Source organism: Cryptomeria japonica, chromosome 5 (genome assembly GCF_030272615.1).
Source record: "Cryptomeria japonica chromosome 5, Sugi_1.0, whole genome shotgun sequence".
Classification (NCBI taxonomy): Eukaryota; Viridiplantae; Streptophyta; class Pinopsida; order Cupressales; family Cupressaceae; genus Cryptomeria; species Cryptomeria japonica.
In genome coordinates this window covers 270,971,721-271,115,899 of record NC_081409.1, presented here as the reverse complement: position 1 = coordinate 271,115,899, position 144,179 = coordinate 270,971,721, and positions in this window count along the sequence as shown.

Genomic DNA, 144,179 nt, shown 5'->3' with positions numbered 1-144,179 from the left:
CTAGAGAAGTGTAAGAACTTCAATTAGATTGAGTAGATGAAGGTCATCCATAGAGCTTATTTGCATATTGATGCTAGAGATTATACCGTCCTTCTTATTAGGGTGGCAATACTTCCAAATGCCAAGGAGTTTCAATTGTGGACGTTTTTATTCATAAATACTATCCTTGCAAGATAATAATACATGGATTGGGGGAGGATGATAAGTGGTAATCTTGATGAATAGTTACTGAGATTCAAGACAGATCCTAGATTCTATATGACTTCATATGTAGGCTACTTGCTTACCGCTTAGGCTACTTACCTAGGGCTAAGGAGAGAAGGATCCCTTACGAATCCAAACACACATATATATAATCATTATCTTCAGCTCCACCTTGATAGGAGTAGAAAAAATCACTATGTTGTCAATGATTCCTTTGTGTTTGTTGTGATAAGGTCCTTGGAAGGAGATTTCAACAAGAGGTTATCCCCAAAGGCTTCAAAGAAAATTCATCATTTTGGCATTATTTCATCGAATTTAGAACTTCACTTACATTCAAGCTACAGGGTGTACCATTCCTCCACATAAGGTGCCCCAATATCCATGTGACAAGTCTTGGAATTATGTAGACAAATTGCATATACACACAAATTGGTGAAGAGTAAGCATAAGCCTTGCTTCCAAATGCCTGTGAGAATAGGAGTATTCGTGCTTAGAGATGATAGGTACCAAAGGTGTAGAGGTGGATCTACTTGAATTCTCTTTGAGACAATTGAAGATAGAATTCATAAAGTTTGATTTAATTGGCACATTTAGTAAGGTAATGGGTTCACACTTTAGGTATGTACCAGATTGTAGCGTCCTAAAATTGCACCCCTTGCAATTAAAATTGCATTTGGATCTTCACCTTAGTGTTTGCGTCCCTTGGCCTGATTGAAGACCTGATTATGCTCGTACACATCACAAACATCAAAAACCTTGATTGGCATCCCCTTGGTCACCTTGATCCTGACCCAAAATAGGGCAGGATCAGGGCGTGGTGCCATGGTCCTCCCTAAAATGGCCCCTCTTTAAACCCTTTTTCACATTTCAAATTTGAGCGGGATTTCCCTCTTCGTGTTGGCTCATGTCAAAAAATTAGTTAATTTTCTCAATTGGAAAGTATATAAAGAGGATTTCCCCTCTCATTTGAACATCTATCACATCAATCAATCATCCAAGACATCTATCAAGCAATTAAGCAATCAAGCATTCAAGAGTAATTGAGCATTTTCAGTCTTCCTTCAAGCCTTAGAGCAGCAATAAAGTCAAGATTCAAGCATTGAAGTGGAGATCTACATCCTATTTCATGAAACCCTAATTCTATGTGGAGGCAAGAAAAACTTCACAAGGAGGTATAATCATTCAATTTTTAGTCATAATTTAGCATCTCCCTTGAAAGGAGAATCTTTCCTTTCAGTCATTTCAATTTAGCATCTCCCTTGAAAGGAGAATCTTTCCTTTCAGTCATTTCAATTACATTTATCTCAATTTCATGGTTAATTCCAAAACCAAGGTTTGACCTAAGGCAATCCCCTATTCCCAACCTATTTCCCTTTCTTTCTGTGTGTAGGAAACAGGTGCGCAATTGTACTTCTCAGAATAAGCTTCAGACACAGAGATGGAACAACCATTTTTGGTGTGCAAAAAATTTGGGGGACCGTGTTGCCACATCACAGTCCCTTCTTTTTTGGGGCATTTTCGTAAGGCAAATATGAATCAGCTTATATTAATCAGATCTAGGTGCACGACAAAATCCCAAACCTGTAGCTCATTATTTTCTCAGTTTTGTCTCCAATTTTAGCACTTTACCCTAAATCAGCATTTCAACTTACAAGAGAGGGAAAAACACATCATAATCAATCAATCCACTTAGTATTCAATCCTTATTTAATTTGTGACTGAATCTAGTTGATTCCTCCCCTCTTTTGAATGTAAAGGAATTCCTCCCCCAAAAGCGAAAATTGATTTGGTGATTTCTCCTTCTATGTTGTAAATTGCCAAATCAAATTTTCTCCTTTACATTTTTGGTGAACCCGGCTCCTTACACCTTTAATTCTGATTTTTGTTTTTTAGATTTGAGTGTGTATGCGATTTACAATTCAAATTTTTATTTTCTTTCAAAATTTATAAATTTAGAGGTTAAATTCACTAAAACCCTAATTTTTAAATTCAAAATTGAGCTTGTGATTTGTCTAAATTGGATTAAATATTTCAGATCTAAGTACTCTTCAATTTTACAATTCAATTTTTCATTTACATGTTCAATTTGCATTCAAATTTCAAAAATTTAGTGGTTAATTTCAAAAACCCTATTTTTTAATTTTAAAATTGAACTTGTGGATTGTCTAAATTTTGAATTAATTATTTCATATTTGAGATTCTTGTTTCAATTTCAAAATTCAAATTTTCACTTCCAAGACTCAATTTCAAATGTTTAAAATTAAGTGGTTAATTTCAAAAATCTTAATTTTGCAAATTTTGCAAATTGAGCTTGTGGGTTGTCTAAATTTTAATTTCCCTCTTCAAACTTGGTTGTTGAATTCAATTCAAATTCAAATTTCAATCTTGGATCAAATTTCAATTTCAAATGTAAAAATTAAAATTAAGTGGTTAATTAAACAAATTTAAAATTGATTTCTTTAATTCCCACATTCAAAATTTAAACTTTAAAATTAAGCGGTTATTTTAAGAAAGCCCCAATTTTAAATTTTATTTTATTTTCAACAATTTCAAATTTTAAAATTAAGAGGTTATTTTCACAAGGCCCTAATTTAAAAATTCAATTTCTTTTAGATAATTTAATTTTAAATTAAAAGGTTATTTTTACATAATCTTAATTTGAAATTTCAATTTCCTAGGAGGTTGCATTATTTCAATCAAATTATTCATTTAAATGAGTAATCATTTTTTCCTAGAATTTTGCATTATTCAATTATTTTGTGACTTAGATTCCAAAATTCGAATTTCAAATTTCCAAATTCCCTCCCTTATTGCATGAATTTAACTACTATTAGTCCAACCTATAGTATCCCCATGAGAAGAAGTTGTAGAATTAAGGCTGCCCAAAGTTTAATTACCAAGGAGTTGGAGTCTAATTTGGCTAACTTAATCCATGAGGATGTTGGTGGTTCTTTCAATCCTACGAATGTCCTCATTTATCCTCATTCTTCAGATAATTCTCATGATGTGGAAGAATCACTAACTAGGGTTTTTGTTGACCAATTGGAGAAGATTGACAATCAATTTGAAGATCTTCAACAATGGATGAGTCAACAATACCCAGAAAGTGAATCTCTCCCATTGATTGAAGGATTAAAGAGAATGGTTCAAAGTGATCAACTTGGTGTTGATATTTTGCATGGTATTTCTCATATTGTTGATTCTAATATTATGCCCATGAAGAGTTGTGTTGAAGCCCTAGGTTATACACAACCTCCTAGTCAAGTTAATCATTCCATTCCTTTGACGACTCCTATGGCTAGTGTTCCCACATTTACATCAAACATCATGGCTACCTCTACACAAAATGTCATACCTACAAATGTTAGTCAAGGGGGAAACTCCTCTTCTTTCATTCCTCCTACCATGAGTCTTCCATGTGTTACCCAATCCTCTCCCATACCTACCTTTCATAATATTCCACCTCCTTATTCTCAACCCCTTCCTTCATTCAACAATGTTACCCCTCCTCCTCAATCCAACATGTCCAATTTCAATCCTTCTACCGAAGCTACCATCAATATTTTAGCCCAAAGAGTGTCTTCCTTACAACAACAAATAGCTTCTATGAAACAATCTAAGTATAATGTACCCACATTTGATGTAGCGAGCCTAGTATCCAATGAAATTGTCTGGTATGTCCCTCCTAATTATGTGGAAGTCCCTCAATTGGAGCTTTATAATGGAAAAGGTGATCCCTTGACTCATGTTGAAATATTTCAAACTTTATGTAGTGACTTTGCTCATGACCAAATATTATTGGCTAAATTGTTTACTAGAACATTAAGGGATAAAGCTTTGCAATGGTATTGTTCTTTGCCTCCTTATTTTATTAATTCTTTTCAACAATTGGCTAATGCTTTTATTCAACAATTTCTTAATAATATTGATCCTAAGATTACTTTGACTGATTTGATTCATTGTAAGGAAGGTGTGAAAGGAAAAATGACTGATTTTATTGGTAGATATAAGCATTTGTATTCTCAAATTTCTTTTCCTATGCCTGATCAAGATATTCAAAACATTTTTATTGCTAATTTGAAAAAAGATAGTAGGGATAAACTTCTTTATTCTGAGTTTACTTCCTTTACACAATTGTGCACAGTACTTCACAACTATCATCTTACCATGAGTCAATTGGAGCAATCATCCTCTTCAATGGCTTTGAATGAGAAAAGTGAAAGTGATCAATAACCTTTTTCAAAGTTCAAATCGAACAAGGGATTCATAAAATTCAATAACAACAACAACACTCAAGTAGCAGCCATAACAGGTGTGTCTCCTTTGTCCAAATACTTTAAAAAAGAATTTACTCCTCTTAATGAATCTTTTCATAGTATCATGTCTCAATTGTTACAAAGGAATGTGTCAAAAACTTCCCCCTACCAAACCAATGGATCCATCTAAGAAATCCTCACCTTTAATTCCAAATTCTTTTGCCAATACCATCGTCAACCCAATCATGACACTGAAAAGTGTTATTCTTTGAGAAGTAAGATTCAATATTTCATTGATAAAAATACCATATATGTGGCTGGTGTGAATTATAAAGGAAATAAATTAGTAGCTCCTCCTAATCAAAACCTTCATATTTTCATTGATCATTTACCTTCGTATTCCACTAATGTGATTGAGATCAATCATCTTTCCTTCTCTCCCAATGATGTTGGCCTTGAGTCTAATAATGTGGTGAACCTTATAGATTAAAAAGAACCTCCTAAGAACTTGTGCATTACATTTGATCCTAGTGAGACTATTGAAGCACCTGATGGCCCATTATATATAACTGTAAAAATAAAAGACATGCCTTCTCGAGGAGTGCATATTGACCAACTTGCATGGTTAATGTGATAACTGAAGAATTTTTTTATACTTTGCAATTTTATCAAGTGATATATGATGATATTGATGTGGTGGTTAAAGTTTTTTATGGCTTCTCTTGTCCTGTTATAGGTTCTATCACACTTCCTATTGATGTTAGCACTAAATGCTTAGATGTTAAATTTCCTATCATTCCTACATCCGATCGATTTTGTGTGAAGTTGGGACATCCTTGGCTCTCTTCCATGAAAGCGATCGCTTCTACTGTTCATAAGTGTTTGAAATTTCCTCATGATGATAAAATCATAACTGTTAATCATAGTATATATCAACCTATGGTGAGGCATGGAAATATTTGTCTTGATTATTTTTGGTCTGAATAATTCCAACCTCTTCAACCTAGAAGTGATTCTTAATTAAAATCATATCAAAAATAGAAAAATGAGATGATTTTGTCATTGAGTAAACCTAGAAATCCAGCACTAGGTCTCCCCTCAACTAATCATCATATACCTCTTCTTGAGGACAAGATTATTCTTCCTCCTAAGGAAAGAAATATAATATTCTTCCCAAAGAGGAATCTATTTCTTCTCCTAAGGATAAGACTATCTTTCCTTGTAAGGAAAGCGATATTATTTTTCCTAAGGAAGAATCTATTCCTTCTCCTATGGATGAGTCCTCTCTTCCTCCCAAGGTTAGAAAATCTCCTCCCCCCATGTGTCAAACTATTCCTCCTAAGGGTAGACCTATTGCTCCTCCTCATGATGGACCCAGTCTCCTTCCTACACCTCTCATTCCTCCTTTCTAAGGTTTGGTTCTACCTCCTACATCTTACAAAAGGAAGTGACTGGCCTCTCCTATTGTTCAACCTAAAAGACCTCCTCCTATGCATCCTTCCCTAAAAGAAGAAAACAAGCTTATACCTGATGAACCTAAATCTTCATAACCTTCAGCTAAAACTAAACTAAACTGTTGTGTGAGAGAACGCCGATGAAGATGTTGTGTTAGAGCTTGTGAACTTACTTCCCAAACCATTTCTTCAACTAAAACACCAACTATTGACATAATTCCATTTTCTCCTAATGAGGATGTTCAACATAATTCTCCAAGATGCAAAATGCTTAAGACAAATGATGGTTCAAGTTCTATTCCTATTAGAGCTCCTATTTTTATTAATCTTGATGAAGAAATAGGTGAGAATGTTGTTAATGATGAAAATGTTATTGGCATTGTGTTGTCATTGATGTCAACCGGAAAGTTGATGTTACCAGTATGCAAGTAGGAGTATTGTAGATTGTTGGCATGTTGATGTCAATCGGTAAGTATGTCAATCGATAAGCAAGCGAAGAGAAATTCAAGGACCTGTATAAGAAGATGAAAGGATCTGAAGTGTTTGCCACTTTGGAAAAATGGTTGAGGATTTTCATCGGTAAATGATGAAGGTTTCTGACAGTGGCTTACCCCGAGTATGTTTTGTGGTTTGGAAAGTGCGGTCCGGGATAACATGTCCTAACCAACAGAACAAAGAAGTGCATGATATGAAGGTTAATTGGTTGGTGTATACTGGTAGTATGTTTGGTCGGTGACCGAGTTTGAACTGACACAATCAAGTGAGTTTGATGCTGACAGAGATGTCACATGGACTCCAAGTGGCGAACATGCAGTGGTAGGTGAATAGTGCATCAACGAGGTAGTTGCCGATTAGGTTGATATTAATGAAGACTGTGGAAATCATGGATCGATTGCAGAGGATTGCGGCTCAAAGAAGATCGAAAGGCGGATATTTTTTGGTGTTATGATCAAAGCAGGACATCTGATCATCTTGTTAATCTGGAGAAGGAAACAACTAGATCATTTATTGTGATCGACAAAATCAAGGTCAATGAACAGGGTCCAGTTTGCTAAACAGAGTAAACGTGCATTGGAAGAATAAAAAGGATGGAGCTTTTTTTTGAACTATTGCAGGTTGTCGATTCAAGAAGATGAGATTCGATTTGATACGGATCATGGTTGGTGAAGAAAACACTAGGCGCGTAAACTTTGAGTTTTTATTTTGGCGGGAAAGCATGTGTATAAATATGCAGATCAAAGACTTAAGCTAAGTGATGAGAAAGTGTGATCACGCTAAATGAGAGTTGATTAGTCTGAGTGTTGATAGAAAAATATTGAAGTGATTGAGTGTTAGAAGAAGAGCCAGCAAGAAGGGTTTACCCGGCAATGTTTCAGGTAACCGGTAAACTATTACAGAGCATAATAGTTTATCAAACCGACAGAGATTGAACTAGTAAGGTATCCACTGAGAGTGAAGGAGATCAGAGAGAGTGTGAGAGGAGACCCGGCTAGGTAGAATATGAGTTAAAAATGATTTAGATAGAGAGAACTGAGATCCGGTAGAGAAGAAGCAATGTGACAGAAAATAATTCAACCGGTAGAGTGAATAGTTTGCAAAGGTTACAAAACTCATTTGTAACAAGGTTCTTATCATTGTATTAATTTTATATCTCATTGTATTTCACTGAGTGGGTTGTCAATGTAGGGGTTGGTTCTCCTTGAGTTGGTGCTCAGAATAGATCAGGGGTTGGTGCTCCTTTGGGTAGGTGCCCATAAATTGTTAGGGGTTGGTGCTTTGTTGGCTTGATGAAGATTTTTGTAATGAATGACTTCATGAGTTGTCATTGATGGCACATGTATACACACATATGTTCACATTTTCATAGTCATCTTAGTTATGACAAACTAGTATTATATGTATAGTGAAGTTCAATCAGTTTTGAGGGTGTTTAACCGGTATATGTAGACAACCGGTATATACAGGAATCGCATGATACCAACTTGGAGATTCAGCAGAGATCAACAAGGAAGCAAATGGAGGACAATAAATCTATGAGTTGGAAGAGGTTAACTCTTAACCGATATCGATGTTCCAACCAGATTCACTGATTGTGTGATGAGATATCCCTAACTGACAGATTTGGCAGCAATTTGTGATGTGTTATGTTAGATTATCCTGATACACTGTACCTAGGAAATTGTAATAAAGTTCCTAAGCCGACATGAAATCTAATATCTATATAATGACATTATGATGAACTATTTTTATGTTGCGAGATAGAAGTGTTAAGTTGTTGTGATTTACTGAAGGCATTGCAGAGTATGTCAATGATGCAGTTTTGAGTGAGCGGAAGAGGATCTATTCAAGCAATTTGTGCTACTTCTAGATCACACCACCTATTGTTTTATAATCACTACAATAGTCAAATCCCCTAACTGGGTAAGCTCTAACAAGCTTCATTGTACATATCAACAAAGGAATAAAAACAAAAAATGGGAGGAGTGGGAGGAGCAGGAGCTCAAATTTCAAATTTCCATCAAGGCGGGAACCCTGGTTCCAATGGTGAGAGTGGCCAGATCAATGGTGTTGGTCCTATGGACGACAAGGACAAGCCCCCGGACCTCCTAGTTCTGGTTGCTGACTCATAATTCGGTGGCACTCTGTTTGCTGTGACAGCGGATTCTTCAGGGCATCTGGGGGTAGGGTCCAATGGGGGGCCTATGCCACTTGTAGACTTCGTGGATAACGGGAGGGAGGGAAAAAAATGGTCTTCCCTTTTTGGATCTAGACCAACTGGTAAATCCTCCCTTCCTCTTGTTAAGAACATTTCTGACCCTTCTGGTGGTAAGTTTGCTATCTCCATCCCTGACCAGGTTCTGGACCATAATATCAACAGTATGTCAAACTCCTTGGTAGGGAAGTTTATGGGTCCGCACCCAAATATTGAAGTTGTTAGGGCCTTTGTTAATCGAAAATGGGCACTAAAAGGAAATGTAGAGGTCTCGGCTCTTCCCAAAGGTCTTCTGTCTTTCTCTTTTTCATGTGAAGAAGATAAGGTTAAGATCTTGTGCGGGAGTCCCTGGATGGTGGGAAAGACAGCCCTGGTTCTAAGAAAATGGCATCCGAAATTAAATATGAATGATTCTATTCTGGCGCAAGTTCCAGCATGGATAAAACTCCTAGGATTGCCTCTCGAGTATTGGGCAGAAAGCATCTTCTCTAGAATAGCAAGTTATTTTGGTGAGTTGCTCTCTATTGACCCAGTCACTGCTTCAAAAAGAAGATTAACCCATGCAAGGTTCTATGTTGGAGTAGCCCCTGAGGTAGATATGCCGGAACAGATTGATCTAGTTTCAAAACTGGGAACCTGGAAGCAACATATTGAATATGAAACTATTCCTTTTGCTTGTTTCCATTGTAAGAAGGTAGGTCATTGGGCAAAATCTTGTCCGAAAAAGCAAAAGGCGGAGCCTAATCAGTTAAAACCTCAGATTGAAAGCCAGAATATGCCAGAGAAAAGGGTGTGGCAAGTCAAAAACATAGAAAATAAGGAAAAAAATCCAAATCACTTTTCTCCTTTGGGGGAACGAAAGGAAGCCTCAAACTCTATCCTCAGTCCCACTGTTCAAGAGGCAGATAGGAATGAAACAACCAAAGCTAGTCCCATAAAAATTACACGGAAAATGGATTTGAACAATCAGAATGATCCTCCAAAAGCAAAAGATGAAGTGGTGGATGACATATATGAAAATCAGGCAGTAGAAGCTAGAGACTATCAACCGGAGGAAGGTGAGATCCCAGATCCACAACTTGAAAGGACAGACTCTTCTATAGCCATACCTAGTTTTGAAATACAAGAAGCCCAAAAGTGTGCAATTTTGGGATTGAGTCTTTCGGATTCGGATCAACATTCAAGAACAGCAAACATTATTTCAACTGAGTCCAGATCTCCTAAATGGGGTAATGAAGATGAAATTTCCAAAATCCTAACCAATCCGGAAGTGGCTTCTGTGTCAGAAATGGAATGGAAGCAGCCTAAACACAGGAGTAAGAAAGCAGCAACACCCTCGATATCCTTGATTAGGAAATCCAGCAGAATAGCTCAAGTTGATGTGGGATACGTCTTTTCTTCCCCAAGGCGACCATCTAATCACAAAGTTAGAGACATAGAGGCTAGCAAGAACATAGCAGATGGAACTCAGAAAACTCTCAAGGAGTTGGGAATTGGTAAGTAACTATGAAGATAATCTCTTGGAATTTATGGGCTCTAAACAATCCCCATAAACATGATATTTTTAGGAATATGATAAGAGATAGCAATCCTGACATTTTTCTCATTCAAGAAACCAAAATGAGTAGAGAAAAAGTTGAATCTTTGAAGTTTTTCAAAAATGGTAAAATTAGTGGGGGAAGTTCTAAGGGTGCTTCTGGAGGCATTGCAACCATCTGGAATCTTAACACTGTTAAAGGCCAGGTCATTATTCAGGAAGGTAATTTTTCTTGTATTAAATTTGAGCATCTTAAAGATGGTTTTTCATGGGTTCTCACAAACATTTATGCTCCTAATACCTTAAAGGCTAGAAACTCTTTTTAGAAAAGGATAAAACAGGCTAGGGAAAGTTTCAAAAATCTAAGTTGGATGGTTATGGGGGATTTCAATACGCCTTTAAAAGAGCAGGAAAAATTTGGAGGCAGCCCGCCTCAGTTGGAAAGTAGAATGGCTCTCATGGATTTTATTAATTCTCTAGCTCTTAATGACTTGGAGATACAGGGTTGTAACTTCACATGGACAAATAGAAGAAATGGTAATGACCTTATTCAAGTGTGCCTTGACCAAACTCTTATTTCTGATGATTGGTATAGTCAGTATTTTTGTTCTTTATCTGCACATATTCGGGTTGGTTCCGATCACTTTCCAATTACTTTTAATGCTGATTTGATCAACAAAAGAAAAAACTATCCCTTTAGATTTGAAAAAATGTGGACTCTTCACCCTGATATTAAAAAGTATATTCAAAAATGGTGGAGTATCCAAGTTGAGGGAATGGCAATGTTCAAAGTGGTAAAGAAGCTCAAAAGTGTGAAGGACAACATCCGAATCTGGAATAAGAACAGCTTTGGGAATATATTTGAGGCTAAGAGTAAAATTCAAGAAAACCTAAAAGAGATACAGGACCAGATCCAAAAGGATGGTTTTAGTATTGTTTCTATTGCTGAGGAGAATGAGATTCTTAAGAAATACCATGATATTATTACTAAAGAAGAAATGTTCTGGAAGCAGAGATCGAGATGCAAATGGCTCAAGGAAGGAGATAGGAATACAAGATTCTTCCATATGTCAACTATCAAACATAAAGTTGCCAACAGGATGAACAAGTTAGTTGTGGACAGTGGGGAGTTGGTCAAGGAAGATGAAATAAGGAATGAAGCTAAGAGGTATTTCTCGGACCTCCTTTCGAGGGATCAAAGTTTGGATGTTGAAGCTCAGTCCTATTTTCTTCAAAACATTCCTCGTCTCATTGATGCCCAAAATAATGTTTTTCTCTCTTCCATTCCTTCCACCTTAGAAATTAAAAATGTTGTTTTCTCCTTTGATGGAAACAAAGCTCCTGGTCTTGATGGCTTCCCTGTGCTCTTTTTTCAAGAGTTCTGGGACATTATCAGGACTGATGTTGCTAATGGGGTTAAGGAGTTCTTTGGGGCAAGAAAACTCTTGAAGGAAATAAATGGTACTTTTATTGCTCTTATCCCCAAGATTCAAGGTGCTGATTCTCTGGACAAGTTTAGACCTATTAGCCTCTGCAATTCCTTTTACAAGATCATATCTAAGGTCCTAAACTCTAGACTCTTGTCTATTCTCCCAGCTTTTATTAAACACCAGCAGAATGGGTTTGTTCCTGGAAGACAAATTCTCAATTCCATTATTACTATTCATGAGAATATTCACTCTCTTGTTAAAGCGAAGAAGCAGGGTCTCATCCTTAAGCTAGACCTCTCCAAAGCCTATGATACCGTGGACTGGTCTCTTCTACAGAAAGTCCTCACTGCTTTTGGGTTTGCCCCAAGAATTGTGGATCTTTTATCCCAACTTACCACTACTGCGTCCTTTGTTGTTCTTGTCAATGGTTCTCCTTCAACCTTTTTCCAAGCTTTGAGAGGTCTTAGGTAAGGAGATCCTATCTCCCCCATCCTTTTCATTATTATGGCAGAATGCTTTGGACGGACCATGGAAAATTTGGTGCAGATAGGATCCTTTAAGGGTCTCCAACCTTCTTCAGCTGACCTTATTTGTTCACACCAGCAGTTTGTTGATGATACAATAATTATGGGGGATTCAAGCATCTCAGAAGATAAAGTTCTGAAGAATACCTTGTGTAAATATGTTTTTGCAACGGGGCAGCTTATTAACTGGGCCAAAAGTGATGTCTTTTTCATTAACACTTTAGAGAGAAGACAACAAAGGATCAGCAGAATTCTGGAGTGTAAGATTGCTGACCTTCCTACTACCTACCTTGGTCTCCCCATGGGGATTGCCCCTCTTGACTCCTATTGGAGCTCGCTAGTTGATAAATTTCACAAAAAACTTGCTGGTTGGAAAGGGGCTCTCTTAAGTCAAGCTGGTAAGCTCCTTCTTCTTAAGGCTACTCTGCAAAGTATCCCCATTTATGCTCTTAGCCTATTCAGAATTCCAGTCAAGTATGCTGAAGCTATTGAGAAAATTCAAAGAAGATTCCCATGGGCTAGGGTGGAGGAAAAGCAAAGAATGTCCTTGGTGGCATGGGATCAGGTCTGCAAGCCAAAAAGCAAAGGTGGTCTGGGGCTTAGGAGGATTCGCACTTTAAATGAAGCTCTCTTGTCAAAACAAGTCTCGAGATGGTTTAACTCTGATTCTGAATGGTGCAAAATTTGGAGAAGTAAGTATTCCCTTCTGTCCTCTTCTCTATCTTCTTTTCTTAATTCGGATCTTAGTATAAATGGATCTGGAACCATGTTTCTAAATGTAAAGAGGTGATTGCTAAAGGTGTGACATGGAAACTTGGAAATGGTAGAAAAGTGAGATTCTGGGAGGATCCCTGGCTTTTTGACAAACCCCTAATGGATTTCTATGAGTGGGCTACCCATGCCCCCTCTTGTATTGGCTCTTTTGGTACCTTAGTGGCAGATTACTGGGATGGGAACAACTGGCAGAACATTGATAGTATTCACCCCAGTCTCTCCAAGCTCAAAACCCAACTGTCTACTATCTGGCTGAATAAGGAAGAGGATTCCCTGATCTGGAGATATAACCCCAAAGGTACCTTTACTGTATCTTTGATGTATTGTATCCTCTCCCCCTCCCCTCCTATGAATCCTTTCTCGTCTAAAGCTTGGTTAAATGGGCTAACTCCTAAAATCAATATGTTCTTCTGGACTATTCTCCAAAATAAGATCCTTACTATTGACAACCTTAAATGCAAAGGTTTTGCCCTTCCAAATAGGTGTGTGTTGTACTTTAAAGAGGAAGAGTCAGTGGACCATCTTGCCCTCCACTGTTCTTTCTCAACCTCTATTTGGGAAAGCTTCCTCAAAAGCTTTAGTCTTGCTTGGGTGTTTCCTAGTAACATCAGAGATTTGTTCTCTTCCTGGCAAATTCATTGGACCAACTCTTTTTTGAGGTGTATGTGGCAGCTCTCTCTGCCTCACATTCTGTGGGGTCTCTGGAAGGAAAGAAACAACTAAATTTTCAGGGATGTGTCCTTAAATCAAGACATTGTTTTTCAAAAAATTCAAAGGGCTATCCAAGAAAATATGGGAACTATGGAGGTCTCTTGTTACTCAAACAACTCTTTGGAGTCAAATATCTGAAGAGCCTGGAATATGAAGATCACTGATGTTCATAATATCAGCCACAATAAAAGGCTTGAAGTTAAATGGCAAACCCCTCCCCATGGTTGGCTTAAAATCAATTTTGATGGAGCAGCCAAAGGAAATCCAGGTCCTTCAGGCTATGGAGCTATTCTCAGATATGACAGAGGCATTTGCAAAGGTATGGTTGTTGTCCTATTGGAATTCAAACCAATCATAAGGCGGAAGCTATGGCAGCCCTTCAAGGCATTATTCTAGCCAAAAAATGGAACTGTACCCATCTCTGGATCGAAGGGGATTCCAACAATATTATTAAGTGTCTCAATGGGACCTCTCAGCCCTCTTGGTCGATCCACAATATAATTTTTTCTGCCATTGACATCATCAGAACCTTCAAAAAATGCCACATATCCCATATATATCGGGAGGCCAACTGTTCTGCTGATTGGGCTACAAACGTGGCCGTGAAGAATGATATAATAACCACATGGACAGGTGAGAGCAGTCTTCCCGGAGATGTAAGACAAATCATAATAAATGAAAGATATCGAAGTACCCCAAAGAATCTTGATTGACAAGGCAATCATGATATGTACTGAAGTAAGCACTCCGAGTTACTTCGATAATGAGGGAATTACTCATTATAACATCAAAGTTAGCAGAACGTGCATTATAACTTGTCAAATTATTAATGCTACGCACGCTTTCTGGGCTTTTGTTTTAGCATCGAAAAGCTTTCTATTTCACCTTCTCTATAACCTAAACTTGACTGTGAGAAATGACACCATGGGCGGAAATAGGAGAAGATATGAGCCAAGAAGTTGCAAGGAGTGGAAACAGAAAGAAGAGGTGTGGGAAATTTTGCAGAAGGGTGGTCTTTCGAGCTTCCTTGAGAGACTCCATGGCCGTGATGGAAAGATAACTAGCTTCTTCTGCAAAAATTGGAAGAAGGGCAAGCTTAAAATGGGCGACCAACTGGTAGAAATCGATGAAGAGTTAATAGCTAAAGCTACGGGACTCAAAAGGGAGGGCTACAATTTCTACAGAGACAGGAAGGTCAGCAGGGAAGCCATTGAAAGGTACCTGGTCACAAAGAAAGAGAAGAAAAGACTGGTAAAGTTGAGCAAAACCTATTACCCGCCTAGGGCTTTTGCAAAGCCCTGGCGGGAAATTCTCTTTGTTTTAACGAGGTATATAACTCTAGATGGCAACTTTACGAAGGTATATGGATATCACTTTGTCCTTTTAAATCATTTTAGGCATAACGATAAGGTGAATTTCCCTTATTTCTTGCTCTGTTCTATGAATGCATCCCTAAAAGCATATAAAGAAAATCCTCGGGGTGACACTGCAATGCACCAGGGACTTATGGTCCTCATTTATGATCATCTAAAGGGAAGTAAAATCAATCGAATGCAGCTCTCTGTGGATTCGGAAGAAGAAATGTCTGATTCTGATTTCTTAGAGGAGGAGGATTTAGATAATGATTCCTCATCTGAAAATGAGGAAATCTCTGACGACTCAGAGTATGAGAGGAGCAAGAAGAGGAAATCAAGACCCTCTTCTTCTAAGAGTAAAAGACCCCAAAGCAAACCCTTGATTAGTATTTCTTCAGAAGAAGAGGACTCTGATTTCCCTGAGGAGAAGAAGAACCCTAAGGGAGTGCTAAAGGAAAAAATTAAAATCCAAGCCTAACCCAGGAAGAAGCAAAAGAAAACAGAGGAGACTGGCAAAGATCTGGAGGACACAGGCAAGGAACAGGAAGAGGACAAGCAAACAAGAACCCTGGAAGCTAAACAAAGCCTAGAGATGGAGACTATGGAGGAGACCCTCAGGGCCACTGACACTATTTCTGCCCTCCATATTGCTAAAGATGAATAGATAACCCCTGGTAAAGTTACTCCTTCTCCTAGTCCTCACCCCGAGCCCTTGAAGGGTTTTATGAAAACCATTGAATGGCTTATTGATGGGAATAAGAATATTGTGAATGAATACAAAAAACTCTGCAACAAAGTCATGATCCTGGAGACCATTAACATTGGAGAGGGGAACACTATGGCCAATTATATTGAAGATTTGAAGAACACAATTGCCAAAGCGGAAGACATCAGAGATGCCTTTAATCCCCGGTTTGAGAAAATTGAAAAGGAGATATAGGATAGAAAAACCCTAGAGGAAACTAACGAAAAAATGCTCTCGGATACAATTGCCAAAGTGGACAAGATAGAGGATTTCCTCAAGAACATTGCGGAGCAGAGTCTCGGCATTCTGAAAATCTCAGCCAACAACACCCATACCCTCATCAGCAAGCTCAATGATGAAAAGGAAACCCAAGAAATTGACCTGGATGCAGAAGGAACCGGGGAAGCCCAAGGTCCCAGAACTCACACCCATGGAAAGAGGAAGGAAAAGAAAGTGAATAAGGACTTGGAGGAGCTAAAAGCAGTTGGGGCGACCTACGATGAGCTGGTGACTAAGGCAGAGGATCTGCTGAAGAAAATTACTATGTAGTGTCTCCTTGGGTTCTTTGCTATTTTTTGTTGTTTAGCTATTTTTTTTGTTCGCTGGTTTTTTGGACCAGTCGCTATGTATGAGGACTATATTTTCTCAGCTTTTTATTTAACTATGTTGTAATGGTTTTGGGTCCTTAAAACCTATTTTTCAATTAATCAGAACAAGCTTCATTGTACAAATCCTCTAGCCAAGTGATCCATTAGTTTGGGTTTGAAATCCTCTACCAAGGTTACTCTTAATAGGGTACTACCTTTAACAGGGTATAGCTCCTAACAGGGCTTTGGGATCTTTAATAGGATTCACTCCTAGTAGAGAAATTTTGTAGACCTTAATCGATCAGTTACCTATTACTACAAATAGTGAAATTGTGAGTCCCATCTCACCGTGGTTTTCCCAGTTGGGTTTTCCACGTATAAACACGTGTTATGGTGGATGTTTTACTTCTTGTGGATACTTTAATATCATTTTAGATTGCATGCATAGTATTAAGGAAGCCGATTAACTATCTTTATCGGTCAGTGTCTGAAGTGGTATTGTTTTTACTGTCACTGATTCACCCACCCCCCCCCTCTTAGTGCTTTATAAGTCTACCATGCTACTTGGGTCGGTGCCCTAAACATTGTAAATTGGTTATTTCATTGTGAGGCTAGATTGGAGCAGTAGATCTCCAGCAGCATTTCTCACCGAGGTTTTTCCCACATTGGGTTTTCCTCGTATATCCAGTGTTATGTGATGTGCTCTTGTGTATGATTGCTTGTTAGTGTTTTCATTATTCTACTGATTGCGCACACTATTTGAAATTGTTTATATCATTGATTCACCTCCCTCTCAGTGATATCTTGTGTTCTACAATTGGTATCAAAGCATTAGGTTCCTTGATTGTCAAAGCTTTCTCTAGCTTGGGTAGATTCTAGTTTAAGAATACAATGGAAAGGAATGAATCCTCCTCCTCTAAATCTCACATGTTTGATGGTTCCAACTATGCCTTCTAGAGCAAAAGAATGGAAACCTATCTATTTTCCCTAGGTTTCGATGCTTGGATGTCTATGAAGAATAGGTATACTATCCCTAATGCTCCCCCTACAGATCTAGATGCTAAGAAGGAGTATGAAAATAATGCCAAGGCCAAGCATGCTATTCTCAGTTGATTGTCTGATAATGAGTTTGTTAAGGTTATGCACTGCTCATCCGCCAAGGAAACTTGGGATAAGTTGAAGAGATTATTTGAAGATGTCAAGGTCAAGGAGGCTAAACTGCAAACACTGAGAGGTCATCTTGAAGGCTTAAGTGAAAATAAAAGATGAAGAAAAGATTGTTGATTATATTCAAAACAAAATGGTGAATACTATTAGAGGACTTGGAGAGGATATATCTGATAAAGTAATTGTCAAAAAGGTACTTAGATCACTCACAACTAAGTATGATACAAAGGTCTCTGCAATAGAAGAATCCAAGGATCTGAAAACCTTTTCAATGGATGAGTTATTTGGGTCCCTAACTGCGTATGAGATGAGAATAACCAGTGAAGAAACTTAAAGAAAAGAGGCTTCTTTCAACTCCATCAAAAAGGGTAAGGAATAAAAGACTCGGATATAGTGGTAGAAAATTTTGTAAGGAATCTTAAAAGAGGATCCAATAAGTAGAAAGGAAAATTGCCTTTCAAATGTTTTAACTATGGAAAAATAGGACACTTCGCTTCAAAATGTTGGAGAGGAGCAACAAAGAACCAGCAGACGTTCAGGTAAGGATAAAAAGAAGAAAGCCTACCGATAAGAAAGAAGAAGCTACCGGAAGCAGAACAACCTGTATACTTTTGCAGATGATGTCACAGATGAAGAAAGTGCCTCAGAAGATGACTGTTGTGAGGATGAAAGAGAAATTAATCTCTTTATGGCACAAGATGAACCAGATGATGGATGTAATGAAGATGAAGAAATTGAAGTTGAAATGGACTTGGAAGGTGATCTCATAAGTGCTCTTGAGAAGTTGAGAGAAACAAGAAGGGAACTCAAGAAGTTTAAGTATGTTGTTACAGAAGAACAAGGTCATTTAGAGAAATTTGTGGAGGAGTCCAAGAAAATAATTTCTAATCTGAAACTGCAATTGGAAGAATCTAAAAGGATATGTGAAGTTACATCCTCTAATTTGATAAAGAAGGAGAAGGAGTATCAGAATCTAGAAGAAGAAATTGTAAGGCTCAGAAAGGAGCTGGAAAGAGAAATAATGAATTAAAGATGAGAAGAAAATATGAAAGCAGCATTGAAGCCTTGGAAAAGATGTTGAGTAATCAGAAGCACTCAAAAGATACCGGAGGTATAGGATTTGAAGAGGGACAGGGTTCCAACAACAAAAACACACCCTGCAAGGAAATACAGTTTACTTCTTCAAGTGAAAGAATAAAAACAAACATTTACAGTCAGCAAAGCTACTGAGAAGAAGACCTATGCTAAAGCTACAAGAAATCAGCTTGTGAACCGGAATGCTCAAAATTTGAACCGGAAGGCTCACTCATTGTATCGGAATGCAGATCATAAAGGCAAGGCCAAGGTTGATAATGAAGGGTTCACTAAAGTCAATAACGTGATAAAAAGACACCCGGTGAGACAAAGTTTTGCTGGTCCAAAGAGACAAGAGTGGTATGTACCCAAATTCCATGGTCACTGTTACCGGTGTAATAAGTTTGGACATAGAATTGTTGATTGTAGTTTGATTTGTAATCCCCCTAGTAGTTTTGAATGTAGAAATTTATTTGTTGCCCTCTGAGAAATGAATGTTATTTGTTATCAATGTAATGGGTTTGGTCATAGGAGTTATGAATGTAGGAGAAGTTTGTCAGTATCCTACAATAATTTTTCAAAGTCATCATTTAATGCAAATATAAAATGCTATCATTGTAAAAGGTTTGGTCACATTGCAAAACATTCCAAGCTCAGCATATCTAAGAAAAAGAAGGCAGTACCGAGTTAGAAACCGGAAGCAAAATCAGAGCAAAAAGGTATTGCATGAAAGGAGAAGGAAGCCAAACAGTTTTGGGTAGAAAGGGATAATAATAAGGTTGAGTCAAGTCTGATTGTCCAGACTGCCCTGCATGCAAAAAGAATAAATTTATGGGTAGTTGACAATGGTTGTTCCAATCACATGACCGGAGACAAAAATAAATTCATCAAGTTTGAGGATTGGAATGGAGGTTTGGTGAGGTTTGGAGACAACTAATCCATCAAGATAAAAGGCAAAGGTACTTTGAACATAGATGGAAAATTGAAGGCTCGTGATGTATACTATGTGGAAGGTCTAAAGCATAATTTGCTAAGTGTGAGTCAAATGTCTGATAAGGGATACAAATTCACTTTTGACTCTACCGGTTGTCAAATAAGGAAGGAAAGTACCAGATAGATTGTTGCAGAAGGAAAAAGGACAGATGGAAATGTGTACAATCTGAAGTAATGCTTTCAGTCCCATTGCATGATGGGACAAGTGGATGAGATTTGGTTGTGGCACAAAATATTAGGTCATATAAACTTTGATAATTTGGTTAAGGTGAGTAAGAAAGGCTATGTGAGACATATACTGCCGATCATCAAACCGGCAAGCATCTTTTGTGATGAATCTCTAAGAGGTAAAAAGACTAAGGTGACCTTCAATACCAAAGAACATAATACCTCAAGGCCCTTAGAACTTGTGCATACTAATCTGTGTGGACCAACCAAAACAAGAGCTTTAGCCAGTGAAGGATACTTCATTTTGTCCATTGATGATTTTTCAAGAATGACATGGGTCACCTTTCTACATGACAAGTCACAAGCATATGAGATGTTCAAAATCTTTCAGAAGATGGTTGAGAAGGAAAATGGATGTAAGAAGAAGTGTCTGAGATCTGACCAGGGTGGTGAGTTCACATCAAATAAGTTTGAAGACTACTGTGAGAGACATGGAATAAGAAGACAGTATTCAGCCCCAAGGACACCATAACAAAATGGTGTTGTAGAAAGGAAAAATTGGACTGTCAAGGAGATGGCAATAACAATGTTAAATGAGGCAAACATTTCAAATATATACTAGAAGGAAGTAGTTCATACTATTGTATATACATTGAATTGGGTTTAGCTAAGAGTAAATAGCAGAATCACACCTTATGAATTGTGGTATGACCGGAAGCCATCAGTCAAACACTTCAAAGCGTTTGTAAGTAAATGCTTCATCAAGAGAGATGAAGATGGTTTAGGTGGTTTTGATTCTAAAGAAGTAATTTTCTTGGGTTAATCAACTCACATTGTAAAACTATTATTTCATTATGAGGTTGGATTGGACCAGTAAATCTCTAGCAGCATTTCTCATCGAGGTTTTTCCCACATTGGGTTTTCCTCATATATCTAATGTTATGTGATGTACTCTTGTGTATGATTTCTTGTTAGTGTTTTCATTATTCTTCCAGTTGCACACACTATTTGAAATTGTTTATATCACCGATTCACCCCCCTCTCAGTGATATCTTGTGTTCTACAATTGGTATCAGAGCATTAGGTTCCCTGTTTGTCAAAGCTTTCTCTAGCTTGGGTATATTATGGTTTAAGAACACAATGGCAAGGAATGAATCCTCCTCCTCTAAAGCTCCCATGTTTGATGGTGCCAACTATGCCTTCTAGAGCAGAAAAATGGAAACCAATCTATCTTACCTAGGTTTTGATGTTTGGATGTCTGCGAAGAATGGGTATATTGTCCCTAATGTTCCCCCTACAGATCTGGATGCTAAGAAGGAGTATGAAAACAATATCAAAGGCCAAGCATGTTATTCTCAGTGGATTGTCTGATAATGAGTTTTTTAAGGTTATGCATTGTTCATCCACCAAGGAAACTTGGGATAAGTTGAAGGGATTATTTGAAATAGATGTCAAGGTCAAGGAGGCTAAACTGCAAACACTGAGAGCTCATCTTGAAGGCTCAAGTGAAAATAAAAGATGAAGAAAAGATTGTTGATTATCTTCAAAATGAAAAGGTGAATACTATTAGAGGACTTGGAGAGGATATATCTGATGAAGTAATTGTCAAAAAGGTACTTAGATTACTCACATCTAAGTATGATACAAAGGTCTCTGCAATAGAAGAATCCAAGGATCTCAAAACCTTTTCAATGGATGAGTTATTTGGGTCCCTAACTGCTTGTGAGATGAGAACAATCGGTGAAGAAACTTCAAGGAAAGAGGTTGCTTTTAGAATTGAAGATACCCGACAAGAAGAAAAGGAACAGCCTACACCAATGGAGACAGAAGCAAATAACCCATCGAGTGATAAATATTTGTGGATTATGTATTTCTATGGGGCTAGCTCTAATGAAGGCTCTTGTGCAGGAGTATTATTCATTTCACCTAATGAAAAAATGTTTAAGTATTCTTTCATTCTATCTTTTGCATGCACGAATAATTTGGCAGAGTATTAGGCATTATTATTAGGATTGAGACTAGATGAGAAGAATGGGATAGAGAATCTCAAGGTTATTAGAGATTCTAAGCTAGTCATATCCCAGATCAGATCAAAATATGCATCAAAGAACAAGAGGTTGAAGCAGTAAAGAAATGTTGTATGGGATGAGATTGAAATTTTTGATGCATTTAACATTGACTGGAAAGAAAGGAGCAATAACAGGATGGCGGACTTACTGGCTAATATTGCTCTAAGGCCAGAAGATATAACTTTTGCAAGAATCTCAAAGATTGAGGTTCAAACCAAGCCATCAGTCCTTGACAACATTGAAAACTGGTAGGTTTTCAATGATGATAATGATATTCTGATATTTTTAACTTGTATAGAGCAGTATGAGGGTCAGGAGATTGGTTTTGGTGTCTTTGTACAGACAGGGGATGGAAAAGAAATGGTCTTTGCAAATGGAGTAATCCAATTAAAGACTAATAAGATCCCCAAAGGGCTGGTAGTATTGGAAAGGGTGCTTGACAATCAAGATAAGGCAAGGACTGCCATAGCTACCCTGCACCCTGAAGATTTGGAGGAGGGAGCCCCAAAGAAAGTATACATTGGGAAGAAGATGTCACCAAAGGTGAGAAAAATGTTGATTGACCTATTAAGAAAATATAAGCATGTTTTTGCTTGGTCATACGATGATCTGAAAGCTTATAGGGAAGACTTGTTTCAGCATGAAATCCCTTTAAAGAAAGGGGCTAAGCCTTTTAGACAAAAGAAAAGGCCAATCAATCCAACCTTGGCACCTAAGATGCAAGAATAATTAGTCAAGCTAAGGTACACTGGAATTATAAAGCCTATGAGACATTCATCATGGGTGTCAAACATGGTGCCCATGAGAAAGAAAAATGGAGATATCAGATTGTGTGTTGATTTTAGGAATTTGAATATATCTTCATTAAAGGATAACTATCCATTACCTAATATGGAGGCAATGTTGCAAAGGGTCACAGGTTGTGAACTTCTATCCATAATGGATGGATTTTCATGTTACAATCAGGTAATGGTTAGAGAGTCAGAGAAATTCAAAATAGAATTCATCATGTTAGGATTGATGATAGTCCCAAAGATACTGAGGGGGGGGGTGAATCAGTATCTAACCGGTTTACAGAATATTTAACCTTATTAAGTATTTTGCATTCCAAAACAGTGTACCGGTAAACAAGAATTGATGCAGTAAATAGGAACAGTAAAGATAGCATATAAAACACACCATAACACAAGATGTTTAATGAGGAAACCCGGTGTGGGAAAAACCTCAGTGAGATTTGTGACCCACAATATTCACTCACTAGCCAATGAATAAATATTACTTACAAGAGGGGCCTGCACATGTAGGAAGGCCAACTACCTAGAGCTCACTGCTCAATTACAAAAGGAAGTCTCACTAACTTACAAAATGGATTATGAAAATCTAATAGAATATACTACTACAATTCAGCATCTGCTATGCCAGGTTTAGTACCGGTTTAAGCTCATACTATAACCATAAACCTTATACAACATATGCCTTAATATTCGCTCATCACTTGTACCATATGTTCATCCTATGTCGAAATGATTTACAAGATATCATACATATATGATTCTATTACAATATGTCATGTCGGCTTTACAAAGAATATTTACAATTAAATACAATAAACAAAACTTTATTGCTGTCGGCTAGGGTGTCGGTATACATTGTTGTCGCTACCGATGAAGTGTATGTCGGTGTCGGTGCCTGCCGGTGATTTACCAGATGAATGTCGGGTGGCTTCCTGTAGGTTTCCTGTAGGTTGCCATCAATGACAACACCATCATTTCTCACTAGAGTGTAGAATGCCAACAATCTCCCCCTTTGGTATTGATGGCAACACTCAAGAGAAAAATCCAAAAATCTGTTTCCAAAAAAGAAGTCCCAAAAAGTTACCAAAGATGTGTGCTCCCCCTGAGCAGATGATCTCCTCTGATTAGCCATTTTTCTCTATCCACTACTCCCCCTTTGACATCAATGACAAAGGTTGTCAAAAATTTTCAAATGAGTGTAAAATTTCAACTTGAACTTTGTAACCGATTGGTTACAATCTGGAATAGGTCTGCTAATACCAAGTTTAAGCTTTGTATAAATTTGTTGTTGTCCTTCATAGTTGCCTTAGTTCTCTATATTGTACCGGTGAGATGATGCATATGTTCCTCCAATGTCTTTTGTCCTTGAATTAATGCCTCAGAGATTTCTTTCCTTAGAGATATAAGGTTATCTAACTTAGGACTGAGTTTGCACTTAAGCTCTCTGGCTTTTCCCTTGATCCTTTCTTTCTCTTTCTCTAACTTCTCCAATTTTTTCTCAAATCCAGTAATTTCTTGTTCAATAACTGATATAGGTTCAGATGAACCAATGATGTTATCAGCTATATCATTTATCTCCTTTTGAACTTTGCTTAATTCCTTATCAATGTCAACTGTCAACATATTTGTCTTGCAAGTATCTTTGTATAGTTTGTTATACTCCAAAATTGTTGTATTCAGTGGCGGTAAAAGTGTATTGATGTGTTCCATGCACTTGTTTATTGTTTCCTCAAAGAATTTTCCTTTTTCCTTTTCCATTTTCTCCTTGAATGTTTCCTCGTTAATTTGATCAACTGTAAGTATATTTTTATATTTGGTAATCCACCTACTTTACCTTTCCCTTTGTCTCTATCCTTTTGATAAACCTTGAAAGTTTTCTTAGGTCTGTTCAACTCTCCCTGTTTTTCCTCCTCTACAAAGAAGATATCCCATTTGTCTGTTGTTTCTTCTGCAATTTCATTTACCCTGCCAGCCATTATGCTCACATGCCGGTGTCCGCTTGCAAAAACTGATCTATCAGCTTCACTAATTACTTCATCATTTTCTTCTACATAGTTGACCAAATGTATAGCTAGTAGTTTTTCAATCTTTAGTTTCTTGTCAAGCTCCATGACTACAATTCTCTTTGCATCTAACCTCCTGTACAATTCACTTGGCAAACCATCTACAACTTCTATTAATACTTTCTTGTATATATCAAGATGTAGTATTATGCTATTCTCAATACTTTCCTTTTCTTCATTAGTGAATTTATTATATAGTTTTCTAACATTAGCTAAGTTGCCTTCATCAGTGATTTCACTTAATAAGTTATCCAGAGGTGGTATAACTTGTTGTTGTTTCTTCTTCTTTGGTGTCAACTTCTTTGTTAGTGGTCTCACTGCCTATTGCTTCTGCCTTGGTGTTCTTGTTTTCTTGGCAGGAGGAGAGGGTACCGATGAGGGTTTTCTCTTCCTATCAACTCACTTAAACTCAGCAGGAATTTCACTATCAGAGGATGTACCAACCGGTGAGAGATGTGCCTTGGGTTGTAATCCTTCTAAGTCACTTTCCTTTATTCCAATTATGTTCATGACATTTTCTTTTATTTCCTTAACTTGTTTAGATGCATTCCTTATGTACTTTTCTCTTCTCTTTCTCTATTTCAATGTTTGTACATCACTTTCTATTGTTTGTGCATTTCCAAAAACCTTTTCTTTCATTTCTCTAGGGGCTTCTAATAGGGCTTTGGCATAAGTTTCAATGATGTTTACATCTGCCTCATACCCCATTTTGGTTACCCATACAATTCTAGGAAGAACTGCCTCCATCCATATCTCATCCTTTTTAATTACAAAACATAGTCTACAATACTTTGTGGTAATCTCTCTCTTGTTTTCATTTTTGCTTTAAATGTTTTGACATACTCTGTTATATTGTTATCCTTATCAGTTCCCATACCGGTGAAGATTTCTAACATTTGTTTGTCTACCGGTATATCATAACCAAAGTTTTTCTTACCAATATCGGGAACCTTTTTTGTGAGATACAACATCAGACATACCAGGAGATTGCCAAAACGAAAATTACCTTTCTTGTCTCCTTTTATCTTTTTTAGATTATCTATCAATTCATCCTTTAACCACTCACATACATCTACTTTTGCATCATTGTTGACCATATCATATGCACTTTTAATACAAAGACTAGAAATAGAGTTGAGTCAATTTGCATGTGTGGTTTTGTAACCTAGGATCATGCTTATGAATATGACATTCTCATCTTTGACATCATTTACTCTCAGGGATTTGCTGTCATATGTTGCTCCTGTTAATGTCATGATAGTATTATTAGGAACCTTCTTAGTCTTATCTGACCTACTACCGGTGGAGGGTAAACCAGTCATTGCCCTAACTGCTTCTCTGGTGATTTTACAAACAGAATCTAGCCAAAAGAATTCTCCATGAACTCTAATAAGGACAATTCTTACTACCTCCTTAGGAAAATCAGGGGTGTCCAAGATTTCCATAAAACCTAAAGTTTCAATAACCTTGTGTTCGGGTTTTATATTTTCATTTTCATCACAGATAACAGTTCTAAACATTTTCAATATTTCCTCTGAACCTAACTCCTCAATATGGCAATGAATATAGATTCTAGGGTCTTCATCAAAAGCAACACCTTTTGGAATTTTTGAAAAAGCACCTAGGGAATCATCCTGTTTTGCTATCTCGGGAATGATCTTAAAAATGGGCCTAGGGCGCTTCACAACTTCTACAACACTAAGGTTTGCAAAAATTCTAGAGCAGAGGAGGAAGCCATTAATAAATACCTTAATCTGCCTGATAATGGTTTGAGTGCTTGAAAGAGATTGCTTTACTTCTTTGCTTTGGATTCCCTGGCTCGGATTTTGCGCTCTCTGAAAGTTTGAATGCTTGGTGAATTGAAAAAGAGGGAAAATCAAATATTTATAATGTCTTTTCCTCCAACAACCACAATAAATGCTCGCCAGTTAAGTGAAACTTAACACATCTGCCAGTAGAGAAGAAGTCCATCTTCTCACCATCAATCGAGGGTAAACTTGCTTGATTTTCAACTTGTTGCAATACCCCCAAGCGTTACTTTTTCAGTTGGATGAAGAGTCTCCTACCAATGGAATAATACTCTATTCTACCGGTGAAGGAATAATCTCATCAAAATTCTGATCTATCTTTCTAATCCATTGTCTTGAAAATTCTTACTTTACCTCATCAACCTTCTCTTTTCCTTTCAAACTAGGTCCTTTATTGTTTGTCGGTGAAGTCTTGCTTCTACAAAATTTTGCAATATGCCCAATCTTGTTACAAGCATAACAAGTCACATTATTCTTCTGAATAGCCTTTCCATATCCTATGTCAGTTTGTGTTCTGCATTGATTAGATAAGTGCCCAAATCTTCCACAAACATAACATCTTACATTCATTCTGTAGTTTTCTGAATTGTGACCTATTTTGTTGCATTTGGAACATTGACTGGTGGGTGCATTAATGTTCTGATTGTTTCTAGATCTACACTGATTTGCTCTATCACCATACTTGTTACAGTTAAAGCATTTCCCATTAAATTTGTAAGCATTAGGTTGTCTTACTGGTTTACTATGATCATGATTGTTTGCAATACTGGAACTTTCTCCAACTTCAAATCCAAGTCCATTAGTGTCTCCATTAGGTTTCTGACTTTTCAGCATACCATCAAGTTCTTCTGAACTTTTCTTGAATTTCTCTTTATGTTGATTTGCAGTAGCCAACTCATTTTCCAGAATTCCCTTTTGTCTCATAAGTTCAGTTTTATCATGTTCCATGTGAATCAAATTTGTCTTCAACATATCATTTTCATGACTAAGTCTTAGATTTTCATTTCCAGCATCATTGAGTCTCCTAGTCAAGTCATCTTCATTCTTCTTCCTGTCTTCAATGTCTTTACACAATCTCATAGTCATGTCTTGCATTTCATTCCTCATAGTCATGTTTTCTTGCTTCATCTTGTTTATAAGCTCATTAAGAGTTTCCTTTTCATCATCATCACTCTATATCTTCTCATGAAGTTATTTTCCCTTATTTCTAGAAATAGTGAGATTCTCCTGAATTCCTTGAATGAATTCCTGTGCAGTCCTCAAATCATCTTCAAGTTTGATATTTTTCAACTTCTCTGCATCATAGTCCACAAGAGCTCCTTCTAATTGCTTTCTTAAGTTCTCCATCTGTACTGGTGTCAGAATCTTCCTCAAGTTGTTAGACTTTTGAAAATAGAGGACCAGGCTCTGATACCAATTGTTAGGATTGATGACAGTCCCAAAGATACTAAGAGGCGGGGTGAATCAGTATCTAACCGGTTTACAGAATATTTAACCTTATTAAGTATTTTGCATTCCAAAACAGTGTACCGATAAACAAGAATTAATGTAGTAAATAGGAACAGTAAAGACAGCATAGAAAACACACCATAACACAAGATGTTTAACGAGGAAACCCGGTGTGGGAAAAACCTCAGTGAGATTTGTGACCCACAATATTCACTCACTGTCCAATGAATAAATATTACTTACAAGAGGGGCCTGCACATGCACGAAGGCCAACTTCCTAGAGCTCACTGCTTAATTACAAAAGGAAGTCTCACTGACTTACAAAATGGATTATGAAAATCCAATAGAATGTACTGCTACAATTCAGCATCTACTATGCCAAGTTTAGTATCGGTTTAAGCTCATACTATAACCATAAACCTTATACAAAATCTTCCTTAATATTCGCTCATCACTTCTACCATGTGTTCATCCTAAGTCAAAATGATTTACAAGATCTCATATATATATGAGTCTATTACAATATGCCATGTCGGCTTTACAAACAATATTTACAATTAAATACAATAAACAAAACTTTATTCCTATCGGCTGGGGTGCCGATGTACATTGTTATCATTGTCGGTGCCTGTCGGTGATTTACCAAATGAATGTCTGGTGGCTTCTTGTAGGTTGCCGGTTGTATATGGTGAAAATGGATAACAAATAACAACAATATTGAAAGACTAAAATGGATTCAACCACTAAACCCTAGCCTAACAATGAACAAAGATCCACCATAACATATGAAGATAACCTAAGACAATGCAAAAATAACTCAAAATCATAAAGATTATACCATCACATGTCCAATAGGGTTTGGATCTCCATTCTTCCTATCTCCATTGATCTTGTTTGATATGCTTGCTCTCAGATTTTTGTATGCACAAGAGCTCAATAAAGAACGGAATGTGGTTGCAAGTGGAATTGTAGTGTAGCCAAGTTGCATGAAAGATCATTAGCATGTGTCATTAGGGTTTGACAATGAAGAAAGCATCTCCTTAAATAGAAGACACAATATGAAATGGAGGGTTAAGATTGAGAGGTGTAAAAATGAGGTCGGCTAGGATTATAGGGTAGGTAAAAGAAATACCAAAATAATGAAAGGGGTAGGTAGTGTAGGAAATAAGAGATGAATGACATGTGTCATGTGTAGAAAAAGATAATGAATTAATTAAATAAATAAAGATTTATTTAATTAATAGAAGAAGTAAGATAATTAAATAAATAAAATATTTATTTAATTTAGGAAAGGGATAATTTAAATAAATAAATGTATTTATTTAAATGAGAAATAAGGCTAGAAGAGGATAAATGAATTAATTAAATAAATAAAATATTTATTTAATTAATAGAAGAATTAGGCTTAGATAATTAAATAAATAAAATATTTATTTAATTAGACATGACAATTTTGGGTGTCTACATTTTGCCCCTCTTTGAGACAATGCGGCTTGTCGCGTTGTTTCAAAGAAGATAAGATGAACTGATACAGAGTTGCCCCAGAATGGGAATGATATGCCCCCTCGAGAGATTGGATGAAAATGTCTGAAAAGATTGCAGACAATCTCTCGATAAGAAAGAGAGGCTAGAATGGACTGACTAGATAAAGTGACAAAGTCACGGGATAAAGAAGACTGACTCGGGAAACGAAGGCTAGGGGTAGTCTATAAGATAGACCACGGGGGAAAATACATCCTCATTGTCATCTACACATCCACGAGAGCAGAGTGCAGAGCGAAAATAGAGCAGCAGCAATCAGCAGCGATGGCTTTGGTTCATAGATTTGACCGCGTTCACCGATTCCAGAGGCCAGTAGAGGTAGGAGAGCCAGTGAGTACCACAAAACCTCCTCGTACTTTGATGCATTTATTGTTCTCATTAATGCATACTAGGTAATGTAATAAATGCATGTTTATGTCATGAAAGCGCGTTTGCATTTGAAAAGTATGAATTTGCATCTTCTAGGTCAAATCGGCAGTTCTGTGATGAACATATACTGTCGATTGGATAAGCTGCTGAGGGGATACACTCAAGCAGGTCCTCTAGGAAGACTAGGATAGATCAAGGCACTTTGTGATGAACAGTGAGTACCAAGATAGAGTACTTTGTGATGAACAGGGAGTACTGAAATATGAGCAGCACTTTGTGATGAACAGGGAGTGCAAATGTGAGTAACACTTTGTGATGAACAGGGAGTGTCACACACGTAGTACTTTGTGATGAACAGTGAGTACAACTAGGATAAATAGCAACACTTTGTGATGAACAGTGAGTGTCACTAGGGTAGATAGCCATATGCATTTAGATAGCGAGTAGCATTTTGTGATAAACAGTGAATGCCACTATAACTGACATGATTGAGTTGTTTGACTGCAGGAGTATTTGTCGATGCTAGAGTCACGGGAGAGATTCTCGTCGACGCAGAGGTTGCGACCTGAGTTGTCACTCGAGGACAGAGCTTCCATTGAGGAGATGGGTTTGAGACATGTGTTGTGTGTGCCTGAGTTTCGGGCAAACATGGGATTGCTGACTGCACTGGCTGAGAGATGGCACTCTGAGACGTGCACATTTCATCTGCCGATGGGTGAGATGACAGTCACCCTGGAGGATGTATATAGGATTATGCGGATACCGATTGATGGGGAGTTGATTCCGTATGATCGAGACGGAGATAGGGATGCCCTTAGATGAGTGTTCTAGGATCCAAGACTGGAGATGAGGGTGGGACACGTGGCATGGGATACCATGACATGGATAAGATTAGCACTACCAATAGCGTTGGCAGGAGTGATCAGTGAGTTCCTCTATATCAGTTTTGCACCATTTTGTATAATGATGTAGACACCTGCGGGTGATTGTAGCCATATGATTTTGACATCATTGTATCATGACACTTTATATATATATATGAGATGATGCATCTTTGCGGCAGCTATATGCATGTGTACCTATGTGATGAGATGTTCTTATGTGATGCTTATGATATGGATGCAAATATGTATATGATGCAATGCAATATTTTTTTTTTTTTGTTCGTTTATGTTTTATATGTGTATGCATGATGCAAATGTGAATATAAGTAATGAAGATGAATATGATAATGCAGATGTAAATTGTGCTAACAGGTGTTGTGTGCAGGATGTGATGCAGTTGTGATATCTATATGTATGTATGAAATGCTTATATGTGGTAATGTAGGTGCAGCTACATGAAATGCAAATGTTTTTGGTGTGTCATTATACTCAGTCATGTGATAGCAGGCTACGCGGACTCGAGAAGGATGATGGAAGTCAATCAAGAAAGGGGGGATGAAAGATAGAAGATATGAAAGTGAAAGAGCTTCTTGTGCGTTATCATCATTGAGCTTTATTATGGCAAGTAGGTTATGACAATCGAGGCATATGTTCGACCTAGAAAGTCATTGTACCTGTTTGCATGGAGATAAGACAGTCACAAACAAGGAATGCCCCAGTTCATACTAGACTCACAGTGTCCTCATATCCTTGGACAAGTCATAGCATTACTAAGAGACAATCCACAGACAGCAAATGCAAATAGGTGACGATACCCCATCCTCACCTTTCTAGTCAAAGACATCCTGGAGATAGAATCTCTAGTCAAAGACATCCTGGAAAAGCTAAAAGACATGTCACCAAAAGATAAAATCAAAAGAAAACCAAGACTCAACACCAACATCCACTGTAGTCCTCAAGTTTAGTGTCTCTTGTCACTTGTTTAAGTCTTATTCGATTGTGGTCACAATGTTCACTTTCACAAAAAGGATAGATAGCACTGAACCATATGTTGTCTGAGTCTGTTGAAAGATTTGATTTTGTTGAAGCCCATTGTTGCTGCTATGTCTCATCTGAAACTGACTGAATCCATGAAACTAATACTTTATTGCGGAGAAGATGAAACTTTATTGCGGATCTATGATGCAAATGTTGCTTTATTGTGGATTGTGTGCGGACAGACTGAAGGAAGCTGGAAGAAACTGTACTCCTCAAAACATGTGATGTTCTCAGTTCCACACCCATCACTAGACGTAGGATTGGCCGTAGTCACAGATAGGATCTAATTTATTATGGATGGAAAGGGAGGTTTATTATGAATGGCTAACCAATCTTAGGTAGATCAATAACAAGCCATGATGGGAATGGGTAAGTTTATTGTGAACGAATAGGTTGTGAGTGTGTGCAAAGTGAAAGATGAAAGAGAATCCTGAAAGAGGGAGGAGCAATGTCTCTACGCATGGCGCTGGTGACCTAGTTTTCACCATGGTACTTGCCCAGGGTGCCACCGAAGTGGTTTTCACCATTGGACGAAATTATTTCTCTTTACTTTTTTTTTCGATTTTTCAATTTTTTTGTTGTCACAAGGCGCCTGTTTGCCAGGTTTTCACCAAGTAACGATTTTTTTTGTTTTATAATTTTTTTTTTGTATTTTTGAAAAAATTTTGATTTTTTTTGTATTTTTGAATTAGGATATTCCAAAAGAGCTTATGTGTAGAACCTGCGAAGGTGCATGCTGTTGATAGGATCCTCCAAGGGTTCACCTTCTGTAGTTGAGAGCTGATATGCCCCAGATCCATATACTGCTGTGATGATGTAAGGACCAAGCCAGTTGGGTTCAAATTTGCCCTTCTTATCTCTATCTTGCTGATTCTTGGGGTTCTCTCTGAGGACTAAGTCACCTACCTCAAATGTGCGAGGCTTGACCTTGTGATTATAACTGCGACTCATTCGTTGTTAGTAAGCCTTGAGATGATTAAAAGCAGTGTGTCATCGTTCCTCCAGCAGTTCTAGTTCTTGTAAGCGAGAGACCCTGTAGTCTTCATCGTTGATTATGTTTCTCAAGGAGACCCGTAAAGAAGGTAGCTCGACCTCAATAGGCAAGATGGCTTCAGCGCCGTAGACAAGTGAGTAGGGTGTAGCTCCTGTAGGTGTGCGGACACTTGTGCGGTAGGCCCAAAGTGCAGGATTGAGTTGGACATGCCAGTTACGGCCAGCGTCGTCAACTGTCTTTTTAAGGATTTTGAGAATTGTTTTATTAGACGCCTCAGCTTGGCCATTACCTTGGGGGTAGTATGGTGTGGAGAAGCGGTGAGAGATATGGAAGCGCTCACAGAGTTCACGAACATCCTGATTTTTGAAGGGACGCCCGTTATCAGTAATAATGGAAGTAGGAATCCCGTATCGGCAAATGATGTAGTTCAAGATGAAGGTAGCAATTTGTTTCCCAGTAACTTGTGTGAGGCACGGCTTCAATCCACTTTGTGAAATACTCTGTGGCTGTGATAATGAATTTATGTCCATTGGAAGAAGGAGGGTGAATCTTGCCTATGAGATCGAGTCCCCACTGACAAAAGGGCCAAGGAGACGCAAGTGGTTGTAGTTCCTGTGCTGGTGCATGTATAAGGTCTCCATGAATTTGACATTGCTTACACTTCTTGACAAACTGATATGCATCTTTTTCCATAGTAGGCCAGTAGTATCCAGTCCTGATGAGTTTCTTGGCCAAGGTAGGACCACTAGTATGCGGACCACATATCCCTTCGTGCACTTCTCGTAACGCAATCTGAGCTTCGTCACTCTCTAAACATCTAAGAAGGGTGCCATCTAGACCTCGTCGGTATAGGATATCAGCTAGGATAACGTATCGGGAGGATTGGCGAATGAAAGTGCGGCGTTGGTTGTTCGATAGATCGGGAGGTAAGATATTGTCACGAAGGTATGTGAATATGGAACCATATAACTGGGATTCAGGACCAACAACACATATCATTTCAGTAGGAGTGATCTCGTACGAAGGAATCAGCAGGTTGTCTACCAGGAACTCATAGCAGGTCTCATTTTGCGGTAGATCAATGAGCGAAGCAATTGTAGCCATGGCATCAGCAGCGCGATTCTGTTCTCTTGGTATCTGCTCAAACTCTATCTTTGCAAAGTGCTGTTTCAGATCATCTACCAGTTGTTTGTAAGGCATTAGATTTTCATCTTTTGTTTGATAATCATCAGTTACTTGACGGATGACAAGTTGAGAATCCCCAAAAACACGAAGTTCTTGGATCTTCCACTGAACTGCAATTCTTAGCCCAATTGTTAATGCCTCGTATTCCGCTATATTGTTGGTGCAAGGAAATGATAAGCGGTATGACTTTGGTATAGAATCGCCCTGGGGAGTTATAAAAAGTATACCTGCTCCTGCCCCATGCTGTGTGTATGAGCCGTCAAAATATAATTGCCATGGCTTTGCAGGTGATATCGTTAGAATGGACTCATCTGGAAATTCTGATTGTAGAGGAACATCATCTATCATGGGAGCATCTGCCAGTTGATCTGCGATGGCTTGTCCTTTTATATCTTTTCTGTCCACGTATTCAATGTCGAATTCACTCAAGATCATTACCCACTTGGCCAGCCGCCCAGTAAGTGTAGCTTTGTTGAGAAGATATTTTAGTGGATCAATTCTGGCAATCAACCTAGTCTTGTGAGTGAGCATATAATGTCGTAATTTCTGTGAAGCGAAGACCACAGCGAGACATGCACGCTCGATTGGTGTGTAGTTTAGCTCATATCCCACCAATGTGCGACTGATATAGTAGACCGCTTTTTCCTTGCCGTCAGGTATTTGCTGTGCTAGGAGTGCTCCCAGTGCTGTCGGGGTAGCTGATATGTAAAGTAGCAATGGTTGATCTGGAATTGGTGGCATCAAAACTGGCGGGTTCAAAAGATAGTCTTTAAGTGCCTGAAAAGCCTGTTGACAGTTCTCATCCCATTTGAACTTGATGTTTTTGTGTAGCAGGTGCTGGAAAGGATTGCACTTATCTGCAAGTTGTGCTATGAATCTTCGTATGGACTGGAGTCTCCCTTGTAAAGACCGAAGTTGACTGATATTCTTGGGTGGCAGCATGTCCAAGATAGCCTTGACTTTTGCTGGATCAGCTTCTATTCCTCTTTTAGACACAATGAATCCTAGGAGCTTCCCGGAGGTTACTCCAAAGACACATTTCTTAGGATTTAGTCTTACCTTGTACTTTTCCAACCGATCAAAAGCAACTGAAAGTATGTCCAAGTGTGTATTTTTGTCTATTGATTTAACCAAAAGATCGTCAACATAATCTTCCACGGTTATGTGCATGAGATCATGGAAGATAGTAGTCATAGCTCGTTGATACGTGGCACCTGCATTTTTCAGCCCAAAGGGCATGACATTCCAGCAGAAGGTTCCCCATGGACAAGTAAATGATGTTTTATGTTGATCTTCGGGTGCTATCCTGATTTGATTATATCCAAAAAATCCGTCCATTAAAGATAACATCTCATGGCCTGCTGTGAGATCAACAATTAAATCAATGTTTGGTAATGGGAAATCGTCCTTTGGACAAGCCTTGTTGATATCCCTGAAGTCTGTACATATTCGGATGCTGCGATCTGGTTTGCTAACAGGTACTAAGTTGGAAATCCATTTGGGATAATCAATTGGGCGTATGAATCCGACATCCAGTAATTTCTCCAGCTCTGCCTTGACTAATAATGCCACTTGTGGATGCATTTTCCTCAATTTCTGCTTTACTGGTTTTGCCCCCGGTTTGACTGTTAAATGATACATTACCAAATCCGGGTCTAGCCCAGGCATATCCACGTAAGACCATGCGAAGTTGATTTGTCGTTCCTTAAAGAAGCCTATGAATCTTTCTCTCTCGGCCTCTGTCAATGATTGAGCCAAAAATATGTTATGTGGAACCTCTGCTGTGCCAATGTTTGTCTTTATAGTCTCCTCTACCAACATGGATGATTTTTCCTCGTATGATGCTGGGAGAATGTCAAGCCTTCCATCTTCGGGCGCCTCAGGGAGGTTTTCACCCTCAGATACATCCTTTCTTTTTACTTTTTCAGAGTCAGATAGCGCCACAGTGTGGTTTTCGCCATAAGACCCTTGTTTTGTTTTTATTTTCACATTTTTGCGACTAGAAGGCCTGACACCCTCACCAAAGTATGCTATGTTGTTGAGCTCTATGGCGTATCCTGCTTTGTGGTCTCCAGGGGGAAGATCATCTCGAATGCCAAGGTAGTCGATAATAGCTTCGTCATTTTGAAATGTATCAAATTGTGTTGGTCCTTCATGATCCCAGTCAATGAGTTGGGGGTGAACAAGGGGAAGGTCTTTAGTGTTTTTAGAGTCCGCAAGGCTAATAGTGAAGATGTGGTTATATTCAGGTATGTCCAGATAGTCATCGAGGTCGTCAATGGCACTCTCCTCGTCAGTTTTGATCGTGAGAGAATCCAAATTGTCGTTACTAGTAGCACCCTCAGGGACAGGTGTCCTCATCCTATGTGATCTTGACCTAGGGCCTTGAAACGATGACTGTGTGGGATCCTCATGGGTCGGTTCTTGACCAACTCTGAATTTCTTGTAAAACTCCTCCTCCTCCGTAGGTTCCTCTGGCTCTCTAAATGTCTCATTGAGCTCATAGTTGCTGGAGGATTTGTCTGAACCCCATTCCCACTCATTAGAATCTGTGGAAGGATAATCCTCTTGTTGAACTTTGGCGACTTTGACTCGCCATACCTGTTTTGTTCCTTTATTGTGAATCTTGGGATTTAGAAAACCAAGCCCCTTGGAGCGTTCCCTTCTTGTAGTTAGCTCAGGTTGTAAAGGCTCCATGACACCTTCTTTGCGTAGTCCAAGAGGACTTTTTCCATCATACCCGAATCTTTGCAGAATTTTGAAACCTTTGCCATAGTTCTCACAGGGTATTATAATTTTATCATGTGTATCCTCTTCAGCGTCCTTATATAGCATTTTATATAAATTTTCTTCCTCTAGTTCGCCCCATTTTTGAAAGACGGTAGGATCCCATTTGAGTAGCATGATGGAGATTTGCTTATTAGGATGTGGCCTCCCATATTCCTTGGGGGAGTTCATGACTTGTCGTAAGAACATTGTTTGATTCAGAGTGTATTCTCCCATGCCTTTGTCTTGAAACTTGGCTCTAAGTTCACCTTGTTTGGATGTCGAGGGCTTTAATGACTCAGGATCAATATATGCTGAAGAAGGAGTAGCCTCACGATTGCTGGGAATGATAGTCTTGGTATGTGATCTCAAGTTATTGCAATATATGAATGGATTTGGATCACCATTGACCGTTACCTCGACTCCATTATGAGGAAACTTAATGCATTGGTGGTATGTTGATGGGACTGCCCTCATTTCATGAATCCACGGACGTCCTAGCAATACGTTATACGTGAGATCTAGATCTAGGACTTGACAAACCACATCCTTTGTGACTGGCCCTATTCTTAGTGGTAAGGTGACCGTGCCCTTGGACGAGCGCTCTTCATCATCATAAGCCTTAATGGTGATTTGGTTTGTAGAATTCACAGCTTTGTCAGAATATCCCAATTGTCTGATGGTGCTCAATGTACAAATATTAAGACCTGCTCCTCCATCTATCAAGACTCGCTTTATTCGATGTTTATGTATGAAGGCTTCAACATGTAGAGGTGCATTATGTGGCTGACTTATGGAGGCGTCATCAGCTTCTGTGAATGTGAGGGAGTGTGGAACGGATAGGTATCCCACCATGGCTTGAAACTGGTCCACGTTCAGATCAGTAGGGACGGCAGTATCTCTCAAGATTTTGTCAAGGATAGCTTTATGTGCAGGAGATATACGTAAGAGCTCAAGAATAGAGATGAGCGCAGGTGTCTTCCCTAGTTGTTCTACAAGGTCGTACTCAGGCTTAATTGATAAAGGATTGGTATTCTTAGTGGAGGCACCTAGCAATGTAATCTTACCTCGACGGGTTGTAACATGACATTCAGAGGTAGATGCAGACGAGGATCCCACACCTTTTAGGACAATTTTGGGTCTCTGAGAAGAATTCTCAGGATTTTTGTTCTTGATGGTAATAGTAGAGATATGATTGTCCATGGAGATGTGATTGATAGTAGAATCATAATTGTAAGATGCTCTAGTGTAATTGGCTTGATCATCTATGACTTTGCCTTTTCCTTTGTCATGTTTTGGGAATGGTTCCTTAAACACCTCATGCTCTTGATTAGATGAATGTCCCTCAATCTCAATGTCGCCTCTATCAATGAGATCTTGCACAATGTTTTTCAATCGATGGAAATTACCTGTCTTGTGACCCTTGCTCTTATGAAACTCACAATACTCATCATCATTCCACCAATTTGGTTTTACCTTTGGTTCATAAGGAGGAAAATCTGGAACTGTAATTACTTTGTTTGCTACAAGCTTTTTGAATACTGATTCAAGTGGTTCTCCCAATGGAGTGTACTTCCTTCGTGGTCTAGAAGTTGTTTGAGTGTTCACCTGATTGTTGGTAGAACTTGATCCAGAAAAGACGAACTTTGGTCTCACTATATTGGCATCAACAACGCCGTCATTAACTGTGTTCTTGTTCTTATTCCAAAATTTTGGTTTGTCCTTTCCTTTGAAGTCCTCTTTGTTTTCTTTGAATAGTTTGATAACTCCTTGTTCAATTAAGACCTTTTATGTTGCTAGGCCCTTTTCAATGACATCCTTGAATGTAGACAAACAAGCTTTTCTGAGATCATAGCCAATAGCTTTATTAACGTTTTGTGTGAACATCTCCACCATTTATTTTTGTGGAATTTCACAAGAGCATCTGCTGGCTAGATTTCTCCATCTTTGTAAAAATGATGCAAAAGATTCTCCCTCTTTTTGTTTCGTATTGCACAAGGTAGTAACTGAGACATCTGTTTCAATGTTGTAAGAGAAATGCTAAATGAATGCCTCTGCTAAGTCGCCCCATGACTTAATACCAGGAGGTAATTGAGAAAACCATTCCATAGCTTGGTCACCTAAGCTCTATGGGAACAACCTCATCAAGTATGTTTCTTCTGCCGCTACCTCAATGCAAGCTATGAAGAATTGTCTTATGTGTGCCTTGGGGTCTCCTCTCCCTCTATATTTGTCAAATTTTGGTGTTACAAAGTGCGGAGGAAACGGAGGCATTGGAATGCTCTTATCGAAGGGATAAGGGCATATATCTCTCATAGTATATGTGGGTTTTGATGTACCCATGTCCTCCACTTTCTTTTGTAGATCTCTAATTTGTTACTCCAAATTATTTTTGGGAGGAGATGGATTTCTTGTAGCATATCCCATGTTTGAAACACCTATTTGAGGAGGGACTTGTTGCATATATGGATGATACTGATCGTAGACATGTCCATATGGAGGTCTATATTGTTGCGACATATATGGAGCACTTGGCATAACTTCTTGCTGAGGGACCCCATATCTGTTTTGCGTATATAAACCATATTCAATAGGCCTTTCATTTTCCATTGTGTTGCCCCCAATTTTGACATGAGGTCTCCTTGTGTCAAAATTTTGAGGATGTCCTTGAGTATCCACTTGTTTTGATTGATCTATACCTTGAGCATGTGTTTGAGCATAGGGCCTCCATGAAGGTCTTTGAGTGTAAGTATCATATGCTTGAGCTTGTGTATGTGGGATTGCTGGTTTTTGAAGCAAAACTGATGGTGACTCCGGCATCATATTATTCGGTCCTCTGTTTCCTCCACTATTTGGTCTCCTTTGATCCATGTTGGGTTGAGTTTGTTGTGAGGGTCGACTTTCCATAAGTTGAGATAAGTCAAAATCATGCGGTATTTTAGCTCCACTTTGTGCCATCATGTTTAGAAAGTATTGACGATCTCTCCTCATTATCTCTTCAACCAATCTATTGAATTGAGGATCCATTATGGATTCTTGTATGTCTGCTGATAGTATTGAAGAATTGTCAACTGTGTCATTGTGTGTAGCATTGTTGTTTATAGTGTTTGTGCTTTCCACATTTGGATTGTGTCTATAAACATTCATGTCTGGTAATGTAGTGTGCTCAGGATTGTAGAATAGATCATTGTCATACTCATAAGAACTCATGTTGGTGGACCCTTGAGCTTCTTTAACTTTTCTCCTAGATTTTTGAAGACGGGTTTCAACCATGAACTAGGTGTTTGACCAAGATGTGAGAGACTTAGATGAAAAGTGAAAAGAGTATGGAAGACCAAGAGTTGTATGGAGTGTAAATGAATCTGAAGTTTACTTGCAATGTCCAAAGTGTAAGACCAAGTATGTAAGTAGTAGAGTAGGTGTGACTTCCAAAGAGAGGATAGTTTCTCTTGATGAGGTAAGCTGACCTTGACTCTAAGTAAGACCAAATGAGACCCAAAGGTAAGAAACCTTGATGAGGGACCACTTAGCAAAGTGTAGTAGTATGTAGTGTGTTGACAAAGGATAATGAGGACAAGCAAGTGACCTTTTTGACTCAAGTTTAGACAAGTGTGAATGTAAAATGAGATGCAAAGCAATGATGGACTATATGAAACCCTAGAACAGGCTAAATGCTAGATGAAACCTGAAGAAACAACCTAGGAAGCTCAAGTATTCCGAAACTGATTTCTTTTGTTTGATGGACTCTGAAATTTTCTTGCAATTTTAAACACAGACGTGACTGTATCCTTCACAAACGCGGTTTCCTGACACAGACGCTACTCTGTTAAACACAGACGTGATTCTGAGATTTTCCTGTTGATGTTTGCTGGGACTGTAACAGTTTTTTTTTTTTTGCAATTGTGGACACAGACGCGCCTGTATACTTCACAGACGCGATTCCCAGACACAGACGTGTCTCTGTTCGACACAGACGCTGATAAAAACACAGACGCTATTCTGTACTTCACAGACGCGTTTATCCTACACAGACGCGGTTTGAACAGACACAGACGCGTTTCTGTAACCTTAGTGCAATCTTTCCTATCTGTGAATTTGTTTTGCTGTGACCAAATCTGATTGTTCGACTGTTTTTCGTGACAAGAGGACTCAATGTTTGCAGACTGTTTAGACTCCAAAAAGTGTGTTGTTTGATGTAAAAAGTTTTTGCATACACTTGAAGACACAAAAGACACAATGTTTTGCTATTTTTTTTTGAGTGTTTGAGTGTTTAGCATAAGTCAAGCACAATTCTTATGGCTGGCCAAGACAATAGTTGTTGATCCCACATGGGGTTTTACCCCCGAGGCTACGCTATTCAGAGCGGATACTTAGATTCTTGACCTCACTGGCTCCACCCTCGGCACTCACTTCTCGGGTCAGCAAAGCATCAGTCCCCATGAAAACTCCCCATGGCGAACTTTGTATCTCTACTAAGAACCGTATGTGTGTGGGCCGCTACCAGAGGTCCGACCTCCTGCCCCAACAACTAGAAGGATTTGGGCCTCTAAAACAAAATGGTGCTAGTAAGGGCATCCGCTCGTGTGGCCATACATGCGGCACTTTCAGCTCTGTAAATACAGAAGGCTCCCAGCCGGTAGGGGTTACGCCCTACAAATGATCAAATAAATTTGATCAAACGGGTTTATGGGGAGACATAGTGTCGGTATGAACTAATCAGCACACGTTATTCATAGTTTTCACCATGAATACATTTGATTATAGTGGTTTGGATGAGGTGGGTTTTCCTCGCTACCACTTGGGTCGTTCTCTTCTCACTAGTAGTCCTAATGACCACACGGGAAGACAGGCCCTCTAAAGAGTAAACAAAAAGAGCCTATTGCTCAAGACACAAAAGACAATGATTCAATTTTAGTGCACCAATTGAAGTGTTTGCTAAGCTATGAAACAAGGCACACAATAAAAATTACAAAACCCTAGCTAAGGCCCTGCAACAAAATTGTTAGTAGTTTGGGTTGTTTCAAATGATAACCCCTTCCTGCAAGCACACAAGTTAGGTAAATTTTAGAAAACCCAAAAAGACTTTGTGAAAAGGGGCCTTCAACAAAAACGTATTTGCCTCCTAAGCAAGCTGCACAAACCAGGTTAGCTAGATCTGCAAAGGTTAGCCGAAAATAAACCAGATCTAAAACCCTAAGTACAAAATCCGAAAACCCGAATCAAAGAAACTTGAAAGATTTGCAAAACAGAAAGCACAGATGCCTTTATACCAGACACAGACGCGTCTGAACTACACAGACGCGGTTCTGTAGTTCACAGACGGGATCAGAGGACACAGACGCCTCTCCCGAACGCAGACACGATAAGATCAGTCACAGACGCGGTTAAAATTCTCAGACGCGATTCGGAAAATCTGCAAAAAATAAAAATCTGGCAAAACACAGGCGCGATTCACGATATCACAGACGCTTCTGAAACACAAAAACGCGATCCGAACACTTGCAGACGCGGAAAAAAACCTAAAATGTCGTCGAAATCGTCCGATCTGCAACTTCAAAAATGCAAAATCTGCAACAAAAATGTTAAATGCAAAGGGACAAGAGTCCCACCGGGCGTGCCAAAATGTATATGGTGAAAATGGATAACAAATAACAACAATATTGAAAGACTAAAATGGATTCAACCACTAAACCCTAGCCTAACAATGAACAAAGATCCACCATAACATATGAAGATAACCTAAGACAATGCAAAAATAACTCAAAATCATAAAGATTATACCATCACATGTCCAATAGGGTTTGGATCTCCATTCTTCCTATCTCCATTGATCTTGTTTGATATGCTTGCTCTCAGATTTTTGTATGCACAAGAGCTCAATAAAGAACGGAATGTGGTTGCAAGTGGAATTGTAGTGTAGCCAAGTTGCATGAAAGATCATTAGCATGTGTCATTAGGGTTTGACAATGAAGAAAGCATCTCCTTAAATAGAAGACACAATATGAAATGGAGGGTTAAGATTGAGAGGTGTAAAAATGAGGTCGGCTAGGATTATAGGGTAGGTAAAAGAAATACCAAAATAATGAAAGGGGTAGGTAGTGTAGGAAATAAGAGATGAATGACATGTGTCATGTGTAGAAAAAGATAATGAATTAATTAAATAAATAAAGATTTATTTAATTAATAGAAGAAGTAAGATAATTAAATAAATAAAATATTTATTTAATTTAGGAAAGGGATAATTTAAATAAATAAATGTATTTATTTAAATGAGAAATAAGGCTAGAAGAGGATAAATGAATTAATTAAATAAATAAAATATTTATTTAATTAATAGAAGAATTAGGCTTAGATAATTAAATAAATAAAATATTTATTTAATTAGACATGACAATTTTGGGTGTCTACACCGGTAGGTTGCCATCAATGACAACACCATCATTTCTCACTAGAGTGTAGAATGCCAACACACCACACCATGGGGAACATATGTTTATGTAAGGATTGCCTTTGGGTTGACAAATGTAGGGGTAACATTCCAAAGAGATATGGATGTGGCATTTTCTAACATCATTAATATGATCCTAGTTGTATACCAAGATGATTTAGCAGCATATTCCAAGAAAGAGGGTGATCATTGTGATCATCTAGAGAAAAATTTTAGCAGAGCTGTTGAATATGGAATATCTTTAAACACAAAGAAGTGTGTTTTTGGGGTGATTGAGGGTAAAGTGTTGTGCCACATTATTTCAAAAGATGGTGTGAGAATTAACCCTGAAAGGGTAGCAACAATTGATAAGGTCCCTCAACCCAAAAATGTAAAAGGTATCCAGTCATTCTTTGGGTAGATTAATTTCCTTAGAAGGTTTGTTACTAACTTTGCAAAGATCAGTAGACCTATCTCTAAATTGTTAAAAAATGGTGCAAAGTTAGAATGGGAAGGGGAGCCAGCCAAGGCCTTCCAAGAGATCAAACGGGCTATTAAGAGTGTGCATGTTTTGAAAATACCTAATTATAGCAAACCTATGCAAATATTTTCATTTGCATCTTTTCATATTGTTGTTGCAGTACTGTTACGGAAAAATTTAGAGGGTTTTGAACAACCCGTAGCAATTTTCAGTAAGCCTTTGCAAGCTGCAGAGTTAAAGTATGATATAAATGAAAAACAAGCCTATGCACTAGTGAAGGCAGTAAAAGCTTTTAGGAGCTACTTGATGGAAGAAATAATGGTTGCATATGTCCCTAGTGTTGCAGTTAAAGACATCTTCACACAGCAACAAGTGTCTAGAAGAAGATGTAGATGGATCAACAAGATCCAAGAATTCAACATTTACATCCAAATCACTAGGTTAGTGAGAGGACAAGGATTGGCCAAATTAATGGCTCAAAGTAACTTGGATGCCAATCAAATAAATGTTACAGAGGAGAAAACGGCTTATCTTTGTGACATGGATAATTGTGAATGGTATGTAGATGTAATAAGCTACATGCAAAAGATGAAGTGTCCTGAAGGAATGAGTGATAATAAAAGAGGGGCATTGAAGTTGCATGCCAATACGTCATTGTGAGTGGCAAGCTATGGTGGAAAAATAGTGATGGTGTCATGTTGAAGTGTGTGGACCAAGATCAAGCTCATAAATTGCTAAAAGAAATGCACAGTGGGGTTTGTGGAGGGCATTATATGCCCAAAACAACTGCACATAAAATTTTAAGAGGGGTTTTGGTGGCCAACAGTTTTTAAAGATGGAAATCAGTTGGTCAAAAAATATGATCCTTACCAGAGGTTTTCTGAAAAGTTGAAGTTTTTAGGAAATTTTCCATTAAAGCTTGTGAATGTGCAAACCTCGTTTTAGTAGTGGGGTGTTGATTTTATTGGGGAAATAGCATGCAAATCCAGTTATGGTCATTCTTGGATCCTGGTAGCCACAGATTATTTCACTAAGTGGGTTGAGGCTAAACCAACCAGAAGGGAAACAAGTAAGGTGGTGATTTATTTTATCACTAATAATATATTGACTAGATTTGGTTGTCTAGAAAGAATAGTCTCAGACAATTCTATGAGTTTTAGATTAGAAGAATATGAAGATTTATGCAATAAATATGGTATCCAAATTTCATATTCGTCACCTTACAACCCCCAAGGAAATGGACAAGTTGAATCAAGCAATAAGAGATTAATGAAGATCATCAACAGAATCCTAGACAAGAACAAGAAAGTCTGGGATTCAAAGTTGAAACTGGTAGTTTGGGCAGACAGGGTAACTGTTAAGAAGGTAATAGGATGTGCTCGTTTTGATTTGGTATATGGTATACAAGAAAGGTTGCCCCAAGATAATCTATTGCAGATGTACAAGTTTGTCCAAACATATGATGATGACATCGATGATGATATGAAACTAAGGGTGGAAGCTTTGATAGAGCTAGATGAAACCAGGAGAGAAGCTAGTGCATGAAACGCAAAATTGCAAATGCAAGTAAAAAAGTTGTATGATAAGAGAACGGTTGTGAAAGTTTTCAAACTAAAGACTTGGTCCTGATATGGAATGCAAGGATAGAAGATAAAAGAAAACATGGCAAATTTTATGCCATTTGGCTCATTCCTTATCTGGTCCAAAGCAAGTAAGGAGAAGATCCATATTTTGTCCAAGATATAAATGGTGAAATTCTTGAATTGCCCATTCATGGATAGTTATTGAAGTAGTTATTTTCCATGAACGTTAGATTAGATTGGGTCAAGTTTTGTATATAGGTTAGTTTGTTTCCTTTTTGGTTTGACCTACCATGTTTAGGTAGTTTCCTTTTTTGGTCTGTTTTGTGGTTGGTCAGCTTAACCAAAGATTCTGGATCCTCGTATCATCCCAGAGAGATGATCTTCCCCAACTAGAGCCACTGATGGTCAATGAAAATGACCTAGAAATTTTTTTCATGCCTTAGATTAAAATGAGTCATCTGGATCTTGTCTTGCTCTCTCTCTCGCGCTTCAGGCTTAGGGTTTAGAGTTTTATGGATTTTGTTTAAATCTTGATGAGATCCAGCTTGAAATTGCTATAAATTTGCATTACCTTTTCACTTAAGCTCGAGGGTTCTAGTAACATTCGCGGGGCCTTTTTCTATGTCCTAGGTGTTTATTTGTTGCGTGGGTCCTAATTTTTCTAAGTATGTTCTTTGATTTTCCTAGGTGGGTCCCTTTTCAAGTTTTAGCCGGCATATTTGTAATAATAGTTGAGCTACTAATTTTTTACATTGTCTACACATATCTTGGTGGATGGAGATCTTTCTCATGATCAGAAAATATGCTCGGTCGTTAAACGACTAGAGAAAGTGCATGTCGTGGCTAGCAGTATAAACTGCAGACAGATCTGACGATTCTCGCTACCTCGCGATAGAAAGTGCTCGAAAGATAATGATCATGGCATCGCAAGATGATGCCACGTATATAAGGCAGGATGAGAGAAGCCAGATGGTGGGGGCCATTGACAGCAATGAGGAGGATGATGAGTTGGAGATGTCGTGTCATGCTTTTCATGTCTCCGCTTTCCATGAAAGATGGTCAATATCAGATTGACTAGTGTAGATCGTGTGATGTGCCATCATGCAAAGAATCGATGGCCCGGTTTCAAACTTGGTTCAAATATGAATTCGAGTCATTTTCCACTCGTGCAAGAAATAATGGTGAACAATATAGTGACGCATGATCCCATAATAGCATTAAAAGACTTTTCAAAATTATTTTTTATTCACAAAGCAATTCAAAAGTGACCAGAAGGCAATTCCAAAGTCAGAGAAGATTCGAGCGAACTATCACAGTGGAGAATTAAGGTTTTCTCAGTGCTTTCAAAACCGTAAGTTGCTTACCTTTCCTTCTGTGTTTTCTAAGCTTGATTGTGTAAATTGTGTGAAGTTCTAGTAAAAGGATTGAAGATTGATGTAGGGTTTTACAGTCTTGGCAAAAGGAGTTTAAGAATTTTTCACTCTTCTGTGTTGGAATTTTCAATACTTATGTTGAACCCTAGTTTCTATTCCTCGTTTGTCGATAATTATTAAGAAGGCCCTATTTTAGTAAAATGGATCCCTCATGAAACCACTCAGGATAGACAGAATATTTAAGGAGGAATTTGTATGATGACTTTCTAAACCAATTAAAACCATCAACAAATGATAAATATCAGGGGATAAATCTTATTCAAGGGAAAGCCTAGGAGAAGGGTTAGTTGATAAAGCATACGCAATTTTAGATGCTAGGGTACCCATGACTGGGATAGACATGTTTAAGTTATGGTATGGACAGAGGAATTTGTAGTCTCCATTCTCAAGTGCATGATAGTATGACTTAGGCAAGTTGGTGGGGCCTAATGTGTTCATAGATGTCGACCTTCTAATAGCAATTGCAGACAGGTATGACCCCATTTCAAGAGTGATAAGGGGGAATGATGGAGAGGTCTTGTTGACAATCCGAAGGGAGGAGTTCCAAGAAGTTTTTGATTTATATGAACCCTTTTTTGCCTTGATTCAAGTAAATTTAAATTAAATAAAGGATTAGTATCATAGAACAAAGGGTTTTGTCAGATCAAACCTTCTCCTGACTCACTTGGCGAAAGTGGGAGACACATCATACCATATTGGCCTAGGTTCAGTGGATCCTTTTGCAATTGGCGTTTTCACCAAGTATTTGTATGCCACTTTCTTTTCTTTGTGTGAGGTTTTAAATTTTAACCCTTTCACGGTTATGCCATCGGATTACATGCATATGGTCATTTAGATTCAACATCCTGATTTTACAGTGGTTTTTTATTTTGCACCATATCTTGAAGAAAAGATTCATGAGGGATTATTAGACATTAAGAATAATGTATTAAGCACTAACTTCTTTGGTATTCATTGTTGATGCATATGTTCTTGTATAAGAACTCTAATTATTTTAAAGATACTATGAATCTTAGAAGGACAATTAATAATGTTGAGATATCAGTGCAGCTATGGAGTGTGGATATGTGATGGGACAGGCAGGGAGCTAGTTTTATAAGATTTGATAATGGTTTTTCTTCCAAATTAAGGCAACAATTGACAATAAATTTGCCAAGGATTCCTACACAACTACATGACTTCCTAAGACCAAAGGAGAGGCTACCAATCATGAGAATTGAGCATAATTGGGGGGATATTATCCCTTACCCAGTCAGCATGGTCATCAGAGTTTATGGTTTCCTAGGGCAACCTCATGTGTTACCTTTTAATATCCCATTAAGATTAGGGTTTGCTGAGGTAATTTGGCAATTAGGTTGTATCCAGGATAAGGATTTGAGGGGTAAGGGAAAGGGAACTATCTTCCCTGATTACACTGTTATTCCATGCTTTTCTATTATGAAAGGAGGGTATGTGCATTTTGATAAACTCGTTGCACCATATCACTTGGGGATTGGTGTAGTTAGGCACAGTGATCCAGAGGGGTTCTATAATATTTTTAGGCAAAGAATAAAAGGAGTTGCATTGCCTCATGAACACCATTTTCCTAAAGATGTAAGAAATGATTTTGATTTCTTTGCTCAAGATTGGAGGAAGGAGAAGTGAATAGCTTTTAGAAAGCTATGGGAAATTGTACAAAAAATGGATCCAAGTTATGATCCATTGAGAAGATTCAATCCTTTCTATGCCAAAGTTGATTTTTTTATGAATAATTTTGATGAGTTAAATCTTGCTTTAAAAGAGAAGAAGACCAAGCTTGAGGAAATTCATGGTCGAAAGATTGAGAAAGGGAATATATAGAGGTTTGCACCCATTTCACCTGTAGATGTAGCCATAATTCATCGAATGAGGATGAAACATCCTGGCTCACCTCCTCCTTTACCTCATAAAACGGATAGAGTGGAAGATGTTGACTTGGTGGTCAATACCTCCTTGGGGTTCGCAACATTGCTTCCTCCCGCTTCCCATGGATCCTTGTCTTTGGTCGCTCTCCTGTTCACTGACATCTCAAGATTTTGGTGTAACAATAGTGGTAATTCCAACAAATCGTATTAGAGCATTGGGTTACGGGTTCAAATCCTAGGAGGTCCCCTTCATTCCGTTGATGTGGAACCCTCAGTCGGTGTTGAGGGGGGGATTGTTGACTTGGTGGTCAGCACCTCCTTGGGGTTCACAACATGGCTTCCTCTTGCCTCCCGTGGATCCTTTTCTCTGGCCTCTCTCTCGTTCACTGATAGTTCAAGCTTTTGGTGTAATGGCAATGGTGATTCCAATAGAAGAAACTAGACCTAGCTATGAGCCCTCTCCAAAAGGTGGTATTGTAATAAAAAGAGTAAGGGATGAGGAGAGTAGTGATGAGGAGGAAAGGAAACAAAATAATGAGGGCAGAACCAGCCCTAGAGATACAAGCTAGACCTTTGAGAGGAGTCCAGATCATTGATATAGAAGAATCAGATAGAAGCCCCTCACCACCACATGTGCCTTCTTCACCTCCGAGACAATTTGAAGAACAAGAGAATGAAGAAACCATTGAAATTACAAATGTAGAAATGTAAATTGGTGTTCCTCTTGAGTCACCCACTCAGAGTTTGACATTTCTCCTTTGGATATTCAAGGAAGAGCATTTAGGGATGCTAGAAAGGAGGCATGTGACAGATTTTTTGAGGATGAAGCTTTTGTGAGAAGCTTGGAATTCCTTCAAATGATGTGGAAAGTGAAAATGGATGAATACAAGAAGAGAAGTACCAAGAGAATGGCCCAAAGGATGGATAGGTCTGACCAAGAAAATCAAGAGGAGGTCAAGACTAAAATTATGGAAGAGTTCAAGGCAATCACTGTAGATGAAGGCAGAAAGATTGTAAATCAGGTTGGTATCTTGATTCTTCCTGAATGGGACATAGCTGATGTAGTGGCATTTGATACAATTAGAAAATCAAAAGGCCATCAATATAGCTCAGAAGAGGAAGCAAGGTTGGCACTCAAAGGATCAAATTTTATAGAGGATCAGGTAACCTTGGCAATATGGTCACTAGAGCAATGGCCTAGGAGGCCTGATATAAATGATATAAATCTAAACCTGAAAGGAGATCTCATTGTAAAGAGAGCCTCTGATACATCAAATATTGAAGCAACAAAGCTAGTTGTTGATACGGCCAAATTGGCTAATGAAACTGCGAAAAGAGAGGCTAAGGAGAAGCGAGAATTAATGAAGAAGTTTGATAAACTTTTTAATGATTATAATGAAGTCCAAAAGAATTATGTGGAGTTGCAAACTAAAGTTTAGCTCCTTGAACAGAGACAGCCAAGAGCACCCTCTTTAGCCCTTGCCATTACATCAATCCCATCAACATATAGGTCTCCACCAGTCTCACACATAGATGTGTCAGTTCAGTTTGACAGTGAGATAGATATTCCAACAATACCACTAGTAGCTTATGTTGATGATGATCCTGAGACCACTAGATCTACTAACCAAAACAGAGCTCAAAATTTGAAAAAGATTCATGAGTTGGAGCAAAAGTTAAAGGAGTCAGAAGATCAATCTTCCAGTAAGCAGAGAGAGATAGACAGCTCTATGTTGACTAATTTAAATGAGAAAGTAGACAGTAGACTGAATAGTGTTCATTATTTATATTCTTTATTGTTTAATGCTATTCAGAGTTTTGATAAAGATAAAGAGGTAGAAATCCCTTTGTTTACAAAATGGTTACAGAGGGGAAACAAGCTCATAATAATGTTCATGGCTTCAAAGTACCATGTTGAGAGGCCACCGACACTTCAGCTAACTTATTTATTGGTAAGATCTGATAACTCAATGATGAACCAATAGTACCAAACTGGTACTGAGAGGGGGGTGAATCAGTACAAACAAAAATATAGTCCAAAACCAGTTTGACAGCAAATACTCCAAATGACTGGCAAGCAGTGATACTAGTTGAAACAGAGTGCAATCGGTAAAACCCAGAATAACTAAAAAAATCATAAACCGATCACTTACTAAGCTTTCCTCTTAGCTCAATACTATAGTACCATTACACCCTCATGCATGAATAGGTAAACTATCATCTGATCTTCACAACAATTAGTTCAATATGTTTTATAGACAGGCATAAAACACAGAACCATCATATGTTCAATAGGTAATAATGAAGCATCACAAGATAAAAGCATCACACATGACACACATATTTTTCACATGGAAACCCAACTAGGACAAACCACAGTGGGGATGAATACCCACAATCTGCTTTTGAACTCTTTAGGAGTCTGCTCTGTTAGGAGCCTTATCCAGTTAAAGATATTACAATAGGTTCTGCTAGGAACCAATCCTGTTAGGGATCACCCGGTTAAGGGATGGCTACAATACCTGACTAAGGGTTAAACCCGGTTGGGGTTACCTTGTTAGAGGATTTCAAGAACTCAATAGCTAAAGGATCTCCAGAGCTCTATAGATTCCTAGAACTCATTAACTTCGAGTTACCCTGTTAAGGGATTTGAATCAAGCCGGTTAAAGCTACCCTGTTAAGGGATTTGTATCAAGCCAGTTAAGGCTACCCTGTTAAGGGATTTCACAACTATTGAAGTGGTTAAAGATCAACAGGAATTACAATGATCTGGTAACAGCACTCAATGCTAATGCAGATCCATTTTGGCTCCTCTTTACCTTCTGCACATTCACTTTATAGGTATCTCTTCTCTCCTTTGGTCTGGCAAGAATCACGTATCACTTCCCTTGGATACACACTCACAACTTTTTCCAACAACCTTAGAAAGAAACACAACATCAACCTTATAGGAAACAGACAGGTCGGTAGCAAAAACCCTAAACCCTAAACCTGTTAGGTTAAGCAATTCAAGCAATTCAATCCTGACTATTGAATCATACTGCATTAAATGCAACAATCTTGAATCAATCTCAAGACATTCTCCATCATCCATTATCCACCAATTTCATGGCGGTTGATAACCCATCACGCGTTATCACCGTTTGACAAACTTTGCACATTCTCAAGGTAGATAGGAATAGTCTTCTTCATGCAAGATTCTTCACGCACACAGAGCTTACATGGCAACACGATCTATTCTTCAATATACTGCTAACTCATCACACAAAGATCACCGATTGAGTCACACAGGCTTGAGGTACTCCAACCAGAAATCCTGAAGTGGAAACTACCTACCAACCGGTAGCCATACAATGCTTCCATGTGTCAGTTCCCATAACTACATGTCGGTTCATCTTGACATGTCGGTTCATCATGAACAAATATACCGCTTCACTTTGGCATATATACCGGTTCACACATATGTCGGTTCTCTCTTCTCACATATCACATATTGACATCAATGACAACATACAATATCATTATGTCCTTATACATGTTCACATAATGCCAACAATCTCCCCCTTTGGCATTGATGGCAATATACAAAGATATCTCTCCACTTCACATCTTCTCCCCCATTTGCTTGTTGCAGATATCTTTTCCGCTTCATTCCTTCTCCCCCTTTGACAACAATGCCAAAGTGGAGGCACAAGCATCCCTATTCCATCATGCTGCTCCCCCTGAGGAGTAGCATCCTTCAACACATCAATCAATAAAAAAAATTTGACTATGCAATACCTGACTAATGTGGAACAAATACTTTTAGTTCACCTCCTGAAGGGGTAGTACCCCCAATTCACCTCTTAAATGCACAAATGTAGTCTTTGGGAGAGGCTTGGTGAATATGTCTACTAACTGCTCCTTACTGGAAACATGTTCCAGTGCAATCTCTTTATTCTGAACCTTTTCCCTCAAGAAATGATACTTAAGCTCAAAATGCTTGGTTCTAGAATGTAAAACCAAATTCTTTGAGATATTGATAGCACTTGTGTTATCACAGAATATACTTACCAGTTCAGATATAGGAATTCTGAAGCCATTTAAAACATGCTTCATCCAGATTGTCTGAGTGCAGTTCATGAAAGCTGCAACATACTCCACTTTTGTTGTAGACTGAGAGATACAACTCTACTTTTTACTCATCCATGAGACCAGTCTACCACCGAGAAAGAATGCACCATCGGTTGTGATTTTCCAGTCATCCACATTACCTACCCAATCAGCATCTGTGAACACTTTTAGATTGAAATCATTGTTGTATGGGTACCACAATCCATAGTCAACTGTTCCCTTCAGATACCTAAGAATCCGCTTGACTGCAATCAAGTGGGATTCTCTTGGACTTTTCTAGAACCTTGCAGTAATGCCAACTGCATGTACAATATCCGGTCTGCTATGCACTACATAATGTAACTTACCAATCATTGATCGGTATTCCTCTTCATCAACCAGTGCGGAATCATTCTCTTTTGTCAATTTGCAACCAATCACCATTGGTGTACCAACCGGTTTGCTATCTTCCCTGCCAAAATTCTTCAACACCTCTTTGACATATTTGGACTCAGTGATAAAGATTTCATCTTTCATCTGCTGGATCTGTAGTCCAATGAAGAACTTAATCTCCCCTATGAGTGACATCTCAAACTCTTTCTTCATCTCATCAGCAAACTCATGACTCATCTTGTCATCTCCACCAAAGATAATGTCATCAACAAAAACCTCACAGATCAGGATCTGATCTCCTTTAGACTTCAAGTAGATATTGTTATCTTCACTTGTTCTCTCAAATCCAATCTTCACAAGATGGGAATGGGTGAACTCAAAAAGTTGGTTCCCACTTTTTGGTACGTCCTGATTTTTGCTGAAATCATACATTTTTTAGAAAATATAATGATTTAAGCTTTAAGAGGTCCCATTTTAAGTAATTAATTGAAGAGAGTTAAATAAAAGGCTCTTAGATCAAAATTTCTTGGATATAACCTCTCTACTTCTAAATCATACTTGCAATGAAGTCTCCTTTGCATCTATCAAATGCTGATAAAAAACCAATTTTACATTAGCTTTTGGGGGGTCAAATTAATTCATTTAAAAGTTTTTTTTTTAATTTATTTAGTCCTTATTATAAGCTTTCCAAATAGTATAACTTTTAATATATTTAATTTCATTAATATATTTTTATTTTATTTCTTATGAATGTAGGTTTTTCACCGAACATGAACTTCTTTGTTCAATGCATTGGGAAAAATAGTAAACTAATTCAAAAAAAATTTGAAAAATATCTATGCACTAGGTATTGATGTTTTCTTTCTAACAAAAAAAAGAAAATTGAATTTTGATATATATAGAACAAGTTATGTGTTCAAACGTACACCTATATCTAAATTATAATTAGTCGAACTTCAAAACTTAATAAAATGAAAAATATTCAACATATCACTATCAAACCAACTACATGCCCTGGGTATTGATGTTGCAAACCAAAATTCAAAAGAATTAAGTTTTTATCATTTATAGAAAAAAAATTATGCGTTTCGGGACACACATCACTCTTAAAAAATGTTGTTTGCTGTAAAAAATTACTTTTTGAGGGAGATGGAAAAATCAATAAAATTTTATTCAAACAAATTTGAAAAAAATATATTTAGAATCTACAAACAAGATGTTAAAAATCACTAGTTTATATCATCTTCAAATTCTTAAAGGTTTAAAAGTTATAGGTGTCGGAAAGTGAAGGTTTTTTTCAAACTATTCATATAAGTGTCAAAGTTGGTCAAAAAGTGGGAACCAGTATTGTGAGTTCACCCGAATGTAGGCACTCATACCATTCCCTAGGTGCTTGCTTTAGACCATATAAGGCTTTATGTAGCATACACACCATATCACTGTCTTCAGATAGGGAAAACCCATCTAGTTTCTCTTTATATACCTCCTCTTCAAGTACACCATTTAGGAATGCAGATTTTACATCCATTTGATATACTTTGAACCTTTTAAAAGTTGCATATGCAAGAAGCATATGAACTCCTTCCAATCTGGCTACAGGAGCAAAGGTTTCTCCATAGTCTTCTCATTCTTCTTGAGCATATCCTTTGCACACCAATCTGGCTTTATTCATAATCACTGTGCCATCCTCATTCAACTTGTTTCTGAACACCCATTTAGTGCCAATGACATTTTTATGCTCCGGTGTGGGTACCAAGGACCATGTACCATTTTTCTCTATCTGGTCAAGTTCCTCCTCCATTCCCTTGATCCAGTCTTCATCTTTATGAGCCTCTTTGAATGATTTGGGCTCAAATTCAGAGATCATACATGAGTTTTATCTGACCATTCTTCTTGTAACGATTCTTGCATCCTTATCTCCTATGATCTACTTAGGATCATGATTCAGCTTGACATACTGATGAATGGTCTTGACTAGTTCTTCTTGCTTTTCCTCTTCATCCTCATCTTCATCAATATTAGCATTCACCAGTTCAGGAACACTGTTACTGGTACTTGGTTGACTGACAACCAGTTCCCAGAAGGTTGCAACCGGTTCATTCACAGCTTGCTCACTGTCGGTTTCCTTAGTTTTCTCAGAGGATTCGTCAATTCTTACATTGATACTTTCCATAATTCTCTGAGTCCTATTGTTGTAACACTTGAAAGCTTTACTCTTGGTGGAATATCCTAGGAATATTCCCTCATCACATTTAGCTTCAAAATTGCCCTGATGTTCACTCCTCTTGATGTAACACTTGCTACCAAATACACTAAAGTAGCTGACCGCGGGTGTCTTACCAGTCCAATTAAGGAGTTTTGTCCTCACCTTTCTTGATGAGTACCTGGTTCATAGTGTAGACTGTAGTGCTCACCGCTTCTCTCCAAAAGGTGTGAGCTACCTTTCCTTGAATCAACATGGTTCTAGCTGCTTCAACCATAGTCCGGTTATTCCTCTCTGCTAGGCCATTCTGTTGTGGAGTCTGGGGGGCAGACAGTTGCCTTTTGATGCCAAATTCTTCACAGTACTTGTTGAATTCATCGAAAGTGAATTCCCCTCCTTGATCGATTCTGAGACACTTGATTCTTTTACCGCTTTCCTTCTCCACTAATGCTCTAAAAGCCTTGAATTTCACAAAGGGTTCAGACTTGTCTTTCAAGAATGTCACCTAGATGATTCTTGAGCAATCATCAGTGAGAATCATGAAGTACCTATCACCCTGCACACTTCTGGTTTTCATAGGACCACACAAATCAGTATGCACAAGATCAAGCAAGTTGTCAGCAGTGAAAGATTTACCTTTAAAGGTTGAGGAAGACATTTTCCCCAATTGACACTCTTTGCACAAGGTATTATCCGGTTTGCTTAGCATCGACAACACTCGAACTGCTTTGATCTTACTAGCCTTCACAATGTTATCAAAGTTTACATGGTAGAGTCTCCTACGCCATATCCAGCTATCATCAAGCTTAGATATAAGACATGTACTTATATTTGCATTCAAATGAAATAGGTTACCTTTGGTCTGCATGCCGGTGGCCACCAATTTACCATCTTTTCCTTTGATTCTGTAAACTCCATTCTTGAATTCCAGAGTGAGGCCACTATCATTTAGCTGGGCAACACTTAGAAGGTTGTTTTTGAGACCATCAACCCAGTACACATTGTCAGCACTGCTCTTTCCATTCAGAGAGATGGACCCTCTGCCTTTGACCATGCATGGTGCATCATTGTCAAAGCGAACCACACCACCATCATACTCCTCCAAGGATAGAAACTTGCTCTGGTCACCTGTCATATGGTGAGAACAGCCACTGTCAATGATCCACTCATTGGAATTATCAAACTGGGAGACGAGAGCCTTCTTGTCTGCCACATCTTCCTTTACAGCAACAAACACAATGTCTTCATTCTCTTCATCTTCTAATTCCTCTTCTGTGACACCTTCATCAACTGCCACAAAACAGTTTCTCTGGTTTCCTCCTTTGAATTTCCTGAACCTTTCTGGTTTGTCCTTGTAATCACCATTAGGACAGTTTATAGCAATATGTCCTATCCAATTACAAGAAAAGCATTTCAAAGGTAGCTTACCTTTGTATTTACCGGTTCCTTTAGGAAGCTTCCTGGCAAGAAGAGCTTCAAATGCCATCAGAATCTCCTCATCATTCATTTCTCTGCTCTGACTAGGTTCCCCACTAGTGCTAGCCTCTTTTCCTTTTTCGGATGGTATAATAGAGGCTTTAAATGCTAATTCAGCCTTTTGAACACTGCCATCAAAACTATTTAGCTCATAGGCTGTTAACTTGGCTATGATGGAGTCCAAGGATACTTTAGACTTATCTATTGATCTCAGCTCCTGAATAGTAGCAACCCTTATTGCATAGACTGGCAATAGGGATCTCAGGACTTTGCTTACTATAGTGGAATCTTCTATTTTACCACCTGCACTCTTGATTTCTCCAACAACTATTTTGATTCTTATTCCATACTGCTGAATGGTCTCACCTTCAACCATCCGCATATCTTCAAACTTCCCTCTCAAGCTTTCTTCCTTAGCCTATTTTACATGTTCATCACCACCATAGATATTTTCAAGAGCATCCCATACCTCTTTGGGATTTACCTTGTCCTGAACATCAATAAACTCAATGTTGGATAGACTACTGATGAGGGCTTCCATGACTTGCCCATTTTCTTGGATCTCTCTTTTTTGGTCATTGGTGAGAGTACCGGTGGGGACAACATAGACATTCTCAACATAACTCCAGTGTTCAGCACCCATGGTTCTGATGAATATCTTCATCCTATCTTTTCATATACCAAAATTTTTCCTCTTAGACTTTGGACCTTCCCTCTTCATCATTTGACTTGAATCTTTACCTCAAGCGGTTAAGCTTACAACACAGAGGACCTAGAGTGCTCTGATACCAATTGATAACTCAATGATGAACCAATAGTACCAAACCAGTATTGAGAGGGGGAGTGAATCAGTACAAACAAAAATATAGTCCAAAACTGATTTGACAGCAAATACTCCAAATGACTGGCAAGCAGTGATACTAGTTGAAACAGAGTGCAACCGGTAAAACCCAGAATAACTAAAACAATCATAAACCGGTCACTTACTAAGCTTTCCTCTTAGCTCAATACTATAGTACCATTACACCCTCATGCATGAATAGGTAAACTATCATCTGATCTTCACAACAGTTAGTTCAATATGTTTTATAGACAGACATAAAACATAGAACCATCATATGTTCAACAGGTAATAACGAAGCATCACAAGATAAAAGCATCACACATGACACACATATTTTTCACTTGGAAACCCAACTAGGAAAAAACACGGTGGGGATGAATACCCACAATCTGCTTTTGAACTCTTTAGGAGTCCGCTCTGTTAGGAGCCTTGTCCAGTTAAAGACATTACAATAGATTCTACTAGGAACCGATCCTGTTAGGGATCACCCGATTAAGGGATGGCTACAATACCCGGTTAAGGGTTAAACTTGGTTGGGGTTACCTTGTTAGAGGATTTCAAGAACTCAATAGCTAAAGGATCTCCAGAGCTCTATAGCTTCCCAGAACTCATTAACTTTGAGTTACCCTGTTAAGGGATTTGAATCAAGTCGGTTAGAGCTACCCTATTAAGGGATTTGTATCAAGCCAGTTAAGGCTACCCTGTTAAGGGATTTCACAACTATTGAAGTGGTTAAAGATCAATAGGAATTACAATGATCTGGTAACAGCACTCAATGCTAATGCAAATCCATTTTGGCTCCTCTTCACCTTCTGCACATTCACTTTGCAGGTATCTCTTCTCTCCTTTGGTCTGGCAAGAATCACATATCACTTCCCTTGGATACACACTCACAAATTTTGCCAACAACCTTAGAAAGAAACACAACATCGACCTTATAGGAAATAGACAAGTCGGTAGCAATAACCCTAAACCCTAAACCTGTTAGGTTAAGCAATTCAAGCAGTTCAATCCTAACCGTTGAATCATGCTACATTAAATACAACAATCTTGAATCGATCTCAAGACATTCTCCATCATCCATTATCCACCGATTTCATGGCGGCTGATAACCCATCACGCATTATCATCGTTTGACAAACTTCACACATTCCCGAGGTAGATAGGAATAGTCTTCTTCATGCAAGCTTCTTCACGCGCACAGAGATTACGTGGGAACACGACCTGTTCTTCGTTATATTGCTAACTCATCACACAAAGATCACCGATTGAGTCACACAGGCTTGAGGTACTCCAACCAGAAATCCTGAAGTGGAAACTACCTACCAACTGGTAGCCATACAATGCTTCCATGTGTCAGTTCCCATAACTACATGTCGGTTCATCTTGACATGCTGGTTCATCTTGAACAAATATACTGCTTCACTTTGGCATATATACCAGTTCACACATATGTCGGTTCTCTCTTCTCACATATCACATATTGACATCAATGACAACATACAATATCATTATGTCCTTATACCGGTTCACATAATGCCAACAAGATCAATGTAGCAAGCCCAAATGCTTCCCGATAATATAGAAAGGAAAATAAGAGAGTTGATGAGAACTTTCCGCAAAAAGAATGAGACACTTCTGCCTAGTATTGAGAATGAAAATGGGGAAATTAAACCTTTATAGTTACGAAAATAAGAGGCAGAAAGAGTTATCAACACACAGGTGGACATGATTTGTGATGATTTAGACACCATCATGTTGGAGGACAGCATGGATAATATAATACACACAAGATCATTTTTTGAAAGTTTTGAAAGGGAGGCGAATCAAGTAGCAATTAAGTACATTCCCTACAGGGCAAAAGTTGGTGAGGTTATGATTTTCAAATGGCTGTCAGATGAGGAATATGTTGAATGGAGCAAATCTATTTGAATGATGAATGAGGACATCAATTAGTTAGTTAGTTAACTATGTGATGTGGAAGTCTGGCAGATAGTTTTGGTTCTATGCAATGGTCACTTTTTGGACATGAGCAGTAAAAGAGGTGGGCCCTTCCCAAATCTTCATTGACAACAGCAAAAGGGAAAAGAAATGCATAAAGTGTAAAGATGAATCAGTTGCAAATATTTTGGTCTTGGTTATGGCATTCCTTAAATGGAATATTTTGTAACTACATTGTAGGTAACCAATCATATTTGAATGACAGGTGTCTCCTTTGGCCTGTAGCTTGTTCTACTCCCTTATTTCTATAAAAGGGAATTCAAGGCCAAGAGAAAGGGTTCTAAGTTTGGTCTTTGTACTTAATAATTTTGAAAATTCTAAGAGTCATAAGGTTCCTGTAGCAAATCTTAGTTGAAAGTGAGAAATTGTAAGGATTTTGGAAAGAAATAGAGAAGAGACGTGTGTCTATATTTTTCTTACGGGTTCTTGAAGGAGTTATGTGTAAATGGTCTTTATGACAGAGATAGCAAATTGACTTAAAAGGAAATATAATTCTGATTTATTTGTCTCCTTTGTGAAATTCTATCATCTTTTGAATGATATATGATTAAGGATTTCTTTCATTCAGTGTAGTGTTGTGGCGTATGTACTTTATATTCCTCCTTTGATCTAAGCAGTCAATTAAAACACTTAAGTAGAATTGCAGAGTGATAGGACTTGTTCGTGGATCTGATAAGTAGTCTAGATCAGGGTTGTAGATGGAAAATGTTGTAAGGCAATGTTTTCTCAAGATCTGAATGCTATTAGATTAATTCTATTGTAACTCATTTATATATGTTGAGCTCAATCGCCCAATGGATAAATCACCGGTCATAGTTGGTCATGAGTCCTTACTGTTATTTCTAAGCTCTATTCATCTGTGTTTGGTGCATAACTGATTCTTATCAAGTACCACTTTTATTTTATATGTACCATTGTGTGTTTCGTCCATCTCAAGCTCCATCTAGGTTGAGGATCACTAAAGGACTAGCCATCCTTGAGAATTCTCACTGGTGTTGAGCCCATATCTGAGATTTTCTACTTACTTTTGGTGAAGGTATAAGTATGGCACAGAGATTATAAGTTCATCAAAGGACCACCCTCCTGGGTTTTGCACAGCCCAAAGTGTAGAAGGATAAGCAGTAATCCTTGTCATATGTTGGTCCAAGTCCTTGGAGATTTCAAATAGTTGGAGTTGGCTTCTCCTTTGATAAATCCGAATAATCAACTTGGTTTCTGCTTTCTCACAGTGTAAACCCCATTCCGAGGCACCAACAATATCATCAGTTAGAGATCATGGATGAGGACATTTTTAAAACAGCCTTCAAAACTAGGTATGGTCATTATGAGTTCATATTTCTACCCTTTGGACTAACAAATGCACCTACAACATTCATGAACTTGATGAATAATGTATTCAAAGATTGCTTAGATAAATTTGTGTTGGTATTATTGGATGATATTCTTATATATTTCAAGTGTGAAGAGGAACATCTCCAACACTTGGGAATTATCTTATAAAGGTTAAGGGAGAATAAGTTGTATGGGAAGCTCTCTAAATGTACATTCTTTTAGAAGAAAGTACAATATTTAGGTCATGTAATTTTAGCAAAGGGAATTGCAATTGATCTTGCAAAGATTAAAGTGAATTTATATCGAATTATGATTTCAACATCAATTACATTAAAGGAAAGGAGAATAGAGTTACAAATTCCCTCAGTAGGAGGCATGTCTCCTCAACGGTATCTATCCAAACTAATTTCAAAGGTCAAGTATTGCAAAAATCCAAGGGTGATGAGTATTATGAGCAAGTCAAGAAGGCACTCTCAAATAATCCACAAGACCCAAGGTATGAAGGATTTCTTTGTGAACTCAATGGATTATTAAGGTTTCAAGGAAGAATCTATGTACCCAACTCTAGGGAATTAAGGGATTTAGTATGGAAAGAAGTTCTTATAGCATTGGATATTCTGGACATCCTGGAGTAACAAAGTTGTTGGTTGATGTTAATCCATTTTATTTTTGGAAAGGTATGAAAAGGGATGCTACAAGATTTGTAGAAAGTTGCTTGGAATGTCAGAGAGTTAAGGCAAAACATCGTCATCCTGCAGGATTGTTGTATCCTCATGAAGTTCTAGAGGATTTTTTTCAAGGTCTACCTATGTCAAGGAATAAGCATAATACTATTCTAGTAGTAGTGGAAAAGCTTACCAAGGTAGCACATTTCATTCTAGGGAATTTGACCTATGGAGCACCTATTATAGCGAAAAAGTTTATCCAAGAGGTGTTTAGATTACATGGAATCCCTGAAAGGATAATTTCAGATAGGGATGCTCGTGTGACATCTAGTTTTTGGCAAACCTTGTTTTATTCACTTGGAACTCAGTTGAAAATAAGTGTAGCATACCATTTAGAAACTGATGGTCAAACTGAGAGGGTAAACCAAGTATTGGAAAATTAATTGAGAATGTATTGTATGGATTAGCAATATAAGTGGGAAGATTACTCACCCTTGGTATAATTTGCATATAACAACTCTTACCACTCTACAATTAAGATGGCTCCATTTAAAACATTGTATGGAAGGAAGTGTCAAACTTCTATAAGTTGGGATAAGCTTAAGGATAGGATAAATATTGGACCTGACATGCTAGAAAAAATGGAAGAGAAAGTTGGAATAATTAAGCAGAGATTAGAAAAAGCTAATGATAGGCAAAAGAGTTATGCATATTCCAAGTGGGTGCCTAGACACTTTTCAGTAGGAGAAAAAGTAATGCTAAGGGTTAAGCCTCACAAGAGTTCCAGTAAGTTTGGAAAGTCATCCAAACTAGCACCACATTTCATAGGTCATTTTGAGGTCCATGAAGAAGTTAATCATGTTGCTTACCAAAAAAGTGTTGCCACCAGCTCTTGCCAAGATGCACATTGTCTTTCACATGTCATACCTTAAGAAATACATACCTAGGGATAATAATGTAATTGATTGGAATGCCTTGCAGGTATAGGATCCAGGAGTGGTAACAATCGATCCTCTCTAGGTACTTGAAACACATAAGCTCCACTTGCATAATAGAGAGGTTATGCAATGCAAGGCCCAGCAGGATCAATATGCAGAGGATTTTGCTACCTAGGAGGATTATGTTGAGATGAAGCAAAAATTTCCTCATATTTTGTTTGAGTTTGAAATTTTATTAAAAAAAACAATGCTACTATGTTTTATTTTAAGTTTTGTTTTTAGTTGATACTAAAAAATCATTGTGGATGATGATTTTGTTGTCAATTTGGAGGAATTGATTATGTGTTGCATTGATGTCAACACTAGTTGTTTTGTTGTCTACCAGCTTCCAGTAGAGTGGTTGGATTGTGATATTGATCTGGAGACCATCTCTAGTATTCTCCAATTTCGTTCGGCTTGTGGCATTGGCTTGGATTGGTTATTCATGTGTTTCTGATGCATATCACATTCAATTGGTTTGTGATTTGATGATCTAGATGCTATCATTTGTTCTAGTAAGCCTTTTGGTCACCGGTAAGGATTTTACTGACAGTGCTTTGATGAATATCTTTTGATGAATCTAATAAGTGGTGTTGGTGCGGCTTCTAGAAGGTTATCAGGATGTTGATGGTTATATTGTTTGTTTTCTAGTTGATTGGTGGTGTTTCATTTGGCTTATGGCGACCTATTATAGGTCTGGTCTTATTCTGCTAGCTTATGGACCGGTCTGTGTAACGTGTTGGTTGATGCTCCCGATGCATCATCGGTTGGATTTATTGTTTGGATTATGTTGTTTTGGTCTTAGGCAAACTTGGTTTATCATTGGTTTGCGGGATTATGTAATGGATCTATTATATTATCTTCTAGGTGGTCGACCTAATTGTTTAGGTCTCGGGTTGGTATAAATATGATGTAAGATCTCTTTGTAGATCGTGGTTTTATGGGATATAGGATTATCTATGTGTGAATAATGTTGTAATCATATGCAAAGGTTTTGGTCGATCATAGGAGCTCAAATTGGGTTTGTGAAAGAGGTTTAAGACCTCCGGTATAGAGCTTAACTGGAACTGTACTCAGGCATAGGAGATTCTATTCTTGTAGTTCATTCATATTTTTGGATTCTAGTCCAAATTTCTTTGTAGTCAGTGAGGCTCCTTTTGTGATGAGCAGTGTGCTCTAGGCAGTGTGCCTTTCTGCATATGTAGGCCCCTCTTATTGTAATCACATACTTGTTGCAGAAGTATTATCTAGACTGTGGGTAGGCTTCCCATTGTGGTTTTTCCCTTTAATGGGTTTTCCACATACAAATCTTGGTGTTATGTGTTATGAATGGTTGGTTAATTATTTTGTAATTTATGTTTATGCTTAACTGTTACATTTTCTATTCCGGTATTTGATTTATGCATTCTAGTAGAAGGTTATGTGAGCTTAAAGTTTTATAATCTATTGACAACTGATTCACCTCGCCCTCTCAGTTGTCCATCAGTTATCCTAACAAATTTACAAGGAGAAGGATATGTTACACCCCATTGTGACATTATATTTACTATTAATTGTTTTAGTTAAAATGCTTTATCACATGAATATGTTTTGGAATATGTATGTATTTTGATTAGGAATAAAATGAATAATTATGCAATCAATATGATATTTTGATATGAAATATATGATGAATATATATATGTATGTTTTAATAATAGTTGACTACTATTGTGATGTGTTAAGTTGGATGCAAGAAATGAACAAGCCTCTAGATGGGAGGAAGAGTATTACTCAAGAGAGGAATTTGGTTTGGTAATCTTATATATGTGCCTTATTGAGGTATCACATACTCACAACCTAATCGGTCAAGGTGGCTTAGATTAGTTGGGTTACTGGTAAGATATCTTTTGTCTTTGGAGTAACGGTTAGTATGGTTTGATTATCCTTGTTGGGAATGTTGGATTGAATCTCTTTGATAGGAATTAACCCTTGTGTTTTGTTATCTATATATTGATGAATATATATGTATATACAATTAATGGGTTAAAACTTAGTAAATTGAAAGGGTGTAATTTTGGGCATGTTACAAATATATATTATGCTAGGGGTCCATAGAAAATTTTAAACCATGAGTTCCATTGGCCAACAAGGTGTGTTATGTTGGGTGATTCATGATTGCATCATGGATTTTGTTGGCTAGCGAGTTGAGTTATGCTAGGTGATCCATGAAAAAATAGAGAGAATCAAATTCTAATAGACAACTGTTGGAATCAAGGAACACTGGGAGCGAGAGTGAATCAGTGTTCTGCAATTTATAACCTTATTTACTTGTCCTTTTAACCACTTAATGCAGATGAACAAAAGAAAGATGCAGAAACACAAATCAATCAGCAACAACACCATAACACCAGATTTCATACGTGGAAAACCTAGTTAAAGGAAAAAACCATGGTGGGAGTGAGACCCACAATATAATTATACTCTAGTAGAATAAGAATATTCCATTGAGAATGCACATGCATTCAGGCACACTTTTTAGAGCTCATTGCTCAAAAGAAAGAAGGGGAACAACCTTGAAAGGCTCACTGCCTTACAAAATCTCTTACAAAAGATAATTGGAATGTTTAAACTGAAAAATAGTATCTACAAATGCCAGGGTATAGTTCTGGTTAAGCACAAAACTCTTGATCACATACTACTCTGCTACACTACCTTGTTATGATATTCTTCAATATTTCAAAGTAGAAATCCTTCACTTGCACACGTGCAACTGTGCACACTCAATCAAAACTACTTTCCACACCACTATCGATATCAACAATGATCATAGATCCATCGATCTTTTACATCCTCAACATGAAATTTGATCTTCTACATGTCAGCTTCAAGAACGCTATCCAAATAATGAAATTTGTATACCAAGTTGGCTTAATTCAAACTCCAATGCATATTCGGACCAAAAATAATTGTCCACATGCTACCAAAATTGTCCAACAGCATGCCACAATCAAATAACTAAGCATCAAAATTGATCCACATAATTCACACAATGATTATTTACATAATAATGCTAAACTGCTCTGTCAAACTGAGAACCAACACACTGGATCATCTAACTCAACTATGAGTCAACACCGGATGCCACAAACCTATAATATGGTAGATAACACATCCATAATGCTTCCCTGAGATCCACAACATAAGATATAAATATGTATTGAAGTACGGATCGATCAACCTGTTCTCTGTCAAATACTTTGTTTTACAGCCTGTCGGACTTAACCAAAATCAATCACTCTTCTGGTAAGAACAAAATGAGCTATGCAGATGGGTGCATTAGAATTACTTGCCATAAATGATAATATTGGATTATCTATGCAGTGTCTCTTGCCAACAATCTCCCCCTTTGGCATTGATGGCAACACTTAGTGAAAAATGACTAAGTGTCAGAACCAAAACCAAAACACTATACAATGCAACCAAAAATATAACAACCGGACTCCAAAAGTCAAAAAATCCCCCTAAGATCAACCATTTTCACTATCCTACACTCCCCCTTTGACATCAATGGCAAAGATGGGATTCTAGAGACCAAAATTATACATAAAATTTTATATACAGAAGCATATATACACACAGACCTAACTTACAAAAACTTGAAGATATCTTCAAAACTGTTCTTCAATTAATCCAAATGGATATCCCATCCCTTCTTGAGGCACTCCAAGATAGATATGAGACCACTAAACAAATAGGCTTGTATCTCTGTTGATTTAAGACTAAGGTTTCACTAGCATCCTGAGCATCTTGAGTATCCTTCAACGCACTTAACATAATGTCCAACTTGGGAGTGATATGACTCCAAAGTTCACCAACTCTGCCAATAATCCTCTCCTTGTCATGGTTCTAACTCCTGATTTTTTCAAGTAGGGATATTACTTGATCTTCTTGACTACTCATAGAAACTAACAAAGGATCAAGAGACTGAGATATTCAGGTTAATTGATCCTAATTCTCCTTGGACTTCTCATCAATGTCCTTAGTGAAATTTGACAATGATCAGCATGATTTGTAAATATTTCCACCTTCAGATAATCCATCTTGCATACTCTTGACACAAGTATCTAATGTAGCTTTATCATCAACAATCATCCTCTTCAATGTATGGAGCCATTTTGCATTAAACTCACTACGGACCTTCACCTCAGCTAATTTCTCCAAAGATACAAAATGAATATCCACTAAATTTATCAAACTCTTTAGTTGTTCTTGTTGGAAAGTGTGTTGGAGCTCCATTATTGAATGCTGCTTTAAATAATATTGATGATTTTTGGATTGCAGGGTACTAATTGAGTAGTTCATTAAGTTGTGATTGCATTAGTTTCATTGTTATTTTCTTGTTTCCTTGATCTATCCTTCGCAATTTATTTCAAAAGAGTTTTGAATCATAAAATAAATAAATAAAGTGAGGTTATTGGAACTTATTGGTATTTCTTTAACCAGCAGGCCCCTTAATAGGTACAGCTACATCAACCATTGAGTTTCCCATAATCATCGAGACCGGACTATAGAGACCTTGGAGTAGTTATTTTCTCGAAACTTATTATTTTTCAGGAGAGGTGGTGAGTGGTCACATAAACTACCTGACTGTTGGTGAGTATCACATGTGTTTTTCTAAAATGGAGTATCACATGTGTTTTTATAAAATGTGGGCATTAAATTTTCAAGAATACTAGATGCAAGGGTAGGCAACTCACTGTCTTTGGTGTGAGACTTCAAAAAATCCTCACTTGCCTTGGCTTGATAAAATGAAGCTAGTTGAAGCTTCTGAATAGAGAACAAAGTGGCAAGGTTGATTAGTCCTTGGACAAAATTTGGATCATCAATGATTTGCTTACCTTTCACTGTCCCTGTAGTGTCTCTTGCTTCCGTGTTTTTACCTTTTATATCAACTTCAATTTTGACTTCAACCTTCTGCTTCTCTGTTACCTTCTCTACACCATCCTAAGGCGGGATTGCATCCTTATCAAATGTTTCAATAGTGTCAATCGAAGGATTATGAGTATCCTCAACCTCATCTACTTCTTCTTCACCCTTATCTACCACATCCTCATTTCTAGCATCTTCTAGATCATTCACTTCTACCAAATCAATTTGTTGCACTTCTAGAATAGATGGAGTGTCATCCTTTGTCTGATCACCTTGGGATGGCATGCTTAGAGTTTCTAGACCATATTTAGGAGCATCATCCTGAGTTTTCTCAGGGATAACCTCATACTAATTTTGAAGCAATACTTTCCTCAAGATCCTTTTTGTATCCTCAATAACTTCTTAAGTTTTTCCAATCATGATCCTATTTACTTTACTCTTTCTCCTGAACTCATTCTTGGTCTCCTTGAGAATCCTTGCAATCTCCTCATTTGCAATTATAGGGCAAAGTTCTACCAACACATATTCCCTTAATATTTCTTCTTCCTTATTTGCAGTTCTCCTGGTCATCTCCAAAATATCATACAATCTCTTAGGTATTTCAGATAGTATTTCTACTAGAGTTATACTATACACATTTAAATACTTAACAGTAGCTTCCTCTAAAGTCCTTTTTCCATTATCATCAAAATTGTCATACCATTTAGACATTAGCTTCAAATTTCCATTCTTTACAATCTCATCCACAATTTCATCTAATGGCATAGGAGGTTTGACTGTGAATCTTACTTGCTTAATTATCATGTCTATTACGGAGGTTTTTAGTTTCCTGCTTGGCTTGTCTACACTGGATGGCTTCTCCTTAGCAACTTTAATGGACTTAGCTACTTTGGCCTTTACCTCCTTAACTGCATCATCAAACTCTATCTCCTCATCGTCAGGAGCTGCAACATATATTCTGGATCCCTTTTCTTCCTTCATCTTTTCTCCTTTTTCAAATGGCATGGCTGATGATTTTGATGATTTGGCAAGATTGGAGGAGGGTGCAGAGCTCCTTGACTGCCTTGGCTTTGAAGCAGAAGCTTCCAGTTTAGCTTTCTTTTCGTTAAAATTATGCTCTTTAGATAGGCTATTTCTTTTTATTGCCTCTTGGACCGCCTCCTTGGTGATCCCAATGCTTTCAACGTATGCTTCAACCTCCTTCCTTACTCTCTTCTAGATTTTTGGCTTCTTGAATTGTTTATGCAGTTTAAGGCTCTTCTCAGTATAGGTTTTCAGCCTCTCTTCAGAAGTGTCCACCTATTTGTGTTGGCATTTGCATGAAGATTGCATTAATGATATGTTATGTTGTCATTGATGTCAATTGATTCAGTAATGATGTTGCTAATATTGTTGTTATTGTTGATATTTTCTTATAAGCAGTAGGAAGAGATTTGTGAAGGTTATTGCAAACTGGTATGTAAGTTTGTAAGTTGAACCGGTAATCGGAGTAAAAGGTTAAACCCTTTCTATGTTATGTAACTGGTAAATCCTACTAGTTGTTTTTGTTAAACCCTAACCAATTAAGGTTATTGAATTGGTTATATTGGTTGAGCGGTAATGATGGTAACACGTAAGGTCATTATATGAAGACAAGTTCAAAATGTTTTGGCGCATCTGTTTGTCTAGGGAATGAAGAAAATGTATTTTGTCTAATGCAAAATGCATGATGAGTTACTGAGCTTGATGAAGTGGTAATCAAGGAGTGGTTGAGGTTTTCTTGATTGATGTGTAGAGATTGCTATTAAATCCAACAATCATGCTTGTACCGACTTGTTTGTAATCTCGATGAGAGGATTAGATTTTTGTTGTATTACCGACCTAATTGATTTGTATTTAAGGTCAATGAAGTTGTTTTGTTTAGAGTTGGCAACAGTTGGCAGAAATCAGTTGAGTGTGTAATTGTTGAACCGAAGAATGAGTCTACAATTTGAGTAAACACAGATAGAATCTTAAATGGATCTGATCAAGCAAATGTAGTTCTATTCAGACAGATCAAGAAACTCCTGTTGTTTTCTAACAATTATAGCAGAATTGAAATCTCCTAACTGGGTAAGCTCTAACAAGCTTGGTTACTTATTAAATCCTCTAACAAGGTGGTCCATTAGATTGGATTTTCAAATCCTCAACTGAGGTTACTCCTTATAGGATATTTGCTTCTAACAAGGCATTTGTAGTCAATCCCTTAACCGGGTGATTCCTAACAGGATCAGTTCTTAACAGGACTTTTGTAAAAGCTTTAACAGGCTTGGCTCCTAACAAGGCGAACTTCAGAAGAGTTCAAATATTATCTTGTGAGTCTCATCTCACCATGGTTTTTACCTATTTGGGTTTTCCATGTATAAATACTTGTGTCATGTGGTGAAGTTTTTAGTCGTTATGATCTTATGGTTGATTTGATTAACTGTTTAACTTTTTCTAATAAGTCATGATAACCCAATGCATTGAGAAGTGAAGTATTGACATTTGATAAAGCATTTGGATGTTTACAAGTTAAATGTTGTTTACTGTTAAGTTGTTGTAACAGTTAACCGATATTCTTATTAGTATTGATCTTTACAGTTGTATTTCATTGATAAGATTACTTTGCATGTTTGAGTTTGAGTTTGGGATGTTATTATCAATTTTTTCTAGTTACTAATTCACCCCCCCCCCTCAGTAATCTACCAGATACTTATTCTTTCATCATACCATCAATTGGTATCAGAGCGTTTCAAGTCCTCTAAGGTCTAAGCCTAACAACTTGAGGAAAAGATCTGCTAGATCATGATGAAGAAGGAAGGTCCGAAGTTCAACAGAGAAAACTATAGAATATGGAGCAATAGAATAAAAATTTACATCAAGAGTCTGGGAAGTCAGTATTGGGATCATATAGATACAAGTATATTGCACCTACTGGAATTTGGACTGATGATCAGAAGAAAGAACAACAACAAAATCATCAAGCATTGGAAGCTATTATCAGTTCCCTATCTGATGTTGAATATGTAGATGTTCATGGTCTTGAAATTACATATGAAGTATGGAAAAAACTTGAAGAGATTTATAGCGGTGATGAACATGTTAAGATTGCTAAAGAAGAGAGTCTAAGTGGAAATTTTGATGACATGAGTATGTCTGAAGGTGAGAATATCTAGAAGTATGGTCAAAGGATAAAAGAGATAGTCGATGAAATTAAGAGTTCAGGAGGGAAAGTAGAAGATGCCACAGTAATGAGTAAGGTACTGAGAACCCTGCTACCAGTCTATGCTATTCGATTTGGAGCTATTCAAGAGCTAAAATCCATTGACAAAACTAAGGTAACTCTTGACTCCATCATTAGCAAGCCTACTACTTTTGAATTAAATAGTTATGATGGTAGTGTACAGAAATCTGAGTCTGTATTTAGAGCTTCTGTTTCTAACCTATCTATGAGAAAAAATAGAGATACTAGTCATGGTTATGATTCTAGATCCAGTAGAGATGTTGACGATGAAGACAGTTTAGTGGAGCTTGAAGCATTATTGGAAAAGCAGTTGCCTAGAGGCACTGGTAAATATAGAGGTAAACTGTCTTTAAAATATTTTGCATGCAACAAGAATGGTCACATAGAGGCTAATTGTCCTAATAGTGAAAATGAACACAAGAGAGATAAATTCAAGAAGTATAAGGGTAAAGGCAAAAGAGATTGTCTTATTGCTATTGATAGTGGTATCACTGATGAAGAATCTGATGATGATGCTAGTGAAGATATTTTGTTTGTAGTTATTAAGGAAGAGATATCAGACCAGAAGGCATTAGTATCTAGGATGGATAACTCCGATGATTGGATCATTAGTAGTGGTTGTTCATATCATATGACCGGTGGTCGAAGCAAATTTATTTCCTTGAAAGAATTTGATGGTGGTGTTGTTAGATTTGGCAATGACTCGCCTTGCATGGTTAAAGGTAAAGGAGTTATTTCTCTTAATGGGAAGAGAAGTGCAGATGATGTCTACTGGGTTGAAGGACTAAAGCATAATCTTTTGAGTGTGGCACAACATAATGACAAAGGATAACCACTAAAGTTTAAAAATGGTGTGTGCAAAATCTTTGACAACAAAGGTGAATTGATTGCAACCGGGAAACAAACCAAAGGTAACCTGTTTCATCTTAATTCTAAAGTTAGCAACTATTTTATTGCAAAAATAGATGATAGTTGGCTTTGGCATAGGAGATTTTGTCATATAAACTTTGATAACATTATTAAAGCGAGTAAGTCCAAGACAGTGAGAGGTTTTCTTCAGTTAGACAAACCGGTTAATGCTCTTTGCAAAGAATGTCAGTTAGGAAAGATGACTTCTTCAATTTTCAAAAGCAAATTCTTTTCAGCAGAGCACTTTTTAGATTTGGTTCATACAGATCTTTGTGGACCAATAAGAACAAAAATAATTCAAGGTGATAGATATTTTATGATTCTCACTGATGATTTCTCAAGGATGATGTGGGTCACATTCTTGAAGAATAAGACTGAAGCTTTTGGTAAGTTCAAGGCATTCAGGGCCTTAGCAGAGAAAGAGAGTGGTAAGAAGATAAAATGTCTAAGGACATGTTGTTCATCAAAATTGATTGACCCAAGTACACCTACAATTGATCTATGAAGTAGCTAATTCAATCTATGAAGAACCTCAGGGCTTGGACAGCATGACAAGGATATGAATCCTTCTACTCTTCAAGCTCTGCAAAACCTAGGCGGGTATACCTTTGATGCTTAAAATTAAACCTATTACACACCTATGACAGCATCAACAGAAACAGATGGATCTCACAAGGCTTAACAACTAGGAGGTTACTGTAGATGCTGTCATAGGTGTGTAACAGGTTTAATTTTAGACATCAAAGGTATACCCGCCTAGGTTTTGCAGAGCCTGAAGAGTAGAAGGATTCATATCCTTGTCGTGTTGTCCAAGCCCTGAGGTTCTTCATATATTGAATTGGTTACTTCATAGATCAATTGCAGGTGTACTTGGTTTATTCAATTTTGATGAACAATAAAAATGGCGACTCTGCTGGGGAAGCTGAATAGAAATTGCCTAATTTCATCGAGCCAGTTTGTCCATTGTATATGCACAGAGTTGAAAATGTCTTTTATGGTTGAGGAATTTAGTATTATGTTCTGTGGTTGTAATGATGTTGTCTGCTATTAGAGAAAGATTCTTGTGAAGAATTAGAGAAAATATACATTGTTGAGAGTTGTAAGAAGTCCTTACATTTGTTTATGAATTCTTCTCAATGTCATAATTGGGTGGCGACTCTAGTCTCTCTACCGGTGCTTGCAGGAAGTTTGTATTTCAAGATTTTCATAAGATTGGTAGATGATTTGATAAATCATATTGGGGTATAGATAATTAAATTGGTTGCAGGTTCAGACATGAATTTTTCATCATAAAAGCTTGATAAGAAAGTGCAGAAAGATACACATAGATTTGGTGTTATTTTCCCAAATCCATATGTGTTAAATAGCCTGGAAGAGTGTTTATTGTAGCGAGATTGAAGGAGACAATAAAGAATTTAAATATGTGTTGAATGGCATTCTATTGTTCAAAATGTCCTCTATGCAAGAGGTGGCGACTCTAAGATAAAAGACCATGCTGAAAGTTGAAGTAAATGTTCAGATCTACAAGTATTACAGCTGCAAACACCCAAGTATTTTCAGAAGTTTCAATGCAAGAAATTTGTTCTGAAAATTTGAATGAGTAGAATAGTTTCCCCATTAAGTGAACAGCACTAGTAAAGAGGGAAAGAGAGGAATCACAAACTTATTTGCATATCTATTTTGCTGAAATATCCAATATATATGTTCTTTTGTAGTATGCAAATTTTAAAAGCTTTGTGTCAAGCAATGTTATGAATAGATTTGGATGATGATATGTGCTTGAAGTGTTTCATTGTTTTATCCAAGGTTGTATAATCATTTGTGGGAGTAAGAAGGAATGAGTAGTGAAGTTTTTCAGCCTTGTGTATTGCCACATATGACCATGTCCAGTAAACTAGAACAACCATGTAATAGGAAAGGTTTCAGTATGAACCATTATGTTGCTCTAAATTTTGAAGGTATTCCAAGTTACCCAAATCCCATACCCACGGAAATTAGAAAGTATTTGCCCATATTCAGTGGGAAGAAATCAGAATCAACATGTCAACATGTTAAAAGATTTTCAGATTTGATGGGAAAGTTTGAAATTTGTCAAGAAGATGTGTGCACGAAGTTATTTGTCGAGTCATTGAAAGAGGATGCAATGGATTGGTTCTCTTTTTTGCCGGTAGATTATATTTCCTCATGGGAAGAATTAATTTCAGACTTCATAGACCAATTTGTTGAAAAGGTGAGTGATTATGATATGTTGAAAGATTTCACATACATACAAATGAGGGAAGATGAATTGGTATCAACATTTAATATCAGGTTTTCACAAACATTGTCTAAAACTTCCAGAAAGTATATGTTTGATGATAAAGTATGTCTGGATATTTATATGAGTTCTTTTGACATAGGTTTCTTATTAAGAAACAAAGAACCCAAAACTTTGTATGAAGCCTTTAACACAGCTAGCGATATTGAAAATAATTTAAAATTTAGGATCTCAAAGAGATTTGTGTCTGTTGTTGTTTCTTGCCAAAACACCTTCAATGGTGAAATACCATGTGAAGCTGAGAAAATCATTCCTTGTCAAAATATGTCAAGCCCTATTGTTCCAAATGGTTTTGCTAATATATGTGATTCAGATTTAAATGAGAGTCAAGAATCTCTGCTGTCAATGGTGGTTGTCTCTCACAGTAATGATGGAATGATCAGTGGGAAATGTTGTGATAATGTTGATACAGGGATAGATAGATATAAAGGATATGTACCATTTGATTTGTATGCCGGTTATGCTGATTATGTGACTGCAAATTATCAAGTAAATCATGCATCTCTCAAGGTTAATGATAATGAAATTAATGAGGATGATGACCATCGATCTTTACATGTTGTTGATGTATTTGATGTTGAAGTACCAAATACTAAGGGATCACCAAATGTTGTTGATTATGTAAGTGAAAATGTGCAATATGATGTAAATCAGATTTTGATTAAGTCTGATAAAACTGAAAATGAAATTGTGGATGATGTCGATAGTGTTTTCAATGCAAGTATACCCACTGATGATTGTGTTTCAGAATGGAGTGGTGCTGCTAATTATGAGGATACTGAGTTTGATTTTCAACACCTTGAAGGTATACAAATTAACAATGAATATCATTTTCAGAATGAGAGGGATCTTGGCACGATTTATTCACTTTCTTATGATCAGCAAATGAATGCCAGTCATGCAGCTGATGATGGTTATGAGAATTCTTATTATTCATCTTGTGAAGATGATATAAAGGGAGACCAAGTTATATACTTCAGTCATGAATCTGAAAATGAAAATGTTTTTGAAGATAAGAATATATGTGACAGTGTGGATAATGTTTTATTTTCAGATTTAAATAAACCCATATTTGAATGCTTTCAGAATTTGAAGTACCATGGAGAGAATGTGAATCTTGATAGTATGGTTGAACCGGATATGGATTTCTTTGCCTTTGATATTAGTGTTCATGGTGCTGATTTAATTATGGAAAATGTTGAAGTTTCCCCTTGTGTTGAACAAGTTTGTAATGCTGATGTAGTTCCGAACAGCAGTAGCATGGGTTGTAAAAATTTACTTCATGATGAAGATAAGAGGCATGGGTTGTGTGATGACTACTTCAGACCACAAATGGAAGTTTTTCAGGCGGATGTAAGTCTGAATGAAAAAGATTTAGCTAGGGATTTGCTTCAGCCAGAGGTATGCATTATTTTCCATGAATGGGATATTGAGGATGTGGATGTGTTGAGTTTGATAAACGAGGATAATATAGAATGTGATCAACATAGTGAAGTATCACATCTGGATCGTGATATTTATGTTCCTTGTTTGCACCAATTGGTTAGTAATGCCCCTCATTCTATGAATTTAAATGATAATAAGGCATGTGCTTATGAGAATTACAATGTTGAGATTGAATGCTTTATTCTTGAAGTTCAACATGATGATTCCTTTGCAAATGATAGAATTGATTGGGATAGTGAAATGTATGGCAGCTTGTGGGAAGGCCTCTATTGTGAATTGTCTCATGAATTTACTTTTGAAATAGTGTGTGATTACAAAGTTCAAAATTAGGCAAAAGGTGTGCACACCAGCTGTTACAGGAATGAGATGAAAGAGGTTGATTATAAGGATTATGCTAGGTTGTTTTTGAAAGGTACCTTTGTTTGGATCATGATGTCAGGTGATGAGAATCAGATTTTTGACAGAGGTAACTGTTAAGATTTGTTTGGAGCAGTTTATAATCAATTATAAGTATGTTTGTATATCTTGTATAGTTGCTTTGCTTCAATTGTGTGGTTTTCAATAAAGTGCCCTGTTGTTTGGGTAGAATAAGGATCCCCTTGTTTTTTAGAAGAGAAGAGATGTATTTCATTTTTGGGTGGTCTGCTTAACCATAGATTCTGAATTCTTGTGTTGATCTTGCAATCAACCATCCCCAGTCAGAGCCACTATTGGGACTCATTAAATTTGAGTGAATTTGAGAGGCCCATTTCAAAATTTTGCTCTGCATTTCCAAATGATCATAAAATGAGTCAATTTGAATGACCTAGTTAGAGAGAGGGTAAAATGGAGCCAGTTGATTTTCAAAGGGTAAGGCTTGGGAAGTGTGTCCTACACCTTTCATTTAGCCTATGGAGTGTGTTGCAACTTTTAGATTTTAGTTTGGATCAGTTTATCAGGTACCCATTTCAAGGGGTGAGATGAAAGTGCATTTTAGGTGCAAATGCATATTTTACCAAGTAGCCTACTTGGAGTGCTTATATCTTTTGCCATATTGATCGTCATGGTAAAATTAAAAATGGATTAAATTCTATGCAAAAATGTGAGTTAGCATGCAAAATTTCAAGTCCTTATGAATCCATTTGCTTAGTTTTCAAAGCTCAATCTATTTGTAGTTTGCATGGTTTGACAAGTCCCTGTTTCAACTGCTAGTCGGAGCCCTGTTTTGCATAAGTGTAAAAGTTGCCTCAGTGAATGTCAGGTCTAAATATTTTTTCTGGGCTATTTTTGGTATAAATGACAAGCTATGTTTCCATTTTCAAGCTCCTGTCAATCCGTTTAATCTGTTTTCAAAAGGGTTTCTTGAGCCATTTGTTTCAGTGTTCAATACTTTCATTGTCGTATCAGTTAAAGTTGCTATTTTCATGAGCATGCCATTTGCACCCAGACATCCTTTTGGTCAAACTAAGTATTCAAAGATTTGATATGTACTTCAAGATACCTATGTCTCAGATTTGAGGGTCTACGGAGATCGTTTGATATTTTTAAGAAAGGCATCATGAGTTGCTTGCACATTGACTTCATCAGGTTTGCAGTGCCGACAAAGCCAGTTGGTCATCTTTGACAATTAATATCTCTTCACTCAAGATTCATCTTGAAAAACTGTTTGGTAAAGTTCATGCTTGTATATCAAAGTACACACCTGTTAGATGGCGAGGTCCAGAAAGGTGCTTTGACTGGTTTGAAAATTACGTCTTCATGATTAAATGCGAAAATGTGGGGCAGGCGCCTGAAAGTTGCAAAACTCGATTTGATGATCTGAAAACGATGTCGATCATTTCCAGAGGTATGTTTAAGGTTCTTGAGGTATTTTGAATGTCAGTTGCATGAAAATGAAAAAAAATTTAGTCGGACCCATTTTGGGGCCTGACCTGGATAAATGCCTGTGCATTAATTTTACCAGCGACTTGGCCCTTTGAGCAATTTCAGAATGATATTGACATCCATAGTTGGAGTAGAGTACTTGCAAATTTTCTAGGAGAGACTAATGCAAGAATGAGAATGCACTTGAAATCAAAGGACTTTTTCATAGATGATGAGGAACTAGATGAATATTTTTTAGTAGAAAAGTCAAAGATAAAGCACAGCGGTTTCTTCATCAATAGAAGGAAATTAGAGAGAGTGAATGAACCTTCTCCCTCACTTGTGCGTGATCCCCAGAAATTTAAAAGAAATATATCAAGAAGACACCTGTTGACAGATGCATTGAGAGAATGCCAATGAAACTGTTGAAGATAGGTAGTGTTTGCATGAAGGCAGTAGCAAGAAGTGTGCCTTTAGCAAGATTGAAAAATGCAAACTCTGTATGGGATAGAACATTATTTTCAGATCCTGAAAGTTTAGTGCATAAGCCCAGTTATGATCAAGATGTTGCAGTGATACAAAGTCAAGGCTCTACCTTTGGATTAGGGCCATGTAAAATTGACAAATATAAGAGAATTAGTAACAATGAAGAGGCATCTATTACTATAGAGGTATCACCCAAGAATTTTGCCAAGAATTTTGTAGTTAAAGAAAAATGAGAACCAAAGGGTGTGCTTGTTAGATCTAAGGATAATCTTGTAAAGGGGGAAAAGTTGCTTGAAATTAATGATAGCATGAATTCAACCAAGTCAGAGAAAAACGTTTGTTGTAATGCAGATTCTCAGATACGAAAGTTTAACAAGGATGCAAGCATAATGACAACTACTATCCAATCTTTTCTCCCCTCTACGTGGTCTCTCATCCTACATGGTTGGCCAAAAAGAGCGTTGAAACCTTCAGCAAATGCAACGTGGAAGGCATAAAGCTCTACGTGGGGGTCTTGAGGTTTCAGCAAATGGAAATTGGCAGGTGTTCACCCAAAGTCTCATCCAAATCCTCTGTCTGGAGTGAGGTAAGAGGGCAGCGTGAAAGGCCTCAAAGCAAAATACAAACTGGTCCTCCCCCCTACTATGTGTGGATCTTCTAAGCAAATACAATTTGTAGCAATCTTCCCTTGTCGTGAGCTACAAGGAGGAGATGTCACGTGGTTTGAAGTTGTAGGAAATTCCAAACAAATGCAATGGAAAGGTGTGGGCGATGAAATATTCGCAGCAAATGAAGATTGGCCGATTTGAAATGCCAAATTCCCCTCTCCTACGCAGTGATTGAAGGGGTGACATAGGAACTTTCAAGAAAATGCAATGACCAGGTCTCAAAAAGCTTCAAAATTGCAGTCCTAGGCATGAGCATTATCCCACATTGGCTGGGCGATGAAACTCTTTGATATTTATAATTAAAGCTCCACTCATTCATAGTGTCAAAGCCTCAAAGGCTTTTGATAGATGGTGCCAGTTGGGCGCCCAGTGGGCCCCATGCATGCGGGCATGCTTCCTGAGGTGACCAAGTTGGCCGAGTGTTGACCAGGTGGACACCACACAGGCATGGATCCCAAGGCATGTGATTTTTGCAGAGAAAGGGCAACTTAGCCAGTGAGAAAGTTGTAGGAGATCCGACGACGCACGTTGTTTCGTGGGGTAAAGATGTGCAAGGGTTAAGCATCGCAAAGAAGCGAAAAGAGTTAAAGATTGAGCATGTTTCATGGAGATCGACGGTGCACACAATTTTGGGAAGCGGAGATGCTCGCCGGTTAAGGTTTGCGAAATGGCGAAGAGTTAAAGAGCATGCAGGTTCTGCAGGATCCAACGGCCGGCGCGATTTCATGACCCAAAGATGCACGTCCATTAGCCATCACGAAATGGTGAAAGATGACGTGACGCTAATGTGGCCGACAAGCAAGCAGTCCAGTGGCAATGAGGTGGCGGTGACGAGGCAGACATGTGGCGAAAGGTGAGGTGTCATCCTAGGTGGCACCCAGTGGACCCCATCAGCCAATCGGAGGCTGCCATGTGGAAGGGCGTCAGGCCAAAATCAGGGAAAAATCAAAGTTAAAATCAAATTTAATATATAGTTTCGACTATATAAGAAAAATTAAAAAATTTAAATGATGTGCATATATTAAGAATTAATTTGCCCAGAGGCTCATTTTTGCCCAAAATATCAAGTATTATATATCACCGGAAAGCTCTCGGGATGAAGAATGCAATTATGGAGTTAGTTTCAACAAATTTGGGATATTTTGAGAGAATTTTCCATAGGAAGGAGGAAACAAATGAATTTCAGTTGGAGAAAGGGGACACGTGGCATGTTTTGCAGACCTAATCTTTTTCCCCCTCTTCTTATTCCCATTTTCTTCTCATTTATAATGGTTCCAGAATTTTGGAGGAAGTGCTTCAGATTTCATGGCTTCTAGTTCTGAACTTCTTGACCCAAATTTGTAAAATTCTTTGGTTTGTTTCAGGGTACAGAGATTACATTGCAGGATGATAGATTGTTTTTCTAGTTGCAGGTCTTATTTGTGTCAGGAATGAGTAAATTTCCCACAATATTGTCTCTGTGTATGTATTTCATTATTATGAATTGAATCCTTAAGGAGGATGAAATTTGTCAATTTCAAGGAGATTGTATGATTGTTTGTAGGTATCCTTCAATGAAGGTTTTAAACTCTGTAATTAGTCATGAATAATGGAATGTGTCCTAGATCTGATAATTTTGTGAATTAATTGAGTAATGCATTGGTATAAGGTATTGATGTAGGGATATTGTTTTAGGAAAACAAATTTGCAGCTGTGATTTGCATTTTGCAGTCTTGTGTGTGACTTTGTTGCCCAATGAATAAGGCACTGGTCTTTGAAAGATTTAGGGATAGTTTCAAATTCAAATTTAAAGACAAATCTATTTCCCTTTATGTTTAAGGGTTTGTGTTCTATTCTTTCCAAGCTCTGTTTCATCCATTATTTGTACAAGATCTAGCCAATATGTATGTGTTTCTAATTTGTTGAGCTTGTTAGATCTATCTTCTTATTGTTGATGCAGTCATATGTCTGTAACTGTTGTATTTAATGCACCAAAAGGATGTCCCCCCCTAGGTCTAGCAGAACCTGAAGTGCAGGAGGATCAATTAGGGTCCTATGTTATGTTGTCCAAGCCCTGAGGTTCTTCATAGATTGAATTGGCTACTTCATAAATCAATTGCAGGTGTACTTGCGTTAATCAGTTTTGATGAACAACAGATAGATCAGGGTGGTGAATTCACTTATGAGGAATTCACTAGGTATTGTGAAGAGAATGGTATCAAATGGCAGCTTTCTGCACCAAAGACACCACAGCAGAATGGTATCACAAAAGGAACAACTGGTCAGTTGTTGAAGCTGTTAGGACAATGTTGATACAAGGAGGTGTAGCTAAAACCTTTTGGAGAGAAGTTGTCTACACAATGAACCGGGTTCTGGTAAAGAGAGGTAAGGAAAAGACTCCTTGTGAATATTGGTATGGAAGATCACCTGATGTTAACTATTTTAAGATATTTGGAAGCAAATGTTTTATTAAGAGAGGTGATTACATTAGCAAATTTGAGGCTAAGAGTGATGAAGGCATATTTCTTGGCTATTCCACCAAGAGTAAGACCTATAAATGTTTTAACAACCGGACACAAAGAATTATTGAGAGTGTTGATGTTCGAGTGTATGAATTTCCTGAAGCCTCAAAAGGAACCAGTTTAGAAAAGAAGGATGAAGATCCTTGAATTTTATTTTTGGAACCAGAAACTATGAAATCTGAAATCGGCAAAGCAAATTCTAATGCACCAGTTCAACTGGAATAGATAAATTCAAAATAAGATGATGACAATGAAGAAGCTAAACTTGAAGATAATGATCATGTTATTCCTAGATATGTGAGATTGAATCGCAATCCTGAGCAGATTATTGGAGATAAGGATGTTGGAGTACTAACCAGAAGAAGAATCAGAGAGAATTCTTGCATGATCTCCACTATTGAACCAAGAACTGCTAAGGAGGCATTTGGTGATGATCATTGGGTTAAATCTATGAAGGAGGAATTGGATCAAATTGAGAAGAACAACACTTGGACCCTAGTACCCCGATCGGCAAATAAGAATGTTATAGGTACTAAATGGGTATATAGGAACAAGTTGAATGAAGATGGTGTTGTAGTTTGCAACAAGGCAAGATTAGTTTGCAAGGGTTATGCTCAAGAAGAAGGAGAAGATTATGGAGAAACTTTTGCACTAGTAGCAAGACTAGAAGGTGTCAAAACTTTACTTGCATTTACAGCCCACAAAAAGTTCAAGGTATATCAAATGGATGTTAAGTCTGCATTTTTGAATGGGATATTGGAAGAATAGGTATACATAGAGAAGCCATATGGTTATGCTTTGACTGATGAGAAAGACATGGTATGCAGATTGCATAAGGCTTTATATGGATTAAAGTAGGCACCCAGAGCATGGTATGAAAGGCTTCATACACATCTAATGAATATAAGATTTGTGAGAACTAGTGATGATAGTAACATATATCTCAAGTCTAAAGGAGATGAAATATTGGTTAGTGAAGTATTTGTTGATGATATTATATTTGGAGGTAATTATGTCATGAGCAATAGATGTGCAGATGAAATGAAAAATGAGTTTGAAATGTCATTAGTAGGGGAAATTGCAAATACAACAAATGAAGAATGGTATTTTCATTACACAGTCTAAGTATGTGAAAGAGGTTTTGAAGACATTTGGCATGAGTGACTATAAACCATTTGGAACACCAATGGTTACATGTTGTAATTTGTCCAAGGAAAATGAATCTAAGTCTGTTGATGAGAAGGAATACAGGTCAATGATTGGAAAATTGCACTATGTTGTTCACAGCAGACCGGACATAGCCCATGCGATTGGCATAGTTGCTAGATTCCAGAAGAATCCTAAGGAGACACACCTGATAGCAACCAAGAGAATCTTTAGATACCTGAAAGGTACTGTTGACTATGGATTATGGTATCCATATGGAGGAAAATACACAGGTGCTGATTGTGCAGGAAATGTTGATGACCGGAAAAGAACAACTGGTGGAGCATTTTTTTCTTGGAGGAAGGCTTGTGCCATGGAGTAGTAAAAAGTAGAGTTGCACTTCACAATCTACTATTGAAGCTAAGTATGTTGCAGCTTATATGAATTGCACATAGGCTATTTGGATGAGGCACATTTTGGAAGGTTTTAGGATGAAGATTTCAAAACCTATAAAGATTTTATGCGATAACACAAGTGCCATAAATATTTCCAAAAATATTATTTTGCATGCACAAACCAAGCACATTGAATTGAAGTATCATTTCTTCAGGGAAAAAATTTAGAGCAAAGATGTTATCTTAGAGCATGTTTCTACCAATGAGCAACTTCCAAATATTTTTACCAAACCTCTGCCTAAGACTACTTTTGAGTATCTTAGAAGTCTATTAGGGGTTGTCCCTCTTCATGAAGTCGGTTGAACGTTGATGTTGATTGCATTAGTCCCTGAAACACTTGCAAAATTTTACAAGGGTTGATGTAGAAGTGGATGTATTCCACAGGGGGAGCATCAAGTTGCAGTATGTTGTTGTGATGGGGATTCACCTAGTTTTCTCAACACTACACCTAGATGGTGTTGCTCAATTCCACCAACTCACGAGGCCTAGTTGCTCTCTAGACCTCCAAGTCCTTCTTAGTCTCTTCTAGGGCTTGATTCTTGACCTTTCTAAGGTGTTTACTTCAAGTGTCTTGGCTAGGAACCCTACCAATTCACAGTGCTTCCCATGTGCTCAATTATGGCTTGTTGGCTTCAAGTTGTCAAATTGACCTCCTACCATTGTGAGATGATGCAGAGGCGTGGAGGTGTCTTCTTTTATGTTTTGAATGCATTTAGGGTCCATTTGAGGTTTTCACTCATTAGGTTTCTTACCGATTCCAAAATCTTGCCTATAAAAGGGCTACAAGGAATTAGCCCCAATTAGGCCTCCTAAAACCGGTTTTTTAGGGCTTGAGTGAAAACAGTTCAAAACACCCAAAAACAAGATTGGTTTTTCTTCAATGATTCACCTAACCTCAATATTTTTTTTGGTTTTTTTCTTATTCCACCATTCAATATGTTAACCCAAAAATGAGGGTTTTGAAGGGTTTACTAGGCCTCTAGCCGGCAGTGAATGGTCAAGTTGGGGTTTGAGCATTAAATGACCTTTTCAAGGCTTCTCCTTGCATGGGAAAATTTGTACCAACTCCATGGACCCCTCCAAAATCTTGGATAGTGATTTGGTGTTCACCCCTACACTTTGCACCACATTTTCACCTTATTTCTCTAGTCGGGTTGCTCCTGGACTCGCCTAGAATAAGGTGACAGTCATATTGAAACTCTTATCCATAATTTTCCCCTACATATGTACATTTTATAGGTGGTTTCCCTTCATGTCCCAAAAATCTATGATGGCATCACGTGTGGAGTTCATGGGGCAACCATTTTCACATAAAACTGCTATATACAAGCCAAAATTGGTTGTTTGCAAACTAAAGCAAGAAAACTCTAATAAAAACTATCTACAAAGCTTTAAATTGAACCAAAAACACTGTAACACACTAGAGAAACTCAATCCATTTCTGGATCAATGGATTCAATCCATTTTCAATTACAATATGAGTAAAATCAAGCCAAAATGTTGCCAACTAGTGTGAAAATGAGTAGTTTCAGATTGTTGAACTTACAATTCTCCAACCCTGGTAACCATGCAAGAGAGGGTACTTATATATTTCCCATGTGTGGAGTCATCCTAGGGCGTAGGAAAATCCCTAACTCCATCACTATCCAATTCAGAACAAAAGTTGTCATGACAACTTTTTGCAATTTTGCAATTTTGCACTTTTTGGTCTTCTCAACCTATAAGACCTATTCTAAGTCATCAAACATGACTTTTCAAACATTTTTAAGACTAATTTAACCCTCCCTAATGCTTATACCAATTTTTGACACTTATGACCATCAAGAAGGTCAACTACCTACTCAAATCCACTATTTACACAAAAATGCAAACCTAAGAAGAATGAACTCAACCTAGGCCTCCATTGACTCAAAACACTAACTCTTGGACCCTGTTGGATTCCTTATTCACTACTAACTTTGCTAGGGTCAGTACAAGCCAAAATTAAAAAACCTAGATAGTCTAAGTCCTAGGTGCTCCTGCACCATGTTGATACACAGTGAATTTTTTTAATTACATGTTTTAATTTCAATTTGGAATTGTTGTCAAAGGGGGAGAAGAATTATATGATTATGGAAAGGAAAACCAGTGATAGACTGAAGACAAAAGGAGCATGTGAATACTTGGTAATGTAAACTAGGATTCCTATTTACAATCACAGTAGCAAAGCAATGGTGTTGATATTTTGTATTGCCATCAATGCCAAAGGGGGAGATTGTTGGCATTTGCATGAATATTGCATTATGTTGGCATTATGTGAACCGGTATGAGAACATAATGATATTGTATGTTGTCATTGATGTCAATATGTGATATGAAGAGAGAACTGGCATATGTGAGAACCGGTATATATTCCAAAGTAAAGCGGTATATTTGTTCAAGGTGAACCGGCAAGTAGTCATGGGAACCAGCACATGGAAGCATTGTATGACTACCGGTTGGTAGGTAGTTTCCACTTCAGGATTTCTGGTTGGATTATCTTAAGCTTGTGTGACTCAATCGGTGATCTTTATGTGATGAAGTTAGCATGATAATGAAGAATAGATAGTGTTGCCACGTAAGCCTTGTGCGCGTGAAGGATCTTGCATAAAGAAGAGTGTTCCTATCTACCTCGGGAATGTGTGAAGTCTGTAAATGGTGATAATGTGTGATGGGTTATTAGCCGCCATGAAATCGGTGGAAAATAAATGATGGAGAATGTCTTGAGATTGGATCAAGACTGTTGCATTCAATACAGTATGATCAATGGTCAGGATTGAACCGTTTGAATTCCTTAACCTAACAGGTCTAGGGTTTAGGGTTTATGCTATCGACCTGTCTATTGTACTATAAGGTCGATGTTGTGATTCTTTCATATTTTGTTGTCAAAATTTATGTGTGTGTATCTAAGAGAAGAGATACATGATTCTTGCTAGACCAGAGGAGAGAAGTCATATCTGCAGAGTGTAAGTGCAGAAGGTGAAGAGGAGCTTAAGCGGATCTACATTGGCATTGAGTGCTATTATTAGGTCATTGATATACCTGTTGATTTTTAACTACTTCAATAGTTGTGAAATCCCCTAACAGGGTAGCCTTAATCGGCTTGTTGAAAATCCTCTAACAAGGTAACTCGAAGCTACTGAGTCATTGATATCCTTTAGCTATTGAGTTCTTGAAATCCTCTAACAAGGTACCCTTAACAGGGTTTAACCATTAACTGAGTATTGTAGCCATCCCTTAACTGGGTGATCCCTAACAGGATCAGTTCCTAACATAACCTATTGTATCTATCTTTAACCGGACAAGGCTCCTAACAGAGCGAACTTCCAAAGAGTTCAAAAACAACCTTGTGGGTATTCATCCCCGCCATGGTTTTTCCCAATTGGGTTTCCACGTGAAAAATATGTGTGTCATGTGTGATGTTATGATTGTTTTCTGATTAAGTGGTGATGCATGTTGATCTTGTTGTAATATGTACATCTTTGATGGTAGATTTTCTGTTCATGCATTAGAGTGAAATGGGAATGAAGAGTTACATTATATGAGAAGATAAGTGTCAACCGGTCTTTGCTCGTCTTAGTTACACTGGGTTTTGCCAGTTGAACTCTGTTGAAGGACCGGTGTTGATGTTTGTCTATCAGTGCATAAGTGTTAGTTGACAAACTGGTTTAAGGTTGGGTTTTTGCCTATACTGATTCACCCCCCTTTCAGTACCGGTTTGTTACTATTCGTTCATCATTAAGTTATCAATTGGTATCAAAGCCTACTCCAGGTCCTCTGTGTTGTAAGCTTAATCGCTTGAGGGAAAGATCCTATTGTAATGATGAAGAGGGAAGGTCCAAAGTTTAACAAAGAAAATTTCAGTATATGGAAAGACAGAATGAAGATATACATCAGAAGCATGGGTGTTCAACACTGGAGCTATGCTGAGAACCCCTATGTTGCCCCTACCGGTACTCTCACCAATGATCAAAAGAGAGAGATATAGGAGAATGCGCAAGTCATGGAAGCCCTAATCAGTAGTTTATCTGATATTGAGTTCATTGATGTCCAAGATAAGGTAAATCCCAAAGACGTATGGGATGCTCTTCAAAATATCTATGGAGGTGATGAGAATGTAAAACAAGCTAAGGAAGAAAGCCTTAGAGGAAATTTTGAAGGCATGTGAATGGTTGAAGGTGAAACCATTCAACAGTATGGTATTAGAATCAAAATTGTTGTCAGAGATATCAAGAGTGCAGATGGTAAAATAGAAGATTCCACTATGGTAAGCAAAGTCCTGAGATCCCTATTGTCCATCTATGTTATAAGGGTTGTTGCTATTCAGGAGCTGAGATCAATAGACAAGACTAAGGTATCCTTGGACTCCATTGTAGCAAAGTTGACAGCCTATGAGCTAAACAGTTTTGATGGCAGTGTTCAAAAGACTAAATCAGCTTTTAGAGCTTTTGTTGTACCATCCAGGAAAGGAAAAGAAGCAAGCACTAGTGGTGAACCAAGACAGAGCAGAGTAATGGATGATGAGGAGTTTCTGATGGAATTTGAAGCTCTTTTTGCCAGGAAATTTTCAAAAGGAACTGGTAAATACAGAGATAAGCTCCCTTTGAAATGTTTTTTGTGTAACTGGATAGGACATATTGCTATGAACTGTCCTAATAGTGACAACAAGGATAAACCGGAAAGATTCAGGAAATTCAAAGGAGGAAACCGGAGAAACTGTTTTGTTGCAGTTGATGAAGGTGTCACAGATGGGGAATCAGAAGATGAAGAGAATGAAGACATTGTGTTTGTTGTTGTAAAGGAAGATGTGTCAAACAAGAAGGTTCTTGTCTCCGGTTTTGATAATTCCAATGAGTGGATTATTGACAGTGGTTGCTCACACCATATGACTGGTGACCGGAGCAAGTTTCTATCCTTGGAAGAGTATGATGGTGGTGTGGTTCGTTTTGGCAATGATGCACCATGTATGGTTAAAGGAAAAGGGTCCATCTCTCTCAATGGAAAGTGTAGTGTTGACAATGTGTATTGGGTTGATGGTCTCAGACACAACCTTCTGAGTGTTGCCCAGCTGAATGATAGTGGCCTCACTCTGGAATTCAAGAATGGAATCTATAGAATCAAAGGAAAAGATGGTGAATTGGTGGCCACCGGCATGCAGACCAAAGGTAACCTATTTCATCTAAATGCAAATATAAGTACATGTCTTATGGCTAATTTTGATGATAGCTGGATATGGCATAGGAGACTCTGCCATGTAAACTTTGATAACATTGTGAAGGCTAGTAAGATCAAGGCAGTTAGAGGGTTGTCAGTGCTAAGCAAACCGGATAATACCTTATGTAGAGAGTGTCAATTGGGGAAAATGTCTTCCTCAACCTTTAAAGGTAAATCTTTCACTGCTAACAACTTGCTTGATCTTGTGCATACTGATTTGTGTGGTCCTATGAAAACTAGAAGTGTGAAGGGTGATAGGTACTTCCTAATTCTCACAGATGACTGCTCAAGAATGATGTGGGTCACATTCTTGAAAGACAAGTCTGAAGCCTTTGTGTAGTTCAAAGCTTTCAGAGCATTAGTGGAGAAGGAAAGTGGTAAAAGGATCAAGTGTCTCAGAACTGATCAAGGAGGGGAATTCACTTCCGGTCAATTCAACAAGTATTGTAAAGAATTTGGCATCAAGAGGCAACTATCTACCCCCCAGACTCCACAGCAGAATGGCATAGCAGAGAGGAATAACCGGATTGTGGTTGAAGCAGCTAGAACCATGTTGATTCAAGGAAAAGTAGCTCATAATTGTTGGAGAGAAGCAGTAAGCACTGCAGTCTACACAATGAACCGGGTACTTATCAAGAAAGGTAAGGATAAAACTCCTTATGAGTATTGGACTGGTAAGACACCTGTGGTTAGCTACTTTAGGGTATTTGGTAGCAAATGTTACATCAAGAGGAGTGAACATCAGGGCAAGTTTGAAGCTAAATGTGATGAGGAAATATTCCTAGGATATTCCACCAAGAGTAAAGCTCTCAAGTGTTTCAACAATAAGACTCAGAGAATTATGGAAAGTATCAATGTGAGAGTTGATGAAACCTCTGAGAAACTGGAAGAAACAAGTAGTGAGCAAGTTGTAAATGAACCGATTGCAACCTTCTAGGAACCGGTTGTCAGTCAACCAAGTACCAGTAACAGTGTTCCTGAACCAGTGAATGTTGATACTGATGAAGATGAGGATGAAGAGAAAAAGAAAGAAGAACCAGTCAAGACTATTCCTTAGTATGTCAAGTTGAATCATGATCCTAAGAAGATCATAGGAGATAAGGATGCAGGAATCCTTACAAGAAGAAAGATCAAAGAAAACTCATGTTTGATCTCTGAATTTGAGCCTAAGTCATTCCAAGAGGCTCATAAAGATGAAGACTGGATCAAGGCAATGGAAGAGGAACTTGACCAGACAGAGAAAAATGGTTCATGGTCCTTGGTACCTAGACCGGAACATAAAAATGTCATTGGCACCAAATGAGTGTTTAGAAACAAGCTGAATGAGGATGGCACAGTGATCAGGAACAAAGCCAGATTGGTGTGCAAAGGATATGCTCAAGAAGAAGGAGAAGACTATGGAGAAACCTTTGCTTCTGTAGCCATATTGGAAGGAGTTTGTATGCTTCTTGCATATGCAGATTTTAAAGGATTCAAGGTATATCAAATAGATGTAAAATCTATATTCCTAAATGGTGTACTTGAAGAGGAGGTGTATATAGAGCAACCAGATGGGTTTTCCCTATCTGAAGATAGTGATATGGTGTACAGGCTACATAAAGCCTTATATGGTCTAAAGCAGGCACATAGAGCATGGTATGAACGTCTACATTCCCATCTTGTGAAGATTGGATTTGAGAGAACAAGTGAAGATAGCAATATCTACTTGAAATCTGAAGGAGATCAGATCCTTGTCTGTGAAGTTTTTGTTGATGACATTATCTTTGGTGGAGATGACAAGATGAGTCATGAGTTTGAGATGTCACTCATAGGGGAGATTAAGTTCTTCATTGGACTGTAGATCCAATAGATGAAAGATGGAATCTTTATCACTTAGTCCAAATATGTCAAAGAGGTGTTGAAGACCTTTGGCATGGAAGATAGCAAACCGGTTGGTACACCGATGGTGACTAGTTGCAAATTATCATAAGAGGATGATTCTGCATTGGTTGATGAGAAGGAATACTGATCAATGATTGGTAAGTTGCATTATGTAGTGCATAGCAGACCAAATATTGCACATGCAGTTGGCATTACTGCAAGGTTCTAGAAAAATCCAAGAGAATCCCACTTGGTTGCAGTCAAGCGGATTCTTAGGTATCTGAAGGGAACAGTTGACTATGGATTGTAGTACCCATACAGCAATGATTTCAACCTGAAAGTATTCACAGATGCTAATTGGCCAGGTAATGTGGATGATCGAAAAAGCACAACCGGTGGTGCATTCTTTCTCGGTGGTAGACTAGTCTCATGGATGAGTAAGAAGCAGAGCTGTATCTCTCAGTCTACAATGGAAGCAGAGTATGTTGTAGCTTTCATGAACTGCACTCAGACAATCTAGATGAAGCATGTTTTAGATGGCTTCAAAATTCCTATATCTGAACCGGTAAGGATATTCTGTGATAACACAAGTGCTATCAATATTTCAAAGAATCTGGTTTTATATTCTAGAACCAAGCATTTTGAGCTTAAGTATCATTTCTTGAGGGAAAAGGTTCAGAATAAAGAGATTGCACTGGAACATGTTTCCAGTAAGGAGCAGTTAGCAGACATATTCACCAAGCCTCTCCCAAAGACTACATTTGTGTATTTAAGAGGTGAATTGGGGGTATTTCCCCTTCAGGAGGTAAATTAAAAGTATTTGTTCCACATGAGTCAGGTATTGCATAGTCAAAAAAAATTTGATTGATGCATTGAAGGATGCTACTCCTCAGGGGGAGCAGCATAATGGGACAGGGATGTTTGTGCCTCCACTTTGGCATTGTTGTCAAAGGGGGAGAAGAAGTGTAGCGGAGAAGATATCTGCAGAAATTGGGGAGAAGATGAGTTTGCAGAAAGATATCTTTGTATATTGCCATCAATGCCAAAGGGGGAGATTGTTGGCATTATGTGAACCGGTATGAGGACATAATGATATTGTATGTTGTCATTGATGTCAATATGTGATATGAAGAGAGAACTGGCATATGTGAGAACCAGTATATATGCCAACGTAAAGCAGTATATTTGTTCAAGGTGAACTAGCATGTCAAGGTGAACCGGCATGTAGTCATGGGAACCGGCACATGGAAGCATTGTATGACTACCGGTTGGTAGGTAGTTTCCACTTCAGGATTTCCGGTTGGAGTATCTTAAGCCTATGTGACTCAATCGATGATCTTTATGTGATGAAGTTATCATGATAACAAAGAACAGATAGTGTTGCCATGTAAGCCTTGTGCGCATGAAGGATCTTGCATAAAGAAGAGTGTTCCTATCTACCTCGGGAATGTGCAAAGTCTGTAAACGGTGATAACGTGTGATGGGTTATCAGCCGCCATGAAATCAGTGGAAAACAAACGATGGAGAATGTCCTTAGATTGGATCAAGACTGTTGCATTCAATATAGTATGATCAATGGTCAGGATTGAACCATTTGAATTCCTTAACCTAATAGGTCTAGGGTTTAGGGTTTATGCTAACGACCTATCTGTTGTCCTATAAGGTCAATGTTGTGATTCTTTCAGAGTTTGTTGGCAAAAGTTGTGTGTGTGTATCTAAGAGAAGAGATACGTGATTCTTGCCAGACCAGAGGAGAGAAATCATATCTGCAAAGTGTAAGTGCAGAAGGTGAAGAGGAGCTTAAGCAGATCTGCATTGGCATTGAGTGCTATTATCAGGTCATTGATATACCTATTGATCTTTAACTACTTCAACAATTGTGAAATCCCCTAACAGGATAGCCTTAACTGGCTTGTTGAAAATCCTCTAACAAGGTAACTTGAAGCTACTGAGTCATTGATATTCTTTAGCTATTGAGTTCTTGAAATCCTCTAACAAGGTACCCTTAACATGGTTTAACCCTTAACCGGGTATTGTAGCCATCCCTTAACCGGGTGATCCCTAACAGGATCGGTTCCTAACAGAACCTATTGTATCTGTCTTTAACCGGACAAGGATCCTAATAGAGTAGACTTCCAAAGAGTTCAAAAACAAGCTTGTGGGTATTCATCCCCACTGTGGTTTTTCCTAGTTGTGTTTCCACGTGAAAAATATGTGTGTCATGTGTGATGTTATGATTGTTTTCTGATTAAGTGGTGATGCATGTTGATCTTGCTGTAATATGTACATCTTTGATGGTAGATTTTATGTTCATGCATTAGAGTGAAATGGGAATGAAGAGTTAGATTATATGAGAAGATAAGTGTCAACCGGTCTTTTCTTGTCTTAGTTACACTGGGTTTTGTCGGTTGAACTCTGTTGAAGGACCAGTGTTGTTGTTTGTCTGTCAGTGCATAAGTGTTAGTTGACAAACCGGTTTAAGGTTGGGTTTTTGCCTGTACTGATTCACCCCCCCCTCTCAGTACCGGTTCGGTACTATTCGTTCGTCATTAAGTTATCACATTAATGATATGTTATGTTGTAATTGATGTCAATTGAACCGGTAATGATATTAATGATGTTGTTGATTTTGTTGTTATTGTTGATATTGTCTTATAACCGATAGGAAGAGCTTTATGAAGGTTATTGTAAACCAGTGTGTAAGTTTGTAAGTTGAACCAATAATTGGAGTAAAAGGTTAAACCCTTTCTATGTTATGTAATCGGTAAACCCTACTAGTTGTTTTTGTTAAACCCTAACCGATTAAGGTTGTTGAATTGGTTATGTTGGTTGAGCGGTAATGATGGTGACACGTAAGGTCATTGTATGAAGACAAGTTCAAAATTATTTGGCGTATTTGTTTGTCTAGGGAATGAACAAAATGTATTGCATCTAATGCAAAATGCGTGATGAGTTACTGAGCTCGATGAAGCGGTAATCAAGGAGTGGTTGAGGTTTTTTTGATTGATGTGTAGAGATTGCTATTAAATCCAACGGTCATGCTTGTACCGACTTATTCGTAATCTCAATGAGAGGATTAGATTTTTGTTATGTTACTGACCTAATTGATTTGTATTTAAGGTCGATGAAGTTGTTTTCTTTAGAGTTGGCAACAGTTGGCAGAAATCAATTGAGTGTGTGATTGTCTAACCGGAGAATGAGTTTGCAGTTTGAGTAAAGGCAGATAGAAGCTTAAATGGATCTGATCAAGCAAATGTATTGATGTCAGACAGATCAAGAAACTCCTGTTGTTTTGTAACAATTACAGCAGAATTGAAATCCCCTAACCGAGTAATCTCTAACAAGCTTGGTTACTTATTAAATCCTCTAACAAGGTGGTCCATTAGATTGGATTTTCAAATCCTCTATTGAGGTTACTCCTTATAGGGTATTTTCTTCTAACAAGGCATTTGTAGTCAATCCCTTAACCGGGTGATTCCTAACAGGATTAGTTCTTAACAGGACTTTTGTAAAAGCTTTAACAGGCTTGGCTCCTAGCAGGGAGAACTTCAGAAGAGTTCAGATATTATCTTGTGAGTCTCATCTCACCGTGTTTTTTACCTATTTGGGTTTTCCACGTATAAATACTTGTGTCATGTGGTGAATCTTTTTGTGGTTATGATCTTATAGTTGATTTGATTAACTATTTAACTATTTCTGATAAGTCATGATAACCCAATGCATTGAGAAGTGAAGTATTCACATATGATAAAGCATTTGGATGTTTACAAGTTAAATGTTATTTACTGTTAAGTTGTTGTAACAGCCAACCAATATTCTTATGAGTACTGATGTTGAGAGTGGTATTTCATTGATAAGATTACTTTGCATGTTTGAGTTTGAGTTTGGGAAGTTATTATCGGTTTTTCTAGTTACTGATTCACCCCCCCTCTCAATAATCTACCAGATACTTATTCTTTCATCATACCATCAGTTTGCTAAGAAAATGTTGAGCATATAGCTGAAGAATTTCTTTCTCCACTTCATACCCCATGGGCATGATCCAAGAAGTTCTAGGCTCAACACTTCCATTAAACACTGGTCTATGTCTACCATAAAGCAAATTATATCTTGGTATTTCTCAAATATTTCCTTAGGGATCCTCTCCCTATCATGCATTACACTCTGAAAGTTTTTGAAGTAACCCCAGAGAGTAGCATTTTGGACCTTGGCATCACCAATGTTATATAAATACTCTCTGATCTGCACTACCACTGGTCTATCATATGCCCATTGGACCTGACCTACTCCCGAAATTTCATTCATGAAGTAAAAGTATAGACATGAGATCAAGGTGTCATACTTGAATGTCTCCTTCTTTTGCTGCTTGATCTGCTTCAAGTTCTTTATTATCTCACTCCATAATAGTTCACACAATTCATATTTCTTGTTCTCCTTAATCATTTCATATGCAGCATAAATAGTTGTTCCAGACATAGAGTTATCCCTATTAGAGTGGTATATATTATACCCTATCACCATATAAGAAAACTTAACATCATACTCTATAATATCCTTGATTGTCATGGCTCTTTGGTCAAATTTTGATTTGGTTGCATTTATAACCATCTGGTTCTTCACAGCCTTCAATGTGGTAAGTCACCAGTTGAGTACAGACCAGCAATAACCCTAATATCATTCTTAGTGATCTTGAACGGCTTGTTCAACTACATAAATGTAGAACACAAGATATCACTAAGAGGGGGGGTGAATCAGTGATTATAAATAATTTCAAACAATGTGTGCAACCGGTAGGATAATGAAAGCACTAACAAGAAACCACACACAAGAGCACATCACATAACACCAAATATACGAGGAAAACCCAATGTGGGAAAAAACCTCGGTGAGAAATATTGTTGGAGATCTACTGCTCCAATCTAGCCTCACAATGAAATAACAATTTTACAATGTTTAGGGAACCTACCCAAGGAGCACCAACCCCTAGCAATTTATGGGCACCTACTCAAAAGAGCACCAACCTTTATTCTATTATGAGCACCAACTCAAGGAGCACCAACCCCTATTATATTCTGAGCACCAACTCAAGGAGCACCAACCCCTGCATTGAGCACCCACTCAGTGAAATATAATGAGATATAAAACAATACAATGATAAACACTTGTTACAAATGATTTTTGTAACCCCTGCAAACAATTATCTCTGTCAGTTAAACTCTTTTTTGTCACACTGCTTCTCTTCTCTACCGGTCCTCTATTCTTACTGTCTAAATCCTCTACAACTCAGTTTATGCCTTGCCAGATCTTCTTTGAATCTCACTCTGCTCTCCTTCACTCTCTGTTGCTATCTTGCTGGTTCAGATACTGTCAGTTAGATGAACTGTTACACTTTGTAACTGTCTACCGGTTACCTTAAACCTTGCCAATTAAACCTTCGTTATCGGTTCTTCAACTAACACTCAGTCACTTCAATATTTTTCTATAAACACTCAGACTGATCAGCCTATCAAAATCACACTTTCTCATCACTTATCCGACATACTATCTAATTTCTTAAGTCTTTGATCTGCATAGTTATATGCATGCTTTCCCACCAAAACAATACTCAAAATTCACACGCTTAGGGTTTTCTTTGAAACCTCGATCTGTATCAAATCGGATCTCATCTTCTTGAATCGACAACCTGTAATAGTTCAGCAAAAATCTTTGTCCTCTTTTTATTCTTCCTATAAAAGTTTACTATATTTAGAAAACTTGACTTAGTTCATGGGTCTTGATTTTATCGATCACAATAAATGATCTAGCGGTTTTCTTCTCCAGATCAGCAAGATGATTAGATGTCCTTCTTTGATCATAATGTCAAAGAATAAAATCTCTACCCTTTGATCTTCTTTGAGTTGCAATCCTCTGCAACTGATCTGTGATTTTTTGCAGTCGACATTTAATACCGACCTAGTCGGCAACTACCTCGTCAATGCACCATTCACCTACCACTGCATTTTCACCACTTGGAGTTCACGTGACATCTTTGTCAGTATCCATCTCACTTGATTGTGTTAGTTCAAATTTAGTCACCGACCGAACATACTACCGGTATACACTAACCAATTAACCTTCATATCATGCACTTCTCTATTCTATCAGTTAGAACATGATATCTCGGACCGCACTTACCAGGTTTGCTTGCTTACCGGTTGACATCAACATGCCAACAATCTCCAATGTCGGTAACAACATCTTGCATACCAGTTGACATACTTACCTATTGACATCAATGAAAATACAATGCCAATAATAAATTCATCATGCATCCTACTAAGTATGTACCAGACCCACTCAAGTTCTTCAAACATCAAAAATTTAACATACTATACAAAACCCTTTTCCTCCACCACTTTGAGTTCAGGTTTCAGACTACCAACCTCATCTATCATCTTCTTGGTGTATAAATTCAACAGTTTTGCACTTCCAAGCTCCTCAATATTGCAATGTGTGAAAACCCTAACATCCTCAATATGCAAAATATCATGTGGTACCAATGAGAATGCACTCTTCAGATCATCTTCCATGGATATAAATGGGTGCTTCTTAAAGTCTGGTCGAGCTCTTTCAGTGATGTCTATGACTAGCAGAGTAGTAGTACTAGAAGCAGCCATTTCAGAAATTTCAAACTTTAAACTTAAAAGTTTTCATCGATAAATACCTTGACCACCAAATAAGTAAATTCACACGACAAATCTTCTTCACTCTTTGATCTCTGAAAATTCTGCTTGCATAACTCTCTCATCTTCTCTTCGAATGCAAGGTGAGAAATGAAGTGATTAAGTTGCTTTTTATCTTTCACACACCTAACTTTTAGGTATAATAAATGGACTTTTCCCTAGTACTTCCGGATATCCTGCATACACAAACTTGCTCCACAAAAATCTTCTGCGAACTTTCAACATTACTCAAGCACTTCCAAAAATCCTTTCAATAGATCAGTAATCATCAAATACAACTTTTACAACCTGATAGAATCAAGCATAGATCTCAAATAGGGGTTTTATAATATTTTCATGAAAACACCCCCAAGACCGGATGCCTTAGCTTAGTTACTGGATGAAGTTATAGCACCGGAATCAGGTGTGGACCAGTTTCTAGTATCTAAGTCACTCTTCTTAACCCATTTCTTCTTCATCTAGTCTGTGATCTCCTCCACTTTCTCTTTCACTTTCTCATTTCAATGCACATTCTTATTCTTGTCTATCGAAACATTCCTATTCACATTTATGCTTCTACAAAATTTTACAATGTGACCGGATTTATTGCAATTGTAGCATACCACATTTCCTTATCTAGGCCTGAAATTTCCTCGATTTCCTCTTGATCTGCAATAATTAGCAACATGTCCAAACCTACCACATGCACAAAATCTGACATTCCTTTTATTTTAAAATCTATTTATCATACTTCTATATTCATTTTCCTTATGCCCATACTTGTTGCATTTAAAACATTGACCGAAGAAAGATGGACCATTCAGATTCATTCTATTTCTGCATTGACTAGCCATATGAGAAAATTTATTGCAAATAAAATAGTTACCATTGAACTTATGAGCATTAGGTTGCCTTACTGGAGACCTTTTAGCTTTTTTCTTCTAAGGTTGAGACTTAGGATTGCTTTGACCAGATCTAGAGCTTTCACCTTTCTCAAATCCAAAAGAACTCTTCTATCATCAGCATCCTTCTAGCTTTCAAGCATCTCATTAAGCTTGGCTGAACTAATCGTGAAATTCTCTTTGTACTCATTTGTAGCTTCAAGATCATATCTAAGAAGAAGAATTTGCTTTCCAATTTCTTCTTTAGTTTCATGCAAATCATGCTCTAGTTGACCATTCTCACAACCAAGTTTGTTGCATTCATCAGATTTTTCTTTCAAGGAATGATTAAGATTCTCTTCATTCTTCTTTCTTTCCTCAGTCTCCTTGGTTAATTTCATCACTATAGATTTCATTTCATGTTTCAGGGCTGCATTTTCTCTTGCAAGATTCTCACATTCCTTTGTCTACTCCTTTAGGACTTGGTCATCAATTCTTTGGCTTTCTTTCTCCTTTATCTTATCAACAAATTCCTTTCTCTTCTCTCTTGACTTGTTCAACTGATCTTTCAATGACTAGACGAAGTTTTCAACATCTCTACGATTCGCTTTCATCTATCGAACCTCTTCTTGGGATTGATCAAGATCCTCAAGTGCCACAATAAGTTGATGTTGAAGACTATTGGATTCCATTGATTCATCTTCTCGGATCCTCCTCGATAGGCTTCTTCTGAGGGACTAGGCTCTAATATAATTGTCGGAATCAAGGAACACTGAGAGGGGGGTGAATTAGTGTTCTACAATTTATAACCTTATTAACTTGTCCTTTTAACCACTTAATGCATATGAACAAAAGAAAGATGCAGAAACACAAATGAATCAGCAACAACACCATAACACTAGATTTTATACATGGAAAACCTGGTTAAGGGAGAAACTACAGTGGGAGAGAGACCCACAATATAATTATACTCTATTAGAAGTATAAGAATATTACATTGGAAATACACATGCATTTAGGAACACTACCTATAGCTCACTACTCAAAAGAAAGAAGGGCAACAACCTCGAAAGGCACACTACCTTACAAAATATTTTACAAAAGATAATTGGAATGTCTAAACTAAAAAATAGCATCTACTAATGCCAGGGTACAATTCTGGTTAAGCACAAAACTCTTGATCACATACTGCTCTGCTACACTGTTCTATTATGTTCTTCTTCAATATTCTGGAGAATAAATCCTTCACTTGCACACGTGAAACTACACACACTCGATCAAAACCACTTTCCACACCACTACCAATATCAACAATAATCATATTCATCAATCTTTTATATCTGCAACATGAAATTTGATCTTCTACATGTTGGCTTCAAGAACACTATCCAAATAATGAAACGTGTATACCAAGGCGACTCAATTTAAAGTACAATGCATATGCAGACCAAAAAGAATTATCTACATGCACCAAAATTGTCTAACAACATGTCACGATCACATAACTGAGCATCAAAATCAATACACATAATCCACACAATGATTATTTACATAATACTGCTAAACTGCTCTATCAAACTGAGAACCAACACACCAAATCGTCTAACTCAACCATGAGTCAACATTGGATGCCACAAAACTAGAATATGGTAGATAACACATCCATAATGTTTCCCTGAGATCTACAAAACAAGATATAAACCTGTATTGAAGTACATATTGGTCAACATGTTCTATGTTAAATACTTTGTTTTCCATTCTGTCGAACTTAACCAAAATCAATCACTCTTCTGGTATGAATAAACTGAGCTATGTGGATGGGTGCATTAGCATTAGTTTCCATCAATGATAATATTGGATCATCTATGTAGTGTCTCTTACCAATAGCAACAAGGTGTGTTGTGTTGTGTGATCCGTGTTAGAGAAAGGATAGTCAAACATGTCTAGCAAGGTGTGTTATATTATTTGACTTGCGCTAAAGAAGATTGCCAAGCAAAATCTCTATTTTCTAGATAATATAAAAATACAACTATAAAATAGGTCCTACAATATGCACCAAACACAAAGACTACAAAACAAAACCATAAATTTCTAGGTAATCGTAAAATACGACTGCAAAATGGATGATGTGGTGTGCACCAAAATATGAGACTAGAAAAACGGCATTGTAGCATGCACAAAACAAAAGTTTAATATGAGAGTACAAAATGGGTGCTACAATGAGACCAAGAACAAGTGACGAGGAGGCCTTATATGCCCCCCTTAAGATTTCAATACTTTGCTATTTTGATATCTTAAGGAAAATAGAGATCCGCATTAAGGATAAAAACACCTTCAACACCAAGAAGATACTTTTTTTAAAAATGCATGTGTTCCAAGCTAGGAAGAATATCCTAATAAACAATACAATTTTCAAGCGAGGAAGAGATAGTTGTAAAAGAGATATATTGCAACAAGTGTAAAGGAATCCTCATGAAGGATATGTAACTATCAATGTGGGAGGAAGATATCTTTACCTAAATATATCTACCTCCAAAAATAGAGGAGATTTTTAATAAAGATGACTTCTTCAACTAAAAGAAGAAGGAGATAAGGAATGCATACCTTCCTATTGTTAGGTGTAATGTGAGGAAATGGGGTTCACTAGTCTAAACATGCAACCCACTCACATCAACATACATTAAAGAATGATAAATGGGCCCAGCTTCAAACCCTTGGGAGAATTGGGAATAATGATTGATTATTCCTCTTTTTGTGTTTTGATAAGATTGGATAAGATTGGATAAGATAGAATGATAAAATTCAAGAGATAATTATAATCAGCATGACCAATAAGCTACAAAAAATATATGTAAAGTCCAAAGACAAATTTGGAAATGAGAATTAAAAAGGAACCTGTATCTACAATTTTGTTGGCATTATTGTCATTGATGTCAACATGAGATACCAGGATGTCAACAAGTGATGCAGATGTTGCAGAGTTCCAATCATCCAATGGAGAGTTTGGATTGATGTTAACTAGATGCATATTGAAGCCAAAGGTTGCAGGTTGCAAAGTAAGTGATCCAACAAGATACAAAGAACTACATGATCAGGGTTGCACGATGATCAAGGTTAGACAAAATGCATCTCTGACATATGTGTCATGACCAAAAATTAAAAATCCACTCATTGTTATTTACCATCTATTTGGGTTTTTGTTCTCTGTCATTACCCTCATATCTAGGGCTTAGGATTTATGCGTTTTAAACAAGACTATGTCAAAAACCCTTAAGTCTCTTAAAACTATTATGTTTTTGTGTTACCTTTTTCCACTTAACTCCAAGGGTCATTAGTCATCGTGCGGGGCCATGTTCCCCTTGTCATTTTTCTCCTAGGTGTTAATATTTTTTTCAGGCTCGTGTTATTTTCCTAAAGTCCATCGCTTCAATTTATTCCCCCCCCCCCCCGGGAGACTATAATTCGGTTATTAATTTTTATTAATTCCTAAGTCTTAAGGCAGCGAAATTGGTTATAGCTCAAGCTACTAAAGGTACACAATTCTGCACATGGATTAATCAGACGGCTATGTCTAAATCACATCATAAAGGCACTCAATGGTTATGTTGTTAAGGTTGACAGTCATCGTAGTAGGGAAGATAAAGTCTGAGAATATCTGACGGCTTTAGTTATCCCATAATGGAAGATGCGGGGAAGTTAACTTCACGGTATCATGTGATGTTGCCATGTGTCCCTGTCAAACGGTCAAGCGGCCAGGGTTAGAAAGTGGGACCGTCGTGTTGAAGTGTGAAAGCATGACCGACACGAAATATTCCTATTGGCTGAGAACCAAGTCACTTGCTAGCGTGGAGGTCAATGTCAAATTGACCATTGCAGATTGTCCAATTTGCCAGCATGGAGGAAGATCTACGGCTGAGTTTTAAAGTTCTTTTAAAATTGTTTCGCATCATTTCTTTGCAACAACTCAGAAACGAAAAGTGATTGAGAGGGACGATAGTTGTAGAGACCTATGTGGTAGATGACCGACATTCAACCAAGTGGTTTGGATGCAGAATATGATGACAAGTAGTAACCAAGTGGACAGCCAGTCGATCCGATGTGCAAGTTGGTTCTTACAAAGATGAAGGCCAATTTAATAAGGTTGTTGTTGGTCCTTGGTGGGTAGGTCGAAAGAGTCTGAAGAACATATCAATGGTGGATCTTTTGCAGGTGTTTGATGGGCTTGAGATGATCTACGGTGATTAGATCATATTCACTGGGCAGATCAAGTTTACTAAAGATAGCAACCTAATGCAGAAGGTGAATTGTACAGAGACCAAAAAGAAGAAAACACAAAAGATTCATTTAATGTGTGTGCTCAATCCAAGAAGGAAAATCAAATATGATTCATGCCAGAACAAGAATGAATTACTCCAGGTGAAATAAAAAACATTCATTGATGCAGAGTTGTAAATACAGGGCAGTTAATGTGATTCGACTGAGAGAATTGAGCCTGTTGAGACAGAGTGGGAAACAAACAAACAAACAAAAAAAGGGGGGGGAAATATATTAGTTGTTGTTGCTGTATGAAGGGACTAAGGTACTGTGTCAAGGAAAAAAGGTAGAGGAGGGAACTAATTAGAGTAGAAGACATATAGAGAACCTAGATCAGAAAGAGAGAGACGGGATAGAGCAGAGATAGTTACTAGCAAAAATAGAAAGCACAATTGAAGAAAAGCATAACAAAACGAAGTGCAAAGGGCAGAGAGAGAAAGGAAAGACAAAAGAAAACCAATAAGGTGCTACAAAACTTCATTTTGTAGTGAGGTATCTAATTTGTAATTGAATCTATACTTATTGTAAACTCTGAGTGGGTGCTCAAAGCAAGGGTAGGTGCTCCTTTGAGTTGTAGCTCATAAAATCAGGGGTTGGTGCTCCTTGAGTTGATGCTCAAAATACTAGGGGTTGGTGCTCCTTGAGTTGGTGCTCAGAATACTATGGGTTGGTGGTCCTTGAGTTGGTGCTCAAAATATCAGGGATTGGTGCTCCTTCGGTTGGTGCCCTAAAACTCATTGTAACTATTATTCATTGTGAGGCTGGATTGGAGCAGTAGACTCTGGCAACTATTCTCACCGAGGTTTTTCCCGCATTGGGATTTCCTCGTATATCTTGTGTTATGTGATGTGCTCTTGTGTGTGTGTCAATTAGCTTAAAGTCACAATATTAGCACACATATCTTAAAGTTTTTTAAATACACTGATTCACCCCCCCCCCCTCTTAGTGTCAATTTGTGTTCCTTCAAATTTGAGCATGAAATTATTGATAAATGTAGCTAAGCACTGTATATGGTGAAAATGGATAACAATAATAACGATATTGAAAGGCTAAATGAATTCAACCACAAAACACTAGCCTAACAACAACAAAGATCCACCATAACATATGAAGATTAGCTAAGACAATGCAAATCAAATGAAATCGCAAAGATTATACCATCACATGTCTAATAGGGTTTGGATCTCCATTCTTCCTATCTCCATTGATCTTGCTTGATATATTTACTCTCAGATTTTATGTGCACAAGAGCTCAACAAAGAATGGAAATGTGGTTGCAAGTAGGATCGTATATGCCAAGTAGTCAATTGATCAAGTAGTTAGAATGATTGATTAGAATCCTTGATTAGAATGATTAGGGTTTGATAATGAAGGAAGCATCTCCTTATATAGAAGACACTATATGAAATGGAGGGATAAGATTGAGAGGTGTAAAAGGAGGTCGGCTATGATTAGAGGGTAGGTAAAAGAAATAATAAAATAATGAAAGGGGTAGGTAGTGTATGAATTAAGAGATGAATGACATGTGTCATGGGTAGAAAAGGTTAATGAATTAATTAAATAAATAAAGATTTATTTAATTAATAGAAGAAGTGGGATCAATTAAATAAATACAATATTTATTTAATTTAGGAAAAGGATAATTTAAATAAATAAATGTATTTATTTAAATGAGAAATAAGGCTAGAAGAGGATAAATGAATTAATTAAATAAATAAAGATTTATTTAATTAATAGAAGAATTAAGCTTAGATAATTAAATAAATAAAATATTTATTTAATTAGACATGACAATTTTGGGTGTCTACATTTTGCCCCTCTTTGAGACAATGCGGCTTGTCGCGTTGTTTCAAAGAAGATAAGATGAACTGATACAAATTTGCCCCAAGATGGGAATGATATGCCCCCTCAAGAGATTGGATGAAAATGTCTGAAAAGATCGCAAACAATCTCTCGATAAGAAAGACGGGATAGAATGGACTGACTGGATAAAGTGACAGAGTCACGGGATAAAGAAGACTGACTTGGGAAATGAGGGCTAGGGCTAGAGCTAGGGTAGTCTATAAGATAGATCACGAGGGAAATACATCCTCATTGTCATCTACACCTCCAAGAGATTAGAGTGCAGAGAGAGAAAAGAGTAGCAGCAGTCAGCAGCGATGGCTTTGGTTCACAGATTCGACCGCGTTCGCCAATTTTAGAGGCTAGCAGAGGCACGAGAGCCAGTAAGTACCACAAAACCTCCTTGTACTTTGATGCATTTATTGTTGTCATAAATGCATGCCAGGTAGAGTAATAAATGTACATTTATGTCAAGAAAGCACGTTTGTGTCTAAAAATGTGAATTTGTGTCTTCTAGGTCAAATCGACAGTTCTGTGATGAACATACGCTATCGATTGGATAAGCTGCTGAGAGGATACGCTCAAGCAGGTCCTCTGGGGAAAACTAGGATAGCAAATAGGGCTAGGATTAACAATTCTGTGATAGAACATACGTTGCCAATTAGGAAACTACTCAAGAAGATTCACTCAAGCATAGGCCCTAGGATAAGATAGATCAAGGCACTTTGTGATGAATAGTGAGTACCAAGATATAGTACTTTGTGATGAACAAGGAGTACTAAAATATGAGCAGCACTTTGTGATGAACAGTGGGTGCAAATGTGAGCAGCACTTTGTGATGAACAGGGAATGCTAAAATATGAGCAGCACTTTGTGATGAATAGTGAGTGCAAATGTGAGTAGCACTTTGTGATGAACAGGGAGTGCCAAACACATAGTACTTTGTGATGAACAGGGAGTACCACTAGGATAGAAGCAACACTTTGTGATGAACAGTGAGTGTCACTAGGACTAAGATGATTAATTTGTGTGACTACAGGAGTATTTGCCTATGTTGGAGTCACGGGAGAGGTTCCCATCGACTCAGAGGTTGCAACCTGAGCTCACCTTCGAGGATAGAGTTGCTATTGAGGCTATGGGTCTGAGACATATTCTGTATGTGCTTGAGTTTTGGGCGAACATGGGATTGCTGACTGCACTGGCAGAGAGGTGGCACTCTGAGACTTGCACTTTTCATTTGCCGATGGGGGAGATGACAGTCACCCTGGAGGATGTATACAGGATTCTATGGATATCGATCGATGGGGAGCTAATTCCATACGATCAAGACAGAGATAGGGATGCCCTTAGATGAGTGTTCTAGGATCTAGGACTAGAGATGAGGGTGGGACATGTGGCATGGGACACGATGACATAGATAGGATTAGCACTACCAGTAGTATTGGCAGGAGTGATCAGTGGGTTCCTCTGTCTGGATAGGGCGACACGAGGATTGGCTGCGGGATCGGGGAGGAGGAGAAGAGGAGGAGGATGAGACAACTAGGCTCAGGAGACAGAGTGGATAGGAGAGATGATCATGGGGCAGGTCCTTTCAGGGCTCAGACTCCGTCGAGGCCAGCCGGCTCTGAGGGAGGGAGTTCATCGTAGGCGTAGAAGGCTCCCTATGTATCAGTATTGTACCATTTTTGTATGATGATGTAGACACCTGCGGGTGCTTTTGTAGCCATATGATTTTGACATCATTGTATCATGACACTTTATGATTATATATATGAGATGATTCATTTTTGCGGCAGCTATATGCATGTGTACCTATGTGATGAGATGTTCTTATGTGATGTTTGTTTATGATATAGATGCAAATATTTATATGATGCAATGCAATATTTTTGTTCTTTTATGTGTTTATATGTGTATGCATGATGCAAATGTGAATGTATAAAATGCAAATGAATATGATAATGTAAATGTAAATTGTGCTAACAGGTGTTGTGTGCAGGATGTGATGCAGTTGTGATATCTATATGTATGTATGAAATGCTTATATGTGGTAATGCAAGTGCAACTACATGAAATGCAAATGTTTTTGGTGTGTCATTATACTCAGTCATGTGATAGCAGGCTACACAGACTCGAGAAGGACGATGGAAGTCAATCAAGAAAGGGGGATGGAAGACAGAAGATATGAAAGTGAAAGAGCTTCTTGTGCGTTATCATCATTGAGCTTTATTATGGCACATAGGTTATGACAATCGAGGCATATGCTCGACCCAGAAAGTCATTGTACTTATTTGCATGGAGATAAGACAGTCACAAACAAGGAATGCCCCGGTTCATACTAGACTCACAGTGTCCTCATATCCTTGGACAAGTCATAGCATTACTAAGAGACAATCCACAAACAGCAAATACAAATAGGTGACGATACCCTATCCTCGCCTTTCTAGTCAAAGACATCCTGGAGATAGAATCTCTAGTCAGAGACATCCTGGAAAAGCTAAAAGACATGTCACCAAAAGATAAAATCAAAAGAAAACCAAGACTCGACAAAAACATTCACTATAGTCCTCAAGTTTAGTGTCTCTTGTCACTTGTATAAGTCTTATTTGATTCTGGTCACAATGTTTACTTTCACAAAAAAGGATAGATAGCACTAAACCATAATGTTGTCTGAGTCTGTTGAAATATTTGATTTGTTGAAGCCCATTGTTGCTGTTGTGTCATCTGAAACTGACTGAATCCATGAAACTGATACTTTATTGCGGAGAAGATGAAACTTTATTGCGAATCTATGATGCAAATGTTGCAATATTGCGGATTGTGCGCGGATAGACTGAAGAAAGCTGGAAGAAACTGTACTCGAAACATGTGATGCTCTCAGTTCCACACCCATTACTAGACGTAGGATTTGCCTTAGCCACAGATAGGATCTGATTTATTACGGATGGAAAGGGAGGTTTATTATGAATGGCTAACCAATCTTGGGTAGATCAAAAACAAGCCATGATGGGAATGGGTAAGTTTATTATGGATGAATTGGTCGTGAGTGTGTGCAAAGTGAAGGATGAAATGGAATCCTGAAGGAGGGAGGAGCAATGTCTCTACACATGGTGCTGGTGACCCAGTTTTCACCATGGTACTTGCCCAGGGCACCACCGAAGTGGTTTTCACTGTTGGACGAAATTATTTCTCTTTACTTTTTTGATTTTTCAATGTTTTTTGTGTCACAAGGCGCCTGTTTGCCAGGTTTTCACTGAGTAACGATTTTTATGTTTTATAATTTTTTTTGTATTTTTGAATTTTTTGATTTTTTTGTATTTTTGAATTTAGGATACTCTAAAGAGCTATGTGTAAAACTTGCGAAGGTGCATGTTGTTGATAGGATCCTCCAAAGGTTCGCCTTCTGTAGTTGAGAGCTGATATGCACCAAATCCATATGCTGCTGTAATAATGTAGGGACCAAGCCAGTTTGGTTCGAACTTGCCCTTCTTCTCTCTGTCTTGTTGATTTTTAGGATTTTCTCTGAGAACTAAGTCCCCTACCTCAAATGTGCGAGGCTTGACTTTGTGGTTGTAGCTACGACTCATTCGTTGTTGGTAAGCCTTGAGATGATTAAAAGCAGTTTGTCTTCGTTCATCCAGTAGTTCCAGCTCTTGTAAGCGAGAGACCCTATAGCCTTCATCACTGATGATGTTTTGCAAAGAGACCCGTAAAGAGGGTAGCTCGACCTCAATAGGCAAGATAGCTTTAGCGCCATAGACAAGTGAATAGGGTGTAGCTCGTGTAGGTGTGCAGACACTTGTGCGATAGGCCCAAAGTGCAGGATTAAGTTGGATATGCCAATTACGGCCAGCATCGTCGACAGTCTTCTTTAGGATTTTAAGGATTGTTTTATTAGACGCCTTAGCTTGGCCATTACCTTGGGGGTAATATGGTGTGGAGAAACGATGGGAAATATGGAAGTGGTCACAGAGTTCATGAACATCCTGATTTTTGAAGGGACACCCGTTATCAGTGATAATGGAAACAGGAATGTCGTATCGGCAAATGATATAGTTAAGGATGAATGTGGCAATCTATTTTCTAGTAACTTGTGTGAGAGGCACGGCTTCAATCCATTTTGTAAAATACTCTATGGCAGTGATAATGAATTTATGACCATTGGAAGAAGGAGGGTGAATCTTGCCTATGAGATCGAGTCCCCACTGACAAAAGGGCCAAGGAGACGCAAGTGGTTGAAGTTCTTGTGCTGGCGCATGTATGAGGTCTCCATGAATTTGGCATTGCTTACATTTCTTGACAAACTGATATGAGTCTTTTTCCATATTGGGCCTGTAATATCCAGTCCTGATGAGTTTCTTGGCCAAGGTAGGACCACTAGCATGTGGACCACATATCCCTTCATGCACTTCCCGTAACTCAATCTGAGCTTCATCGCTTTCTAAACATCTAAGAAGAGTGCCATCTAGACCTCGTCGGTATAGGATATCAGCTAAAATGACATATCGAGAGGATTGGCGAATGAAAGTGCGACGTTGGTTATTTGATAGATCAGGAGGTAAGGTATTGTCACGTAGGTATGTGAAAATGGAACCATATAACTGGGATTCAGGACCGACAATGCATATCGTCTCAGTAGGCATGATCTCATATGAAGGAACCAAAAGGTTATCCACCAAGAACTCATAGCGGGTCTCGTTTGGAGGTAAATCAATCAGGGAAGCAATTGTAGCCATGGCATCTGCGGCGCGATTCTGCTCTCTTGGTATCTGCTCAAAGTCTATCTTTGTGAAGTGTTGTTTCAGGTCATCCACCATTTGTTTATAAGGCATTAATTTTTCATCTTTTGTTCGGTAATCATCAGTTGCTTGACGGATGACAAGTTGGGAGCCCCAAAAACACGAAATTTCTGGATCTTCCATTGAACTGCGATTCGTAATCCTGTTGTTAATGCCTCATATTCCGCTATATTGTTAGTTCAAGGAAATGATAAGCGGTATGATTTTGGTATAGAATCCCCTTGAGGAGTTATAAAGAGGATGCCAGCTCCTGCCCCATGCTGTGTGTATGAGCCGTCGAAGTACAGTTGCCATGGCTTCGCATGTGACATTGTCAAAATGGATTCATCTGGAAATTCTGAACTTAGAGGAACATCATCTATCATGGGAGCATCTGCTAATTGATCAGCGATGGCTTGTCCTTTTATTGCTTTTCTGTCCACATACTCGATGTCGAATTCACTCAGGATCAATACCCATTTGGCCAGTCGCCCAGTAAGTGTTTCTTTATTGAGAAGGTATTTCAATGGGTCTATCCTTGCAACTAACTTAGTCTTATGAGTAAGCATGTAATGTCATAATTTTTGCGAAGCAAAGACCACGGCGAGACATGCACGCTCAATTGGTGTGTAGTTTAGCTCATATCCTACCAATGTGGGATTGATATAGTATACTGCTTTTTCCTTGCCTTCAGCAATTTGTTGTGCTAAGAGTGCCCCCAGTGCTGTTGGAGTAGTTGATATGTATAGTAACAGTGGTTGATCTGGAACTAGTGGCATCAGAACTGGCGGATTTAGAAGATAATCTTTGAGCGTCTGGAAAGCCTGTTGATAGTTATCATCCCATTTGAATTTGATGTTTTTATGTAGCAGATGCTGAAAAGGATTACACTTATCTGCAAGTTGTGCTATGAATCTTCGTATGGACTGGAGTCTGCCTTGTAAGGATCGAAGTTGACTGATATTTCTTGGTGGTTGCATTTCCAAGATGGCTTTGACTTTTGTTGGATCTGCTTCAATTCCCCTTTTGGATACAATGAATCCTAGGAGCTTCCCGGAGGTTACTCCAAAGACACATTTCTTGGGGTTTAATCTTACTTTGTATTTTTCCAATCGATCAAAGATGACTGAAAGTATGTCCAAATGTGTATTTCTGTCTATTGATTTGCTCAAGAGGTCGTCAACATAATCTTCCACGGTTACGTGCATGAGATCATGAAAGATAGTAGTCATGGCTCTTTGATATGTCGCACCTGCATTCTTTAGCCCGAAGGGCATGACATTCCAGCAGAAAGTTCCCCACGGACAAGTAAATGATGTTTTGTGTTGATCCTCAGGCGCGATCCTTATTTGATTATAACCAGAGAATCCATCCATCAATGATAACATTTCATGACCTGCTGTGAGATCAACAATCAAGTCAATATTTGGTAATGGGAAGTCATCCTTTGGACAAGCTTTGTTGATGTCTCTGAAATCTGTGCAAATTCTGATGCTGCGATCTGGTTTGCTGACAGGCACTAAGTTGGAGATCCATTCGGGGTAATCGATTGGGCGTATGAATCCGACATCCAATAACTTCTCAAGTTCTGCTTTGAATAGTAATGCCACTTGTGGATGCATTTTTCTTAATTTCTGTTTCACTGGTTTTGCCCCCGGTTTAACTATCAAGTGATGCATTACCAAATCCAGATCCAATCCAAGCATATCAGCATATGACCAGGCAAAGTTGATTTGTCGCTCTTTGAAGAAACTTATGAATTTTGACCTTTCAGACTCTGTCAATGATTGAGCTAGGAATATGTTGTGTGGAACCTCTTCTGTACAAATGTTTGTTTTGATAGTCTCCTCTACCAACATGGATGACTTTTCCTCATATGATGCTGGGAGAATGTCGAGCATTCCATCTTCGGGTGCCTCAGAGAGGTTTTCACCCTCAGATACGTCCTTTCTTTTTACTTTTTTGGGGTCAGACAGCACCACAGTGTGGTTTTCGCCAGCACCACAGTGTGGTTTTCGCCAGCACCACAGTATGGTTTTCGCCATAAGACCCTTGATTTGTTCTTATTTTCACATTTTTGCGATTGGAAGGTCCGACACCCTCACCAAAATATGTCACGCTATTGAGTTCTATAGTGTATCCTGCTTTATGGTCTCTAGGGGGAAGATCATCCCATATCCCCAAATAGTCTATAAAGCTTCATCGTTTTGGAATGTGTCAAACTGTGCAGGTCCTTCATGATCCCAGTCAATGAGTTGGTGGTGAACAAGGGGAAGGCCGTTAATGTCTTTGAAGTCAGCAGAGCTAAGAGTGAAGATGTAGTTATATTCGGGTATGTCAAGGTAATTATCAAGGTCATCGATGGCACTCTCCTCATCAGTCTCGATTGCGAGCAAATCCAAATTATCATCACTAGTAGCGCATTCTGGGATAGGTGTTCTCATCCTATGTGATTTCAACCTAGAACCTTGAGACAAGGATTGTGTGGAATCCTTATGGGTTGTTTCTTGACCAACTCAGAACTTGTTATAAAATTCCTCTTCTTCTATGGGTTCATCTGGCTCTTTGAATGTCTCGGTGAGCTCGTAGTCACTGGAAGACTTGTCTGAACCCCATTCCCATTTGTTAGAATTTGTGGAATAGCGATCCTCTTGTTGCATTTTGGCAGCTTTGATTTGTAAGGCTTCTTCTGTCCTTTGGGTGTGGACCTTGGAAGTTAAGAAACCAAGTCCTTTTGAGCATTCCTTCTTGAAAGTCAATTCAGGTTGTAAAGGTTCAATGATGCCTTCTTTTCATAACCCAAGAGGGATTTTTCCATCATACCCGAATTTTTGTAGAATTTTGAAGCCTTTGCCATATTTCTCACATGGTAGGTTGATGTGGTCTTGTGTTTCCTCTTCATTGTCCCTGAAAAGCATTTTGTATAAATCTTCCTCTTCTAGTTCACCCCATCTTTGAAAGGTAGTAGGGTCCCATTTGAGCATCATGATGGATACTTGCTTGTTAGGATGTGGTCTTCCATATTCTTTTGGGGAACTCATGACTTGTCGTAAGTACATGGTCTGATTTAAAGTATATTCCCCCATGCCTTTGTCCTGAAACTTGCCTTTAAGCTCACCTTGTTTTGAGGTCGAGGGTTTTAACGATTCAAGATCAATGTATGCCGATGAAGGAACAGCCTCACGATTACTGGGAATAATGGTCTCAATATTTGATTTCAAGTTGTTGTAGTATATGAATGGATTAGGATCACAGTTAACTGTTACTTCCACTCCATTATGAGGAAACTTAATGCATTGGTGATATGTGGATGGGACTGCTTTCATTTCATGAATCCAAGGACATCCTAGCAATATGTTATAAGTGAGATTTAAATCCAGGACTTGACAAACCACATCCTTTGTAATTGGCCCAACTCTGAGAGGTAAGGTGATTGTGCCCTTGGATGAATGCTCTTTGTCATCATATGCCTTAATGGTGATTTGATTTGTAGAATTCATAGCTTTATCAGAATATCCCAATTGTGTAATAGTGCTTAATGTGCAAATGTTTAGACCTGCTCCTCCATCTATCAGGACTCTTTTTATTCGATGTTTGTGTATGAAGGCTTCAATGTGTAATGGTGCATTATATGGCTGACTTACGGAGGCGTCATCAGCTTCTGTGAAAGTGAGGGAATGTGGAATGGAAAGGTATCCCACCATAGCTTGAAACTGGTCCATGTTCAGATTAGTAGGAACAGAAGTGTCTCTCAAGATTCTGTCAAGAATGGATTTATGTGTGGGGGATATGCGTAAGAGCTCAAGGATTGAAATGAGCACGAGTGTCTTCTAACTGTTCTACAAGGTCATACTCAGGTTTGGTTGATGAAGAAGCTGTGTTTTTAGTTGGAGCACCTTGCAAAGTGATTTTACCTCGGTGGGTTGTAACATGACATTCAGAGGTAGGTTCAGAAGAAGATCCAACACCTTTCAAGACAATCTTGGGTCTCTGAGTAGAATTCTCAGGGTTTTTGTCCTTGATGATAATGGTAGAGACATAATTGTCCATCGAGATGTGATCGATGGTTGAATCATAGTTGTAAGATGCTCTGGTATAGTTGGTTTGATCCTCTGTGGCTTTAGCTTTTCCCTTGTCATGTTTTGGGAACGGTTCTTTAAACATCTCATGTTCTTGATTAGATGAGTGTCCCTCAATCTCAATGTCACCTCTATCAATGAGATCTTGTATGATGTTCTTCAGTCGATGACAATTTCCTGTCTTATGACCCTTGCTCTTATGAAATTCACAATATTCATCATCATTCCACCAATTTGGATTAACCTTTGGTTCATATGGCGGGAAATCTGGAACTGTGATTACTTTGTTTGCCACTAGCTTCTTGAAGACTGACTCAAGTGGTTCTCCCAATGGGGTGTACTTCTTTCATGATCTGGAAGTTGTTTGAGTATTCACTTGATTGTTTGTAGAACTTGATCCAGAAAAAATGAATTTGGGTCGCACTGTGTTGGCATCAACCACACCATCGTTGACTATGTTCTTGTTTTTATTCCAAAATCTTGGCTTGTCTTTTCCTTTAAAGTAATCTTTGTTTTCCTTGAATATCTTAATGACTCCTTGTTCAATTAGGACCTTTTCTGTCGCTAAACCTTTTTCAATAACGTCCTTGAAGGTGGACAAACAAGCTTTTCTTAGATCATAGCCAATGTCTTTGTTAACATTTTGGGTGAACATTTCTACCATTTGTTTTTGTGGAATTTCACAAGAGCATCTGCTGGCTAGATTCCTCCATCTTTGTAAAAATGATGCAAAAGACTCTCCCTCTTTTTGCTTGGTGTTGCACAAAGTAGTGACTGATATGTTTGTCTCTATGTTGTAGGAGAAATGTTGGATAAATGCCTCTGCTAAGTCACCCCATGACTTAATACCAGGTGGAAGTTGGGAGAACCATTCCATAGCTTGATCACCTAGGCTTTGTGGGAATAATCTCATCAAATATGTCTCTTCTACTGCTACCTCAATGCAAGCTGTGAAAAACTGTCTTATGTGTGCTTTAGGATCCCCTTTTCCTCTATACTTATCAAACTTAGGCATCACAAAGTGTGTAGGAAATGGAGGCATTGGAATGCTCTTGTCAAATGGATAAGGACATATGTCTCTCATTGTGTATGTTGGCTTTGGTGTATTTATGTCCTCCATTTTCTTTTGTAAGTCCCTGATTTGTTGTTCTAAATTGCTCTTAGGTGGAGATCGACTTCTTGGGCCATACCCCATGCTTGAGGCACCAATTGGAGGAGGAGCATGTTGCATATATGGATGATATTGATCATACACATGTTCATATGGAGGAGGTCTGTAATAATGTTGTGTATATGGACCACTTGGTATAAATTCATGTTGAGGAACACCATATCTATTTTGTACATGTATACCATATTCTACAGGCATGTCATGTTCTAATGTGTTTCCCCCAAATTTGACACGGGGTTTCCTCGTGTCCAAATTTTGAGCATGCCTTTGAATATCCAATTGCTTTGGTGGTTGATCCTTAGCGTTGATATGTGATTGAGCATATTTCTCTGCATAAGACTTCCATAATGGTCTGCGAAGGTGAGTATCATATGCTTGACCATGTGTATGTGGGACCTCTGGTTTTTGAAACAAAGATGATGGTGATTCAGGTACCATATGTGGTCCTCTATTGCCTCCACTATTAGGTCTCCTTTGATCCATGTTGGAGTGAGGTTGTTGCAAAGGTTGATTTTCCATTATTTGAGACATGTCAAAATCATGAGGTATCTTGGCTCCACTTTGTGCCATCATTTGTAAGAAGTATTGTCTATCCCTCCTCATTATTTCTTCAACCAATCGATTGAAACGAAGATCCATAATGGATTCTTCCACATCTACTGAATGTACTGAAAAGTTGTCCATATTGTCATTGTGTGTATAATTGTTGTTTGTAGTGTCCATGTTCTCAACATTTGGAATGTTTCTATAGGCATCCATGTCAGGTAATGTAGTATGATCAGAATTGAAAAAGATATCATTGTCATACTCATAAGAACTCATGTTTGCTGACTCTTGAGCCTCTTTAGTTTCTCTCCTCGATTTTTGAAGACGGGTTTCAACCATGAACTAGGTATTGACCGAGATGTGTGAGACTAGATGAAAATGGAAAGAGTATGGAAGACTAAGAGTTGGATGGAATGTAAATTAATCTGAGGTGTACTTGCAATGTCCAAAGTGTAAGACCAAGTATGTATGTAGTAGAGTAGGTGTGACTTCCAAAGAGAGGATAGTTTCTCTTGATGAGGTAAGTTGACCTTGACTCTAAGTAAGACCAAATGAGACCCAAAGGTAAGAAACCTTGATGAGGGACCACTTAGCAAAGTGTTGTTGTATGTAGTGTGTTGACAAAGTATGATGAGGACAAGCAAGTGACCTTTTGACTCAGGTTTAGACAATTGTGAATTTAAAGAGAGATGTAAAGCAATGATTGACTTTGTGAGACCCAAGGACAGGTTGACTGCTAAATGAAACCCTGGAGAAATGACCTAGGAGGCTCAAGAGTTCTGAAACTGACTGTGTTTGTTTGCTGGACTGTAACAGTTTTTCAATTCTGAACACAGACACGCCTGTATACTTCACAGACGCGATTTCCCGACAGAGACGCGGCTCTGTTTAACACAAACGTGTTTCTGAGATTTTTTTGCAAAGTGTAATGTTGATTTTTGGGACACAGACGTGATTCTGCCCTTCACAGACGTGCTTATACAACACAGACGCTATTATGTCCGACACAGACGCGTTTCTGTAAAATTTGTGCAATTTTTTCCAATCTGTGAAGTTGTTTTGTTGTGACCAAATCTAACTGTTTGACTGTTTTTCGTGACAAGAGGACACAATTTTGATGAGGACTCAATGTTTGCAAGTGTCTAGACTCAAAATGACTCCAAAAAAAATGTGTTGTTTGATGTAAAAATGTTTTGTATACACTTGAAGACACAAAAGACACAATTTTTTGTTGTTTAGTCTTGAATGTTTTGAATGTTTAAAATAAGTCAAGCACAATTCTTATGGCTGGCCAAGACAATAGTTGTTGATCCCACATGGGGTTTTACCCCCGAGGCTACGCTATTCAAAGCGGATACTTAGATGCTTGACCTCACTGGCTCCACCCTCGGCACTCACTTCTCGGGTCAGCCAAGCTTCAGTCCCCACGAAAACTCCCCGTGGCGAACTTTGTATCTCTACTAAGAACCGTATGTGTGTGGGCTACTACCAGAGGTCCGACCTCCTGCCCCAACAACTAGAAGGATTTGGGCTTCTAAAACAAAAAGGTGCTAGTAAGGGCATCTGCTCGTGTGGCCATACATGCGGCACTTTCAGCTCTGTAAATACAGAAGGCTCCCAGTCGGTAGGGGTTACGCCCTACAAATGATCAAATAAATTTGATCAAACGGGTTTATGGGGAGACATAGTGTCGGTATGAACTAATCAGCACACATTATCCATAGTTTTCACCATGAATACATTTGTTTATAGTGGTTCGGAAGAGGTGGGTTTTCCTCGCTACCACTTGGGTCGTTCTCTTCTCACTAGTAGTCCTAATGACCACATGGGAAGACAAGCCCTCTAAAGATTAAACAAAAAGAGCCTATTGCTCAAGACACAAAAGACAATGATTCAATTTTAGTGCACCAATTGAAGTGTTTGTTAGTCTATGAAAACAAGGCACACAATAAAAATCCAAAAACCCTTGCCAAGGTCCTGCAACAAAGATTTGTTAGTAGTTTGGATTGTTTGAAATAATCACCCCTTCCTGCAAGCACACAAGTTAGGTAAATTTTAAAACCCAAAAGACTTTGTGAAAATAGGGGCCTTCAACCAAACGATTTAGCTTCCAAGACAAGTTGCACCAATTTCGTTAGCTAGATCTGAAAATGTTAGCTCAAAATAAACCAGATCTGAAACCCTAAATGCAAAGTCCGAAAACTGAATCAATAAAAATCCAAAATTTGAAACTGGTGAACATAGACGCAATTACCCTCAACATAGATGCAATTGGGTGACACAGACGCAGTTCTGTGAGACACAGACGCGACTGCAAAACTCAGACGCGTCTTCCGAACACAGACGTGGATAAAAACAGCACAGACACGACTTTAAAACACAAACGCGCTTTCCTGGAACCTTCAAAATAAAATATTGCCAATAACACATACGCGGCTCCAGATGTCACAGACGCGCTAGAAAATCAAAAAACGCGATCCGAAAGTGCGCAGATGCGCAAATGTCGAAAATGTTGTCGAAAACGTCAGATCTGCAACTTCAAAATACAAAATCTGCAACAAGATGTTAAATGCAAAAAGGGACAAGAGTCCCACCGGGCGTGCCAAAATGTATATGGTGAAAATGGATAACAATAATAATGATATTGAAAGGCTAAATGAATTCAACCACAAAACCCTAGCCTAACAACAACAAAGATCCACCATAACATATGAAGATTACCTAAGACAATGCAAATCAAATGAAATCGCAAAGATTATACCATCACATGTCCAATAGGGTTTGGATCTCCATTCTTCCTATCTCCATTGATCTTGCTTGATATATTTACTCTCAGATTTTATGTGCACAAGAGCTCAACAAAGAATGGAAATGTGGTTGCAAGTAGGATCGTATATGCCAAGTAGTCAATTGATCAAGTAGTTAGAAGGATTGATTAGAATCCTTGATTAGAATGATTAGGGTTTGATAATGAAGGAAGCATCTCCTTATATAGAAGACACTATATGAAATGGAGGGATAAGATTGAGAGGTGTAAAAGGAGGTCGGCTATGATTAGAGGGTAGGTAAAAGAAATAATAAAATAATGAAAGGGGTAGGTAGTGTATGAATTAAGAGATGAATGACATGTGTCATGGGTAGAAAAGGTTAATGAATTAATTAAATAAATTGTAATGCCCATACCCTAGTTAGACTTGTAAAACCCGTTTGACCATGATTGACTTCCTATGTGGCATTCTTGAATGGTAGGTTAACCATGGTGAAATGTGTAGTTTAGATAATATAAATAACTGTGCATACTTATTTTTGTGCTTTTGCATCGATTCTCGTGTAAATGTAATTGTTCCTAACCCTTTTGATAAATCTTGAGCTAAAGCCTTCATTGAATATGTATATGTATATGCATGCTTGTATGAATTCATGGGTGCAGGAGATTGCAGGTACAACACCCCTTAGGGCAAGGTTCATCTCCTTTGGGATTTGCAAGGTTGAGTATGCCTCTTTCATCTTTAGAATTCGGATTTGGTGGTCATATAACTCTCGTCTTGCCTTAGCCATGGTTAGGTGAGCATCGTGTGTGGATTCGTGGGGCTTGTTTTCATTGGGATGCGTGTCGAGAGATTTGGAAGACTTCCTCGATTTGCGTGCCTTGCGCGAGGTAAGTGGAATTTGTTATCCTAAGTATTAAATTCAATTTAATGAGTAAACGTACACATTAGTGATATAGAAAAGTAAATAGGTAGTTTCTTCTATACGAGTAATCGTTAATTTAAAGGGATTGCTTTAATTATTATTGTGGCAAGCTTAAGGTATTTAACTTGAGTTAGTGTGTTCATTTATGCATTTGTAACATTTACGCATTTGTAGTTGAGAAAATTAGAATAAATAAGACTCTTGCTTTAGATTAGTCATTTATTTAAAAATGTCGCTTTATTATGTTATAGCGAGTTAATTTAATAGCTAATTTTAAAATAATGAATTTAATGAGTTATGCGTTTTGGAAAGGAAAAAATTTAAAGTCATTTGGGAGATAGAAATAAATTACTCATTTTCGCATTTTGGAAGAAAAAGGGTAAATTATTATTATTTAAAAGAAATTATTTCCTTTTTACTTGTATAGTTGATATAGTATAAAAAGATTGATTTTTTTTAGAAAATTAAATTAATCAAAACGCCTTACCCGGTCAATAGTTCCGAAATAGAAAAGTAGGCCTAAATTGATATTGAGAGATTAAAATTAGAGATTAAATAAGAAACAGAAGCGTGTTAATTTTAATGAGAATAAAACAAGTTAGATTTATTGAGTAATGGAAAATAATGATTTCCATTCTCATGTTTCTTTTATTTTCAAAAAAAAAATAAATGTCTAAATTCGAAATTGAAAATTAGGGCAAAAATAGGGTTTCTCATTTTAAACTAGTTGGGAAATGTTTTTGGGGGTTCTTTTCTTTTGGTCTTTTTTTTGGGAAAAATAATGGACTTGGGAGGAGAGATTGGGGATTTTGGACAAAGATGGAGTTTTAGAGCAGCAGATTTGGGAGCTCTTCTTCAAAAATACTCTTCCTGGAATGCGTTTTGAGGTAAGAATCTGATCATTAGCTTGATTAAAATGGTTACAAAGAAGGGGGTTTTGTATTTTTCTTTCTTGCAACATTGTTTTTTCAGATTGCCCATTGATGTTTGTGAGTAAGTTCCGTTGTAGAAAAAATGGGTAGAGCTCAATTTTTTGTTAAATCTTTGTGTGGAAAATGGATTGCAAACATGGTGTGGGATTTGGTGGTTATTCTTCAAGACTCTTCTATTTTGCTTTCGTTTTGAAATCCATAGCATTCTGGAAAAAAAAAAGAGAAAAGAAAAAAGGGAGAAATGGTTGTGACTGTGATTGTTTTTTTAAAAAATGGGGTTGCTGGAAAATACTTTAAGTTTTGTGTTTTCAGACTGTGTTTTGGTGAGATATTCATATATCTTTTTTGTATTACTTTCATATTCTAATTAGTTATAAAAAAAATATATACATAGATTCAATAAATTAAAACTTGACTGCACATTTTTGGCAGTTTGGACTGTGTCTATTATTGAAAGTTTAACAGAAAAATTTTAAAAAAATAATAAGAAAAAAAAAAATATAATAAAAACTTACCATAGCCCAACCCCCCCGCACTGCTACCAGTTGGTAGCAGCGCTACCAGAGGTAGCGGACTGCTACCAAATGGTAGCAACGCTACCAGAGGTAGCGGACTGCTACCAAATGGTAGCAACGCTACCAAAGGTAGCGGCCTGCTACCATTTGGTAGCAGCGCTACCAATGGTAGCTTGGGCTGCCAAAGGGGGAGGGCCCACGTGACCTTCCCTCCCTTTTTTATTTTGAAAAAAAAAGTTTTTTTTTATTTTATTTTTATTATATATTAATTGACATCTTTTTTTTTATTATTATGTATAAATTAATAGGTGAAGTTAAATTAATGAGAGGAGTTAAATTTAGTTAAGAAGTTTTAAATTCAGTTCCCTTTTATATTATCTAATTTTAAATTCAGCTTTCTGTTATATTATTTAATTCCAGATTAGTAAATAATATTTGGATTTAGTTAACCATCACTTGGTAAATTTATACTTCATTTATAGTTATTGATTTCTTTGATTTATGTCATGCTTGGGTATTACACATTATTAACATGGGTTAAGTATTAATGATGGATTAATGTGAAGTTTTAAATAAAAGTTAATCTAACAAAACCATAAACTTGATCAACATTAATGGATAGAAATGATATGGAAAAACGAATACCTCTTCCGGATGATGTCCTTGCAGTTTAAATTGCTGTAATAAAATTTGGTTAGGTAATAGTGAGACTTGATATGCTAGTTTTGGTCATAAGTCGGTCAAACCCCTAGTTAGGGTACCGTCAAACAATAGAATCTAGGTTTGTTTGCTTTTTTTTTGGTTATGATTCAATTTGACCCGCTTTTAAAAGGGATCACCATGTAATAATCAATCGAGGTAGATGTTGAATAGTGTATGTGTTCGCCTAAAGGGCAGAGTTGTAAAGACATGTAAATATGTAACCTTAACTATATTAAATGCCAGAGGGGTCTTGCAGTTGAGCAGACCCGGAGATGTAGCCCTTTAGGGGTGAACTCCGAGATCATATCTGTGTTATGCAGTGTTTTTAGCTTACTTTGTTTTATGCTTTAAATTATCATGGATGGTTGTATTCTTGCATAAGTGTATGGTGGAAATTTAATGAATTCAAATCTAAGTGCATAACATTATTCATCCGGATAAATGTAGTTATTTAGGTTCATAAAACATTGTAAATTATGATGATGGCAAAGTATTTAAAACATTGTAATTAAAGTTGTGGAAAAAGTATTTGATAAGGTTAATCAAACGTAGTAATAGTGGAAAGAATCTTGCTAGGTTACATCATTGGATTAGCTTGTTATTAAGCATGCAAATTGAACAAATGAGTATGGGAAAGCAAAGTTAGAATTAATGTTATAATTTCTAAGTTGAAATCTAAAGGATGAATCTCATATAGGTATTTACCTTCTTACCTTTGTAAATGAGTATCGCCATGTTAATTGTAATTCACTTTATCAGATGAATTTACTTAGTTGTTTACATTTTAATCTTAACAAATAATCTTTATCAGATTAATTTTATACAAGGGTGAACTCAACTAGTATCCATATTTGTAACCTTAATCAAAGAATCCCTTATGTTTGCTAAAATGGAACTAAAAAGGGAAGTTTTGGTATAGTTGTTTAAATCTTAATCTTAATAAATGTACCTTCTCATATTAACTTCATATAACCAAAAAGAGTAATATGCAATAAGATAATGGTATTTTAATCCTAATAGAAGAACATCACTATGGTCTTATTATTCAAATCTTGAAATGAAGAATTTCATCTAGCTAACGATATTTTAATTTAAAGGATGCTCTCGTGTGCCCTAATGCATATCCACCTTAATGAAATTAGTCCAATTATTTGCATTATCAAAACTTCAAATGAATTCTATGGCTACTCACATTTTATCTTTCATATAAGAATTACAACTCATTAGTTGGCTATGCACGAAATCAAATGAAGGGATGTCACTCTATTAATTGTAGTTAATCCTTAATGAATGAATCTCGTCTGATTGACCATACTTTTAATATTAAAGGATGAAATCGATTGAGAATGGATACCTTAAACCCAATAGAATGAACTTCATTATATTAAACGCATGAACCTTTTTGGAGGCCTCTTAATGTAATTATGAATTAAAGTGCAATGAATAAATGACCTCACAATGGCCTCCTAACCACCCAAAGTAAATGAACGCTTCCTAAAATTATAAGATGTCCAACCATTGAACACATATATAATCAAGATCTATGCAATTATCTCGTAATTAAAATAACCAGTTTAATGGATCTAATGACGCAAGTTGAATTAGGTGTAAGGTTATGTAATCGCGTTGGGAAACCTCTTAGGATCTTTTAGCCTTCTTTTAGCCTTCCGCTGTGTTATCTAGTTAGAGATAACTTGAGATAACTTCAATCTATCTTAATATTGTAACTTTTCATTAACGCTCTTAATTATTATTTAAAAAAATAAAAATAAACACTCTATTCGAGTGTTTTTAACTTAAACCCTTAGGGGTTTCCTGGCGGGGCATTACATAAATAAAGATTTATTTAATTAATAGAAGAAGTGGGATCAATTAAATAAATAAGATATTTATTTAATTTAGGAAAAGGATAATTTAAATAAATAAATGTATTTATTTAAATGAGAAATAAGGCTAGAAGAGGATAAATGAATTAATTAAATAAATAAAGATTTATTTAATTAATAGAAGAATTAAGCTTAGATAATTAAATAAATAAAATATTTATTTAATTAGACATGACAATTTTGGGTGTCTACAAGCACCACTAACCTAAAGTTGTCTGATGCAAATAAATAAACAAATTTCAAATCAGGATGTTGTATGGATTATCTCCCTAAAATTTTGTTAGATTAGCGTAGGTCACTATGGCTAGTTGCCAGTGAATAGGGTTTTTTGCTTCTTCAAAGTTCAGATCTCTTTGTCTTAGTCTGCACTTTATGATTCTATAATCCTTCTTTGCCAAATTTTAATCCTACACATAAAAGAGAGATAAAATGGTGTTGGGTTGTATACGAGTTTTCCTAAGTCAAACCCCACATTGGAATTAACCCTATAACAATGATGATGAAAAAGAGAGGTTACCCTTGCAGGGTTGAGGTTAAAAACCTTAAGGAAATACAGAATTAAAATATTATACATTTTATATGGATCTATTTTCCTTTAAGTTTCATCAAATTTTGATGTTTCTAGATAGAAGTTCATGCATGCCTTCACACAAACTTGATCATGGATGTCATCTTGAATGCTTGAATATAAGAATACTTGACCTCTCCTTCACTGCCTTGAAAATGCCTAATTCTTTGCTCAACTTGCTTCATGGTAATTGAATTAGGATATGGTATATGTTTCAAATGAGGGGGTAAGACTTTCTTTTATACTCAACCTCACAAAATGTGTTGAAATTTTTTAAGTTAGTCAACATCATGATCACTTTCCTACTTAACATTTTTTAATTGTTAGATGGTTCAAATTTGGGCCCATGTTGGCTTGACTATGGCACTAGGCACCCTAATCTAGGGGGACTAAGGTGCTAAGTTCCCTAATCCAATCCTCTTGGGCTGGTATCTAGGTTAGAAATCAAAAAAACATTTCAAAGTCCTTATATTTGGCATTGTTTTGAGCAGAATCGGGTAATACTTAGAGTATGAAGGGAGAAACACAAAAGTGAGCCCCAAGTGAGTATGAAATTGTATGAGGATACAATTTACACCACTATATTTACCCCCCTCTTTAGAAGGAGTATGATCGTGTGTTCATACTCTCGGTAAAGTGTATGATAGCATCAAATGACACTCACCAAGACATTAAAGAGATAAGAAAATACCAAGCCCCCAATGACTAAATATATCATTTGTCTAAAACATCAAGATAAAAGGAGCAACATGATCAACACATGGATAATGCAAGAATGAAGAAGAGATATGACTTCTAGGTCTAGTAAGGAGTTGCTTACTATGAGGTATATGAGAGAAGAGAAGAGTGATGAACAAGGTCATTGCTTATCATAATACCTATATCATTTGATTCATTCAATTGTCAACCCATGAGGTGTCCAAAGTTTTCTATGGTGAGATGGTTCCATTTGGGGGTATTTTAATAGTGATTTTTGGTATGTTTTCAGTATATAGCTATCCAGAGTTGTTATTCTGTCACTCTAATCTATTCTATATTTCCTAACTTATTTTAGAATTTTGACTCTAACCTATGAAAATTGACTAAACTAATGACTGCAATGGATAATTTATGCTCAAATATGAATTAATACTCAAGGTAATGGAGTTCATTAATTTACCACACACTTGTATGAAAGTAAATTTTAATCTATTTATAGAAATTAAATATATTCTACATTTGCATAAATTGAAACCTATTTACATTTGCGAAGAAGAAAGATCTTATTTTACGCTTGTAGAAATAAGATCCTAAATTATGCTTGCAGAAAAGAAATCACACTTTGCATAAAGAAAAGAGAACTCCATTCTATTACATTGATTTTGGTTTTCAAACTCAAGCTTCACAATTGCATTTATCCCTAAAATCATCAATGTATCTAAAAATTCAATGAGATGTATCTAAAAATTCAATGAACTTAATCAAAAGACTAATTTAACTATAAAACAAATCTATGTCAACAATGAATTGAAATGAACTCTAAATCTAAGATAACCATTGTAACTGCAACAATGATTCAAAATGCAATTAAAGAATTTAAACATGAAATTGAAACTAACAACAAGAATGAAATAAACTGAGACAAAAACATAGAGATCACCTTTGTTCTATCAAGCAAGCCCTACTCTTCCTCTTGGAGGGATCCTACATCTTTAGTGGATTAAAAACTCCTTATTTGCATTCAAAATTGCCCTGGGGGGGAGTAAATTACAAATTTCAAAGGGAAAATTATAATTCAAAGTTCAAACTGGAAATTGACAAGCTAACCTACGATCAAATATATGGCCAACATATATAGTTGCCTTATTTCAAAAGCAGAGATAAAAACCCTATCTAACAACTCTAAAGAACTGAGTGTCAACTAAGAGATCAACTAGAGAACCCAAGATATCTAGAGATATCCAGAGTGATTTTAGGATAAGGTGCAACAATAAATGGAACGAGGGATTCTATCTCGATTGTGCAATTAAGAAGTTGCACGAGCCCAACAACAAATTGGAAAATGTGTCCCACCTAACAAGTACACTCAAAATAACATTCAATAGAGAATCTTCATTATCCAACGAGGCATTTTAGAACTTCTCAACATTTGAACTTAGAAAAAGATCAAGCACAAAAAATACCTGAAAATAAAGTATATTCCTTGATCATCCATAGCATAATCATGTCATAAGATATACATTTATATAAAGATATTATTTTTATATTACTCCATGATTATATCAAATAAGTCTTAAAAAATCAATAAACTATTAAAACATTGTATAAGTCTTTGTTAAAAGCATGAAATTAAAATGGCCATCATTTCCTCCCCCTCTTAATTGCAACTACATCCTCATGGTTGGGGGTTTTGAATATCTCTATTCATCTGCTCCAACCAAATAGCCAAATCAAATCTTTGTCTTCTATATTATGTAAACTTCCCAGGTGGAGCATAGTCACTATGCTCCAAAATTCTCTCTAATCAAGTCTCAGATGCATTGCTTGGCATTAATTCTTGGAGATGGTATGATAATTATTGGAGGCCTAAACCTCATACCAATCCATTGTTCTCCCTAAATTCCTATTATCAATATGACACTTCTAACCCTTCTCACGATCCACGTAATATTGGTAGGAGAGATATATTCTCTCCTTCTTAGTGATATAGGGATTGAATTAATATTTCCCTACATGCTTGCAAAGATCTTTCCATCAATTGTGGTTCCTCATCCCGGTAACAGTCAACACTAGTTTGGAGATTTTGTCTATAGATTGTTGCAATCGGTTGTAGCTAGGCAATGACCTTAAATTCTCTTTCTTATTTCTTTTTTCTTGGTCACTCATCCCTCGTAGGCAACCCCAATTTACTATGTGCTTCTTTGTATTCTTAAAATATATTTGACCATTCAATTTGATTTTGCAACAAGGAAATAAAAGACCTATTTTTTAGCTCTTTCGCGTAGATATTCAACAATGATTTTGAATAATGAACAAATAAGAAATCATGTTGGAAAAATTCACATAATTGATTTTGCACTATGGGATAGCTATGCATGAAATTATCCACAAATTCTTCATCATTCCAAAATCTAGAGGTCTTTTTAGTACCAACTGGTTTAATTTTTATTTTATAAATTGCTCCCATATAAACAAGCATACATACCAGAAGGCTTGTGAGTGGTAATCAGTGCAAAATAAATTTCAATAGACTCTTCCACCCTATTCTCGGCCTCCTCCTTCTCTTTCTAGGCAGTCTCTAATTATTCTTTGGGCTGAGAAAATTCTTGTTTATACTTCATAGTTTCCAAGCAAAGGTATCTAGGTGGTGTTGTAGAAGTAGAGGCTTTGTGGTCATGAGCCCTTGGGAGCAGTCTGGAAACAATTTTTTTACTTCTTATTAATTCTTTTGTTAAATTTTCCACTTCCTCTACATTCACAAAAGCCTATTGATTTGTTTTGCATAAGATTTCTTCAGTTTGTGTCAATTGTTTTTGTTAGAATGGTGTGAATGTTGTCATTGATGTCAAACCCGGTGATCTGGTTAGGACCAGATGTGGTATATTGAGAAACAATAGAAGATACGTATCTATGTGATATGAAGTAGTAAGGTAAGTATGAGCTACTGGAGTTATTTTTGGAAGATCCTCTTCTCTATAATCGTATGTTTTACTTATCATGGTTTGTATTTTGTTATGGTATCAATTGTGTCAATTGAATTTATATCTGGATGTTTGTATTGCATTAAGATTTATGAGTTCTATGCTCTAGAATCGATGGTATCGGTATCTTGGAATTGGAAGTTGTTGTGCTTAGAATTTGTGATTATGGGTCTGTGTCTTTGGGTCTGATAGACCCTTTTTTTATTATGGTAATTGAGGTGTATGTTCTGGTAAATGAAGTGTGTGAAGGAAGCATGCATAAGATTAGTGAAGGCCGACTTGGTTACCCTATTTTTGGTCGAGGCATGTTTTGGATAACACATGTTTATCCCTATTACTACTTATCAAGTTGCCATTAGTTTCATGTCAAAGTTATTCTATATACTCTAGTCGGTTATCTCTACCGAGATATTCAGTCGGTATGCACAGTCTAGTCGGTTATTGAAGAAAGCAGTCTCAAAACGTAGTATACACCGAGTTGTCTACCGAGTATCATTTCTTGTCTACCGAGCAGCAAAGATGACACACCGAGTTGATATACACCGAGTGAAATGTGTTACCAGATTCATTGAACCTGGACATACATATGAAAACATGTTACAAGATCGAGGCACATCTAATCGTTATCACATTGGAAATTGCACTTAAAGATTGTGTATGATTTTGAGGTCATCTAACCAATGAAATAATTTGCATGGTTATTCATTTGATAAATCATATTTGTAAGATCAAAGCAATGAATGGATCACCGTCATAAGAGATCTATTTATACAACATGAGTTAAGAATTAAAAAGAGTGTGTGTGTGCATGAGTGTAAGAAGACTGCTACAGAGACACGGAGGTCACCGAGAAGGTTTTCAGAGAATAGTCGAAGAACAGAGTAAACAGAAGTGTTTATCGAGTTACTATATGGGTTACCGAGGTATGCTATAAGCAAGGTAACTTATTCTGAGCACATAGAACCTGCTATAACATTCCAGATGTAAAGTTGCAGATATTTGTAATGATTTTATTGTAATATTTTGAAGTTGTAAGAGAAACCTTTAACAGGGTAAAAGACTCTAATCAAGTCTATAAATTGTAAAGCCTCTAACCAGGTGCAGCATTTAGATGAAGTGTTGTGAAATCCTTTAGTAAGGTAGATCTAACAGATCTTGTTACTCCTAACAGGGTAAGCTATCAGAAATAGCTAAACATGTAGCTCTAACCGAGCACTCTTTATTATTGCAGTAGTGAAGTTGTGGGTGCCATCCCCACCGCAGTTTTTCTCTCTAACCAAGAGTTTTTGTGTAACCAAAATATATGTGTTATGGAGTGAATCATGTATGATTGTTATCTATTTGTTTTAGCTTTATATTATGTTACTACACTATTCGGTTTATGCATAATAGTAAAGTTCTTATTGAAGAAAAGTTTTGGAGTACTGATTCACCCCTCCCCTCTCAGTACATTAGCTTTCCATATTGGGCCTAACAGATCCCAACAAAGTATTATTATATAAAGCATTTGTGCTTGACCAACATATTATATTACAGTATGTGCTTACCAATATATACAAAGAGAGAGAGAGAGAGAGAGAGAGAGAGAGAGAGAGAGAGTATATACAAAGAGAGAGAGAGAGAGAGAGAGAGAGAGAGAGTAATGCCCCGCCAAGAACCCTAAAGGAAAACAACACAACTAGGCAACTAAAGGGTGAAATAGTTTATTTTTTTAAAAGATTAAGTGCATTGATTATAACCATTGCATGTCTAATAACACAGCGGAAGACTAACACATGATTTCCTAAGGGTTACCAATGAAGATTAATCGTAGATTATATTAACACCATGGTTAATCCAATTGTCCATTTAATTAGATAAAGTAAATGCTTAAGTTCAAAACTACACATACATCTAAATTCCATAATGAAAGATTCAAGTATTCCAATGCATTCAATTTTTCATAAATCATTTATACATAAGATCAAAGCAACTGAATTAGCATACATTCCACTGACATAATATTACAATATCCATAAATACATGGCTTCCAATAATACCACGGATTACAAAGTTACAATATCAAGGTTACATAAAAGTTGATACAATGACCACAAGGTCTCAACTGAACAATGATCACAGACATGAGCTAGTACATGAACCACGAACCAAGAAACACCAGTGAAGCCTTTCCTCGCCTGAAGATACAATCCAGAACATCTGATGGGAAGTGGCACTACCACCCGACCATGTGATCCCGAAATGAAACCACCCCACCGTGCTAGGAGATAGTAGAAAACCCTCAAGCAAGCAAAGTAAGACAAGTATGAAATAACTACAAGACTCCGCAAACATCCATGTGACTCAACTCACAAACACTAGTGACTCTAAGGAGAGAGTGTCATTGCATAGCTTGATGGTTACCATGGTAGGCCTCCTAGGTCCCGGCTCTCTGTCCTGGTAACCTCTCTCGGCTTCCGGCTCCAACTAAGTCTCATGCGGACCCTACCAATCCTTTCGTGAAGACAAGGTGGTAAGTTTGTCATTCCATGCCTTCTTGTAACATTATGAGCCATGTACTAGCACTTCACCTATGCACGAGGTACATTATCTTAATTAATATTTATTCCACTCCCCCCCAATATATTATTAGGTTATCACTTTTTAACTGACTTTCGACGGGTTATCTTGTCATCCACTTTGGGCATGGCCCCCGCTCGAAAGGCACTCTCTCTCATAGGACACTAATAGGAAAGGTCTCTCTACGAGAACTCTATGGCGAAACAGACAGCCATAACTAATCCTGACAAACCACAGGTGAAGGATACACAATCACTAACCCAAGATTGACCATTTGGACAAAACACACAATGGCTCACATCAATAAGGTTATACAACAACACCTGACCAAGGAGATACAATAACATATGACACAATGACAACTCAGCTAGAATTGCAATGAAATTAAGCTTGACTACAAATACCATTTACACAAGATCCTAATACAGGCAATCTTTTCTTAAAACAACCAAAAGCATAAATAACTTGCAATTAAAAATTTTCCAGACAATAAGAAAATACAACTACTTTAATACAAAGAAATCAATTTTGTCATTTGTCCAATAAGGTTAAATCAATCACATAAAAATTAACCCCCTAATTATATGTTCATGATTACTTTACAAATAAACCCAATTAGATTGTATCAATAATATAAATTAAATCCAAATTAAAAATTATATATAATAATATAATATAATTACATAAATATATATATTTTACGAATATAATATTATTTAATTATATCACATTAAAATATATAATAAAAAGATGATTTAATTTGAAATATCTTTCATTTCCAAAATAACATAATTAAAACCACATAAATACTATATATATATATATAATTTTTTATTTTTTATTTTTTTTTTAATTAATTAATTTTTTTTAATTAATTTGTCTTTTTTTTTAATTAATTTTTTTTTTAATACAATAATCTAAAACATGTAAATTCTATTTTTACCCAAAATTTATTTCCAATCTAATTTATTTACAGGGAAATTAATTAATACATAATTTCTTCAAAATAATATAATAAAATAATTTTCCTTAACTTTTAATCATACAATAAATTTTATTAATAATTAAATTTATTTCTATAATAACTAATAATATCACAGAGATACACAAATATTAAAAAATACTGTCATAGCCAAATATCGAAATAAAAATCAAACAAGAGGGAATGATTTCTCTGGTAAATCCCATTCCTCCCAAATCTTGCAATTTCCATGCACAATAAAAATCTTGGCGAAATTTGTCATAATAACTTTTTCCAATTTTCTTAAAATTTAATCTATAAACACCCAGGAAATAACTTCTTTCCATAAACTAGAAATTAACTTCAGGAATGAACTTTAGCCAAGAATCAAACAGGATTTTAGATTTGACAAACATCTTAACACACACATCATTCAGAAAGAAGAAAGAAATAAAAGATTTTCTTTAAAACAAACAATCAAACGAAGCCACCCAACCTGGTATAGCTTTCTTGGAAGAAATTTGTAGAAGAGAACCAATCCTTCAACAAGCTTCCAAATAAATTTCTCTTCACCTAAATCCCTGACTTGTTTCATGTGTATCCCTAAAATAAAGACCTATTCCCCTTTTTAAACTAAAATTCTAGGTTGAATATATTTTTCCCAAAAACCTAAATTTAGTAATAAAAGCAATTTTATTTTCTTTTCTAATTTTCTAACAAATGATAGGTTAACATGCAATATTTAAAAATCATTTTTCTTTCTTTTCTTTTCTCATGCAAATTAATTAATTTTCTAAATAAAGAAATTAAAGCAATACTATAATTCTAATGAATTCTTTTATTCATTTATTTATTTATTTATTCTTTTATTCTTTTATTTATTTAAAATTCTAAGAAACAATAAATGCAACTAATCTAATTTATTTTTCCACTAAAATTTAAATAAAATATATTTCTAATATCATGCAACTTGCAACTTAATTTAATAACTTCTTTTAATTAACTAAATTTATAATATCAATGCATAAAATATATAATTCAAAAATACCAACTATGAGATAACTCCATAAATTTAATTAATTAATTTAAAACCACTAAACACACAAACTGAGCAAACCTCAAGCAAATACTCATAAAAAGATCAAACGACAAAATACGAAGGCCGAACAAACTGTCAGGACGACCAACTGACAACACTCACAAGAGTGTAACTGAGTAAACTAGGGTCAACTACTATCTCCTCCACTTCCATCGGAAAATATAAGGCACGCTCAGACCTGTGAAGCCAGGTGGAGACGATACCCCGTACCTACCCGGTACTTGTACCTACAATATCCTGCATCACCGAACCACACATGCATATATACAATATAGAAAACACGGCATACAAACCGATGAAGGAGAATCATGACATTCCCTGTCTCATCGAAATGAGTGAAGGAAAATCGTCCCCTTGCATCCAATACACTTGCAGACACACAACATATAATTACACATTGCATAGATAGTAAAATGTCAGTACATAGCAATAATTCATAAAATGTCATAAATCACAAGTACTGAAATAATGCAAATAAATTATGCATCTCATATCCAGATAAAGCATGAAATAATGTCATATAAATCTGAATAACACATCATGGTAATGTATCCACTGAAAACAAACAATAATAAAATATGAGTCTAATGAGTTCACACGAGGAAGGGTACTACAGAGAGAGAGAGAGAGAGAGAGAGAGAGAGAGAGAGAGAGAGAGAGAGAGAGAGAGAGTATGTATGATGTATAGCAAAGTAAAAAGTGTGTGAGTGATAGAGTTGTGGACAGGAGAGCAGTAGCAGTATGCGAGCAATATATAGTGTGAGCAGTGGTCCATAGAGACAACTTTAAGAAACCTCCCCTCAAAAACAGATATAAAATCTCGGCGAATTTATATTTATTTTAGATAAAAATAATAACTTTTATTAGCAAATCTTCCATTTTTTAAAAGAAAAATATTAATTTTATTGGCGAATTTTTTTTACATCAAAATTCTTTGGTAGAAAATCTTGGCGAATTTTTGAAAATAATTTGGTATGCATTAATTAGTATTGCAAATAATTTCATTTAAAAAAATAAATTCTTATATAGAAAAGTAGAGGGTTAAGGTGGAAATCGTTAATGAGTTTAAAGGTTAGACACTACTTTATTTAGTTACTATCGTTAATTTAAATTATTCTAATAGCCCTCTTTGTATCTTGTTAGATAAAATGTACTTAAAATTTGTAATACTCATTGGGCCCAAAAAAAAATTTATACCATTGATTTCCATTGACGTCAACAATTGAAAAGCAACACAACCCCCGTGAGCATTACAACTTGTAGGTACAATTTTCCTCATGGAATGCAATGATGGTCATTAGATTATATTCTAAATCAATGGTGGCAACTAAAGATTGCTGGTAAAACCCTTAAGTAACTAATAATTATGATGTATTATTGGCGAGTTAATTTAATTTTTTATAATAAATTATAAAATTTTGGCTAATTTGATCCAATCATGTATCGAATATTTTGGTGAATCTTTGAGTTCAAAAATTTAATAAAATAAATCCTCTGGCGATTTAAATAAGAATAAAATAAAATTTTGTAAAAATGTGGCGATTTAGGTCACCTTAAAACTTGAACTATTAGACAAATTTTGATTTTCAGATTTTAAAAATTAGCCAATTGGCAAATATTAGCCACTAAAAAATCACTAGCAGTGGAGTATGATATATGTGAGAGCAAAGGTGTATGTGGAAAAGTGCAAGAGCAAATAGTGGTGCACTAATCCTTCATCTGATCTACTACAAGCAGTTGGATTGACAGAGTACAGACAGTGATGCAATAATCCCTTACCGAATCTACTTCAAGTAGTTGTGAACAGGTTGGAGAGATCCCTTACCGGATCTGTTGTGAGTTGTTATCTGAGCTTATCTTGGAACTGACCTCATAAATTTGGAGATGCAATTTTTACTCAGTTCATTTATTTCTATTATAGTCAGCATTCCAACAGTGAGTCACATTGTAATCAGGCAGTGAGCCACCCTTTTGTAATCACCATATAACTAGTTATATTTTCTTGAGAGTTAGCCCTCTCTGTGGTTTTTCCCATTTGGTTTTTTCACGTATAAAAATTTGGTGTCCATCTTATGATTATGATTTTCAAGTTTATTATGCATTTGTTATTTTATGTTGATGAGATTAATTGCTAAGGTTAAGAATATCAGTAAAAGTTTTATTAATTGTGGGAATACTGATTCACCCCCCCTCTCAGTATTCAGGTCCATTCAACAGTTTTGATAAATTATTCATCTCTTCACTAAAATTTTGTCTTATTTCCTCAGCCTAGGCGGCATCTTTAGCCATTTCTTATTTTTTCTTTAACATTTTTTCCTTCTCAACATTCATTTTGGCAACCTCATCTTCTTTATATTTCAGCACTTGTTCATATAGGGGTAATTTTAGCCCGTTTTCTTCCAATCCTCACTCTAGTCTAGATGCCATGTTTGCATATTGTAGTTGATCTTCTTCTTCTTTATCCATTCTTCCTTTGTTTCTATCATCCTCTTCTTTGTGTTTAATTAGCTCTTACCTTGTCTCTTGGTGAAGGGTTCCATAGGAGGAGGTAATGAAGAGTTTGAGTGTCCTGGTGAGGTAGGCGGAGATGTATTTAGGGGAGAGATGGTGCAATTGGGGATGCGGAAATTTCTATGGAAGAAAAGCTTCCCAAAATATTTGAGGCTTCCTCTTCTTTTTCCTCTTCATCCTTCTTCTTCTCTTCCATAATTTCTACAAAGTCAACACTATCTGCAGGGGAATTGTTTGGAGTAGGGGCATGAGAAATTGGGTCTTCCTCTTTACCTAAATTTATGATAGGGAGGATTTTCTTTTCCTTCTTTACAGGGATTGAAGTTTCCTCTTTTCTCATTTTTACTCTTCTTTGCCCTTTCTTCATTAAGAACTTAACACATTCCTCTTTTCCATCTTGGTTTTTTAATTAAATGGTGTTTAATAATCAAATGAATCAAACTATGGTGGCTTATGGGTTCACCCCTACTTCTATACCTCATCATCATGGTGCTAATCCAAGAAAAAAAGAATGCAGGTAGGTTAATTATTACCTCAGGTCGAGAATTTTTATGTTTGATGTGTGTTATATATTAACCCTAGACCCATCATAATGTCATATTGCCCCTCACAAGTGAGGAATTTGATTAACCACATTATTGTTGTTTTCTAGGGTTCTTGCAGGCTTTCCTTGTTGACCCCTTTAGTTTTCCCTTTGTGCTTCAAGATAACTAGCCTCAACTCAGGTTCCACATTAAATGCATCAATCAGTTCATCAAAATTGAATTGACCTTTTCCCATTAATTCACCCTCATTTGGAATCCCAAATAGTTCACTCATGATAGATGTTGAAACCTCCATGTTTTCTTCCCTGACTTTAGTGACAATGTGGAAGTTCTGGACAAATTATTCCATCATCTCCATTTTAGACCCTTCATATTGTAGGAAAAAATCTAGCCATCCCACCTCACATAATAATCTGATTGTTTCTAGGTCCAAATTGAATTCCTTTGGCTTTGATTTCCTTTTGTAACTCATGGCTATCTCTCACAGTCTAAATAATGGTGTCTACTGATAACAGGTTGAATATGGTGAAAATTACAAAATAAGAAAAGTGTCTTGTTAATAACACATAATAAAAATTGTTATCTTTTCTCATCACTTCTATTAATACCATAGTACTTTCCATAAATGCATTTGTAAATTCTAATTAAACCTTGTTTGTGTGTGCATTCAATTTCTTGTGCTCAAATTGCTTGTACCTATTGGCAATATGTGTTGTCATTGATTTCAACTTGATGTCTAACAATATGGGTTGTCGTTGAGGAGAATATGTGTTCTAGTCATTAATGAATCAAATCATGTATGTGATAGTTCCGATACTTAATGTAAGTACAGATCCAATAGCCAACAAGATGAGAGGGGGGGTGAATCATACAAACTTAATCTTCGATAAAAACATCAGATTCAACCTCGGTAACATATACTTCAGTAATATAACCAAAACTGCTAAACATGCAAACTCAAAAGCATATAAACATCATATCACTCATAACACCAGATTTAACGTGGAAACCCGAATGGGGAAAAACCACTGTGGGATTTCGGACCCACTAAGAAATATACTCTTCTAGAGTATGCTCGGTTAAAAGCAAATCCTGTTACAGATTACAAACACATTGCTAGATGTGACTCGGTTAAGGGATTTCCCTTAGATCTGTTAGGATCTTCACCTTGTTAGAAGTGACCTTGTTAAAGGATTTCAAACACTCAATCAAAATGTCACCTTGCTAGAGGGTTTTACAAATAAGACTGTTAAATCCACTCGGTTAAGAGATTTTCTGTCACTTTCACAAAATAATAGTAATAAAAATCTATCTGCAACTTCACATCTAAAATGCTAAAGCAGATTCTTATTTGCTCAATATAATCTAGACATAGAACTAATCTTGTCCATCTGTTGGGCTTCTATACTCTGTTATTCAAATAGGTCTTCAAACTTCTGTGCTCGGTAATCACTATGTAGCATCCCTGTGCATACATTTTCCCGCATACATTGTTTATCAACAGTTCCCTATTTATAAACAATTAGCTAACCGCTTAATCTCTTTGATCACATTTCCCATGATCAATCATAGCCATTAGATCTTCAATCTTGTCCAGGTTTAATGTATCCTTCGATCTGAAAAATGTTTTACCTTGCCTAGGAACTTGCATACATTTCTTGGAACTTGTGCTAGGGTAATGCGGTTCAATCTGCGTTGTAGATCTTCATGCCGATTTTCCTTTGCCATAGATTCTTTAACAAACTTCATGCACGGCATACCAATCATTTAATCAGTTCTAGCTCATCAGCTTCATTCATTAAATAATGCATGTAACCATTTAATGTATTCTGTTACAGCTCGGTTACAACTCGGTAACAACTTGGTAAATACTAAACTTTACTCAGTAGACATTCTGCCTTCATTAACCGATAGCGATAACCTTAGGGTTTACCGACTAGGTTCTTTGCTTGGTAACATAGTATAGTATTAACCTTACAGTTTACAACATATGTATGATGTTAAAACAATCTAAACATCATGATCTCATCATTGTCTAACTCGGTAATAGTTTCCCATTGAATACCTTATTCATCATATTCTTTCTGTGTCTTTTACCGACATCTTTATACTCATCAAATCATACTTCTCAAGATATAGCAACATCATACTGAATTAGAAAATCAATTTCTTGACATCAATGACAAAATAATAATATTAAGACAGTAAATCATCCTTAATCAGTTATATCCATAATCATCAACAACCTTCTCAATATCCTTATTGAAATGCCAACAATCTCCCATTATCTGTTATAATGTCAAATGCCAATAGTATGTCTAGTATATTTGGGTTACAGTTCAACAATGTTATATCTCTTAGAAGTTTTACCAGAATGCTCTACATTCTTTCCGTTGGATAGTTGTCCTTGTGTAAATTTGGTATTATGTTCAAGATTATATATGGATTCAATGATATGGATTTTAGGCAAATTGGTGCTTTGCCATGCAATATTCATCATGTTGAAATGTATTTGTTTGTCTAGTTTCCCATGTTTCTATTTGTTCAATGGATTTCTCCACTTGCGCTAGAACTTGATTGATCTCTTTGGGAGATGTTTTTGGAGAGGTTGTACATGGTCTTTAGTGCTCTCATCTTGTTTTGGGTGGTGATTTTAGTTTCTCCCTGGTGGCATGAAGGCTAATAGTTAACAATTTTGATAGTGATTTTGATATTTGGGTCGACAGGTTGAGTTCTTTCAATTTTGATTGATATTGACCTACTCTAATTGCTTTGAAGGATGTGATAAGGTTTTTTTAAGGTTCATCTATGCCTTTGATTGATTTACAACCTAATCTTTGTGTGATATATATATATATATATATATATATATCTGTGTGTGTGTGTGTATGGATTCGAACTATATTGTTTCACATGTTTCATTTGATAGGCCATATGGATGCCAACCTGATTAATGTTTTGGTGTGTTACAGAGGGTATATAAAAAAGGATAAATTATTTGTGTGCAATGTGAGGTATAATTTGCAAAATAATCCGGTGATGAGTCAGTTGAGTATGAAGTGTGTGAAATTGGTATGAGTGAGTAACTATGCTACAAAGAGTACTGCAACTTCAACATATGTCAAATTCTTCGACTACAACAATTCATGTTAGATATCTCATTCTAATATTCATGTATCTTACTAGGAGATAGTGTGTCTTCTCAGCAAGTCTTTTGTATCTTACCCTAGGGTAGTGAACCTCAACTTGCAATTCCTTCTAAGAGTAGTAAGCTTTCTTGGCAATGTTCTTAAAACAAACATTATAATCCTTGTTTCATATAGTGTGAGTTAACTCTCACTGTGGTTTTTCCCTCCTTGGGTTTTCCACATAAAAATCTTGGTGTTTTTGTGTGGTTTTTCCCTCCTTGGGTTTTCCACATATGTAAGCCTTGCTTCTTGTTGATAACCAAGGAAGATTCCTTCATCAATTCTTGAATAAAACTTTCCAAGATCTTCTTCATCTCTTATGATATAAAACTTGCTTCCAAAAATTTTGAAATACCTAATAGTGGAATTTCTTCCATACCATAGCTTGTAAGGGGTTTTTTAATTATTGACTCTCACCTGCACTTTGTTAAGAATATAGACAATACTATGCATTGCCTCTTTCCAATACATGTCAAACATATTAGGATATTTTAACATTTTCTTAGCCATATCTTTTGAAATTTTCTACTTTTCCTTTCTCCTATCCTATTTTGTTGAGGTGTCCTAGGAGCAGACAAATGTCTCCTAATACCATGATCTTCACAAAACTTATTAAACTTATTTGATGTAAATTCACCTCCTCTATTAGACCTTAAGCATTTGATCTTAGTATCCATTTCATTCTCATCCATAAACTTGAAAGCTTTAAACTTATCTAGTTCTTCGGATTTTTCTCTTAGAAAGTAACCCATGTCATTCTACAGTAATCATCAATAAGTATCATAAAATACCTTTTACCATTTAGTCATCTTGTCCTAGTAGATCTGCATAGGTTAGTATGTATCAGATCCAAGGGTTTTGTAGTAGAATACTCCTTGATATTGAATCTCGCCTTTGTCTACTTCCCCATCTGACACTCCTTGCACAATGTATTTGTAGGCTTGATAATCTTGGGCACATCTCTTAACACTTGTGTAGAGTCGATCTTCACCATATTGTCAAAATTGATGTGTCTCGTCCATTTGTGCCAAAGCCAACATTCATTGCTTTGTGTTGTTAGACAATTTCCTCCTTTAGCTTCCTTTAGATGATAGTGTTGGCAATATGCTAGATTTGGTTAAGTATTGTCATTGATGTCAACACTGTATCCCAGTTGGATCTATCCCAGTTAGTCTTGGTGATCTTCTTGGTTTTGGTTGTGATTCCGATCTGGTATGATCAAACCTCTGGAATCAGTTTTGGATGCTTATTCTGATGGTTATATGCTTGCTATATTCTGGTGGTTTCATGATTTGCTTCACTTTTGGTATTTCTGGTTACTGGTTGGTTTATGCCTTTACCAGCTAGCTTTTGGCTTTACCGGCTTTTGGCGTTCCCGATTAGCTTTACCGATATGTTGTTTTGGTGACTTAGTCAGTGGATTTTGGGTTTGGTTTATGGAATCGGTTTCTTTTATGTTGTTGGTGCTTCTTGATCATATCCCGAGCATTTTGTGACTTTGCATTGGATGGTGTGCTACTATGGTGGTCCTATTTGGATCCAGTTAAACTTTCACTGAGGGTTTCTACCGACAAGTGAAACGTGTTGGATTTCGGTCTTAGCGAAATCCCCAATGGATATAATTGTTTGGTTACTTGATTTAGGTCCATGCTATGTAATGTAAATCACAATATTGGTCTAGTGGTATTGTGTAATATAATTTTTGTAATTATGGGTTTATGGGTTTAGGGTTTAGTCGACCTTGTCAATAAGGTTGATTATCTGTATTTATAGGTGACTTGCTCATGTAATTAATATAGATCGATGGTTATGGTTGGTTAAATTTGCATTATGAGAGAAAGGATTGTGTGGGAATAGAGTCGTATCATTCCAGAGAAGGTTGGAAAGGTTTTGTATTGTAGAGCAGACATCAGTGCTTAACTAGAACTGTATCAAGCATTAGTAGATGCTACTTTCACATTTCATTGTTTTCCGGATTGTAGTCCGATGATTTTGTAAGTCAGTGAGACTTCCCTTTGTGTTGAGAAGTGAGCTCTAGGTTGTTGGCCTTTCTACATGTGCAGACCCCATTGTAATTATTCACAATACTACTGCAGAGTATTCATCTGATTGTGGGTAGGGTTTTTCCACCATGGTTTTTCCCTTTCCCGATTTTCCACGTCAAATATTAGTGTTATGTGTGTTGTGATTCCATGTTATATTCTTCATTGAGTTGTGATCTGGTATAAGGTTTATAATTAAATTGATAGTTGTTATTGTTAGTAAATTGATTCAACCCCCTCCCTCTCAGTTTACTTTCAGTATCAGTGTATTCCAACAATCGGTATTAGAGTGAGGTCCTCTTTGTAGAAGCTTAACCGCTTGAGAAGATCCAATGGCAACTGCATCTAGTTCCACATTAAATCCTTACCAGAAGGAGAGTCTCAGATTTGATGGTACAAATTACAAGATATGGAAGGAGCGAGTGAAGATTCATCTCAGATGTCTTGGAGATAAAGTTTGGGAGATAGTGGAGAAAGGGTATATACCTCATGATACTAATTTTTTAACACTGGTACCTGTTGATGAACAGAAGAGAGCTGAAAATAATGTGAGAGAAAAAGAGGCATTGTTAAGCGCCCTATCTAATGAAAAGCTATTGAATGTCATAGAGTTGGAGAATGCTAAGTTGATCTGGACAAAGCTTGAAACTTTTTATGAAGGTGACCGGGCTATGAAGATTGCTAAACTTGAAGGTTTTCGTGTAAGATATGAAACTTTAAAGATGGAAGAAGATGAGAAGATAAGTTCTTTCATGGATAGAGTAAATGAAATTGTCATGGGCATCAAATATTGTGGTGGATCTATTAGTGAAGATGAAATACTGTCAAAAGTTCTAAGAGTTCTACCTCTAGTTTACAAGATGAAGGCTACTGCTATTAATGAACTCCAGACAATGTCAAGTACCCCTGTGACCAGAGATACACTAGGGAAATTGACTGCTTTCGAACTTGAAGAACTTGGAGATCAGAGTGCTGCTAAAACTGAGACTGTATTTAAAGCATCTGCCTCTGGTAAACAGAAGATAGATTGGAAAGAAATGTATGCTAAGGATATGGAGGAAATTGAGAAAGAAGAAAGAGAGCTTGAAGAGCTGGAAGCCCTGATTGCTAGAAGAATTCCTAAAGGACCAGTTGGAAGTAAGTATGAAGGCAAAATTCCTTTTAAATGTTTTTCATGCAATAAGATTGGTCATTTCGCATCTAGATGTCCTGAAAGAGCTGCTAGGAATCATGAAAGATTTGTGAGGAATTATAAGCCTAATCCTGAATATCAAAGTAGATCTAGATTTCGAAGGAATAAGGATAAATCATGCTATTATGCTAGTGATAATGATGGTATTTATGATGATGATGATGATGAACTTGTGAGTGGATCTGGTAATGGTGCCTCATCCCGAAAAGATTGGGTCTTTATTGCTATCAAGGATGATTCTTCAGAATCTATCATTGAACCAACACATACTGAGCAAAAGACCTTGGCTGCTAAAATTGAAGAGAAGGATGAATGGGTTATAGACATTGGATGCTCACATCACATAACTGGTGAAAAAAGAAAGTTCTTATCATTGCAAGAATTTGATGGTGGATTAGTCAGATTTGAAGACAACAAAGCATGTAGGATCAAAGGCAAAGGAACAATATCATTGGATAGTAAAACTAATATTAATAATGTTTATTATGTTGAAGGCTTAAAGCATAATCTTTTAAGTGTAGGTCAGATGATGGATAGAGGATTTCATTTGCAATTCAAGGACGAAAAATGTAAGATCATTATTAAATTTGGATTGGAGATTGTTTCTGGAACTTAGACTAATGGAAATATCTTTCATTTGAACTCCGATGAGAAGGCTTGATTGATTGCTCAAATTGATGAAAGTTGGTTATGGCATAAGAGGATGTGTCATATTAATTTTGATTGCATAGTAAAGATCAGTTCAATACCGGTTGTCAGAGATTTGCCCAAGATTGTTAAACCTCATAATCCGATATGTAGAGAATGTCAAATGGGTAAGCAAGTTAGAACTTCTTTCAGAAGTATACATGATAAATCTAATGAAATTCTTGATCTTATTCATACTTATTTGTGTGGACTGGAAAGGACTAAAAGCTTTCAAGGTGATAGATATTTTATGTTACTTATTGATGACTATTCTAGAATGATGTGCATAGAATTTTTGAAAGAGAAATTTGAAGCTTTTGAGAAATTCAAAATCTTTAAGGCTATGGTTGAGACTGAGATGGGACTGAAGATAAAGTTCTTAAGATTGTATCATGGCGATGAGTTTACATCCGGTGAGTTCAACAACTTTTGTGAAAGAAATGGTATTAGGAGACAAGTTTTTGCACCTAGGACCCCACAACAGAACAAATTAGTGGAAAGGAAGAAAAGAACAATTTTGGATGTTGCAAGGACTATGATGACTGAAGCTAAATTACCTGATATCTATTGGAGAGAGTTTGTCAATACCACTGTATACACTTTCAATAGAGTACACATACAAGGTGATATCGATAAGACTCCTTATGAACTATGGTTTGGTCATACTCCTACTGTCAGATATTTCAGAATTTTTGGAAGCAAATGTTACATTAGAAGAGAGTCCATGCATTAGGAAAGTTTGATCCTAGAAGTGATGAAGGAATATTTTTGGGTTATTCTACTAAGAGCAAATCATATAGATGTTATAAAAAAAGATTGAATAGGATAATGGAAAGCATAAATGTCATGGTGGATGAGCATGGTAGTAATCAGATCAAAGCATATGATTATGGACCGGAAGATGAATTTATCAGACCTAAACTGGTAATGCAAGAATCAATTCAGAACAGTGAACCTATGACACCGGTAGCATCAAAAAATTCAACAGTGACAGAGGAACACAAAATGAGTCACCAAATCAAGAAAATTCAAAGACTCCCGGGTATGTAAAGCTAAATCATTCTGAAGATCGGATCATTGGAGATGAAAGGAAAGGTGTGATGACTAGGAGAAGGTTAGTTGTTGAAGAGGTATGTTTAATTTCTCAAATTGAACCAAAATATTTTATTGAAGCAAGTAAGGATGAAAATTGGATAAAAGAATTGGAAGAGGAATTAGATCATATTGAAAAGAATAAGACATGGGAATTAGTACCTAGACCTAAAGACAAGAACATTATTGGAACTAAATGGGTTTTTAGAAACAAATTGATTCAAGAAGGTCAAGTTGTAAGGAACAAGACTAGATTGGTTTGCAAAGGTTATTCACAGGAAGAAGGAATTGATTATGGGGAAACTTATGCCCCGGTTGCTAGAATTGAAGCGGTAAGACTTTTTCTTGCTTATGTTGCACATAAGAACTACAAAGTATATTAGATGGATGTTAAATGTGCATTTCTGAATGGAGATCTTGAAGAGGAAGTTTACATTGAATAACCTGATGGATTTTCTTTATCAGAAGACAAGGACATGGTTTGCAGATTGAAGAAAGCTTTATATGGACTAAAATAGACCCTTGGAGCATGGTATGCTAGATTGGATAAGTATCTTTCAAAGCTTGGTTTTGGTAAAGGTAATGTTGATAGTAACTTATATTATGAAATTGAGCATGAAGACATATTGATTATTGAAGTCTTTGTGGATGATATCATTTTTGGAGGAGAAGAAGGTCTATGCATGAAATTTGCTAATGATATGAAGAATGAATTTGAAATGTCTATGATTGGTGAGATAAAAAATTTCTTAGGTTTGCAAATTACTCAGACTGATAAAGGTATTTTCATTTGTCAAACTAAGTATGTGAAGGAGTTACTTAAGAAATTTGGACTTGAGAATTCTAAACCTGTCGGTACTCCTATGATAACCAATTGCAAATTTTCAAAGGATGATGAATCACCTAAGGTGAACCTGAGCATATTCAAATCAATAATTGCTGGTTTGTTGTACCTAACTCAAATAAGACCTAATATAATGAATGGTGTTTGTATTTCTTCTAGATTTCAATCAGATCTTAGAGAAACTCATAATATTGTTGTCAAGAGAATATTTTGATATTTGGCAAGTACAATAGACCTTGGGTTATGGTATCCAAAGAATGATGACTTCACATTATGTGCATATACAGATTCTGATTGGGCAGGAGATGTGGATGACTGGAAGAGCACTACTAGTGGTGCATTCTTGCTTTAGAAGAAGTTAGTTTCATGGCTTAGTAAGAAACAATCGTGCACTTCATTGTCTACAGCTGAAGCAGAATATGTTGCAGCTGCTACCAAATGTACTCAAATTTTATGGATAAAACAAATCTTAAAGGATATAAGGTTAAGTTATGATGATCCTATTGTTATTCACTGTGATAATACTACTACTATTGATATGTCAAAGAATCTGGTATCTCATTCCAAATTAAAACACATTTCTATAAGATATAATTTCTTGAAGGAAAAGGTTGAAGCAAAGGAATTCAGATTGGTTTATGTGCCTACTAAGGAACAAATTGCAGATATTATAATGAAACCATTTCCTAAAGACACTTTTGAATATATCATAGATCAGTTGGGGGTTATCAACCCTCCGGAAGAGACTTGAGATGTAGAGATGCAACAATTCGATGAGCTTATTAGACATAGTTTTCTGATCTGGGTTGATGAAGATGGTGCTACTACTCAGGGGGAGTAGTCAGTTGTTTGGTTCAATACTCTTGGTTTAGTATCCATCCTTTTTCATTAATGTCAAAGGGGGAGAAGGTATTCATGTGAAAACTGCTAGATCTTTTGATGGTTTTGGAGATTGTTGGCATTCCTTGGCACTTGGATGTTTTTCACATTCAGTGTTGCCATCAATGCCAAAGGGGGATATTGTTGGCAATATGTTGGATTTGGTTAAGTGTTATCATTGATGTCAACACTGTATCCCGGTTGGAGACTATCCCGATTAGTTTTGGTAATCTTCTTGGTTTTGGCTATGATTCCGATCCGGTATGATCAGACCTCTGGAATCGATTTTGGATGCTTATTTTTATGGTTATATGTTTTCTATATTCTGGTGGTTTCATGATTTGGTTATCACTTTTGGTATTTCCAATTACCGGTTGGTTTTTTCCTTTACTGGCTATCTATTGGCTTTACCATCTTCCGGCGTTCCCGGTTAGCTTTACTGATATGTTGTTTTGGTGACTTGGTAAGTGGATTTTGGGTACGACTTATGGAATCGGTTTATTTCATGTTGTTGGTGCTTCTTAATCATATCTTGAGCATTTGGTAACTTTACAATGGATGGTGTGCTATTATGGTGGTCCTATTTGGATTCAATTAAACTTTCACTAAGGGTTTCTACCGGGAAGTGAAGCGTGTTGGATTTTGGTCTTAGAGGAATCCCCGATGGATATAATTATTTGGTTACTTGATTTAGGTCCATGTTATGTAATGTAAATCATAATATTGGTCTGGTGGTATCATGTGATGTAATTTTTGTAATTATGGGTTTATGGGTTTAGGGTTTAGCCGACCTTGTCAATAAGGTTGATGATTTGTATTTATAGGTGACTTG